At 46.1% G+C, this 144,179-nt stretch overlaps 1 long non-coding RNA gene across 1 annotated transcript; it reads right to left on the bottom strand.

The window, feature by feature from the left end:
- Positions 1-27,056: 27,056 nt before the first annotated feature.
- On the bottom strand, positions 27,057-118,936 carry LOC135050606 (uncharacterized). Its single transcript, XR_010241694.1, has 2 exons — positions 118,533-118,936; positions 27,057-27,341 (listed from the first exon to the last, which is right to left on the bottom strand). It is a non-coding gene; the product is annotated as an uncharacterized LOC135050606 (long non-coding RNA).
- Positions 118,937-144,179: the final 25,243 nt, after the last annotated feature.

Genomic DNA, 144,179 nt, shown 5'->3' with positions numbered 1-144,179 from the left:
ATATCATCTTCTCCACATTTTCTGGAAGTAACCTCGTACGCCGATTGCTGACAAGGTGACCGGTTGCACTAAACACTCTTTCGGAGTACACACTGGAGGGGGGGCAACTTAGGTAAAATAAAGCCAGTTTGTGCAAGGGCCTCCAAATTGCCTCTTTTTCCTGCCAGTATATGTACGTCTGACTTGCCTACTTGGATGCGGTCGTCTACTGTCACTGGATGCAGTGACAGTAGACGACATGTCAGTAATCGTTGGCAGGTCCTTCAGTCCGGACCAGATGTCAGCACTCGCTCCAGACTGCCCTGCATCACTGCAAGCGGGTGGGCTCGGAATTCTTAGCCTTTTCCTCGCACCCCCAGTTGCGGGAGAATGTGAAGGAGGAGCTGTTGACGGGTCACGTTCCGCTTGACTTGACAATTTTCTCACCAGCAGGTCTTTGAACCTCTGCAGACTTGTGTCTGCCGGAAAGAGAGATACAACGTAGGATTTAAATCTAGGATCGAGCACGGGGGCCAAAATGTAGTGCTCTGATTTCCACAGATTGACCACCCGTGAATCCTGGTTAAGTGAATTAAGGGCTCCATCCACAAGTCCCACATGCCTAGCGGAATCGCTCTGTTTTAGCTTCTCCTGCAATGTCTCCAGCTTCTTCTGCAAAAGCCTGATGAGGGGAATGACCTGACTCAGGCTGGCAGTGTCTGAACTGACTTCACGTGTGGCAAGTTCAAAGGGTTGCAGAACCTTGCACAACGTTGAAATCATTCTCCACTGCGCTCGAGTCAGGTGCATTCCCCCTCCTTTGCCTATATCGTAGGTAGCTGTATAGGCTTGAATGGCCTTTTGCTGCTCCTCCATCCTCTGAATCATATAGAGGGTTGAATTCCACCTCGTTACCACCTCTTGCTTCAGATGATGGCGGGGCAGGTTCAGGAGTGTTTGCTGGTGCTCCAGTCTTCAACACGCGGTGGCTGAATGCTGAAAGTGGCCTGCAATTATTCGGGCCACCGACAGCATCTCTTGCACGCCCCTGCCGTTTTTTAAATAATTCTGCACCACCAAATTCAATGCATGTGCAAAACATGGGACATGCTGGAATTTGCCCACATGTAATGCACGCACAATATTGGTGGCGTTGTCCGATGTCACAAATCCCCAGGAGAGTCCAATTGGGGTAAGCCATTCTGCGATGATGTTCCTCAGTTTCCGTAACAGTTTGTCAGCTGTGTGCCTCTTCTGGAAAGTGGTGATACAAAGCGTAGCCTGCCTAGGAATGAGTTGGCATTTGCGAGATGCTGCTACTGGTGCCGTCGCTGCTGTTCTTGCTGCGGGAGGCAATACATCTACCCAGTGGGCTGTCACAGTCATATAGTCCTTAGTCTGCCCTGCTCCACTTGTCCACATGTCCGTGGTTAAGTGGACATTGGGTACAACTGCATTTTTTAGGACACTGGTGACTCTTTTTCTGAGGTCTGTGTACATTCTCGGTATCGCCTGCCTAGAGAAATGGAACCTAGATGGTATTTGGTACCGGGGACACAGTACCTCAAGCAAATCTCTAGTTTCCTGTGAATTAACGGTGGATACCGGAAACACGTTTAAAACCGCCCAGGCTGCCAAGACCTGAGTTATCCGCTTTGCAGCAGGATGACTGCTGTGATATTTCATCTTCCTCGCAAAGGACTGTTGGACAGTCAATTGTTTACTGGAGGTAGTACAAGTGGTCTTCCGACTTCCCCTCTGGGATGACGATCGACTCCCAGCAGCAACAACAGCAGCGGCAGCAGTAGGCGTTACACTCAAGGATGCATCGGAGGAATCCCAGGAAGGAGAAGACTCTTCAGACTTGACAGTGACATGGCCTGCAGGACTATTGGCGTTCCTGTCTAAGGAGGAAATTGACACTGAGGGAGTTGGTGGTGTGGTTTGCAGGAGCTTGGTTACAAGAGGAAGGGATTTAGTTGTCAGTGGACTGCTTCCGCTGTCACCCAAAGTTTTTTAACTTGTCAATGACTTCTGATGTATGCGCTCCAGGTGACGTATAAGGGAGGATGTTCCTAGGTGGTTAACGTCCTTACCCCTACTTATTACAGCTTGACAAAGGCAACACACGGCTTGACAAATGTTGTCTGCATTTCTGTTAAAATAATTCCACACCAACTAGGTGATTTTTTTTGTAATTTGACCAGGCATGTCAATGGCCATATTCGTCCCACGGACAACAGGTGTCTCCCCGGGTGCCTTACTTAAACAAACCACCTCACCATCAGAATCCTCCTTGTCAATTTCCTCCTCAGCGCTAGCAACACCCATATCCTCATCCTGGTGTACTTCAACAGTGACATCTTCAATTTGACTATCAGGAACTGGACTGCGGGTGCTCCTTCCAGCACTTGCAGGGGGCGTGCAAATGGTGGAAGGCGCCACCTCTTCCCGTCCAGTGTTGGGAAGGTCAGGCATCGCAACCGACACAATTGGACTCTCCATGGGGATTTGTGATTTCGAAGAATGCACAGTTCTTTGCTGTGCTTTTGCCAGCTTAAGTCTTTTCATCTTTCTAGTGGGAGGATGAGTGCTTCCATCCTCATGTGAAGCTGACCCACTAGTCATGAGGAACATAGGAGAGGGCCTCAGCCGTTCCTTGCCACTCCGTGTCGTAAATGGCATATTGGCAAGTTTCTGCTTCTCCTCAGATGCTTTCAATTTAGATTTTTGGGTAATTTTACTGAACTTTTGTTTTTTTGATTTTGCATGCTCTCTACTATGACATTGGGCATCAGCCTTGGCAGACGACGTTGATGGCATTTCATCATCTCGGCCATGACTAGTGGCAGCAGCTTCAGCACGAGGTGGAAGTGGATCTTGATCTTTCCCTATTTTACCCTCCACATTTTTGTTCTCCATTTTTTAATGTATGGAAATATATGCCAGTAATATATCAATAGCAATGGCCTACTGTACCGTACTACTATATATTATATACTGGTGGTCAGCAAAATTATGCACTGTCCTCCTACTACTGCACATAACAATTAAAATGCACCACGGGTATGGATAGATAGTATACTTGACGACACAAAGGTAGGTAGAGCAGTGGACTACTGTACCGTACTGCTATATATTATATACTGGTGGTCAGCAAACTTATGCACTGTCCTCCTACTACTGCACACAACAACTAAAATGCACCACAGGTATGGATGGATAGTATACTTGACGACACAGAGGTATGTAGAGCAGTGGACTACTGTACCGTACTGATATATATTATATACTGGTGGTCATCAAAATTATGCACTGTCCTCCTACTACTGCGCACAACAACTAAAATGCACCACAGGTATGGATGGATAGTATACTTGACGACACAGAGGTAGGTAGAGCAGTGGACTACTGTACCGTCCTGCTATATATTATATACTGGTGGGCAGCAAAATTATGCACTGTTCTCCAACTACTGCGCACAACAACTAAAATGCACCACAGGTATGGATGGATAGTATACTTGACGACACAGAGGTAGGTAGAGCAGTGGACTACTGTACCGTACTGCTATATATTATATACTGGTGGTTAGAAAAATTATGCACTGTCCTCCTACTACTGCGCACAACAACTAAAATGCACCACAGGTATGGATGGATAGTATACTTGACGACACAGAGGTAGGTAGAGCAGTGGACTACTGTACCGTACTGCTATATATTATATACTGGTGGTTAGAAAAATTATGCACTGTCCTCCTACTACTGCGCACAACAACTAAAATGCACCACAGGTATGGATGGATGGATAGTATATTTGACGACACAGAGGTAGGTAGAGCAGTGGACTACTGTACCGTACTGCTATATATTATATACTGGTGGTCATCAAAATTATGCACTGTCCTCCTACTACTGCGCACAACAACTAAAATGCACCACAGGTATGGATGGATAGTATACTTGACGACACAGAGGTAGGTAGAGCAGTGGACTACTGTACCGTACTGCTATATATTATATACTGGTGGTTAGAAAAATTATGCACTGTCCTCCTACTACTGCGCACAACAACTAAAATGCACCACAGGTATGGATGGATGGATAGTATATTTGACGACACAGAGGTAGGTAGAGCAGTGGACTACTGTACCGTACTGCTATATATTATATACTGGTGGTCATCAAAATTATGCACTGTCCTCCTACTACTGCGCACAACAACTAAAATGCACCACAGGTATGGATGGATAGTATACTTGACGACACAGAGGTAGGTAGAGCAGTGGACTACTGTACCGTCCTGCTATATATTATATACTGGTGGGCAGCAAAATTATGCACTGTCCTCCTACTACTGTGCACAACAACTAAAATGCACCACAGGTATGGATGGATAGTATACTTGACGACACAGAGGTAGGTAGAGCAGTGGCCTACTGTACCATACTGCTATTTATTATATACTGGTGGTCAGCAAAATTATGCACTGTCCTCCTACTACTGCGCACAACAACTAAAATGCACCACAGGTATGGATGGATAGTATACTTGATGACACAGAGGTAGGTAGAGCAGTGGACTACTGTACCGTACTGCTATATATTATATACTTGTGATCAGCAAAATTGTGCACTGTCCTCCTACTACTGCGCACAACAACTAAAATGCACCACAGGTATGGATGGATAGTATACTTGACGACACAGAGGTAGGTAGAGCAGTGGACTACTGTACCGTACTGCTATATATTATATACTGGTGGTCAGCAAAATAATGCACTGTCCTCCTAATACTGCGCACAACAACTAAAATACACCACAGGTATGGATGGATAGTATACTTAACGACACAGAGGTAGGTAGAGCAGTGGACTACTGTACCGTACTGCTATATATTATATACTGGTGGTCAGCAAAATTATGTACTGTCCTCCTACTACTGCGCACAACAACTAAAATGCACCACAGATATGAATGGATAGTATACTTGACGACACAGAGGTAGGTAGAGCAGTGGACTACTGTACCGTACTGATATAATACTGGTGGTCACTGGTCAGCAAAATTCTGCACTGTCCTCCTACTATATACTACAATGCAGCACAGATATGGAGCTTTTTTCAGGCAGAGAACTTAGATATTTTCAGCACACTGAGCACAGATACTTGCAAGCACACTGAGCACAGATATTTGCAGCACACTGAGCACAGATATTTGCAGCCCACTGAACACAACTGAGAGAACGCTGCACACGTCCTCTCCTTATCATCTCCAATGCACTAGTGAAAATGGCGGCGATGCGCGGTTCCTTATATAGAGTACGAATCTCGCGAGATTCCGACAGCGGGATGATGACGTTCGGGCGCGCTCGGGTTAACCGTGCAAGGCGGGAGGATCCGAGTCTTCCTCGGACCCGTGTAAAATGGGTGAAGTTCGGGGGGGGTTCGGATTCCGAGGAACCGAACCCGCTCATCTCTAGTACAAAGAGCATTGTTGTTTTGCACTGGTTCTAGCGACAATTCTATTTGCACAGCCGATCAGAAGGAGATTGACAGGAAGAGAGAGTTTATGGGTGTCAACTGACCGATTTCTGGGAGTGTTTGGAAAAACGCAGGCGTGTCCATGCGTTTGCAGGGCAGGTATCTGACGTCAATTCCGGGACCTTCGTTGCATCAATCATCACACAGAATAAGTAACTACAGGGCTGGTCTTGTTTTGCACAAAATGTTTTTGTACCGCTCATCTGCACAGGTGTTTGCACTCTTGCAAAGCGAAAATACACTCCCCCCTGGGCGGCGACTATGCATTTGCATGGCTGCTAAAAGTAGCTAGTGAGCGATCAACTCAGAATGAGGGCCATTATGCAGTGACTGTGCTCCACTATACTGTATATCATTGTCATCACAGTGTCCACACAGTGGCAGAACTTGTGAGTCGTAGGCCCAGGTGCAAAACTATGCTTTGGGCTCCACTCCTCCACACTACCCCAAGTTCACAATATGCCACATGGTACCGGGTTTCAGGGAGAGATACAGGATGATAGGGATGAGGCAGAGGATGATGGGGATGAGACATAGGGTGACAGGGAGATGGAGACAAAGGGAAAATGTGAAACGGTAAAAGGGAGAGGCGGTGGGTGACAGGGAGAGTGTGACAGGGAGAAGCAGTGGGTGCCAAAAAGAGGCATCGGAGGATGGAGAGGGTGACAGTGAGAGGGTGACTGGGAGAAGGTGATGAGAGGCAGAGGGTATGATAGGTCTCTATAGGTGGCAGTAAAAGGGGTAAATTGGGTTGAAAAGGTTCACTGGGTCATGAAGGGAATGTATCAGTAGGGGACACAGGCAGAAAAAAACAAGCAGTTTTAACTTGAGAGCTGAGGAAAGACAATGCTACTGTAGTGTGAATTTACTAAAGGGATAGAAGAGGAATTATGTTAGTCAAGAGTAAAGAGAGTGAGGAAGAGGGAGAAATAGAGGGAGGGATTCAGAGAGGGGGTAAAAAGGAAAAAGGAGGGGAACAGAGAGAGAGAGATGGGAGATGGAGGGAGAGAAGAGAGAAAGGGGGCGGCCACGGAGGGAGATTGAGACAGAGAGTGCGAGGCAGAGACAGAGAGGGGGGAGATGGAGTGAGAGAGACGAGGCAGAGAGGGAGGGGGGGGGGAGACTGAGAAAGAAGGGGTAGACGTAGAAAGTGAGGGGGAGACAGGGAGAGAGAGGGGAGATTGAGAGAGAGTGGAAACTGAGGGAGGGAAAGAGAGCAAGAGAGATGGGTTAAGAGGAAGGAAGAGAGGTGCAGGGGAACAGAGAGAGAGAGAGAGAGACAGAGGGAGAGAGAAAAGTGTCAGAGATGGAGAGAGGGATGGGGAGAGACAAAGTGAGAGGGGCAGAGAGAGAAAGAGAAATGGGGGGATAGAGAGAGAGGGGGAGACATAGGGGGGTAGAATGGAGAGGGAGGGGGGGAGACAGAAATGGAGATAGAGAGAGCGAGAGAGTGAGAGGGGAGATGGAGAGAGAGGGATAGAAGAGGAATTATGTTAGGGAAGAGGAGAGTCAGAGGGAGGGAAAGAGGGGTAAAGAGGAAGGAAGAAAGGTGCAGAGGATCTGAGAGAGACACGGGAGATGGAGGGAGTGAGAGAGAGGGCGAAGATGGAGAGAGGGGCGGAGATGGAGAGAGGGAGGGGAAGACAGAACAAGAGAGAGGGGGCAGACGGAGAGACAGAGAGGGAGAGGGAGCGAGAGAGGGGACAGAGAGAGATGGAGAAGTGAAGGGGGGCAGAAGGACGGAGCGAGAGGGAGGAAGATAGGGGGAGGGAGACTTAGAATGAGAGAGGGTGTAGACCAGAGATTTTCAACCTTTTACAACTTGCGGCACACTGAACAAGATCTAAATATTGCCAAGGCACACTCAGATATAATGGTGATGCATGGTGCAGTTGCGTGTCCTAGGATGTCATGTCGCAGCTTCTCCATAGGTAATGCCTGAGCCACATCTGAGAAAGCCAGAAGAGCCCAACACTGGCCGACCCCGAATTCAGAACTGGCTCTGCAGCCACTAAACCCACCAGTATTGATCATTCCAGGGCCTTAGTAGCGGCAAAACACTGACGGGCCTGGCGCTGCTTCTATGGCGGCACACCTGGAGACTGCTCAGGGCACACTAGTGTGCCACGGCACAGTGGTTGAAAAACACTGGTGTAGACAGACAGAGAGAGGGAGGGCAGGGAGAGAGGTAGAGGGATAGAGAAATAGGGAGGGAGTGAGAGAGAGAGAGGGGGCTGAGGGGGAGAAAGAGATGAGGGAGGGAGAGAAATAGAGGGGGCCAAGGGAGAGAGAAAGAAGGGGCAGGGCGAGAGAGTGGGTAAAGAGAAAGAGAGAGAGGGGGAACCGAGGGAGGGAGGGAGAGAGAGAGAGAGAGAGAGAGAGAGAGAGAGGGAGAGAGAGAGAGAGGCTGAGCAGCACTTGTCACTTGTACTACTCTAGTACTGTTTTTTTCCTACCAGGCCTCTGTGGTGTGGAAAATTAGGGGCTGTTACTACACATAGTGATGGCCAGTTACTCTGCTTTCTTCCCATTGGAATTTTTGGTGCTGGGACGTCAGGGGAAACGGGGAAGGGGGGTGGAATACTCATTGATAATAAGCTTAATAACTGTATACAATGTCAAAGCGTAGTAAAGAAGGCAAGTAAGGTGCTAACGTGCATAAAAAGGGGAATTGAGACGAGGATGTAATTCCGCCACTGTACAAATCATTGGTACGTCCATACCTGGAATATTGTGTTCAGTTTTGGGACCATTGTATAAAAAAAGATATCGGTGAACTCGAATGGGTTCAAAGGCAAGCTACTAAATTGATTAAAGGGCTAGAGGGACTGGATTACGAGGAAAGGCTTACTAGGTTACTAGGTTGAATATGTATACACTGGAAAAGAGGCGTCTAAGAGGAGACATTATTAATGTCTTCAAATATGTAAAGGGGCACTGCAAAGAGTTATCCAGAGGCGTAGCTAGGGTTTTCGGAGCCCAGGGCAAGATGGAAAATGCCCCCCCCCCCAAAAAAAAAAAAAAAGCAGCAAAAGAAGCAGCAAAAAAATGGCCGTGGCCACACACCAGAAGGAGTGTGGCCACTGAAAATGGCCCACAGTGCCAGTTACATTGCCCCACAGTGCCAGATACAATGCCCCACAGTGCCAAATACATGCCCCACAGTGCCAGTTACATTGCCCCACAGTGCCAGATACATGCCACACAGTGCCAGTTACATGCCCCACAGTGCTTGTTACATTGCCCCACAGTGCCAGATACATTGCCCCACAGTGCCAGTTACATTGCCCCACAGTGCCAGATACAATGCCCCACTGTGCCGGATACATGCCGCACAGTGCCAGTTACATTGCCCCACAGTGCCAGATACATGCCCCACAGTGCCAGATACATTGCCCCACAGTGCCAGATACAATGCCCCACAGTGCCAGTTACATTGCCCCACAGTTCCAGATACAATGCCGCACAGTGCCGGTTACATGCCCCACAGTGCCAGTTACATTACCCCACAGTGCCAGATACATTGCCCCACAGTGCCAGATACATGCCACACAGTGCCAGTTACATGCCCCACAGTGCTAGTTACATTGCCCCACAGTGCCAGATACATTGCCCCACAGTGCCAGTTACATTGCCCCACAGTGCCAGATACAATGCCCCACAGTGCCGGATACATGCCGCTCAGTGCCAGTTACATTGCCCCACAGTGCCAGAAACATGCCCACAGTGCCAGTTACATTGCCCCACAGTGCCAGATACAATGCCCCACAGTGCCAGTTACATTGCCCCACAGTGCCAGATACAATGCCGCACAGTGCCGGTTACATGCCCCACAGTGCCAGTTACATTACCCCACAGTGCCAGATACATTGCCCCACCATGCCAGTTACATGCCCCACAGTGCCAGTTACATTGCCCCACAGTGCCAGATACAATGCCCCACAGTGCCAGTTACATTGCCCCACAGTGCCAAATACAATGCCCCACAGTGCCGGATACATGCCCCACAGTGCCAGTTACATTGCCCCACAGTACCAGATACATGCCCCACAGTGCCAGATACATGCCACACAGTGCCAGTTACATGCCCCACAGTGCCAGTTACATTGCCCCACAGTGCCAGATACAATGCCCCACAGTGCCAGTTACATTGCCCCACAGTGCCAGATACAATGCCCCACAGTGCCGGATACATGCCCCACAGTGCTAGTTACATTGCCCCATAGTGCCAGATACATGCCCCACAGTGCCAGTTACATTGCCCCACAGTGCCAGATACAATGCCCCACAGTGCCAGTTACATTTCCCCACAGTGCCAGTTACATGCTTCACAGTGCCAGCTGCATTGCCCCACAGTGCCAGATACAATGCCCCACAGTGCCGGATACATGCCCCACAGTGCCAGTTACATGCCCCACAGTGCCAGTTACATTGCCCCACAGTGCCAGATACAATGCCCCACGGTGCCAGATACAATGCCCCACAGTGCCGGATACATGCCCCACAGTGCCAGTTACATTGCCCCACAGTGCCAGATACATGCCCCACAGTGCCAGATACATGCCACACAGTGCCAGTTACATGCCCCACAGTGCCAGTTACATTGCCCCACAGTGCCAGATACAATGCCCCACAGTGCCGGATACATGCCCCACAGTGCCGGATACATGCCCCACAGTGCCAGTTACATGCCCCACAGTGACAGTTACATTGCCCCACAGTGCCAGATACAATGCCCCACGGTGCCGGATACAATGCCCCACAGTGCCGGATACATGCCCCACAGTGCCAGTTACATGCCCCACAGTGCCAGTTACATTGCCCCACAGTGCCAGATACAATGCCCCACAGTGCCGGATACATGCCCCACAGTGCCAGTTACATGCCCCACAGTGCCAGTTACATTGCCCCACAGTGCCAGATACAATACCCCACAGTGCCAGATACATGCCCCACAGTGCCAGTTACATGCCCCACAGTGCCAGTTACATTGCCCCACTGTGCCAGATACATGCCCCACTGTGCCAGTTACATGCCCCACTGTGTTTTATAAATGCCCCACACTGTGCCTGATACATGCCCCACAGTGCCAGTTACATGTCCCACTGTGCTCCCCCCCCCCCCTCGTCACTCACCGCTTCGCTTGTGTTGATTTGATATGTGAGGGGAGGAGAGCGCGGCGCCTCTCCTTCCCCTCACCGCTCCAGGTCTCCGGCGGCTGTGTGGCGCCGGTTCACTAGCCAATCATAGCTCGCGGACCGGCAGCCAATCAGGAGCCGGTCCATAAGCTCTGATTGGCTAACGCCGCCGGAGACCGGACACAGCAGCGCTGCTGGGGCTGACAGCGGCGGTGAGGGGAGGGAGAGACGGTGCGCTCTCCTCCCCTCACATTTTGGCTTGACGGGGGCGAGCGGGGCATGATGCCCTGGCCGCCGGCGGCGCCCCCCTCTCCTGGGCCTGCCATGGCACACAGGGCACGTGCCCCACTCGCCCTACCCTAGATATGCCTCTGGAGTTATCAGAGGAATTATTTATTAAAAGAACTCTGTTTAGGACACGTGGGCACTCGCTGAGGCTGGAGGAGAGAAAATTCCGTACGCAACAAAGGAAAGTGTTCTTCACTGTTGGAGCAATAAGGATTTGGAATTCCTTGCCAAGGAAGGTTGTAATGGTGGACTCTGTAAATGCATTTAAAAGGAGATTGGATGAAGTTCTGATTGAAAAGGATATCCAAAGTTACAACATTTAAAATATTCACGTTCTTAATCCGGGTGTAACATGATTTGTAGTTGTTAACTAGTCATAAAACATTCTTCAGCAGGTACAGTAAAATCAACTCAACTTAATACAAAATACAGGTTGAACGCGATGGGCATTTTGCCTCTTTTCAACCTCAATTACTATGTTACCATATTACTATGAATATAAGTATGAAAGGAAAGGAGGTTAGAGAGCGTCCCGTCCTCCCCTTCCGGCCGGGCTGTCTCACATAGGCAGCATTACGGAGTCTGGGGAGAGTAGTTGAGAGGAGAGGGGAGAGTGGCTCCTCCCCCACCCCACCCCTGGCCTGGATCCGATACACAGTGTGCACTGCAGTGGCCGCATTACCACAGGCTCTGGGGCACTGGGGGCGCAGTGCTGGTATAGCCGCCTCTGGTCCCACACACATTATGCAGTGACTGTGCTCCACTATATATCATTGTCGTCACAGTGCCCCACACACATTATGCAGTGACTGTGCTCCTCTATATAACATTGTCATCACAGTGTCCCACACACATTATGCAGTGACTGTGTTCCATTATATATCATTGTCATCACAGTGCCGTGCACACATTGTGCAGTGACTGTGCTGCTGTATAGATCATTGTCATCACAGTGCCCCACAAACATTATGCATACCTCCCAACATTTCTTCTTTATAAAGCGGGACACACGCGCGGCGAAGCCGCGTGCTCCCTAAAAGGGGTGTGGCCTAAGAAAAATGGGACGTGGCTTCGCGGGAGGACCCGTGATCGCGAGCCATGCCCCCGTTTTCGTCACTGAGGGGGCATGCCCAGCGCTCTGTGAGCCGCTGGCATGCCCCCTCTCCCTCTGACTTCAGTGAATAGACGCTGTGCGCATGCGCACAGCGTCTATTCACCGCTGCTCTGCTAAGCAGGGCAGCGACAGATAGAGCCTCCCAACTGCCCCCCCCCCACCGCGGGACACTGCGGCCCGCGGGTGGGACAGTGGGACAGTCCCCAAAAAAACTGGACTTTCCCGCCAAATCGGGACAGTTGGGAGGTATGCATTATGCCATGACTATGTTCCCAGTGGCGTAACTAGAAATTTTTCTCCCCCAAGCCAAAAAATTCTTTGGCGTCCCCCCCAATCCCCCATCCCCCATAATTAGCACTAGTAAAGGGATAAACATGTGCGCGCGCGCCGCAAAAAGGATATGTGGCTTCATTGAAATGGGTGTGGCTTCGCATAAAGGGGTGTGGCATTGCAGGAAAAGACTATCTCATACCCCAGTTTTGCAACCTGCACGCCCAGACGTTAGCCACCACAGGAAAGAAAAATAATCCTGATTCATGCCCCTTACATTATTTGTAATTTTTCCTCCTTATAGTAATGCCCAGTATACATTATGCCACATAGTGCAATGGCCCTTAGACATTATGCCACACACAATAATGCACACACCGTAATGCCCCCGACACATTATGCCACACACTGTAATGTGTGTGACACATTATAACAGGAATCGCAATGCCCGTTATACATTATGCTACACACTGCAATGCCCCTGATACATTATAGCACAATGTCTGTGACACATTATGACACACACCGCAATGACCCTGAGACATTATACCACATATCACAATGCCCGTGATATAGTATACCATACACCGTAATGCCTGTGACACATACCGCAATGCCCGTTATACCCTATGCCACACACCGCAATGCCCCTGATACATTATAGCACATACAATGTCTGTGACACATCATGACACACACCGCAATGACCCTGAGACATTATACCACAAACCACAATGCTCGTGATATAGTATACAACACACTGTAATGCCTGACACATTATGACACACACCGCAATGTCCGTGATACATTATGCCACACACTGCAATGACCCTGAGACATTATACCACATATCACAATGCCCGTGATATAGTATACCATACACCGTAATGCCTGTGACACATACTGCAATGCCCGTTATACCCTATGCCACACACCGCAATGCCCGTTATACATTATGCCACACTGCAATGCCCCTGAGACATTATACCACATACCACAATGCCCGTGATATAGTATGCCACACACCGTAATGCCTGTGACACATTATGACACACAGCGCAATGTCCGTGATACATTATGCCACACACCGTAATGCCCATTACACATTAAGTCCTACAGTAAGGCTTCTAATTACTTTTAAATTACCTGCTCGTTGCCAGGGGTTTCATGCTCTTGGTTCCATGCACGGTGCCAAGGGTTTTCATGCTCAGGGTGTCATGCTCGTTGCCAGGGGTTTCATGCACTTGGTGTCATGCTCGTTGCCACGGGTTTCATGCACTGGGTGTCATGCTCGTTGCTAGGGGGTAGTGCTTGTTGCTAGGGCTGTGCTCTCCCAGTGCCACATATGCCCCCAGTGCCAGATATTCCCCAACAGTGCCAGGTACTCACATGCCCCAGTGCCAAATATAGCTCCCCCCCATGTGTCAGGTACACATATACCCCCCCAGTGCCACATATACCCCCAGTGCCAGATATTCCCCCACAGTGCCAGGTACTCACATGCCCCCAGTGCCAAATACAGCCCCCTTCCCCCCCATGTGCCAGGTACACATATACCCCCCCAGTGCCACATATGCCCCCAGTGCCACATAAGCCCCCCTCCCCCTGTGCCACATATGCCTCCAGTGCCACATAAGCCCCCCTCCCCCTGTGCCACATATGCCCCCAGTGCCACATAAGCCCCCCTCCCCCCGCTCCCCCGCTGTTTTGTGTTGGAGGGACATGGAGGGCACAGCGCGCACCTCTCCTGTGTCCCTCCTGGGTCTCCGGCGGGTCTGTTAAAGGAAGTGCCAGTTCGTGAGCCAATCAGAGCTCACGAATGGCACTTCCTTTATTAGACCCGCCGGAGACCCAGGAGGGACACAGGAGAGGCGCGCGCTGTGCCCTCCGTGTCCCTCCTTACAGCAGCGGAGGGAAGGAGGAGACCGCAGATTGACATGCGGACGCTCGTCCGCATGTCAATCTGCGCTAAATCAGTGGCGCCCCCGCAGCCCTGCGCCCCCAAGCCACTGTTGTCACAGTGCCCCACACACAGTATGCAGTGACTGTGCTCCACTATATACTATTGTCATCACAGAGCACCACACACAATATGCAGTGACTGTGTTCCTCTATATATAATTGTCATCACAGTGCCCCACACACATGCAATGATTGTGCTCCTCTATATACTATTGTCATCACAGCACCCCACACACATAATGCAGTATCTAACCATTCATCGCACAGAAATGCCCATTTCATGGAACGAATGATGTGATCAATCAATGGATGAATCAATACTTCCACACTTTCTATCTCCATCTGTGTACGTTTGCATGGTATGGTGCATGTGTAATTTGTGATTACTTTCTATAGCACATCCAGTGGCGCCGAAAAGGAGGGGGGGTACTCTTTACCCGAGCCTGGGCTTGTTGGAGGGGTCCGCGTCCCAGTGGCCCCCTCCTCCTTCCATTGCACAGAGCCGCACTTTGGGATAAGAAAGAAAACAGGATTTTGATACCTACCGGTAAATCCTTTTCTCCTAGTCCGTAGAGGATGCTGGGGTCCACTTCATGACCATGGGGTATAGATGGTTCTGCTGGAGCCATGGGCACTCTTAAGACTTTTCAATGGGTGTGAACTGGCTCCTCCCTCTATGCCCCTTCTCCAGACCTCAGTTATAGGAACTGTGCCCAGGGAGACGGACATTTCGAGGAAAGGATTTACTTTAATACTAATGGGGAGATACATACCAGCTCACACCTCAACCATGCCGCATAACATGGCATTCAACATAACACAAGCCAACAGGCATGAACCAATTACAGCAAACATGCTGAAACTAATAAAACACAACATGTGTAACTCTAATAAACAAAACTGCAGATAAAGTACGCACTGGGACGGGCGCCCAGCATCCTCTACGGACAAGGAGAAAAGGATTTACCAGTAGGTATCAATAATACGTCCTAGAGGATGCTGGGGTCCACTTCATGACCATGGGGTTTATACCAAAGCTCCAGTACGGGCGGGAGAGTGCGGATGACCCTGCAGCACCGATTGACCAAACTTGAGGTCTTCATCGGCCAAGGTGTCAAACTTGTAGAATTTTGCAAATGTGTTTGACCCTGACCAAGTAGCTGCTCGGCAAAGTTGCAATGCCGAGACCCCCCGGGCAGCCGCCCAGGATGAGCCCACCTTCCTAGTGGAATGGGCCTTCACCGACATCGGTAACGGCAATCCAGCCGTAGTATGAGCGTGCTGAATCGTACTTCTGATCCAACGCGCAATAGTCTGCTTGGAAGCAGGACACCCAATCTTGATGGGAGCATACAGGACAAACAAAGACTCTGCTTTCCGTATTCGAGCTGTTCTAGCGACATAAATCTTCAAAGCTCTAACCACATCTAGAGACTTTGACTCAGTGAACGTGTCAGTAACTACTGGCGCCACAATAGGTTGGTTTATGTGGAAAGATGAAACCACGTTTGGAAGAAAATGTTGACGAGTTCTCAACTCTGCCCTATCTTCATGGAAGATCAGGTAAGGACTCTTGTGAGACAAGGCCCCCAACTCAGACACCCGCCGTGCGGATGCCAATGCCAAAAGCATCACCACTTTCCAAGTGAGAAACTTCAACTCTATCTCTTGTAGAGGCTCAAACCAATCAGATTGAAGAAACTGCACCACATTAAGGTCCCATGGTGCCACTGGAGGCACAAATGGAGGCTGGATGTGCAGAACCCCTTTCACGAAGGTCTGAACCTCTGGAAGAGAGGCCAATTGTTTTTGGAAGAACACTGACAAGGCCGAAATCTGGACCTTGATTGACCCCAATCGGAGGCCCGCCTCCACACCAGCCTGCAGAAAATGGAGAAAACGTCCCAACTGAAACTCTTCTGTAGGAGCCTTCTTGGATTCACACCAAGACTCATATTTTCTCCAAATACGGTGTTAATGTTTCGACATTACTCCTTTCCTGGTCTGAATAAGGGTGGGGATGACTTCCTTGGGAATACCCTTATGGGCTAGGATCCGGCGCTCAACAGCCATGCCGTCAAACGTAGCTGCGGTAAGTCTTGATACACGCACGGCCCCTGCTGCAGCAGGTCCTCACGAAGAGGTAGAGGCCGAGGATCTTCTATGAGCAACTCCTGAAGATCTGGGTACCAAGCCCTCCTTGGCCAGTCTGGGGTAATGAAGATTGCTCAAACTCTTGTTCTCCTTATGATCCTGAGCACCTTTGGGATCAGCGGAAGTGGAGGGAAGACATACACCGACCGGAACACCCACTGGGCCACTAGCGCATCCACTGCTATTGCTTGAGGGTCTCTCCACCTGGAACAATATTTCTGAAGCTTCTTGTTGAGACGAGATGCCATCATGTCTACTTGAGGAACTCCCCAAAGACTTGTCACCTCTGTGAAGACTTCTTGGTGGAGGCCCCACTCTCCTGGATGGAGATAGTGTCTGCTGAGGAAGTCTGCTTCCCAGTTGTCTACTCCCAGAATGAATATTGCCAACAGAGCCTTTACATGTTTTTCTGCCCAGAAGAGGATCTTCGTCACCTCTGCCATTGCCACTCTGCTTTTGGTTCCACCCTGCCTGTTTATGTACGGGACTGCTGTTACATTGTCCAACTGGATCTGCACAGAATGATCTTGAAGAAGATGTACCGCTTGTTGAAGGCCATTGTAAATGGCTCTCAATTCCAGCATGTTTATGTGAAGGCAGGCTTCCTGACTTGACCATTTTCCTTGGAAGCTTTCCCCCTGAGTGACAGCTCCCCAGCCTCGGAGACTTGCATCCGTGGTTGCCAGGACCCAGTCCTGAATCCCGAACCTGCGTCCCTCTAGTAGGTGAGAACTGTGTAGCCACCACAGGAGCGAAATCCTGGCTTTTGACGACAGGATTATCTTCCGGTGCATGTGTAGGTGGGATCCCGACCACTTGTCCAACAGGTCCCACTGGAATACCCTGGCATGGAACCTGCCAAACTGTATGGCCTCATAGGCCGCCACCATCTTCCCCAACAACAATGCACTGATAGATGAACACACTCGATGGTTTCAATATCTGTTTTACCATTTTCTGGATTTCCAGAGCCTTTTCCAGCGGAAGAAATACTCTCTGAACTTCTGTGTCCAGAATCATTCCGAGAAAAGACAATCTTGTCGTCGGTTCCAACTGTGACTTTGGATAATTTATGATCCAACCGTGTTGTTGGAGTATTGACAGGGAGAGTGTGATGTTTTGTAACAACTGCTCCCTGGATCTCGCCTTTATCAGGAGATCGTCTAGATAAGGAATTATATTGACTCCTTTTTGAAGCAGGAGAACCATCATCTCCGCCATCACCTTGGTGAATACCCTCGGCGCCGTGGAGAGACCGAAAGGTAACGTCTGGAATTGGTAATGGCAATCCTGAACCGCGAATCTCAGATAAGCCTGGTGAGGAGGATAAATGGGAACATGCAGGTAAGCATCTTTTATGTGTATAGACACCATGTAGTCCCCCTTCTCCAGGCTGGAAATCACTGCCCTCAGTGATTCCATTTTGAACTTGAATCGTTTCAAGTAGAGATTCAGATTTTTCAGGTTTAGGATCGGTCTGACCGAGCCGTCCGGCTTTGGAACTACAAAAAGGCTTGAATAAAACCCCTCCCCTTTGTTGTTACAAAGGTACCAGGACTATGACCTGATCCTGACATAATTTTTGGATTGCCGCTGTTACTGCTTCCCTTTCTGGAAGAGAAGCTGGCAAGGTCGATTTGAAAAATCGGCATGGGGGAACGTCTTGAAACTCCAGCTTGTATCCCTGGGACACTATTTGCAGCACCCAGGGATCCAGGCCAGACAGAATCCAACCTTGGCTGAACACTTTAAGACGTGCCCCCACCCGAGCGGCCTCCCGCAAAGGAGCCCCCAGCGTCATGCTGAAGATTTGGCAGAAGTAGGGGTAGACTTCTGCTCCTGGGAACCTGAAGCTGCTGTGGACTTCTTTCCCTTTCCCCTTCCCCTACCCGCAAAGAAGGGGGAACCTCTCGCTTTTTTGTATTTATTGGGCCGAAAGGACTGCATTTGCGGGTGATATGTCTGTTTTGCCGGTGCAGGCGCAGAGGGCAAAAATGTCGACTTACCTGCTGTAGCCGCCGAGACTAACACATCCAGTCCATCGCCAAATTAGGCCTCACCTTTATATGGGAGAGCCTCCATATTTCTTTTGGAATCTGCATCCGCGTTCCACTGGCGAATCCACAATGCCTGCCGAGCCGATACTGCCATGGTAGCAGCTTGTGAACTCAAGAGTCCAATATCTTTCATCGCTTCTAGCATGTATGCGGCAGCGTCTTTGATATTCCCTAACTTAAGGAGTATCTCATCTTTATCAATCGTGTCAATTTCTGATGACATGCTTTCTGACCATTTTTCAATAGCGCGACTCACCCACGCACAAGCAGTTGTGGGCCTGAGCAGCGTACCATTGGCAACATAAATGGATTTCAATGTAGTTTCCATCTTTCGGTCTGCCGGCTCTTTTAGTGAAGCCGTGCCAGGTGCAAGGAGAATTACCTTCTTTGTCAACCTGGACTGTGTACTGTCTAACACAGGGGGTGACTCCCATTTTTTCCTGTCCTCCACCGGGAAAGGATAAGCTATCTGAATTTTCTTGGGAATACGAAATTTATTTTCGGGATTCACCCACATCCCTTCAAAGAGTGTATTAAGCTCGTGGGAAGGAGGGAAAGTGACCTTAGATTTCTTTTCTTTATAGAAATATGCCTTCTCCTGAGGTACAGGAGTGGATTCCGTGACTTCCAGAACTTCCCTTATAGCTACAATCATATATTGTATATTTTTTGCCAATTTATGATCTATTTCTCTGGAGTCACAAGAATCAGTGTCCGTGTCGGTATCAGTATTCACAATATTCGTAAATGGTCTCTTATGTGGCCCAGAGGGGTCGCCTGCGGATGGAAGAACAGAGCCCTGAAAAATCACATCCTCCACAGATTTTCTCCAGCACTCAGCATGAGATTCAGACTTATCTAATCTCCTATTGATATGATGCATACTATCACATATTTCTTTCACCCATGCAGCTCTTGGTGTGCTGGCAGTGCCACCATATTACACTTCTGTGTCCATAAAATGGTTTCCTCACGTGTACAACACACACACAGACACACTGGGACTTATAGGGGACAGACCCACAGTAAAATCTGTCAGAGGGACACAGTTTAGGAGCAGCCAGTTCACAAGCCCAGCGCCAGTATCTAATGCCTGTGAATACAGAATGCCCACTCACACTTGTAAAGCACCAAATTCGCTTGTGCCCCCCCCCTGTTTTGCACCCAGATACTTGTAGTCAGAAGTGAAGGAGGACCAGCGATGTCTCTGCAGCCTGGCCTGAGGAGAGAGAAAATGGCACTGAGCAGTGTGCTGGCTGCCTGAGGAAGAAGCTCCGCCCTTTTTACCTCAGAAACTTTTCATAATATTTATACTGGTGGGGTTAGAGCTGTGCCTGGGCATCTTATGCCCCCTTTTTGCCAGTTTATAGAGGTGTTTTTGCTGCCCAGGGCCCCCCCCCCGTGCCCTGCACCCTGCAGTGCCTGTGTGTGTGGGCAGCAATGGCGCGTTGCGCTCCCACCAGCTGCGCTGTACCTCAGCCATCACTTTTCTTGATAGAAGATCTGTCTTCTTCTACTCACCTGTCTTCTGACTTCTGGCTCTGTGAGGGGGGTGACTGCGTGCTGTGGGAGTGAGCATCTAGACACGGCTAGCGTTCAGTACCCTTCAGGTGCTAATGGTGTCCTGTCAGCCAGAAGCAGAGCCATGAAACTCTTCAGGAAGATTGTTCCTACTTCTGCCCCCTCAGTACCACGAAGCAGGGAGACTGTTGCCAGCAGTTCTCCCTGAAAACAAAAAACCTAACATAAGTCTTTTCAGAGAAGCTCAGTAGAGCTCCCCTAGAGTGCATCCAGTCTTCCTGGGCACATTTCTAAAACTGAGGTCTGGAGGAGGGGCATAGAGGGAGGAGCCAGTTCACACCCATTGAAAAGTCTAAAGAGTGCCCATGGCTCCCGCGGAACCGTCTATACCCCATGGTCATGAAGTGGACCCCAGTATCCTCAAGGACGTATGAGAAAGAGCTGATTGCTGCCTCTCTCCTTGTCCCAGCACATGCAGGGCTAGGGAGAGAGGCGGCTGCAGTTGCAGCCTCTCCCTGCGTGGAGGGAGTAATCACAGCTGCCCGTCCAAATTCCCACCTGCCACCCTCCAGATCGAGCACCAGCTCCACTATTGCTGCACTTAGAATATTTATTTTAGTATTCTTTAAGGAGGGGGATTGGCCACCCCCCCCCCTCCCTTCCCCGCCTCCTGCCTTGGTCACATCCCCTCCATATACCAGGGCCCCACATAGTTGCCGGCATCCCTGAGTGCTTCCACATTTAGGCTTGTATGATGGGGGCATGCCCATGTAACAGGTGGAAGAATGTCCAATTCACTGTGCTTTCGGGGGTATGCATAGTGCTGAATAGCGCTGTTATACATTTTCCCACTCCAGTCCTCCTCCTTCCTCCTGTCACCATCTCTATGCCACACTCACCAATGGCAGATACATGTGGTGGCCATTCACTTATCTGCTATACAAAGCAGCATGAATGGGTCACAATTAGAGATGAGCGCCTGAAATTTTTCGGGTTTTGTGTTTTGGTTTTGGGTTCGGTTCCGCGGCCGTGTTTTGGGTTCGAACGCGTTTTGGCAAAACCTCACCGAATTATTTTTGTCGGATTCGGGTGTGTTTTGGATTCGGGTGTTTTTTTTCAAAAAACACTAAAAAACAGCTTAAATCATAGAATTTGGGGGTCATTTTGATCCCAAAGTATTATTAACCTCAAAAACCATAATTTACACTCATTTTCAGTCTATTCTGAATACCTCACACCTCACAATATTATTTTTAGTCCTAAAATTTGCACAGAGGTCGCTGAATGACTAAGCTAAGCGACCCTAGTGGCCGACACAAACACCTGGCCCATCTAGGAGTGGCACTGCAGTGTCACGCAGGATGGCCCTTCCAAAAAACACTCCCCAAACAGCACATGACGCAAAGAAGAAAAAAAGAGGCGCAATGAGGTAGCTGTGTGAGTAAGCTAAGCGACCCTAGTGGCCGACACAAACACCTGGCCCATCTTGGAGTGGCACTGCAGTGTCACGCAGGATGGCCCTTCCAAAAAACACTCCCCAAACAGCACATGACGCAAAGAAGAAAAAAAGAGGCGCAATGAGGTAGCTGTGTGAGTAAGATAAGCGACCCTAGTGGCCGACACAAACACCTGGCCCATCTAGGAGTGGCACTGCAGTGTCACGCAGGATGGCCCTTCCAAAAAACCCTCCCCAAACAGCACATGACGCAAAGAAAAAAAGAGGCGCAATGAGGTAGCTGACTGTGTGAGTAAGATTAGCGACCCTAGTGGCCGACACAAACACCGGGCCCATCTAGGAGTGGCACTGCAGTATGTATGTATAAAGAAAGAAAAAAAAACCACGGTTAGGTGGTATATACAATTATGGACGGGCTGCCGAGTGCCGACACAGAGGTAGCCACAGCCGTGAACTACCGCACTGTACTGTGTCTGCTGCTAATATATAGACTGGTTGATAAAGAGATAGTATACTCGTAACTAGTATGTATGTATAAAGAATGAAAAAAAAACCACGGTTAGGTCACTGGTATATACAATTATGGACGGGCTGCCGAGTGCCGACACAGAGGTAGCCACAGCCGTGAACTACCGCACTGTACACTGGTTGATAAAGAGATAGTAGTATACTCGTAACAACTAGTATGACGACGGTATAAAGAATGAAAAAAAAACCACGGTTAGGTGGTATATAATACAATTATGGTTGGACGGACTGCCTGCCGAGTGCCGACACAGAGGTAGCCACAGCCGTGAACTACCGCACTGTACACTGGTTGATAAAGAGATAGTAGTATACTCGTAACAACTAGTATGACGACGGTATAAAGAATGAAAAAAAAACCACGGTTAGGTGGTATGTAATACAATTATGGTTGGACGGACTGCCTGCCGAGTGCCGACACAGAGGTAGCCACAGCCGTGAACTACCGCACTGTACACTGGTTGATAAAGAGATAGTAGTATACTCGTAACAACTAGTATGACGACGGTATAAAGAACGAAAAAAAAACCACGGTTAGGTGGTATATATTATAATACAATTATGGATGGACGGACTGCCTGCCGAGTTCCGACACAGAGGTAGCCACAGCCGTGAACTACCGCACTGTACACTGGTTGATAAAGAGATAGTAGTATACTCGTAACAACTAGTATGACGACGGTATAAAGAACGAAAAAAAAAACACGGTTAGGTGGTATATATTATAATACAATTATGGATGGACGGACTGCCTGCCGAGTTCCGACACAGAGGTAGCCACAGCCGTGAACTACCGCACTGTACACTGGTTGATAAAGAGATAGTAGTATACTCGTAACAACTAGTATGACTGACTATGACGGTATAAAGAATGAAAAAAAAACCACGGTTAGGTGGTATATATTATAATAATACAATTATGGATGGACGGACTGCCTGCCGAGTTCCGACACAGAGGTAGCCACAGCCGTGAACTACCGCACTGTACACTGGTTGATAAAGAGATAGTAGTATACTCGTAACAACTAGTATGACTGACTATGACGGTATAAAGAATGAAAAAAAAACCACGGTTAGGTGGTATATATTATAATACAATTATGGATGGACGGACTGCCTGCCGACTGCCGACACAGAGGTAGCCACAGCCGTGAACTACCGCACTGTACACTGGTTGATAAAGAGATAGTAGTATACTCGTAACAACTAGTATGACACTATGACGGTATAAAGAATGAAAAAAAAACCACGGTTAGGTGGTATATATTATAATACAATTATGGATGGACGGACTGCCTGCCGACTGCCGACACAGAGGTAGCCACAGCCGTGAACTACCGCACTGTACACTGGTTGATAAAGAGATAGTAGTATACTCGTAACAATTAGGATGACACTATGACGGTATAAAGAATGAAAAAAAAACCACGGTTAGGTGGTAGGTATATAATAATAAATAATACAATTCTGGTCGGACGGACTGCCTGCCGTGTGCCGACACAGAGGTAGCCACAGCCGTGAACTACCGCACTGTACACTGGTTGATAAAGAGATAGTAGTATACTCGTAACAATTAGGATGACACTATGACGGTATAAAGAATGAAAAAAAAACCACGGTTAGGTGGTAGGTATATAATAATAAATAATACAATTCTGGTCGGACGGACTGCCTGCCGTGTGCCGACACAGAGGTAGCCACAGCCGTGAACTACCGCACTGTACTGTGTCTGCTGCTAATATAGACTGGTTGATATTTAAAGAGATATTAGTAGTATACAACAATACTATACTGGTGGTCAGGCACTGGTCACCACTCCTGCAGCAAAAGTGTGCACTGTTAATTAATATAATTGTACTCCTGGCTCCTGCTAACAACCTGCAGTGCTCCCCAGTCTCCCCCACAATTAATTATAAGCTTTTAATTTATACATTGATGACTGTGCAGCACACTGGGCTGAGCTGAGTGCACACAGACTGAGTCACACTGTGTGACTGACTGTGCTGTGTATCGTTTTTTTTTTCAGGCAGAGAACGGATATAGCAGAGAGAAGTGAACGGATATATTATATTAAATAAAAGTTAACTAGCAACTGCACTGGTCACTGACTGTGGTAAACTAACTCTGTCTGCGACTCTGCACAATCTCTCTCTATCTAATCTATCTATCTCTATTCTAATGGAGAGGACGCCAGACACGTCCTCTCCCTATCAATCTCAATGCACGAGTGAAAATGGCGGCGACGCGCGGCTCCTTATATAGAATCCGAGTCTCGCGATAGAATCCGAGCCTCGCGAGAATCCGACAGCGTCATGATGACGTTCGGGCGCGCTCGGGTTAACCGAGCAAGGCGGGAAGATCCGAGTCGCTCGGACCCGTGGAAAAAAAAGTGAAGTTCGTGCGGGTTCGGATTCAAAGAAACCGAACCCGCTCATCTCTAGTCACAATACCTTCCAACTCCCGGGCAGATCCGGACAATTTAGTCCTTGTTGTGACAGTGGAACAGAGTCCTCAAATATGGACTGTACTGCTGAAATGGGGACGATTGGATATATGCAATGTGTCCCACTTGTATTATTGTCATCAATGTGCCCCGAATAAAGTATACATCATGGTACCCCTCAATTTTTGAAAAAATAATTTTTCTTACAAAATATTTAGCAAAATATATACATATTTTCAAATAACTCAGATTTTATTACTTTTTTTCCTATATATTTTTATTACATGATCTGTTATATAGAGAAGAATCAACCTATCCACTGCACCACTTCTTTTAGTCACCTATTTACACAGGTCAAGCAGAAGTTTTAAACTTGTATTTACAGCATGAGGGAGTAACTGGCTTTGGAATTTATGGGATAATGTGTTGCAGCTGGACTTTCTTTTATTTAGAACTAAGAACTGTTTTGCCTCACTAAGCAAAAACTATCATAATTCCTCCCTGTCCCTTTCTCTAACCTGTGCTCTCCTCATTATCATTGCACTTCAAGGCTTTTGACAGTTTCAACTCAGAAACTATTAACGACTGCCAAAAATGTTGTAGTAATATATTATGTATTGAGTTTCATGCATTATATTGAACATCTTTAATGTACTATAGTTATTATGTCCCTTTGTAAGGGGTTTATTTGCCTACAACACGTGCCAGGAATTGAAAATTGCATTGTACCCTCCAAAAACACTTTTATTTTCTTTTTAATCTTGTTATATAAGTAACTGGACCTATTTGTAAACCAGTCGTCTGGCCCCGTATATAATTTTCTCAAAGTTTCCTGAAGAAGTATGTTTAGATTAGGTCAAACTGGCCCAGTGGGCACTGCTCCCTGAGGGCCCACCCCCTCCTCTAGGGATCAGGGTCCTGACACTGCACTTGAATTATGCATATGTTATATATACTATTATATTATACTGCATAGGACTATGGTCAGGGGCTGACTGGCAACATTTAGACTGGGCGAAAGGATGGGGGTGTGTGCAAATGCAACAAAGTGGCCCCAGCTTTTCTACCAGCTTATGGCAATGGCAAAATGGACGTGGCAAAAAACTGCAGGTCTGGACATCTAATGGGGATGCTTTTAAATGTGTAATGAAATAAATGAAAAATCATTATTTCTACGAACTATAATCAAATACATCATTGGTGTAACTTGTGTTCAATTAGATTTGATTTTACAATCCTCCACTAACATACTAACATGCCCATACTACATTACATCTGCGTCTGATTAGCCAACTGCTTGTAACGCCTGGGAACGCTCAACACATTTCTAATACATATCTATGTGTGTGCTTATGAATCTGTACAGCAGACCCATTTGAACACCATCAGAACGCATGCGCCGTGCAACTCATGCACAGATGAAAAATATTGCACAAGAAAAAAAACAAAAAAACACATTGACCCCCCACAGGAAATAAACAATCATATTGGCCCCCACAAGAAGAAAAACAAAAACACAGTGGCTTCACATGAAACAAAATAAAACAGAACCTTGCAAACTGGTAGATGTAACTAATCAGTGCCTGGCGCTGCTGTTGCTGGTCAGTAAACTGATGTGATAGGACCCTCATAATAGCATGTAGTGAGTGCACAGTCAACGCACCCAACTGACTCTCACCATCTGCCTGCCAAATCTGTGGGCTCAATGAAGAATGAAGCCGCCCTGCATTTAATGAATCCTCGCCCGCCCATTGTGGATTCACAGTGTGGGAGGCAGAGCTTGGTAGTGCAGTGGAGCACCGCTACTAACGTACATTGCAGTTAGTGCACGTGGCAGTGGCTGGTTCTGCCCCCAGGGTCTGTGCAGCTGCAGCAGTCGCATAGCCCTCCTTATGGGGTGTGCCCAGTACTATGGTCTGCCAGTGCTGCCCAGTGCTATGGTGTGCCCAGTGCTGAATCTTACCTTGTGCCAGTGTGCTTCTTTTCTCCTCATGGGCTGCTGAGACCTGGTAGGCCCGGCAGAATGAATGCCCCTTTCACATGGTAGCAGCAGCAATAAGTCTGATGAACGCAGTAGCAGCAGAAGTCCTACACAGACTCTGCTGATAAGTCCTACCCCTTTTCTTGGGTTGCTGAGAAAGGAAACTTGGCTCCCCATTGCTTAGCAGTGTCCATCTTTTAGTAGCCTGCTATGAGGGCAACCATTTTCTGCAAGCCACTCTCTCCTTATAGAACAGAGTGATTGGGGAGCAGGCGGCAATTAATAATTAAACTTGTACCAGTCAGATGGGGCAGATGGCACCCTGCCACCTCCCCCCCCCCCAGCTCACCATTATCATGCATGCACTAGCAGTATTTTCTATATCTATCAAAGGGTCCAAAGCATGCATTATAATGGTTAGCCAATCCTCTGTGGTGGCTGGCCACACCCCCTCTTGAGGCTGGCCACATCCCTAAGCATGGACCTCTTCCACTGCATTCCCCCAGTGGGCCCTTCATGCCCCAGTCCGGCACTGTACAAACACTGCATGTACTAATAGTAGCCACTGTAATCAAATTAGGAGCAGTATATCCCCAAGAACAAATTTAAAAAAGTGTCCTTCAATTCAGGCACGTTTTTTATAAAAACATAATTTTTATTCCACAGTAAAAGACACATAGCCGGTAACCCTTAGCCAGTGAGATTGATTAGTGATTTCCCCTTGAAATGGATTTTGTGGTTTGCTTAAAAAAATAGAAAACTGGGTATTATTGCTTATCGGTGTACTGTCACAGGAACAAACACTCAGGACTGTAGGTGTAGATCTCAGGACCAGCTGCTTCTCCCACTGGTAGCTTCATGTGGCTTGCTCACGTATTAGTAGCCCCAAGTATCTTTTTGTGTAAATATCTGAAGGGAAAAAATGCAAATTTTGATTACAAAGACATTTTGTGATCAATATCTACAATATAAAATATACATCACAATATTAGATGGCACTACTGTCTTTATAAAATTAGTGCCACTGAGCAATAACAGACATCCATGCAAACAAAGCCGTGGGCAAACACTAGTGATAGAATAAATGTGGGTTTTGTTTTGTTTTTTTGCAGATTATCAGGGCATGCTGGAACTTGGAGAACCAATATAATTTAATGAAACAAAAAAACAAAAGCAAAAAAACAAACCTTACACATATAACTTTGTCCAATTTATTGTTCAAATGGTCTTTACAGTATGGAGTTCTCATTCCATGTTTAGCAAAACAAAAGGGACATAGGTGGTCATTCCGAGTTGATCGCTAGCTGCATTCGTTCACTGTGCAGTGATGAGGCAAAAAAATGGCACTTCTGTGCATGCGTATGCGGCGCAATGCGCACGCACAACGTATTATTACAACAAACTATGTAGTTTCATACAGGGTCTAGCGATGCTTTTCCGTCGCACTGCTGGCCGCAGAGTGATTGACATGAAGTGGACACTTCTGGGTGGCAACTGACCATTTTCAGGGAGTGTTCAGAAAAACGTAGGCGTGGCTGGGCGAACGCAGGGCGTGTTTGTGACATCAAATCAGGAACTGAATGGTCTGAAGTGATCGCAAGTGCTGAGTAGGTTTTGAGCTACTCTGAAACTGCACAAAAAAACTTTGCCGCCGCTCTGCGATCCTTTCGTTCACACTTCTGCTAAGCTAAAATACACTCCCAGTGGGCGGCAGCATAGCGTTTGCACGGCTGCTAAAAACTGCTAGCGAGCGATCAACTCGGAATGACCCCCATAGACGACGCATGACTGTCCCCATTAGGAGCCCGGCCCAAATGATCAGTTAGGTTGGTCATTAATAACAAATACACTTCATTCTGATTGGTTAGACCACACTGCTTCTTATAAATCATAAGAAGAACAACATTTATTATTAATTTTAAATTAACACTATTCCAGGCAAGGACCCACAAATAATTATCCTGCCATGCCCATCATTGTTCAAATTTACACAAGATCCAATCTGTTCAACTTATTATGACATTATGAACCACAAAATTAAAATTTAGTTTTTGTATATTTCGATATTATTATCATTAAGTGTCTATCTCACAGTCCGCACTGATTGTCCTGGAGTCTTCCAGTTCCACCAATATCCTGAGTCTATGAAAAAAAAAAAAAAACCCTGCGAACTGCTTTGTAAATGTGACATCCTGCTCATGACATCATCAGCTCTGCAAACTTTATGATATTCTAAATAAACTGCTTAAAATATTATTAAATATATCTCAGAGTGTTCATTTGCTTTATCCATTGCCTTAGATTTTCCTCATGAAAACCTCATGTCTTTTTATAGGTTTACAACTGAATAACAAAGATTAGTCATTTTACAGTATTAAAGACTCCACACAAATGACTAAGGATTCCCAAGTTACTGCTTGGACATTAAACCAGAGATGTTGAAAACAGCCTTGGCAGAGCCATGAAACTTCACTGGATTAACTCATTATGATTTTTATTTTTCAAGTGATAAACTATAAAATCAGACAATGCAAATAAACAATTATATTCTAAAAACGAAATATGATAATTATTACTTTAAAATGATATTGCTCAGGCTTATTAGCCAGTTGACAGGACATGGTGACTTAGGGGGACATTTACTAAGCAGTGATAAGAGCGGAGAAGTGAGCCAGTGGAGAAGTTGCCCATGGCAACCAATCAGCACTGAAGTAACATCTATAAAATGATACAGAGCTGCTGATTGGTTGATGGGGAAATTTCTCCACTGGCTCACTTCTCCGCTCTTATGACTACTTAGTAAATGTCCCCCTAAGTAGCACTGGAGACTATAGAATCAGTCTCTTGCTCTGTCTCACCTCATGCTTGCTCCCACCTTGCCCATCTCTTTAACCTGTTCCCACTTCCTTCAAACACTCCCTAGTCTCACTTGTCCTTAAGAAACCCTCAATGGACCCTGACTCACTCTCTCTCTAGCACCATATTTCTCTCCTCCCTCATGCTTCCAAGCTCCTTAATAGGATTGTTTCTGTCCACCACACTTAATTTCTTTCCACTCACTTCTCAACCCTCTTCAATCTGGCTTCCATCCCCTCCATTACACTGAAACTATCCTCTCCAAGCAAGGTCACAAATGACCCTCCCACAGCCAAACCTAAGGGCCATCTACATGTCACCTTTGACACTGTCGACCACTTTCGTCTCCTCACTCTCCAATCCATTGTATTCCATGACTCCGCCCCATCATTCTCCCAGCACAGTAAACCATTGGTTAATGCAGAGTCTGCATTTTAATGCAGATTTTTCCTCACAGCTCTTAGCCTGCAAGGAAAAATCCTGCCTCTGGGGATTAGCATGAGGAGTTACGGCAGCTAATTTAATCGGGCAGTACATTCAATTAGCTGTGGGGTAAACTCCACACCTAATTGAATCTCCCTTTATGGTCCTAAATTTAAAACACATTCTATAGTTCTAATGCCCCAATACTGGAATAATATTCCTGTGATCATATTGTAATAATACTAGGATGTCATTACATATGACATTCAGTTGAGAACTAAGCAATATTGTACTGTTGCCCGGTGGCTTAATTCCATCTGTATTTGTAAATCTTGCGGTCTTTTGACCAATTATTGCATTAATACGCAAAAATATCTACAGGTGAACAGGGCAGTAGAGAGCCTGGCTGGGCCTGGGTACTTTTCAGGGGGTGTGGCCTAATAACAGGAGGTGTGGTCATGCACCCTTAGAAAAAATACTGAAAAAGAATGGTATTTTAAGTGCCTCCATGACCAAACTGCAGCCCAGCACAAAGCAGCGTGTGCTGGGCTAAGGAGAAACGCTGCAGCTGCTGCTGCCAGTTAAGGGGGCCCAGGGCCCCCACTGGACCCCTCCATCCGACCTGGAGTCGGGTGATTTGTACCCTCCCCCCCCTTCTCTCTGCACCACTGAACAAAGTGCTAAAATTGTCACAGCACACCATCACTTTTTTTTTTAGCACACAGAAGTACAGTATCTACCAGTTCAAATTATCCTATACTGAAGTACCTAGCAGTTCATATTATGCCACACTATAGTGCCCCCAGTTCACATTGGGCCTAATTCAGACCTGATCGCTAGGGTGCGTTTTTTGCATCCCTGCTATTAGGTAGTAGTGATGTGCACCGGAAATTTTTCGGGTTTTGTGTTTTGGTTTTGGATTCGGTTCCGCGGCCGTGTTTTGGATTCGGACGCGTTTTGGCAAAAACTCCCTGAAAATTTTTTGTCGGATTAGGGTGTGTTTTGGATTCGGGTGTTTTTTTACAAAGAACCCTCAAAAACAGCTTAAATCATAGAATTTGGGGGTCATTTTGATCCCATAGTATTATTAACCTCAATAACCATAATTTACAATCATTTTCAGTCTATTCTGAACACCTCATACCTCACAATATTATTTTTAGTCCTAAAATTTGCACCGAGGTCGCTGGATGGCTAAGCTAAGCGACACAAGTGGCCGACACAAACACCTGGCCCATCTAGGAGTGGCACTGCAGTGTCAGGCAGGATGGCACTTCAAAAAAATTGTCCCCAAACAGCACATGATACAAAGAAAAAAAGAGGCGCACCAAGGTCGCTGTGTGACTAAGCTAAGCGACACAAATGGCCGACACAAACCCCTGGCCCATCTAGGAGTGGCACTGCAGTGTCAGACAGGATGGCACTTCAAAAAAATAGTCCCCAAACAGCACATGATGCAAAGAAAAAAAGAGGTGCACCAAGGTCGCTGTGTGACTAAGCTAAGCGACACAAGTGGCCGACACAAACACCTGGCCCATCTAGGAGTGGCACTGCAGTGTCAGGCAGGATGGCACTTCAAAAAAATTGTCCCCAAACAGCACATGATGCAAAGAAAAATGAAAGAAAAAAGAGGTGCAAGATGGAATTGTCCTTGGGCCCTCCCACCCACCCTTATGTTGTATAAACAGGACATGCACACTTTAACGAACCCATCATTTCAGCGACAGGGTCTGCCACACGACTGTGACTGAAATGACTAGTTGGTTTGGGCCCCCACCAAAAAAGAAGCAATCAATCTCTCCTTGCACAAACTGGCTCTACAGAGGCAAGATGTCCACCTCATCATCATCCTCCGATTCCTCACCCCTTTCACTGTGTACATCCCCTCCTCACAGATTATTAATTCGTCCCCACTGGAATCCACCATCTCAGATCCCTGTGTACTTTCTGGAGGCAATTGCTGGTAAATGTCTCCACGGAGGAATGGATTATAATTCATTTTGATGAACATCATCTTCTCCACATTTTCTGGAAGTAACCTCGTACGCCGGTTGCTGACAAGGTGAGCGGCTGCACTAAACACTCTTTCGGAGTACACACTGGAGGGAGGGTAACTTAGGTAGAATAAAGCCAGTTTGTGCAAGGGCCTCCAAATTGCCTCTTTTTCCTGCCAGTATACGCACGGACTGTCTGACGTGCCTACTTGGATGCGGTCACTCATATAATCCTCCACCATTCTTTCAATGGTGAGAGAATCATATGCAGTGACAGTAGACGACATGTCAGTAATCGTTGGCAGGTCCTTCAGTCCAGACCAGATGTCAGCACTCGCTCCAGACTGCCCTGCATCACCGCCAGCAGGTGGGCTCGGAATTATTCCTCGCACCCCCAGTTGCGGGAGAATGTGAAGGAGGAGCTGTTGACGGGTCACGTTCCGCTTGACTTGACAATTTTCTCACCAGCAGGTCTTTGAACCTCTGCAGACTTGTGTCTGCCGGAAAGAGAGATACAACGTAGGTTTTAAATCTAGGATCGAGCACGGTGGCCAAAATGTAGTGCTCTGATTTCAACAGATTGACCAACCGTGAATCCTGGTTAAGCGAATTAAGGGCTCCATCCACAAGTTCCACATGCCTAGCGGAATCGCCCTGTTTTAGCTCCTCCTTCAATGTCTCCAGCTTCTTCTGCAAAAGCCTGATGAGGGGAATGACCTGACTCAAGCTGGCAGTGTCTGAACTGACTTCACATGTGGCAAGTTCAAAGGGTTGCAGAACCTTGCACAACGTTGAAATCATTCTCCACTGCGCTTGAGTCAGGTGCATTCCCCCTCCTTTGCCTATATCGTGGGCAGATGTATAGGCTTGAATGGCCTTTTGCTGCTCCTCCATCCTCTGAAGCATATAGAGGGTTGAATTCCACCTCGTTACCACCTCTTGCTTCAGATGATGGCAGGGCAGGTTCAGGACTATTTGCTGGTGCTCCAGTCTTCGGCACGCGGTGGCTGAATGCCGAAAGTGGCCCGCAATTCTTCGGGCCACGACAGCATCTCTTGCACGCCCCTGTCGCTTTTTAAATAATTCTGCACCACCAAATTCAATGTATGTGCAAAACATGGGACGTGCTGGAATTTGCCCAGATGTAATGCACGCACAATATTGCTGGCGTTGTCCGATGTCACAAATCCCCAGGAGAGTCCAATTGGGGTAAGCCATTCTGCGATGATGTTCCTCAGTTTCCGTAAGAGGTTGTCAGCTGTGTGCCTCTTATGGAAAGCGGTGATACAAAGCGTAGCCTGCCTAGGAACGAGTTGGCATTTGCGAGATGCTGCTACTGGTGCCGCCGCTGCTGTTCTTGCTGCGGGAGGCAATACATATACCCAGTGGTCTGTCACAGTCATATAGTCCTGAGTCTGCCCTGCTCCACTTGTCCACATGTCCGTGGTTAAGTGGACTTTGGGTACAACTGCATTTTTTAGGACTCTGGTGACTCTTTTTCTGACGTCTGTGTACATTTTCGGTATCGCCTGCCTAGATGGTATTTGGTACCGGGGACACAGTACCTCAAACAAGTCTCTAGTTGCCTCTGAATTACCGGAACCACGTTTCTCACCACCCAGGCTGACAAGACCTGAGTTATCCGCTTTGCAGCAGGATGACTGCTGTGATATTTCATCTTCCTCGCAAAGGACTGTTGGACAGTCAATTGCTTACTGGAAGTAGTACAAGTGGTTTTCCGACTTCCCCTCTGGAATGCCGATCGACTCCCAGCAGCAACAACAGCAGTGCCAGCAGCAGTAGGCGTTACACTCAAGGATGCATCGGAGGAATCCCAGGCAGGAGAGGACTCGTCAGACTTGCCAGTGACATGGCCTGCAGGACTACTTGCTTTCCTGTGTAAGGTGGAAATTGACACTGAGGGAGTTGGTGGTGTGGTTTGCAGGAGCTTGGTTACAAGAGGAAGGGATTTAGTGGTCAGTGGACTGCTTCCGCTGTCATCCTAAGTTTTTGAACTTGTCACTGACTTCTGATGAATGCGGACCAGGTGACGTATAAGGGAGGATGTTCCTAGGTGGTTAACGTCCTCACCCCTACTTATTACAGCTTGACAAACGCAACACACGGCTTGACACATGTTGTCCGCATTTGTGTTGAAATAATTCCACACCGAAGAGGTGATTTTTTTTTGTATTTTGACCAGGCATGTCAATGACCATATTCGTCCCACGGACAACAGGTGTCTCCCCGGGTGCCTGACTTAAACAAACCACCTCACCATCAGAATCCTCCTTGTCAATTTCCTCCCCAGCGCCAGCAACACCCATATCCTCATCCTGGTGTACTTCAACAGTGACATCTTCAATTTGACTATCAGGAACTGGACTGCGGGTGCTCCTTCCAGCACTTGCAGGGGGCGTGCAAATGGTGGAAGGCGCAAGCTCTTCCCGTCCAGTGTTGGGAAGGTCAGGCATCGCAACTGACACAATTGGACTCTCCTTGGGGATTTGTGATTTAGAAGAACGCACAGTTCTTTGCTGTGCTTTTGCCAGCTTAAGTCTTTTCATTTTTCTAGCGAGAGGATGAGTGCTTCCATCCTCATGTGAAGCTGAACCACTAGCCATGAACATAGGCCAGGGCCTCAGTCGTTCCTTGCCACTCCGTGTCGTAAATGGCATATTGGCAAGTTTACGCTTCTCCTCAGACGCTTTCAATTTTGGGTCATTTTACTGAACTTTTGTTTTTTGGATTTTACATGCTCTCTACTATGACATTGGGCATCGGCCTTGGCAGACAACGTTGATGGCATTTCATCGTCTCGGCCATGACTAGTGGCAGCAGCTTCAGCACGAGGTGGAAGTGGATCTTGATCTTTCCCTATTTTAACCTCCACATTTTTGTTCTCCATTTTTTAATGTGTGGAATTATATGCCAGTATCAATAGCAATGGCCTACTACTATATATACTGCGCACAACAGAAATGCACCACAGGTATGGATGGATAGTATACTTGACGACACAGAGGTAGGTAGAGCAGTGGCCTTCCGTACCGTACTGCTATATATACTGGTGGTGACTGTCAGCAAACTTCAAACCTAAAATGCACCACAGGTATAGAATCTAGATGGATAGTATACTTGACGACACAGAGGTAGGTAGAGCAGTGGCCTTCCGTACCGTACTGCTATATATACTGGTGGTCACTGTCAGCAAACTGCAAAACTAAAATGCACCACAGGTATAGAATCTAGATGGATAGTATACTTGACGACACAGAGGTAGGTAGAGCAGTGGCCTTCCATACCGTACTGCTATATATACTGGTGGTCACTGTCAGCAAACTGCAAAACTAAAATGCACCACAGGTACAGAATCTAGATGGATAGTATACTTGACGACACAGAGGTAGGTAGAGCAGTGGCCTTCCGTACCATACTGCTTTATATACTGGTGGTCACTGTCAGCAAACTGCAAAACTAAAATGCACCACAGGTATAGAATCTAGATGGATAGTATACTTGACGACACAGAGGTAGGTAGAGCAGTGGCCTTCCGTACTGTACTGCTATATACAGATGTGTCTACATACATCTTTGCTATATCCCGCCATGTATGGCACAGTTTTGCATGCCATGGACTCAGAGATTTAGCTATGCCTTGTGATTTGTCTAAATTTTCTTCTTTATAATGTTACTTTATTCATATTCTATTATGGCAAACCAAAATTTTTAAATACGTCCACTCGCTACTCATAAAAAACAGCTTAGCCGTGTTTTGCATGTTGTGCCAAATTGGTAAAAAAGCAAAGATGTAAGTGGACACATCTGTATACTGGTGGTCACTGTCAGCAAACTGCAAAACTAAAATGCACCACAGGTATAGAATCTAGATGGATAGTATACTTGACGACACAGAGGTAGGTAGAGCAGTGGCCTTCCGTACCGTACTGCTATATATACTGGTGGTCACTGTCAGCAAACTGCAAAACTAAAATGCACCACAGGTATAGAATCTAGATGGATAGTAAACTTGACGACACAGAGGTAGGTAGAGCAGTGGCCTTCCGTACCGTACTGCTATATATACTGGTGGTCACTGTCAGCAAATTGCAAAACTAAAATGCTCCACAGGTATAGAATCTAGATGGATAGTATACTTGACGACACAGAGGTAGGTAGAGCAGTGGCCTTTCCGTACCGTACTGCTATATATACTGGTGGTCACTGTCAGCAAACTGCAAAACTAAAATTCACCACAGGTATAGAATCTAGATGGATAGTATACTTGACGACACAGAGGTAGGTAGAGCAGTGGCCTTCCGTACCATACTGCTATATATACTGGTGGTCACTGTCAGCAAACTGCAAAACTAAAATGCACCACAGGTATAGAATTTAGATGGATAGTATACTTGACGACACAGAGGTAGGTAGAGCAGTGGCCTTCCGTACCGTACTGCTATACATACTGGTGGTCACTGTCAGCAAAACTCTGCACTGTACTCCTCCTATATAATACTGCTGGTCCCCAGTCCCCACAATAAAGCAGTGTGAGCACAGATATATGCAGCACACTGAGCACAGATATGGAGCGTTTTTCCAGCAGACAACGTATAATACTGGTGGTCACTGGTCAGCAAAACTCTGCACTGTACTCCTCCTATATAATACTGCTGGTCCCCAGTCCCCACAATAAAGCAGTGTGAGCACAGATATATGCAGCACACTGAGCACAGATATGGAGCGTTTTTCAGGCAGACAACGTATAATACTGGTGGTCACTGGTCAGCAAAACTCTGCACTGTACTCCTCCTATATAATACTGCTGGTCCCCAGTCCCCACAATAAAGCAGTGTGAGCACAGATATATGCAGCACACTGAGCACAGATATGGAGCGTTTTTCAGACAGAGAACGGATAAAACTGGTGGTCACTGATCAGCAAAACTCTGCACTGTACTCCTCCTATATAATACAGCTGCTCCCCAGTCCCCACAATTAAGCAATAAGCACAAATATTTGCATCAACAATATAAACGGAGAGGACGCCAGCCACGTCCTCTCCCTAACATTTTCAATGCACGAGTGAAAATAGCGGCGACGCGCGGCTGCTTATATAGAATCCGAATCTCGCGAGAATCCGACAGCGGGATGATGACGTTCGGGCGCGCTCGGGTTAACTGAGCCATACGGGAGAATCCGAGTATGCCTCGGACCCATGTAAAATGGGTGAAGTTCTGGGGGGTTCGGTTTCCGAGGAACCGAACCCGCTCATCACTAGTAGGTAGTCGCCGCCTATAGAGGGAGGGGGGAATCGCTGTGCATGGTTGCGATCGCATGTGCAGGAGAGCTGCACAAACAGAAGTTTGCGCAGTCTCTGCACAACCCAGGACTTACTCTTCCAGTGCGATGATCGGGGCCGGAGCTGACGCCAGAAACCCTCCCTTCAAAACCTGGTCCCTCCTGCGTTTCTCTGGACACTCCTAAAAGCGGTCAGTTGCCACCCACAAACGGCCTCTTCCTGTCAGTCACCTTGCGATCACCCATGCGATCGCTTTTCTCCAACATCCCGTCGCTGCCTGCCAATCCCCGTCACTGCGGACCGATCTCGCCTGCGTATTGCGGTGCATACGCATTCGCAATTCAGACCTGATCGCAGGCTGTACGAAAATGCAGCCTAGCGATCAGGTCAGAATTAGGCCCATTATGCCACACTATAGTGCCCCCAGTTCACATTATGACACACTGTAGCGCCCCCAGATTGCAGTATGCTCCACTATTTTATCTGCAGTTCATATTCTGCACATTGTAGTGCCCCAGATCACATTATTCCCTACTATTGTGTCCCCAGTGAGTATTGTGCCACACTATAGTGCCCCCAGTTCAGATTAAGCCACATTATAGTGACCCCAGATTGCAGTATGCGCCACTATTGGATCTGCAGTTCATATTCTGCACATTGTACTGCCCCAGATCACATTATTCCCTACTATTGTGTCCCCAGTGAGTATTGTGCCACACTATAGTGCCCCCAGTTCAGATTATGCCACATTATAGTGACCCCAGATTGCAGTATGCTCCACTATTTTATCTGCAGTTCATATTCTGCACATTGTACTGCCCCAGATCACATTATTCCCTACTATTGTGTCCCCAGTGAGTATTGTGCCACACTATAGTGCCCCCAGTTCAGATTATGCCACATTATAGTGACCACAGATTGCAGTATGCGCCACTATTGGATCTGCAGTTCATATTCTGCACATTGTACTGCCCCAGATCACATTATTCCCTACTATTGTGTCCCCAGTGAGTATTGTGCCACACTATAGTGCCCCCAGTTCAGATTATGCCACATTATAGTGACCCCAGATTGCAGTATGCGCCACTATTGGATCTGCAGTTCATATTCTGCACATTGTACTGCCCCAGATCACATTATTCCTTACTATTGTGTCCCCAGTGAGTATTGTGCCACACTATAGTGCCCCCAGTTCACATTATGTCACAGTGTAGTACCCAGTTCACATTATTCCACAAAGTACCCCAGTTCACAAAATGAATCTGTACTGCTATCATCTACTTGTGTGTGGCAAGTTCCTGCAGAACTCTCCTGACTCACACTGCTGCAGACATGTCTGTATACAGAGCAGCACTCAGCTCACTTCAGCACTGCCATGACAATGTAACACTTAAGGGCACCTGTTCTTGGAAATGGTCGACATATTCAAATAGTGGGTATCTCTCTATTTACTCAGTGGGATAGTCTGACTCAGTGTGGGAGCCCCAAAATATAGGGCACCAGGGGCAACCACACTAGTCAATTACGTTGCTCGAAATCAAATAAAAAAAATTGAGTGTTCACTTGTTTAAGATGGACTGATAAGTCACGCATCATTGGGTCACAATTTCAGTTGGCTGGCAAATCAATTTTTTGATGCACCGCTGTGTCAATGCCGTAGAAATAAATATGAGCATATTTTGGTGCATCACCTGCTTCAGAGATAAGAGAACCAATGTGGTGGTAGAAAGTGTTGTGAATTTTAAAGTTGTAAATGCCACCAGCAATTCACTCATCAAGGTGAGCTTCAGAGCTGATCATGGCGAGTGACTCTTCAAGGTGTGCTTCAGAGCTGATCATGGCGAGTGACCTAATAGATTGTCCTAATAGAGCCCACTGGTCTCCGCACAAACAATGTTTCAAGGTCAATGTTCTCCACATAGTTATGCTTATGAATATATGCTTTGGCCTAGGCCACCGCTACCAATGAAGCTCTGCGATGACCGGCTTATACTCAGTGTTGTGACATCATTGCGCCCATCCGCACATGCACAGTCTGGACAAGCGACGGGGCAATCAACAATCTAGGATCTTCGCCTACCTTTGGTAGGCATCTATAGATTATTACCAAGTTAAAATTGGGCTCACACATACTGTAATAACTGCTCATGTGCTTGATATAACTGCCAATATTGCAGTGTCCAGCTAGTGTAATAGTCCTGCTCAGGGTCTGTCAAACAGACAATCTGGTAACAAATAAAACAAGTCCAGTGCACATCCAGTTCCCTCAAACCCAAGCCCTTAGTACCCTAATACAAAATATTACCAGTTATTTATATAGCGTACACACATCCATTTACAGAGAATATTTGTCAATTCACATTAGTCCCTGCCCCAGTGGAGCTTACAATCTATGGGGTCTATTTACTAAATCTTGGATGGAGATAAAGTTGCTGGAGATAAAGTACCAGCCAATCGGCTCCTACCTGTCATTTTTCAAACACATCCTGTAACATGGCAGTTAGGAGCTGATTTGTTGGTACTTTATCTTCAGTGACTTTATCTCCATCCAAGGCTTAGTAAATACACCCCTATATACCTTACCATATGTACATGCAGACACATTAATGCTAGGGTTTATTTAATTATAAGCCAATTAATCTGCCAGTGTATTTTTGGATTGTGTGAAGAAACTAGAGCACCCAGAGGGAACCCACACAAGCACGGGGAGAATATATAAAGTCCACACAGTTAGGGCCATGGTGGGAAACGAACCCATGACCTCAGTGCTGTGATGCAGTAATACTAACTATAACAGAGACATGTCAGTCTGGTATAGGTGATTAGGGTTTCAAGGTAGTAAGGAGAGGGACAGAGGGGGTCATTCCCAAGTTGATCGTAGCTGTGCTAAATTTAGCACAGCTACGAGCATAAACTCAGACATGCGGGGGGACGCCCAGCACAGGGCTAGTCCGCCCCGCATGTCAGTGACGGCCCCCCGCACAAATACAAAAGCATTTCACAGAGGCGATGCCTTTGTATTTGAGGAGTAACTCCCAGCCAGCGCAGCTCCTGCGGCTGGCCGGGAGTTACTCGTCGCTCCCGCTGACCGCAGCAGCTGTGTGAGATGTCACGCAGCCGCCGCGGCCCGCCGAATGGTCCGGCCACGCCTGCGTTGGCCGGACCGCTCCCCCTAAATGGCGGCTTAACGCTGCCGTTCAGCCCCCTCCCGCCTAGCGACCGCCTCTGTCTCAGAGGCGATCACTAGGTAACGACGGCTGCCATGCGCCGGTGCACTGTGGCGCCGGTGCATGCGCAGTTCCGACCCGATCGCTGCGCTGAGACAAAGTGCAGCGAGTGATCGGGTCGGAATGACCCCCAGAGTTATTTATATAGAGCACATATATTATACAACTATTTCTTTATTTTTGGCAGAAGCCATTTAACCTACCAATATTCATTTGGTTTGTGGGAGGAAGCCATGGCATCTGGAGGCAGCCTACTCAAACACTAGAGATCATTTAAACTCCACACAGATAAGCCTTGTTTGGTTAGCACAATATATATATATTAATGTCTATAAATAAAATAATAAGAATTTACTTACCGATAATTCTATTTCTCGTAGTCCGTAGTGGATGCTGGGGACTCCGTCAGGACCATGGGGAATAGCGGCTCCGCAGGAGACAGGGCACAAAAGTAAAAGCTTTAGGATCAGGTGGTGTGCACTGGCTCCTCCCCCTATGACCCTCCTCCAAGCCTCAGTTAGGATACTGTGCCCGGACGAGCGTACACAATAAGGAAGGATTTTGAATCCCGGGTAAGACTCATACCAGCCACACCAATCACACTGTACAACCTGTGATCTGAACCCAGTTAACAGCATGATAACAGCGGAGCCTCTGAAAAGATGGCTCACAACAATAATAACCCGATTTTTGTAACAATAACTATGTACAAATATTGCAGACAATCCGCACTTGGGATGGGCGCCCAGCATCCACTACGGACTACGAGAAATAGAATTATCGGTAAGTAAATTCTTATTTTCTCTAACGTCCTAAGTGGATGCTGGGGACTCCGTCAGGACCATGGGGATTATATCAAAGCTCCCAAACGGGCGGGAGAGTGCGGATGACTCTGCAGCACCGAATGAGAGAACTCCAGGTCCTCCTTAGTCAGGGTGTGCCCCTGACCAAGTATCAGCTCGGCAAAGTTGTAAAGCCGAGACCCCTCGGGCAGCCGCCCAAGATGAGCCCACCTTCCTTGTGGAATGGGCATTTACATATTTTTGGCTGTGGCAGGCCTGCCACAGAATGTGCAAGCTGAATTGTACTACACATCCAACTAGCAATCGTCTGCTTAGAAGCAAGAGCACCCAGTTTGTTGGGTGCATACAGGATAACAGCAAGTCAGTTTTCCTGACTCCAGCCGTCCTGGAAACTATATTTTCAGGGCCCTGACAACATCTAGCAACTTGGAGTCCTCCAAGTCTCTAGTAGCCGCAGGTACCACAATAAGCTGGTTCAGGTGAAACACTGACACCACCTTAGGGAGAAACTGGGGATGAGTCCGCAGCTCTGCCCTGTCCGAATGGACAATCAGATATGGGCTTTTTTGAGACAAACGCCGCCAATTCTGACACCCGCCTGGCCGAGGCCAGGGCCAACAGCGTGGTCACTTTCCCTGTGAGATATTTCAAATCCACAGATTTGAGCGGTTTAAACTAATGTGATTTTAGGAATCCCAGAACTACGTTGAGATCCCACAGTGCCACTGGAGGCACAAAAGGGGGTTGTATATGCAGTACTCCCTTGACAAACTTCTGGACTTCAGGAACTGAAGCCAATTCTTTCTGGAAGAAAATCGACAGGGCCGAAATTTGAACCTTAATGGACCCCAATTTGAGGCCCATAGACACTCCTGTTTGCAGGAAATGCAGGAAACGACCGAGTTGAAATTTCTTCATGGGGCCTTCCTGGCCTCACACCACGCAACATATTTTCGCCACATGTGGTGATAATGTTGTGCGGTCACCTCCTTCCTGGCTTTGACCAGGGTAGGAATGACCTCTTCCGGAATGCCTTTTTCCCTTAGGATCCGGCGTTCAACCGCCATGCCGTCAAACGCAGCCGCGGTAAGTCTTGGAACAGACATGGTACTTGCTGAAGCAAGTCCCTTCTTAGCGGCAGAGGCCATGAGTCCTCTGTGAGCATCTCTTGAAGTTCCGGGTACCAAGTCCTTCTTGGCCAATCCGGAGCCACGAGTATAGTTCTTACTCCTCTACGTCTTATAATTCTCAATACCTTGGGTATGAGAAGCAGAGGAGGGAAGACATACACCGACTGGTACACCCACGGTGTTACCAGAAACGTCCACAGCTATTGCCTGAGGGTCTTTTGACCTGGCGCAATACTTGTCCAGTTTTTTGTTCAGGCGGGACGCCATCATGTCCACCTTTGGTCTTTTCCAACGGTTCACAATCATGTGGAAGACTTCCCGATGAAGTCCCCACTCTCCCGGGTGGAGGTTGTGCCTGCTGAGGAAGTCTGCTTCCCAGTTGTCCACTCCCGGAATGAACACTGCTGACAGTGCTATCACATGATTTTCCGCCCAGCGAAAAATCCTTGCAGTTTCTGCCATTGCCCTCCTGCTTCTTGTGCCGCCCTGTCTGTTTACGTGGGCGACTGCCGTGATGTTGTCCCACTGGATCAATACCGGCTGACCTTGAAGCAGAGGTCTTGCTAAGCTTAGAGCATTGTAAATTGCCCTTAGCTCCAGTATATTTATGTTGAGAAAAATCTCCAGACTTGATCACACTCCCTGGAAATTTTTTCCCTGTGTGACTGCTCCCCAGCCTCTCAGGCTGGCCTCCGTGGTCACCAGTATCCAATCCTGAATGCCGAATCTGCGGCCCTCTAGAAGATGAGCACTCTGTAACCACCACAGGAGAGACACCCTTGTCCTTGGAGATAGGGTTGTCCGCTGATGCATCTGAAAATGCGATCCGGACCATTTGTCCAGCAGATCCCACTGAAAAGTTCTTGCGTGGAATCTGCCGAATGGAATCGCTTCGTAATAAGCCACCATTTTTCCCAGGACTCTTGTGCAATGATGCACTGACACTTTTCCTGGTTTTAGGAGGTTCCTGACTAGCTCGGATAACTCCCTGGCTTTCTCCTCCGGGAGAAACACCTTTTTCTGGACTGTGTCCAGAACCATCCCTAGGAACAGCAGACGTGTCGTCGGAAACGGCTGCGATTTTGGATATTTAGAATCCACCCGTGCTGTCGTAGAACTACTTGAGATAGTGCTACTCCGACTTCCAACTGTTCTCTGGACCTTGCCCTTATCAGGAGATCGTCCAAGTAAGGGATAATTAAGACGCCTTTTCTTTGAAGAAGAATCATCATTTTGGCCATTACTTTGGTAAAGACCCGGGGTGCCGTGGACAATCCAAACGGCAGCGTCTGAAACTGATAGTGACAGTTCCGTACCACGAACCTGAGGTACCCTTGGTGAGAAGGGCAATTTGGGACATGGAGGTAAGCATCCTTGATGTCCAGGGACACCATATAGTCCCCTTCTTCCTGGTTCGCTATCACTGCTCTGAGTGACTCCATCTTGATTTGAACCTTTGTATGTAAGTGTTCAAAGATTTCCCATTTAGAATAGGTCTCACCGAGCCGTCTGGCTTCAGTACCACAATATAGTGTGGAATAATACCCCTTTCCTTGTTGTAGGAGGGGTACTTTGATTATCACCTGCTGGGAATACAGCTTGTGAATTGTTTCCAATACTGCCTCCCTGTCGGAGGAAGACGTTGGTAAAGCAGACATCAGGAGCCTGCGAGGGGGAGACGTCTCGAATCTCTGTACCCCTGGGATACTACTTGTAGGATCCAGGGGTCCACTTGCGAGTGAGCCCACTACGCGCTGAAACTCTTGAGACGACCCCCCACCGCACTTGAGTCCGCTTGTACGGCCCCAGCGTCATGCTGAGGACTTGGCAGAAGCTGTGGAGGGCTTCTGTTCCTGGGAATGGGCTGCCTGCTGCAGTCTTCTTCCCTTTCCTCTATCCCTGGGCAGATATGACTGGCCTTTTGCCCGCTTGCCCTTATGGGGACGAAAGGACTGAGGCTGAAAAGACGGTGTCTTTTTCTGCTGAGATGTGATTTGGGGTAAAAAAGGTGGATTTTCCAGCTGTTGCCGAGGCCACCAGGTCCGATGGACCGACCCCAAATAACTCCTCCCCTTTATACGGCAATACTTCCATGTTGGAATCTGCATCACCTGACCACTGTCGTGTCCATAAACATCTTCTGGCAGATATGGACATCGCACTTACTCTTGATGCCAGAGTGCAAATATCCCTCTGTGCATCTCGCATATATAGAAATGCATCCTTTAAATGCTCTATAGTCAATAAAATACTGTCCCTGTCAAGGGTATCAATATTCTCAGTCAGGGAATCCGACCAAGCCACCCCAGCGCTGCACATCCAGGCTGAGGCGATCGCTGGTCGCAGTATAACACCAGTATGTGTGTATATACCTTTTTAGGATATTTTCCAGCCTCTCAGCTGGCTCCTTGAGGGCGGCCCTATCTGGAGACGGTACCGCCACTTGTTTTGATAAGCGTGTGAGCGCCTTATCCACCGTAAAGGGTGTTTCCCAACGCGCCCCAACTTCTGGCGGGAAAGGGTATACCGCCAATAATTTTCTATCGGGGGAAACCCACGCATCATCACACACTTCATTTAATTTATCTGATTCAGGAAAAACTACAGGTAGTTTTTTCACACCCCACATAATACCCTTCTTGTGGTACTTGTAGTATCAGAAATATGTAACACCTCCTTCATTGCCCTTAACATGTAACGTGTGGCCCTAAAGGAAAATACGTTTGTTTCTTCACCGTCGACACTGGAGTCAGTGTCCGTGTCTGTGTCGACCGACTGAGGTAAATGAGCGTTTTACAGCCCCTGACGGTGTTTGAGACGCCTGGACAGGTACTAATTTGTTTGCCGGCCGTCTCATGTCGTCAACCGACCGTGCAGCGTGTTGACATTATCACGTAATTCCTTAAATAAGCCATCCATTCCGGTGTCGACTCCCTAGAGAGTGACATCACCATTTCAGGCAATTGCTCCGCCTCCTCACCAACATCGTCCTCATACATGTCGACACACACGTACCGACACACAGCACACACACAGGGAATGCTCTGATAGAGGACAGGACCCCACTTGCTCTTTGGGGAGACAGAGGGAGAGTTTGCCAGCACACACCAAAAACGCTATAATTATACATTTTAGCGTTTTTAAATTATATTTATATAAGTGTTTTTCCCTTATAGCATTTTAATATATATATACATATCGCCAAATAAGTGCCCCCCCTCTCTGTTTTAACCCTGTTTCTGTAGTGCAGTGCAGGGGAGAGCCTGGGAGCCTTCCCACCAGCATTTCTGTGAGGGAAAATGGCGCTGTGTGCTGAGGAGAATAGGCCCCGCCCCCTTTTCGGCGGGCTTCTTCTCCCGTTTTTCTGAGACCTGGCAGGGGTTAAATACATCCATATAGCCCCCAGGGGCTATATGTGATGTATTTTTAGCCAGAATAAGGTACTATCATTGCTGCCCAGGGCGCCCCCCCCCAGCGCCCTGCACCCTCAGTGACCGCTGCTATGAAGTGTGCTGACAACAATGGCGCACAGCTGCAGTGCTGTGCGCTACCTTATGAAGACTGAAGAGTCTTCTGCCGCCGTTTCTGGACCTCTTCACTTTTCGGCATCTGCAAGGGGGTCGGCGGCGCGGCTCCGGGACGAACCCCAGGGTGAGACCTGTGTTCCGACTCCCTCTGGAGCTAATGGTGTCCAGTAGCCTAAGAAGCCAATCCATCCTGCACGCAGGTGAGTTCACTTCTCTCCCCTAAGTCCCTCGTAGCAGTGAGCCTGTTGCCAGCAGGACTCACTGAAAATAAAAAACCTAACAAACTTTTACTCTAAGCAGCTCTTTAGGAGAGCCACCTAGATTGCACCCTTCTCGGCCGGGCACAAAAATCTAACTGAGGCTTGGAGGAGGGTCATAGGGGGAGGAGCCAGTGCACACCACCTGATCCTAAAGCTTTTACTTTTGTGCCCTGTCTCCTGCGGAGCCGCTATTCCCCATGGTCCTGACGGAGTCCCCAGCATCCACTTAGGACGTTAGAGAAAAATGGAAAACAAAATCTGTTTAATAAATTTCAATATTCACCAACCGGGACACTTCAGTTCAGGGACGTGCGGTGAGGTAAATGGCTCAGGAGGCATTGGTTAGTACCAGAGCCAGATTTACACACAATATATGAGACCAAGGGTGCACGTGGGCATTATACACAGGTGCAGCAGTACATACTGCTGGAAATGTGGTGAGTTTTAATCAGAGATGTGTGGAAAAGATAGGCATTTGAGACACTGCCTCACCTGCCATAGACTTTGTACTCCAGAGTTTAGACTATAAAAATTATTAGAATAATACAAAGAAGATATTTTGAATATATTCTTTGTATTTTTTTATATACTTTATACAGTCAAAACTCTGGCGTATACGTTAGTATGACAGGTAAGGCTCTCCCTCACCTGCCTTTCCTTACCGCACATCACTGTTTCAGTGCTAGGTTTCTCAGACTTGAGAGAAGTTCAATTCAGCTTTGTAAAGTGCCTGCCTCATTCACTGAATAATGTATTATTTCTTTCAATCTGTTGAGTTCTCCTGAATTCCTGGCATCAATCTCTACATTTAATTGATATCAAGCACTGTATTTAGAAGGTTGGGCAAGTATACATATAAACATTATAGTGGCAATATGATTCAGTAGCTACAAGTTGTGTACATTTTATGCTGGACATCAATATGCGGGCACAGTATGGGGTAAATTGAAACCATTAGTGAAACCTAAGCTGGTGTACAGACTGGCTTGTAATACAGAAATGTGGCAGGTATAGCAGCAAACAGCCATCTGACTCCAAGTTCTTGTGGATTCTGTCACAGCATGAAATGTTTGTGCAATACGTAAAATTGCATTAGTCTCCTTAAACACTGGCATTAAGTCACAACCTTTTCTGTTTCTGCAAGTGAACTTATTGCTTTCTGTACATGGAACATCTGTTGTACTTCTTCAGAGCTGATGCCTAAGGTTTTGGTTACAGCTGAACTGGTTCAATGTGTTCTGCATTGAACTCCGGTCCCTATAGAGTATTAATAGCACTGGACAAAGCCTTGTGGTATTTTATCATTCACATGAGAGACTGATTTGGGGGCAGCAGTGCAATAAAGATTCCTAGAGTTTGTTTTTATTGAGGAGCAGAACATGCTGATTTCATTTAATGTTGTGTTTCTGCTTAGCTCGCGGGCCAGTGTGTAATCCAAAATCAATGGGGGCATAAGATGCTTTCAGAGAAAGAAATCATAAACTTGTACTGTGCATTTGCAGACAGGCTTGAGAATGTACACTAGCATTTTGGAACTGTAATTACTGTGCTTGAAGTTTTGGACAGAGCATATTAACCAGAGCCTTCCCTGGGAATAGGCCATATATAACCATTGCTCCATGTGGTGCCCAGTAGGCATGCAGCCCACCCCCACATAACCCAGGACACATTTAAGTGGCACCAATTAAACTCTTGCCATGCTCGGCTATGATGATAACATCATTTTAGCCAACACCAAATACACAAACATTGAATAACAGTATCAATAAGATTACATGGAATGCATGCACAAAACTATTTAATTTTTAATAGAGATGAGCGGGTTCGGTTTCTCTGAAACCGAACCCGCACGAACTTCATGTTTTTTTCACGGGTCCGAGCAGACTCGGATCCTCCCGCCTTGCTCGGTTAACCCGAGCGCGCCCGAACGTCATCATGACGCTGTCGGATTCTCGCGAGACTCGGATTCTATATAAGGAGCCGCGCGTCGCCGCCATTTTCACACGTGCATTGAGATTGATAGGGAGAGGACGTGGCTGGCGTCCTCTCCATTAGAAATTAGATTAGAAGAGAGAGAGAGATTGTGCAGAGTCAGACAGAGTTTACCACAGTGACCAGTGCAGTTGTTGTTAGTTAACTTTTATTTATTTTAATATAATATATCCGTTCTCTGCTATATCCGTTCTCTGCCTGAAAAAAAACGATACACAGCAGCAGCCAGTCACACAGTGTGACTCAGTCTGTGTGCACTCAGCTCAGCCCAGTGTGCTGCACATCAATGTATAAAAGGCAAAGCTTATAATAATTGTGGGGGAGACTGGGGAGCACTGCAGGTTGTTATAGCAGGAGCCCCCAGGAGTACATAATATTATATTAATTTAAAATTAAACAGTGCACACTTTTGCTGCAGGAGTGCCACTGCCAGTGTGACTAGTGGTGACCAGTGCCTGACCACCAGTATAGTAGTATATTGTTGTATGTATTGTATACTATCTCTTTATCAACCAGTCTATATTAGCAGCAGACACAGTACAGTGCGGTAGTTCACGGCTGTGGCTACCTCTGTGTCGGCAGTCGGAACTCGGCAGGCAGTCCGTCCATCCATAATTGTATTACAATATATACCACCTAACCGTGGTATTTTTTTTTCTTTCTTTATACCGTCGTCATAGTGTCATACTAGTTGTTACGAGTATACTACTATCTCTTTATCAACCAGTGTACAGTGCGGTAGTTCACGGCTGTGGCTACCTCTGTGTCGGCAGTCGGCAGGCAGTCCGTCCATCCATAATTGTATTATTATTATAATATATACCACCTAACCGTGGTTTTTTTTTCATTCTTTATACCGTCATAGTGTCATACTAGTTGTTACGAGTATACTACTATCTCTTTATCAACCAGTGTACAGTGCGGTAGTTCACGGCTGTGGCTACCTCTGTGTCGGCAGTCGGCAGGCAGTCCGTCCATCCATAATTGTATTATTATTATAATATATACCACCTAACCGTGGGTTTTTTTTCATTCTTTATACCGTCGTCATAGTGTCATACTAGTTGTTACGAGTATACTACTATCTCTTTATCAACCAGTGTACAGTGCGGTAGTTCACGGCTGTGGCTACCTCTGTGTCGGCAGTCGGCAGGCAGTCCGTCCATCCATAATTGTATTATTATTATAATATATACCACCTAACCGTGGTTTTTTTTTCATTCTTTATACCGTCGTCATAGTGTCATACTAGTTGTTACGAGTATACTACTATCTCTTTATCAACCAGTGTACAGTGCGGTAGTTCACGGCTGTGGCTACCTCTGTGTCGGCAGTCGGCAGGCAGTCCGTCCATCCATAATTGTATTATTATTATAATATATACCACCTAACCGTGGTTTTTTTTTCATTCTTTATACCGTCGTCATAGTGTCATACTAGTTGTTACGAGTATACTACTATCTCTTTATCAACCAGTGTACAGTGCGGTAGTTCACGGCTGTGGCTACCTCTGTGTCGGCAGTCGGCAGGCAGTCCGTCCATCCATAATTGTATTATTATTATAATATATACCACCTAACCGTGGTTTTTTTTTCATTCTTTATACCGTCGTCATAGTGTCATACTAGTTGTTACGAGTATACTACTATCTCTTTATCAACCAGTGTACAGTGCGGTAGTTCACGGCTGTGGCTACCTCTGTGTCGGCAGTCGGCAGGCAGTCCGTCCATCCATAATTGTATTATTATTATAATATATACCACCTAACTGTGGTATTTTTTTTTCTTTCTTTATACCGTCGTCATAGTGTCATACTAGTTGTTACGAGTATACTACTATCTCTTTATCAACCAGTGTACAGTGCGGTAGTTCACGGCTGTGGCTACCTCTGTGTCGGCAGTCGGCAGGCAGTCCGTCCATCCATAATTGTATTATTATTATAATATATACCACCTAACCGTGGTTTTTTTTTCATTCTTTATACCGTCGTCATAGTGTCATACTAGTTGTTACGAGTATACTACTATCTCTTTATCAACCAGTGTACAGTGCGGTAGTTCACGGCTGTGGCTACCTCTGTGTCGGCAGTCGGCAGGCAGTCCGTCCATCCATAATTGTATTATTATTATAATATATACCACCTAACCGTGGTTTTTTTTTCATTCTTTATACCGTCGTCATAGTGTCATACTAGTTGTTACGAGTATACTACTATCTCTTTATCAACCAGTGTACAGTGCGGTAGTTCACGGCTGTGGCTACCTCTGTGTCGGCAGTCGGCAGGCAGTCCGTCCATCCATAATTGTATTATTATTATAATATATACCACCTAACCGTGGTTTTTTTATACCACCTAACCGTGGCAGTCCGTCCATAATTGTATACTAGTATCCAATCCATCCATCTCCATTGTTTACCTGAGGTGCCTTTTAGTTCTGCCTATAAAATATGGAGAACAAAAAAGTTGAGGTTCCAAAATTAGGGAAAGATCAAGATCCACTTCCACCTCGTGCTGAAGCTGCTGCCACTAGTCATGGCCGAGACGATGAAATGCCAGCAACGTCGTCTGCCAAGGCCGATGCCCAATGTCATAGTACAGAGCATGTCAAATCCAAAACACCAAATATCAGAAAAAAAAGGACTCCAAAACCTAAAATAAAATTGTCGGAGGAGAAGCGTAAACTTGCCAATATGCCATTTACCACACGGAGTGGCAAGGAACGGCTGAGGCCCTGGCCTATGTTCATGGCTAGTGGTTCAGCTTCACATGAGGATGGAAGCACTCAGCCTCTCGCTAGAAAACTGAAAAGACTCAAGCTGGCAAAAGCACCGCAAAGAACTGTGCGTTCTTTGAAATCCCAAATCCACAAGGAGAGTCCAATTGTGTCGTTTGCGATGCCTGACCTTCCCAACACTGGACGTGAAGAGCATGCGCCTTCCACTATTTGCATGCCCCCTGCAAGTGCTGGAAGGAGCACCCGCAGTCCAGTTCCTGATAGTCAGATTGAAGATGTCAGTGTTGAAGTACACCAGGATGAGGAGGATATGGGTGTTGCTGGCGCTGGGGAGGAAATTGACCAGGAGGATTCTGATGGTGAGGTGGTTTGTTTAAGTCAGGCACCCGGGGAGACACCTGTTGTCCGTGGGAGGAATATGGCCGTTGACATGCCAGGTGAAAATACCAAAAAAATCAGCTCTTCGGTGTGGAGGTATTTCACCAGAAATGCGGACAACAGGTGTCAAGCCGTGTGTTCCCTTTGTCAAGCTGTAATAAGTACGGGTAAGGACGTTAACCACCTCGGAACATCCTCCCTTATACGTCACCTGCAGCGCATTCATAATAAGTCAGTGACAAGTTCAAAAACTTTGGGTGACAGCGGAAGCAGTCCACTGACCAGTAAATCCCTTCCTCTTGTAACCAAGCTCACGCAAACCACCCCACCAACTCCCTCAGTGTCAATTTCCTCCTTCCCCAGGAATGCCAATAGTCCTGCAGGCCATGTCACTGGCAAGTCTGACGAGTCCTCTCCTGCCTGGGATTCCTCCGATGCATCCTTGCGTGTAACGCCTACTGCTGCTGGCGCTGCTGTTGTTGCCGCTGGGAGTCGATGGTCATCCCAGAGGGGAAGTCTTAAGCCCACTTGTACTACTTCCAGTAAGCAATTGACTGTTCAACAGTCCTTTGCGAGGAAGATGAAATATCACAGCAGTCATCCTACTGCAAAGCGGATAACTGAGTCCTTGACAACTATGTTGGTGTTAGACGTGCGTCCGGTATCCGCCGTTAGTTCACAGGGAACTAGACAATTTATTGAGGCAGTGTGCCCCCGTTACCAAATACCATCTAGGTTCCACTTCTCTAGGCAGGCGATACCGAGAATGTACACGGACGTCAGAAAAAGACTCACCAGTGTCCTAAAAAATGCAGTTGTACCCAATGTCCACTTAACCACGGACATGTGGACAAGTGGAGCAGGGCAGGGTCAGGACTATATGACTGTGACAGCCCACTGGGTAGATGTATGGACTCCCGCCGCAAGAACAGCAGCGGCGGCACCAGTAGCAGCATCTCGCAAACGCCAACTCTTTCCTAGGCAGGCTACGCTTTGTATCACCGCTTTCCAGAATACGCACACAGCTGAAAACCTCTTACGGCAACTGAGGAAGATCATCGCGGAATGGCTTACCCCAATTGGACTCTCCTGTGGATTTGTGGCATCGGACAACGCCAGCAATATTGTGTGTGCATTAAATATGGGCAAATTCCAGCACGTCCCATGTTTTGCACATACCTTGAATTTGGTGGTGCAGAATTTTTTAAAAAACGACAGGGGCGTGCAAGAGATGCTGTCGGTGGCCAGAAAAATTGCGGGACACTTTCGGCGTACAGGCACCACGTACAGAAGACTGGAGCACCACCAAAAACTACTGAACCTGCCCTGCCATCATCTGAAGCAAGAAGTGGTAACGAGGTGGAATTCAACCCTCTATATGCTTCAGAGGTTGGAGGAGCAGCAAAAGGCCATTCAAGCCTATACAATTGAGCACGATATAGGAGATGGAATGCACCTGTCTCAAGCGCAGTGGAGAATGATTTCAACGTTGTGCAAGGTTCTGATGCCCTTTGAACTTGCCACACGTGAAGTCAGTTCAGACACTGCCAGCCTGAGTCAGGTCATTCCCCTCATCAGGCTTTTGCAGAAGAAGCTGGAGGCATTGAAGAAGGAGCTAACACGGAGCGATTCCGCTAGGCATGTGGGACTTGTGGATGCAGCCCTTAATTCGCTTAACAAGGATTCACGGGTGGTCAATCTGTTGAAATCAGAGCACTACATTTTGGCCACCGTGCTCGATCCTAGATTTAAAGCCTACCTTGGATCTCTCTTTCCGGCAGACACAGGTCTGCTGGGGTTGAAAGACCTGCTGGTGACAAAATTGTCAAGTCAAGCGGAACGCGACCTGTCAACATCTCCTCCTTCACATTCTCCCGCAACTGGGGGTGCGAGGAAAAGGCTCAGAATTCCGAGCCCACCCGCTGGCGGTGATGCAGGGCAGTCTGGAGCGACTGCTGATGCTGACATCTGGTCCGGACTGAAGGACCTGACAACGATTACGGACATGTCGTCTACTGTCACTGCATATGATTCTCTCAACATTGATAGAATGGTGGAGGATTATATGAGTGACCGCATCCAAGTAGGCACGTCACACAGTCCGTACTTATACTGGCAGGAAAAAGAGGCAATTTGGAGGCCCTTGCACAAACTGGCTTTATTCTACCTAAGTTGCCCTCCCACAAGTGTGTACTCCGAAAGAGTGTTTAGTGCCGCCGCTCACCTTGTCAGCAATCGGCGTACGAGGTTACATCCAGAAAATGTGGAGAAGATGATGTTCATTAAAATGAATTATAATCAATTCCTCCGCGGAGACATTGACCAGCAGCAATTGCCTCCACAAAGTACACAGGGAGCTGAGATGGTGGATTCCAGTGGGGACGAATTGATAATCTGTGAGGAGGGGGATGTACACGGTGATATATCGGAGGGTGAAGATGAGGTGGACATCTTGCCTCTGTAGAGCCAGTTTGTGCAAGGAGAGATTAATTGCTTCTTTTTTGGGGGGGGTCCAAACCAACCCGTCATATCAGTCACAGTCGTGTGGCAGACCCTGTCACTGAAATGATGGGTTGGTTAAAGTGTGCATGTCCTGTTTTGTTTATACAACATAAGGGTGGGTGGGAGGGCCCAAGGATAATTCCATCTTGCACCTCTTTTTTCTTTTCTTTTTCTTTGCATCATGTGCTGATTGGGGAGGGTTTTTTGGAAGGGACATCCTGCGTGACACTGCAGTGCCACTCCTAGATGGGCCCGGTGTTTGTGTCGGCCACTAGGGTCGCTAATCTTACTCACACAGCTACCTCATTGCGCCTCTTTTTTTCTTTGCGTCATGTGCTGTTTGGGGAGGGTTTTTTGGAAGGGACATCCTGCGTGACACTGCAGTGCCACTCCTAGATGTGCCCGGTGTTTGTGTCGGCCACTAGGGTCGCTAATCTTACTCACACAGTCAGCTACCTCATTGCGCCTCTTTTTTTCTTTGCGTCATGTGCTGTTTGGGGAGGGTTTTTTGGAAGGGCCATCCTGCGTGACACTGCAGTGCCACTCCTAGATGGGCCCGGTGTTTGTGTCGGCCACTAGGGTCGCTAATCTTACTCACACAGCTACCTCATTGCGCCTCTTTTTTTCTTTGCGTCATGTGCTGTTTGGGGAGGGTTTTTTGGAAGGGACATCCTGCGTGACACTGCAGTGCCACTCCTAGATGGGCCCGGTGTTTGTGTCGGCCACTAGGGTCGCTTATCTTTCTCACACAGCTACCTCATTGCGCCTCTTTTTTTCTTTGCGTCATGTGCTGTTTGGGGAGGGTTTTTTGGAAGGGACATCCTGCGTGACACTGCAGTGCCACTCCTAGATGGGCCCGGTGTTTGTGTCGGCCACTAGGGTCGCTTATCTTTCTCACACAGTCAGCTACCTCATTGCGCCTCTTTTTTTCTTTGCGTCATGTGCTGTTTGGGGAGGGTTTTTTGGAAGGGACATCCTGCGTGACACTGCAGTGCCACTCCTAGATGGGCCCGGTGTTTGTGTCGGCCACTAGGGTCGCTTATCTTACTCACACAGCGACCTCGGTGCAAATTTTAGGACTAAAAATAATATTGTGAGGTGTGATGTGTTCAGAATAGGCTGAAAATGAGTGTAAATTATGTTTTTTGAGGTTAATAATACTTTGGGATCAAAATTACCCCCAAATTCTATGATTTAAGCTGTTTTTTAGGGTTTTTTGAAAAAAACACCCGAATCCAAAACACACCCGAATCCGACAAAAATAATTCGGTGAGGTTTTGCCAAAACGCGTTCGAACCCAAAACACGGCCGCGGAACCGAACCCAAAACCAAAACACAAAACCCGAAAAATTTCAGGCGCTCATCTCTAATTTTTAATATTACAAGTTGGTAACAATAATGAACCAGTAACACTTCTAAACAATGACTGCAAAAAAAAAAAAATCAGCATTAATGCTGTAAGAAATGATACACATAGTTTAGACTACAATTTACATACTGAGAGGTATATTTACTAAAGGTTGATTTTCATAGATTTTTATCGATTTAATTGATGGACATCGATCTAATCTGCTGTTGTGATCAAGGGGCTAACACACACAGGGTTGGACGGGCTCACAGGGATACATTTGAGAATGCTTATTTATTTTATTAAGCATTTATTTTGTATTGGTGTATGTCAGGAGTGTCAAACTCAAAATCTCAACAAGCTTAATAAAGGTCTAAGCTTGTGTGGGCCGCAAGAAAAAGAAAAAGTCTTACAGTATATGCAGCTTTGAAAGGTTTATTTATTAGCAAGAAAACCAACAATAAAGTTTAATCACTTGCCTGGCATGGTCGCATCAGATGCAACCATGCCTGCAAGTGCTCTATCTGACCTCGTCGCACAGGATGCGACCTGTCAGATAATCAGTGTTAGCAGTGGCTGGGAAGGGAAACTTCCCTCCGCTGCTGATGTCAGAAGGACCGGAAGGTCCCTCAGCCTCCCTGCACCCCCTCCCCACCCCACTGATTTCCGTGCTGACGATCACTGCTGATCGCTCATAACGGCAGACAATAGCAGCCGCTGGGGAGTATAAATTAACCCCCACACCCCCCAAGGTTAATGTACCTGGGGTGTGTACCTGGAGGCTGTCCCGGCTTTCAAAATGAAAGCTGCGACGGTCGCGATGTTCCAATGGTCACGATGTTCCCGGTCAATGTTTTGATGTTTGGGGGGGGGGACACTATTTACATATTTTTTAAATATATATATATATATATATACACAGGTTGAGTATCCCATATCCAAATATTCTGAAATACGAAATATTCCAAAATACGGAATCTTTTGAGTGAGAGTGAGATAGTGAAACCTTTGTTTTCTGTGGCTCAATGTACTCAAACTTTGTTTAATACACAAAAGAATTAAAAATATTGTACTAAATGACCTTCAGACTGTGTGTATAAGCTGTATATGAAACATAAATGCATTCTGTGCTTAGACTTGGGTCCCATCGCCATGAAATCTCATTATGGTATGCAATTATTCCAAAATATGGAAAAATCCGATATCCAAAATACATCTGGTCCCAAGCATTTTGGATATGGGATACTCAACCTGTGTATATATATATATATATATATATATTTTTTTTTTTTTTTACTAAAATCATTTCGGATAGGGTTATATTCATGTTCTTCACTCATAAAAAAAAGACAATTTCCGAGCGACTTTTTGGGGAAAAAATTGTCAGTTAAGTGCAGAGACGGATTAAAGGGGGGGGGGGGGCCTCTCTAAATGGGCCCCCCGCCAGCCACCACAGATTGGAGCTCTCTTACCGATCTGCGGCACTGCACTGAGATGTGCTCCCAGCTCCCGGTGCTCACAGCCGCTGCGCCGGCGCCGCATAGCTGTCGCTCAGCAGTCCAATAGGTTGTGAAGTACAGTAGCAGCCTGCGGCTCAGTCATTGGCTGGGCGCGCAGGCTGCACTGCTGCAGGGCCCAGGGGAGAGAGATGTGGCGGAATGACAGAGAGAAGAGACAGACGAGTGACAGAAAGACAGAAAGAAACGAGCGCTCTCTCTCCTGTCTCCTGTTGGACATCAGCCTACCTGGAACTTCTGGAAGCAACAGAGTGTACTTATATATGTGTGTGTTTATAAACACAGTATATATATATATATATATATATATATATATGAAGCAGTTAGCTTTCCGACGGAATTCCGGCGGTCGATATACCGATGCCGGGATGCTACAGTAGAGGGGAGGGGTTAGGTTTAGGTAGGAGAAGGGGGTTAGGGTGCAGGGCTGTGAAGGTTAGGGTTATGAACCAGGGAGGGAAGGTTAGGGTTAGGCACATAGAAGGGGAGGTTAGGGTTAGGCAGCGGGGAAGGGAGGGTTAGGGTTAGGTACACACACGTTAGGCTTAGAGATGAGCGCCGGAAATTTTTCGGGTTTTGTGTTTTGGTTTTGGGTTCGGTTCCGCGGCCGTGTTTTGGGTTCGACCGCGTTTTGGCAAAACCTAACCGAATTTTTTTTGTCGGATTCGGGTGTGTTTTGGATTCGGGTGTTTTTTTCAAAAAAACCTAAAAAACAGCTTAAATCATAGAATTTGGGGGTCATTTTGATCCCAAAGTATTATTAACCTCAAAAACCATAATTTCCACTCATTTTCAGTCTATTCTGAATACCTCACACCTCACAATATTATTTTTAGTCCTAAAATTTGCACCGAGGTCGCTGGATGACTAAGCTAAGCGACCCTAGTGGCCGACACAAACACCTGGCCCATCTAGGAGTGGCACTGCAGTGTCACGCAGGATGTCCCTTCCAAAAAACCCTCCCCAAACAGCACATGACGCAAAGAATAAAAGAGGCGCAATGAGGTAGCTGTGTGAGTAAGATAAGCGACCCTAGTGGCCGACACAAACACCGGGCCCATCTAGGAGTGTCACTGCAGTGTCACGCAGGATGTCCCTTCCAAAAAACCCTCCCCAAACAGCACATGACGCAAAGAAAAAAAGAGGCGCAATGAGGTAGCTGTGTGAGTAAGATAAGCGACCCTAGTGGCCGACACAAACACCGGGCCCATCTAGGAGTGTCACTGCAGTGTCACGCAGGATGTCCCTTCCAAAAAACCCTCCCCAAACAGCACATGACGCAAAGAAAAAAAGAGGCGCAATGAGGTAGCTGTGTGAGTAAGATAAGCGACCCTAGTGGCCGACACAAACACCGGGCCCATCTAGGAGTGGCACTGCAGTGTCACGCAGGATGTCCCTTCCAAAAAACCCTCCCCAAACAGCACATGACGCAAAGAAAAAAAGAGGCGCAATGAGGTAGCTGTGTGAGTAAGATAAGCGACCCTAGTGGCCGACACAAACACCGGGCCCATCTAGGAGTGGCACTGCAGTGTCACGCAGGATGTCCCTTCCAAAAAACCCTCCCCAAACAGCACATGACGCAAAGAAAAAAAGAGGCGCAATGAGGTAGCTGTGTGAGTAAGATAAGCGACCCTAGTGGCCGACACAAACACCGGGCCCATCTAGGAGTGTCACTGCAGTGTCACGCAGGATGTCCCTTCCAAAAAACCCTCCCCAAACAGCACATGACGCAAAGAAAAAAAGAGGCGCAATGAGGTAGCTGTGTGAGTAAGATAAGCGACCCTAGTGGCAGACACAAACACCGGGCCCATCTAGGAGTGTCACTGCAGTGTCACGCAGGATGTCCCTTCCAAAAAACCCTCCCCAAACAGCACATGACGCAAAGAAAAATTAAAGAAAAAAGAGGTGCAAGATGGAATTGTCCTTGGGCCCTCCCACCCACCCTTATGTTGTATAAACAGGACATGCACACTTTAACCAACCCATCATTTCAGTGACAGGGTCTGCCACACGACTGTGACTGATATGACGGGTTGGTTTGGACCCCCACCAAAAAAGAAGCAATTAATCTCTCCTTGCACAAACTGGCTCTACAGAGGCAAGATGTCCACCTCATCATCATCCTCCGATATATCACCGTGTACATCCCCCTCCTCACAGATTATCAATTCGTCCCCACTGGAATCCACCATCTCAGCTCCCTGTGTACATTGTGGAGGCAATTGCTGCTGGTCAATGTCTCCGCGGAGGAATTGATTATAATTCATTTTAATGAACATCATCTTCTCCACATTTTCTGGATGTAACCTCGTACGCCGATTGCTGACAAGGTGAGCGGCGGCACTAAACACTCTTTCGGAGTACACACTTGTGGGAGGGCAACTTAGGTAGAATAAAGCCAGTTTGTGCAAGGGCCTCCAAATTGCCTCTTTTTCCTGCCAGTATAAGTACGGACTGTGTGACGTGCCTACTTGGATGCGGTCACTCATATAATCCTCCACCATTCTTTCAATGTTGAGAGAATCATATGCAGTGACAGTAGACGACATGTCCGTAATCGTTGTCAGGTCCTTCAGTCCGGACCAGATGTCAGCATCAGCAGTCGCTCCAGACTGCCCTGCATCACCGCCAGCGGGTGGGCTCGGAATTCTGAGCCTTTTCCTCGCACCCCCAGTTGCGGGAGAATGTGAAGGAGGAGATGTTGACAGGTCGCGTTCCGCTTGACTTGACAATTTTCTCACCAGCAGGTCTTTCAACCCCAGCAGACTTGTGTCTGCCGGAAAGAGAGATCCAAGGTAGGCTTTAAATCTAGGATCGAGCACGGTGGCCAAAATGTAGTGCTCTGATTTCAACAGATTGACCACCCGTGAATCCTTGTTAAGCGAATTAAGGGCTCCATCCACAAGTCCCACATGCCTAGCGGAATCGCTCCGTGTTAGCTCCTCCTTCAATGTCTCCAGCTTCTTCTGCAAAAGCCTGATGAGGGGAATGACCTGACTCAGGCTGGCAGTGTCTGAACTGACTTCACGTGTGGCAAGTTCAAAGGGCATCAGAACCTTGCACAACGTTGAAATCATTCTCCACTGCGCTTGAGACAGGTGCATTCCACCTCCTATATCGTGCTCAATTGTATAGGCTTGAATGGCCTTTTGCTGCTCCTCCAACCTCTGAAGCATATAGAGGGTTGAATTCCACCTCGTTACCACTTCTTGCTTCAGATGATGGCAGGGCAGGTTCAGTAGTTTTTGGTGGTGCTCCAGTCTTCTGTACGTGGTGCCTGTACGCCGAAAGTGTCCCGCAATTCTTCTGGCCACCGACAGCATCTCTTGCACGCCCCTGTCGTTTTTTAAAAAATTCTGCACCACCAAATTCAAGGTATGTGCAAAACATGGGACGTGCTGGAATTTGCCCATATTTAATGCACACACAATATTGCTGGCGTTGTCCGATGCCACAAATCCACAGGAGAGTCCAATTGGGGTAAGCCATTCCGCGATGATCTTCCTCAGTTGCCGTAAGAGGTTTTCAGCTGTGTGCGTATTCTGGAAACCGGTGATACAAAGCGTAGCCTGCCTAGGAAAGAGTTGGCGTTTGCGAGATGCTGCTACTGGTGCCGCCGCTGCTGTTCTTGCGGCGGGAGTCCATACATCTACCCAGTGGGCTGTCACAGTCATATAGTACTGACCCTGCCCTGCTCCACTTGTCCACATGTCCGTGGTTAAGTGGACATTGGGTACAACTGCATTTTTTAGGACACTGGTGAGTCTTTTTCTGACGTCCGTGTACATTCTCGGTATCGCCTGCCTAGAGAAGTGGAACCTAGATGGTATTTGGTAACGGGGGCACACTGCCTCAATAAATTGTCTAGTTCCCTGTGAACTAACGGCGGATACCGGACGCACGTCTAACACCAACATAGTTGTCAAGGCCTCAGTTATCCGCTTTGCAGCAGGATGACTGCTGTGATATTTCATCTTCCTCGCAAAGGACTGTTGAACAGTCAATTGCTTACTGGAAGTAGTACAAGTGGGCTTACGACTTCCCCTCTGGGATGACCATCGACTCCCAGCAGCAACAACAGCAGCGCCAGCAGCAGTAGGCGTTACACGCAAGGATGCATCGGAGGAATCCCAGGCAGGAGAGGACTCGTCAGAATTGCCAGTGACATGGCCTGCAGGACTATTGGCATTCCTGGGGAAGGAGGAAATTGACACTGAGGGAGTTGGTGGGGTGGTTTGCGTGAGCTTGGTTACAAGAGGAAGGGATTTACTGGTCAGTGGACTGCTTCCGCTGTCGCCCAAAGTTTTTGAACTTGTCACTGACTTATTATGAATGCGCTGCAGGTGACGTATAAGGGAGGATATTCCGAGGTGGTTAACGTCCTTACCCCTACTTATTACAGCTTGACAAAGGCAACACACGGCTTGACACCTGTTGTCCGCATTTCTGTTGAAATACTTCCACACCGAAGAGCTGATTTTTTTGGTATTTTCACCAGGCATGTCAGTGGCCATATTCCTCCCACGGACAACAGGTGTCTCCCCGGGTGCCTGACTTAAACAAACCACCTCACCATCAGAGTCCTCCTGGTCAATTTCCTCCCCAGCGCCAGCAACACCCATATCCTCCTCATCCTGGTGTACTTCAACACTGACATCTTCAATCTGACTATCAGGAACTGGACTGCGGGTGCTCCTTCCAGCACTTGCAGGGGGCGTGCAAATGGTGGAAGGCGCATGCTCTTCACGTCCAGTGTTGGGAAGGTCAGGCATCGCAACCGACACAATTGGACTCTCCTTGTGGATTTGGGATTTCGAAGAACGCACAGTTCTTTGCGGTGCTTTTGCCAGCTTGAGTCTTTTCAGTTTTCTAGCGAGAGGCTGAGTGCTTCCATCCTCATGTGAAGCTGAACCACTAGCCATGAACATAGGCCAGGGCCTCAGCCGTTCCTTGCCACTCCGTGTGGTAAATGGCATATTGGCAAGTTTACGCTTCTCCTCCGACAATTTTATTTTAGGTTTTGGAGTCCTTTTTTTACTGATATTTGGTGTTTTGGATTTGACATGCTCTGTACTATGACATTGGGCATCGGCCTTGGCAGACGACGTTGCTGGCATTTCATCGTCTCGGCCATGACTAGTGGCAGCAGCTTCAGCACGAGGTGGAAGTGGATCTTGATCTTTCCCTAATTTTGGAACCTCAACATTTTTGTTCTCCATATTTTAATAGGCACAACTAAAAGGCACCTCAGGTAAACAATGGAGATGGATGGATACTAGTATACAATTATGGATGGACTGCCGAGTGCCGACACAGAGGTAGCTACAGCCGTGGACTACCGTACTGTACTGTGTCTGCTGCTAATATAGACTGGTTGATAATGAGATGTAGTATGTATAAAGAAGAAAGAAAAAAAAAACCACGGGTAGGTGGTATACAATTATGGATGGACTTCCGAGTGCCGACACAGAGGTAGCTACAGCCGTGGACTACCGTACTGTACTGTGTCTGCTGCTAATATAGACTGGTTGATAATGAGATGTAGTATGTATAAAGAAGAAAGAAAAAAAAAAAACACGGGTAGGTGGTATACAATTATGGATGGACTGCCGAGTGCCGACACAGAGGTAGCTACAGCCGTGGACTACCGTACTGTACTGTGTCTGCTGCTAATATAGACTGGATGATAATGAGATGTAGTATGTATAAAGAAGAAGAAAAAAAACCACGGGTAGGTGGTATACAATTATGGATGGACTGCCGAGTGCCGACACAGAGGTAGCTACAGCCGTGGACTACCGTACTGTACTGTGTCTGCTGCTAATATAGACTGGATGATAATGAGATGTAGTATGTATAAAGAAGAAAGAAAAAAAAAACCACGGGAAGGTGGTATACAATTATGGATGGACTGCCGAGTGCCGACACAGAGGTAGCTACAGCCGTGGACTACCGTACTGTACTGTGTCTGCTGCTAATATAGACTGGTTGATAATGAGATGTAGTATGTATAAAGAAGAAAGAAAAAAAAAACCACGGGTAGGTGGTATACAATTATGGATGGACTGCCGAGTGCCGACACAGAGGTAGCTACAGCCGTGGACTACCGTACTGTACTGTGTCTGCTGCTAATATAGACTGGATGATAATGAGATGTAGTATGTATAAAGAAGAAAGAAAAGAAAAACCACGGGTAGGTGGTATACAATTATGGATGGACTGCCGAGTGCCGACACAGAGGTAGCTACAGCCATGAACTACCGTACTGTGTCTGCTGCTAATATAGACTGGTTGATAATGAGATGTAGTATGTATAAAGAAGAAAGAAAAAAAAAAACCACGGGTAGGTGGTATACAATTATGGATGGACTGCCGAGTGCCGACACAGAGATAGCTACAGCCGTGGACTACCGTACTGTACTGTGTCTGCTGCTAATATAGACTGGATGATAATGAGATGTAGTATGTATAAAGAAGAAAGAAAAAAAAAAACCACGGGTAGGTGGTATACAATTATGGATGGACTGCCGAGTGCCGACACAGAGGTGTCACAACTGAGGGCCTGAGCTGACGGGAGGCAGCCTCAGTTGTAGGGGCTGAGATGTACCGGAACCTGGGAGGTTGTATCAGACCCCTGGACATGTAAGTAACATAAATAATAACTGCCCGAAGGCGTGACCACGACAACTTGGATAAAAGTCAATGATGTTTATTATGACAACTCCGCAACACAGCAGCAGTAAAAGAAAACGTAAAAGTCAGCAAAGAATAAATACAGTTCCTGGGTACTACAGGATGGCTGGAGCCACAGGGCACTGGTAGTGTGAGATAGTTCTTATGATCTTCTAGATGGAAAGTCCTTACCAGGCCCGACTGTAGCAATGGAGATAACCCAGGATTGTGCCAGCTGGTGTTCCAGGAAAAGCTGGGTTGCTGAAGATAAAACAGCTGCTGTGGATACTGGCTGGAACCAGACTGTTGTTAGCACGGAGTGGATACTGGCTGGAACCAGTTAAATAATAAATGGACTTGGGAGCGATAAAATATGAACTGAAATGTAGAACTTGAGAGCGGAGAAATAATAATACCGGTGGAGAGTGGTAAAGTGTAGAAAGGACACCGGCCCTTTAAGGGAAGCTGTACTCTGCTGGAAGCTGAGCTGGAAGCAGGTAATGTTGTAGCTGGAAACAGATGAATCCACAATGGATTGGAGAGTCAGGCTACACCGCAGGTGGAATGCTGGTGCGGGTCTCTATGGTGGAAGTCTTGAGACAGGAGCTGGAACCTGGAAGACAATCACAGGAGAGAGACAAACAGGAACTAGGTTTGACAACCAAAGCACTGACGCCTTCCTTGCTCAGGCACAGTGTATTTATACCTGCAGCAAGGAAGGGATTGGCTAGGCAATTATGCAGATTATCAATACTGAGAACAGATTGGTGGAAATGATCAGCTGACAGAATCCAAGATGGCTGCGCCCATGCAGACACTTGGAGGGAAGTTTGGTTTGTAATCCATGTGGTAATGAAAACAGTAATGGCGGCGCCGGCCACCGGAGACAGGAGGCGCCAGGCTGACAGATGCACATCCAACCACGCGGACACAGCGGAGGCCGCGGCTGACGTAATCGCCACTCAGACACTCTGCATGCAGAAGTTCAGGGATGGCGGCGGAGGCCGCGGGAGGCGCCATGCCAGGTGTAATATGGCGTTTACTGTGACAGCGTCCCAGAGTGACAGGAGAGGATACAGGAATGTACACATCAGGATAACAGATGGGATCCGGTCCTGGAGCGCTGAGCCAGCCTTAGGAGGCATCTGATGGGTAAGAAATGGCGTCCAGATACCCGGATCGTGACAGCACCCCCCCCTTTAGGAGTGGCCCCAGGACACTTCTTTGGCTTTTGAGGAAACTTGGAATGGAATCTCCGGACCAAGGCAGGAGCATGGACATCAGAAGCATTGGTCCATGAACGTTCCTCAGGACCATAACCCTTCCAGTCAATAAGATATTGTAGTTGACCGTAACGGTGACGTGAGTCCAGGATCTTGGCCACTTCATACTCAACGCCTCGTTGAGTTTGGACTTTCGGAGTTGGAGGAAGTGAGGAATGAAACCGATTCAAGATCAGCGGTTTCAACAGAGAAACATGGAATGTCCTGGGTATTTTTAAGAAGGGAGGCAACTGGAGTCTGTAAGCAACAGGATTGATGACTTGTTCAATCTTGAAAGGACCGATATAGCGAGGTGCAAACTTCATACTGGGAACTCTTAACCTCAAATTCTTCGTGGATAACCATACCCGATCACTCACCTTGAGAGCAGGAACTGCTCGACGCTTCTTATCCGCAAACTTCTTGTACCTGAACGATGCCTTGAGCAGAGCTGATCGTACGCTCTTCCAGATATTGGCAAACTGATGCAAGGTGATATCCACTGCGGGAACAGAAGTTGCTGGAAGCGGTTGGAACTCAGGGACTTTAGGGTGGAATCCAAAGTTAGTGAAGAATGGTGTTGAAGCAGATGAAGAATGATACTGGTTGTTATGACAGAACTCGGCCCAGGGAAGTAATTGAACCCAGTCATCTTGAGAGGAGGACACATAGTTGCGGAGGAAGGCCTCCAAGTCCTGATTCACCCTCTCGGTTTGACCATTGGTCTGAGGATGGTAAGCCGTGGAAAACTTTAGCTTGACTTGGAGGACTTGACATAAACTTTGCCAGAATTTGGCTGTGAATTGAACTCCTCGATCAGAGATAATTTCTTCAGGAAGACCGTGGAGTCGGAAGATCTCTTGTATGAATACTTGAGCCAACTTGGAAGCTGACGGAAGACCGGTGAGAGGAATGAAGTGTGCCATCTTGGTGAACCGGTCAACTACCACCCAGATGGTATTGAACTTGTTGCACATGGGTAAGTCTATAATGAAATCCATCAACAAGTGGGTCCATGGTCGACGGGGAACGGATAGTGGAACCAGTTGCCCCGCAGGCGACTGGCGGGATACTTTATGTTGGGCACACTTTGGGCAAGATGCAATAAACTCCAAGACGTCCTTTTCAGAGTTGGCCACCAATAGGACCTAGAGATAAACTCCAGGGTTTTTTGGATACCTGTATGTCCGGCAAAACGGGAAGCATGGGCCCAATGCATGAGCTTCTTCCTTAGCATCGGCTTCACAAAACTTTTCCCTGATGGGGGCGTAGAGTCCATCCCTACCGTGGAGAATGCCAACGGACTTATAATAGGATGCTTGTCTGAAGACTCTGACTCATTTTCTTGCTCCCATGAGCGGGAAAGGGCATCGGCCTTGCGATTCTGAGAGCCCGGACAGAACTGGAGTTTAAAATCGAACCTGGAAAAGAAAAGTGCCCATCTGGCCTGACGAGGGTTGAGACATTGTGCGCCTTTCAAATATAGAAGGTTCTTGTGGTCTGTAAGGATGGTGATTGAATGAGAAGCTCCCTCCAACAGATATCTCCACTCCTCTAGAGCGAGCTTGATGGCTAGCAACTCCTGGTCGCCAATGGCATAGTTGCGCTCCGCTGGGGAGAACTTCCGTGAGAAGAAACTGCAAGGATGTAAATGGCCATCTTTAGCCCTCTGAGATAACACCGCTCCTACTCCAACGGAGGAGGCATCCACCTCTAGGATGAAAGGAGAGTCGATGTCAGGCTGTTTCAGGACAGGCGCAGAGATGAACCTCTGTTTTAAAAGATGAAAAGCTTGCATGGCTTCTTCAGACCACTTGGACGGGTTAGCACCCTTCTTGGTGAAAGCAGTAATAGGCGCCACAATGGTGGAAAAGTCTCGTATAAACTTTCGGTAATAATTGGCGAACCCTAAGAACCTCTGGACCCCTTTGAGGGTTAAGGGTACTGGCCAATTCTGAATTGCTTGTAGTTTCTCAGGATCCATCTCTAGTCCGGAACCGGACACAATGTACCCTAGAAACGGAATGGACTTGACTTCAAAGACGCATTTCTCTAATTTGCAATAGAGATGATTGACACGGAGACGGGACAGAACCTCCTTTACCCAAAAACGATGTTCCTCTAAATTGTTGGCAAAAATGAGGATATCATCTAGATAGACCACGACATGACGGTATAGAATGTCTCTGAAGATCTCATTGACGAAATGCTGGAAGACAGCTGGAGCATTGCTCAATCCGAAGGGCATGACGAGGTACTCATAATGTCCGTCACGGGTGTTAAATGCGGTCTTCCACTCATCACCCTCACGGATCCGGATGAGATTGTATGCACCTCGCAAGTCCAGCTTTGTAAAGATGGTAGCTCCGCTAACTCTGTCAAAGAGCTCAGTAATCAGGGGTAAAGGATAACGGTTCTTGATGGTAATGTCGTTCAAACCTCTGTAGTCGATGCACGGCCGCAGACCACCATCTTTCTTTTTTACAAAAAAGAAGCCTGCGCCGGCTGGAGAAGAAGAAGGTCGAATGAACCCCTTTGCTAGGTTCTCTTTAATATATTCCTCCATAGAATGCGTCTCAGGCAGAGACAACGGATAAGTTCGGCCTCGAGGTGGAACCTTCCCTGGAACGAGATCAATCGGACAGTCCCATTCTCTATGAGGAGGAAGGATATCAGCAGAAGCTTTACTGAACACATCCGTGAAATCTTGATATGGAGGAGGTGGAACATCAGACGACCTGGGGGAGGAAGAACAGACAGGCAATACTTTAAACAAACATGTCTCAGCACAGGAGGAACCCCATGCCAGGATTTGCGTAGTCGTCCAATCAATTGTAGGATTGTGAAGACGGAGCCATGGAAGGCCCAGGACCACAGGATGTGTGGCTCTTGGAATCACTAAAAAAGAAATAAGTTCGGAATGAAGAACTCCCACTCTCAGACGAACTGGTAGAGTCCTTAAAGAAATAACTGCATCAAAAATTTTGCTGCCATCCACGGCAGTTAAAGAAATGGACGAAGGAAGTCTCTCGGTGGGTAGGGACCACCGTTTAACATAGGCTTCGGTAATAAAGTTCCCAGCTGCTCCGGAATCAAGGAGGGCAATGACGTTCCGATAACGTTGAGCAACTTGAAGCGAGACTGGGAGATTACAATCTTGAGAAGATGGAGAGGAGATCATTACTCCTAGCCGGCCCTCTCCTTGGCGAGCTAGGATTTGGAGTTTCCCGGACGTTTGGGACAGGCATTAATGGTGTGAGACGGAGCTGCACAATAGAGACAGAGAAACTCGGAGAGATGTCTTCGGCGCTCAGCAGGAGTTAAACGGGAACGGCCAAGTTGCATGGGCTCATCTTTAGATGGTGACAGTTGACGAGGAGGAGGAGCAGAAGATTTTGGAGCAGATGATCTTCCACGCTCAGTTGCTCTCTCTCTGAAACGTAAATCAACTTTCGTGCAGAGTGAGATTAGCTCATCTAACTTAGAAGGTAAGTCTCTGGTAGCTAACTCATCTTTAATACGCTCAGATAAGCCATGCCAGAATGCAGCATACAGGGCCTCGTCGTTCCATGCCAGTTCGGACGCCAGGATCTGGAACTGTATCAGATATTGTCCTACAGAACGTGACCCCTGGCGTAAACGGAGAATCTCGGATGAAGCTGAGGTTACCCGGCCTGGCTCGTCGAAGATGCGCCTGAATGTTGACACGAAGGCAGTGTAGGAAGATAGCAGGGTGTCGGACCTCTCCCATAACGGTGATGCCCAATCAAGGGCTGAGCCACTGAGAAGAGAAATAATGTAGGCAATTTTTGTACGGTCACTGGGAAAATTGCCAGGTTGTAGCTCAAACTGAATCTCACACTGGTTGAGAAATCCCCTGCAGAATCTTGGAGATCCGTCAAATTTTGCTGGCGTTGGAAGATGAAGACGTGGAGCAGAAATGGGTAAGGTGGGTGGGGTTATAGCTGGAGTCACTGTGGTTGACGCACCAGACGCGCCTGATCCACGGAGAGTTGTCTGAATCCCATCCAGCCGAGTAGAGAGATCCTGGAGACAGCGGATGATGTGGCCCTGTGCAGCCTCCTGATGTTCTAGTCGGGCTGCCAGTTCTTGCATCGGCCTGGCCGCTTGATCCTGGTCTCCGGCTGGATTCATTAGGTCAGTGCTTACTGTCACAACTGAGGGCCTGAGCTGACGGGAGGCAGCCTCAGTTGTAGGGGCTGAGATGTACCGGAACCTGGGAGGTTGTATCAGACCCCTGGACATGTAAGTAACATAAATAATAACTGCCCGAAGGCGTGACCACGACAACTTGGATAAAAGTCAATGATGTTTATTATGACAACTCCGCAACACAGCAGCAGTAAAAGAAAACGTAAAAGTCAGCAAAGAATAAATACAGTTCCTGGGTACTACAGGATGGCTGGAGCCACAGGGCACTGGTAGTGTGAGATAGTTCTTATGATCTTCTAGATGGAAAGTCCTTACCAGGCCCGACTGTAGCAATGGAGATAACCCAGGATTGTGCCAGCTGGTGTTCCAGGAAAAGCTGGGTTGCTGAAGATAAAACAGCTGCTGTGGATACTGGCTGGAACCAGACTGTTGTTAGCACGGAGTGGATACTGGCTGGAACCAGTTAAATAATAAATGAACTTGGGAGCGATAAAATATGAACTGAAATGTAGAACTTGAGAGCGGAGAAATAATAATACCGGTGGAGAGTGGTAAAGTGTAGAAAGGACACCGGCCCTTTAAGGGAAGCTGTACTCTGCTGGAAGCTGAGCTGGAAGCAGGTAATGTTGTAGCTGGAAACAGATGAATCCACAATGGATTGGAGAGTCAGGCTACACCGCAGGTGGAATGCTGGTGCGGGTCTCTATGGTGGAAGTCTTGAGACAGGAGCTGGAACCTGGAAGACAATCACAGGAGAGAGACAAACAGGAACTAGGTTTGACAACCAAAGCACTGACGCCTTCCTTGCTCAGGCACAGTGTATTTATACCTGCAGCAAGGAAGGGATTGGCTAGGCAATCATGCAGATTATCAATACTGAGAACAGATTGGTGGAAATGATCAGCTGACAGAATCCAAGATGGCTGCGCCCATGCAGACACTTGGAGGGAAGTTTGGTTTGTAATCCATGTGGTAATGAAAACAGTAATGGCGGCGCCGGCCACCGGACAGGAGGCGCCAGGCTGACAGATGCACATCCAACCACGCGGACACAGCGGAGGCCGCGGCTGACGTAATCGCAACTCAGACACTCTGCATGCAGAAGTTCAGGGACGGCGGCGGAGGCTGCGGGAGGCGCCATGCCAGGTGTAATATGGCGTTTACTGTGACAGCGTCCCAGAGTGACAGGAGAGGATACAGGAATGTACACATCAGGATAACAGATGGGATCCGGTCCTGGAGCGCTGAGCCAGCCTTAGGAGGCATCTGATGGGTAAGAAATGGCGTCCAGATACCCGGATCGTGACAAGAGGTAGCTACAGCCGTGAACTACCGTACTGTGTCTGCTGCTAGTATAGACTGGATGATAAATAATGATATAAAAAATATATATATATCACTACTGCAGCCGGACAGGTATATATTATATAATGACGGACCTGCTGGACACTGTCTGTCAGCAGAATGAGTTTTTTAATTTTTATAGAATAAAAAAACACCACACAAGTCACACGACGAGTGTACTTTTTCAGGCAGACATTCAATCACAATATACTATACTGGTGGTCAGTGTGGTCAGGTCACTGGTCACAGTGGTCAGTGGTCAGTCACACTGGCAGTGGCACTCTGGCAGCAAAAGTGTGCACTGTTTAATATGTACTCCTGGCTCCTGCTATAACCTATAACTGCTCCCCAGTCTCCCCCACAATTAAGCTGTGTGAGCACAGTCAGATATTATACATAGATGATGCAGCACACTGGGCTGAGCACAGATATGGTATGTGAGTGTGACTGAGTCACTGTGTATCGTTTTTTTCAGGCAGAGAACAAGAACAGAACGGATTATTAAATAATAATAAATTATAAAACTGCACTGGTGGTCAGGTCACTGGTCATCAGTCACTAGTATAACTCCTCCTAAGCTCCAGTAAGTAAATGAAGTGTCTCACTCTCACTCTCCTATCTATTTTAATTTCTAAACGGAGAGGACGCCAGCCACGTCCTCTCCCTATCAATCTCAATGCACGTGTGAAAATGGCCGCGACGCGCGGCTCCTTATATAGAATCCGAGTCTCGCGATAGAATCCGAGCCTCGCGAGAATCCGACAGCGTGATGATGACGTTCGGGCGCGCTCGGGTTAACCGAGCAAGGCGGGAAGATCCGAGTCGCTCGGACCCGTGTAAAAAAACATGAAGTTCGGGCGGGTTCGGATTCAGAGAAACCGAACCCGCTCATCTCTAGTTAGGGTAGGGGCAGAGGAGGGTTAGGGTACTTTAGAGGGGTCTGTGGGGATTCTAATGGACAGGATACCGCTGTCAGTATCATGACCGCTGGCATCACGTCCACTGGGAAATTATGCTGAATACATACCACCCAACATGACCCTCTCCGGGAGGGACACAATGCTCTGCTTCTGGACTTTTCTCTTAATTTTTGATTTCCAGCGGTTCCGGTATGAATGGTCGACCATGTTATGGTCGACAGTCATTAGGTCGACCACTATTGGTGGACATTGGCATGGTCGACATGGACCCGTGGTCGACACATGAAAGGTCGACATATGAAAGGTCGACATGAGTTTTTTAACTTTTTTGGGTGTCGTTTTTTGCGTAAAGTGACTGGGAACCCCAATTAGTGCACCGCGTCCCCTCGCATGGCTCGCTTCACTCGCCATGCTTCGGGCATGGTGCCTTCGCTCCGCTACCGCTTCGCTCGGCACACTTTACCGTTCCAATCGTAGTCCATGTGGATCGTAAAGTATGGAAAAGTTCCCCAAAAGAAAAAAAAGTTAAAAAACTCATGTCGACCTTTTAATATGTCGACCTTTCATGTGTCGACCATGTGTCCATGTCGACGTGTCAATGTCGACCAATAGTGGTCGACCTAATGACTGTCGACCATAACATGGTCGACCATGTGAACGGATACCATTTCCAGCACCTGTGTTAATGGATTAATGGATACGAAAGGTGTTTCAGCACAGGTGATGGCAATCATGCATTAAGACGGAAGTCCAGGAGCAGAGCATTCTGTCCCTCCTGGAGAGGGTCATGTTGGAAGGTATGTGAATATATATATATATATATATATATATAATGCCAGGGTGTCCTCCTAGATCAAAATAAGAAATAGGCAGCACTCCAAAGACTTTTAAATTAGTGTAAATCTGTACCCTGAAGGAAAAACTCATGTCTCTAACTATTAATACAGATTTACACTAATATAAAAGTCCGTAGAGTTCTGCCTCTTGCTTTCTACAGGATAACTATATATATATATATATATATATATATATGTATATATTGCTGTATTTCATCTGTATGCCTCTGTATTAGGGGCCCCGCTGTCTGAAATGCCCCTGGCCCCCCATAGCTTTAATCCGACTTTGGTTAAGTGGTTAATCAAACAGATGTCAAGTATTGAGAAGAAAATATTAATGTTTTCTTCCCGATACTTGACATCTCTTTGCTGTCACCAATTTTCCAATTGCAGAAGAAATCTTATTACACGTGATAACTTTTAAAATGTAACCAAGATAAAAGTTTGTCAGTCTGGACCTAGCAGGAGACTTGCTTCCTTTCATGCTCACACTGGTAGGTACTTCCGAACATGAAATAATTTCACATGCAAACTTGTGAGTTTCTATAAATCGTGCAGGCAAACTCCTATAAAAGTCCATAACTGAAAGATTTTGCCGTGTAACTAGTAAGGAACACACTGGGGCACTAATGGGGAGCAGATGTGTGACTGCACAGAAAGTGGCAGAGCACATTGCAGCGGGTGTGGTATGCGTGACCGGCAGTCAGGAGACTGCCGGTCAGCATACAGACGCCGGGATCCCGGCAGCGTAATCCCAGCAGGGGGTGGCAAGTGCAGCAAGCCCCTTGCGGGCTCGGTGGTGACCTGCGGTTGCCACGGGTTCTATTCCTACTCTATGGATGTCATGGACACCCACGAGTGGGAATAGTCCCTGTTGGTTGGCATGCCGACCATAGGGATTGTGAGGGGGGGGGATGTAGGGGGAGGTTATGTGACCGTTGTTCTCTTGACCGCCGGTCACATAACTACATCCCCGTTGCAGCACCAGGCAGTGGTAAATCAGAGTGTACTTACAGGTGTGATATTATGACTCCAGATTGTCCATTCTCGCTCTGCTCATCGCTCAGCATGCATCCGGCACCTCCAGTCTCCAGTCAACTTCCCCTCCTTCTTTCCACAAGTCTTCTCTGTTCCCAAACTGCCCTTCACAATCAGCTTCTGCTGATTGGGAACCACGTGATCGGACTAGGGTCCTCGCTTAACTCCTGCTGTACCAGTGCCTTCCCCTTATGCTGCTGTGGAACTGTAAGCGACCTTAAAGGGGTACACAAACACATGACAGTTTCATACCTCCCAACATAACCCTCTCCAGGAGGGACAGAATGCTCTACTCCTGGACTTTTCTCTTAATGTATGATTGCCGGCACCTGTACTGAAACACCTTTCTTATCCATTAACCTGTTTAAAACAGGTGCCGGCAATCTTAAATTGACAGAAAAGTCCAGAAGCAGAGCATTGTGTCCCTCCTGGAGAGGGCCATGTTGGGAGGTATGCGCACAGCATCTATTCACTGCTGCTCTGCTCAGGGCAGCGAGTGACAGGGGTGATATCCCAACTGCCCCCACCCCCACCCCCACCCCACCGCGGGACACTGCAACCCGTGGGTGGGACAGCAGGACAGACCGTGAAAAACGGGACTGTCCTGCCAAAATCGGGACAGTTGGGAGGTATGGAACAGATAGTTAGTACAGTACTTAAGTAATGATATTTGTACATTGTTAAATCACATAGGCCTTTGCTGACATTTTCAGCATGCATTGTTTACAAAGGCGAGTCACATGGCAGAGGCAGACAAGCTTAGTGCAGTGGTTCTCAAATTGTTTGCCCAAACATTTGGGGTGCCGCGAGGCTCTTGCAGGGGTGCCTCGGGTTGGTGGTCCAGGATCAAATCAAACTATTTATGGTCAAAGTGATAAGCAAAACCAGTGCTAATGGCTGACAATCATAAAATGTAGACAAATAGAAGCACAACTGTACACCATCACATAACTGACGGTTAGCGTGACAGGTAGGCACAATTAACTTAGTTTTAATATTTTTTAAAATGTTATCAATTATAAAAAAAAGTTATCCTAGAGTGGCGTGAAAAAAATGCTGATACTCTAGGGTGCTGGGATTCAAGAAACTTTGGGAACCACTGGCGTATCTATAATGAGTGCAGTGTGTGCTGTGCACACAGGCCCGTGAGTCCAGAGGGGGCCCTCACCGCACCCTATTTTTTAAATACTTACTCCACCGGAGTCCCGCGCTGACATCAGCAGCGCTCTGGAATCACCATTAAAATGGCGTAGCACCCGTTTTCATGGTGTTCTGCGCAGGCGATGTAGATTAATCACTGGGGAAATTGCCGCCACGCCATTTTCACAGTGATCTGCGCATGCGCAGTAGAGTCTAAGCCCTCTAGTGCTCACACTCCCCAGTGCTGCCGGCAGAGAGGAGGGGGCCCGAATGGAGGAGGCAGGACATGGGCCTCCTACTCTCTTAAAGTGCCCCTGTTGGGAACCTCTGGCTTAGTGCCTTGCGTACATCTGGGCTGAGTCTCACAGTCTGGTTTAGCCACCATTAATATAGCAGAGAGGCCGTAATGAGGATATAATGGATGGCGCTTTTCTCTGTACATCCCATACATATATTTCCCCTTTTGTTTCTGTGGTGACTGGACTGTCCTCTGCAAGCAACCACCCCCTCCCCACCCACCAGGGAAGTGGCAGGTGATTGTTGGTCAGTGACTGTCCACTGCAATTTTTTGCAATACTTCAATTATATAGAATGATAATATTATTATTATTATTATTATACAGTATACGTACTTCCTCTGTTGCTTATTTGCCTCAGTAAGTTTGCCTTGTTATACTGTATGCTTGCTTAACCAGAGCTGATTGCTTATACCTACAAAACAAATTATGAGTTCAGTTATGGCTCAAAAAACAGCTAGAAAGACTAGCTCATACCTGGTGTTAGGGGTGCAGCCAGAACTTTGTAGGACCCATAGCAACATTTTGAAGGGGTTGTTCCCCAATGCTTCTAGAGAGACACCTCTCTCCATAGTTATTTATAGAAACATAGAATTTGACAGCAGATAAGAACCACTTGGCCCATCTAGTCTGCCCCTTTTTTATTTTATCCTTTAGGCAATCTCAACCCTTTTTTAACCTTAATTATTTGTAAGGATATTCATATGCCTGTCCCAAGCATGTTTAAATTGCCCTACAGTCTTAGCCTCTACCACCTCTGATGGGAGGCTATTCCACTTATCCACTACCCTTTCTGTGAAGTAATTTTTCCTTAAATTTCCCCTGAACCTCCCCCCCTCCAGTCTCAATGTATGCCCTCGAGTTCTAATACTTCTTTTCCTTTGAAGAATGTTTCCCTCCTGAACTTTGTTAAGACCCTTGATATATTTGAAAGTTTCTATCATGTCCCCCCTTTCCCTTCTCTCCTCCAAACTATACATGTTAAGATCTTTTAGCCTTTCCGGGTAAGTTTTGTGATGTAGGCCATGCATCATTTTAGTTGCCCTTCTTTGTACACTCTCTAATGTATTTATATCCTTCTGGAGATAGGGTCTCCAGAACAGTATTCCAGATGGGGCCGTACCAATGACCTATACAGTGGCATTATCACTTCTTTTTTCCTGCTACTGATTCCTCTCCCTATGCAACCAAGCATCTGACTTGCCTTTCTCATTGCTTTGTTGCATTGCTTTCCTGCCTTCAAGTCACTTGAAATAGTGACTCCTAAATCTCTTTCCTCCTCAGTAGTTTCCATTATAGTACCCTTGATACTATACTTAGCCTTTGGGTTTTTGAGACCCAAGTGCATGATTTTGCATTTTTTAGCATTAAACTGTAGTTGCCACGTTCTTGACCATTTCTCAAGCCTACCTAGGTCATTAATCATTTGTTTGACCCCTCCCGGTGTGTCTACCCTGTTGCATATCTTTGTATCATCTGCAAAAAGGCATATCTTCCCTTCAATACCATCTGCAATGTCACCAACAAAGATATTAAAGAGAACTGGACCAAGTACAGATCCCTGGGGTACTCCACTGGTAACATTTTCCTCCATAGATAGCACTCCATTAACTACGACTGTCTGTTTCCTATCCTGCAACCAGGTTCTTATCCATTTAACTGATTTATAATCCACCCACAGGCTTTCAAGTTTATTTAGCAGTCTGCGATGTGGGACAGTGTCAAATGCCTTACTAAAGTCTAGATATGCTACATCTACAGCTCCCCCTTGATCTATTATTTTCATCACAGAGTCAAAAAAGTCAATAAGATTTGTTTGGCATGATCTCCCACCAGTAAATTCTTGCTGTTTTGGATCCTGTAAGTTGTTTGATTTAAGATATTCCACTACTCTTTCTTTTAATAGTTTTTCCATTACTTTCCCTACTACTGATGTAAGGCTTACTGGTCTGTAGTTACTTGCTTCTTCCTTGCTTCCACTTTTGTGCAGTGGAACTACATTTGCTCTTTTCCAGTCCTCTGGAATAGCACCTGTATTTAGTGACTGGTTAAATAATTCTGTTAAAGGTGTAACCAGCACATCTTTTAGCTCTTTGAGTATCCTTGGGTGTATCCCATCTGGTCCCATTGATTTATCCACTTTTAGTTTTGAAAGTTCTGTTAGGACCTTCTCCTCTGTAAATGTATTTTCATCTACCTTATTTTTATGAATGTCCTTGCAACTTAACTGTGGCCCCATCCCTTCTTCTGTAGTAAATACTGAGCAAAAATAATTATTTAGGTAATCTGCTATTGCCTTGTCTCCCTCCACCAAATGCCCACTCTCTGTCTTAAGTCTTATTATTCCTCCATTTGATTTTCTCCTTTAACTTATATACTTAAAAAAAGTTTTGCCCCCTTTATCTACTGACTGGGCCATTTTCTCCTCAGCTTCTGCCTTTGCACGTCTGATCACTTTCTTAGCATCCTTCCGTCTGTCCAGATACACCTCTTTGTCGTTATTATTTTGAGTCTGTTTGTATTTCCTAAAAGCCATCTTTTTTGCTTTCACACTAGTTGATACTTCTTTTGTGAACCACACTGGCTTCCTTTTCCTGGTGCTTTTCCTAACCATTTTGATACAAAGGTCTGTTGCACTTAGCATTGCACTTTTCAGTTTTTTCCACTTCTCCTGCACTCCTTCCAAGTTCCTCCAGTCTGCCAATGAATCACTTAAACATCTCCCCATTTTTGCAAAGTCAGCATTTCTAAAATCCAACACCTTTGTTTTTGTGTGACAGGAGTTGGATCCTGTCTTTATACTAAACCATACTGCTTGATGATCACTGGATCCCAGGTGCTCACCCACATATATATCAGATATCCTATCACCATTTGTAAGAATTAGATCTAATATTGAGTCTTTGCGAGTGGGCTCCCTCACCAATTGCTTGAGAGATGCTCCCTGTAAGGAATGTAGAAATTTGCCACTTGTAGCTGAACTTGCAAAAGACCCCTCCCAATTTACATCAGGTAAATTAAAGTGTCCCATGATTTTGACTTCTCCCTTAAAAGCCATTTTAGAGATGTCCAACAATAGGTTCCTGTCCAAATCCTGCCCCTGGCCTGGTGGTCTATAGATCACCCCAATGCGAATAATGTCCTTCTTCCGAGTTTCTATGGTGACCCAAAGGGCCTCAGTTTTGGCTTCAATATTTTGTATTAAAGTAGCATTTATGCTTTTTTTCACATACATTGCTACCCCTCCTCCTATTCTTCCTATTCTATCTTTCCTAAATAAATTGTATCCTGGTATAGCTAAGTCCCAGTCATGATTCTCATTGCACCAAGACTCTGTAATTGCCACAAAATCCAGGTTATCCCTTGTCATTATCGCAATTAGCTCTGGAATTTTGTCTCCTAAGCTCCTAGCATTTGCACACATAGCTTTAAGAATTTTGTCTGTGCATTTGTTATTAGTAGCCATGTCCAGAGCATACAAAATAAATGACAAGTTTAAAGTTGAAATTACCTGTTTGGGGATGTTGCTCAGTATTTGTTTTCTTTTACTAATCGGTAATCATACTCTGTCCTTTACACAATGACTACACCTTACTAAATATAAAGATATAGTACACCTGACCACAATGGGTAAATGTTCAAAGGAGGTAAACACCAGTCAGTATGCAATAATAAAATGTTTCACCGAGCAACTTCCCCACACATGCAATGACATTTACAAGAAATCATTACATCAAGAAACATACATAAGTTTGCCTAAGAGAGAACTGTAGTGAGCAGATTGGGGATGCCTTTTCATAGGTTTTTAAAAACAGATAATATGCATAAGATGAATTACATACTTTTGAGGCATTAAGGCAGTCCTTTTGTGGTAGTGTTGGTGTGTTGATGTTTCTCTTCTGTTTTCCTTCGGTTTAACGCAGGTATAACGCTATTTTTATAATAACACTTTTATGTCAGCACTTCTATGTAAGCACTACCAGCCATTTATGTTATGCCCCATAATAGTACCATGGTTCATTTTATGCATCATACAGTAATAGTGCCCTAATTCATTTTATGAACCATACTGTAATAGTGCCCTAATTCATTTTATGCATCATACAGTAATAGTGCCCTAGTTCATTTTATGAACCATACAGTAATAGTACCCTAATTAATTTTCTCTGACGTCCTAGTGGATGCTGGGGACTCCGTAAGGACCATGGGGAATAGACGGGCTCTGCAGGAGACTGGGCACTCTAAAAGAAAGATTAGGTACTATCTGGTGTGCACTGGCTCCTCCCTCTATGCCCCTCCTCCAGACCTCAGTTAGAATCTGTGCCCGGCTAGAGCTGGATGCACCTAGTGGGATCTCCTGAGCCTGCTAGTAAAGAAAGTAATGTTAGGTTTTTTATTTTCGGTGAGATCTGCTGGCAACAGACTCACTGCTACGTGGGACCGAGGGGAGAGAAGCAAACGTACCTGTTCACAGCTAGGTTGCGCTTCTTAGGCTACTGGACACCATTAGCTCCAGAGGGTTCGAACACAGGCAAAGGTCCTCGGTCGTCCGTTCCCGGAGCCGCGCCGCCGTCCACCTCGCAGAGCCAGAAGATCAGAAGTTGGTGATGAAATCGGCGGCTGAAGAATCCTGTCTTCATTAAGGTAGCGCACAGCACCGCAGCTGTGCGCCATTGCTCCTACTGCACACCACACACTCCGGTCACTGTAGGGTGCAGGGCGCTGGGGGGGGTGCCCTGGGCAGCAATAAGAATACCTTTGGCATAAAAAAGACACATAATACAGTCTGTGGCTGTATATGTGTAAAACCCCCGCCATTTTTTAGTCAGAAACAGCGGGATAGAAGCCCACCGCTGAGGGGGCGGGGCCTTCTTCCTTAGCACACCAGCGCCATTTCTCTTCACAGCTCCGCTGGAAGGACGCTCCCCAGGCTCTCCCCTGCAGTCTCCTGGCACTAAGAGGGTAAAAAGAGAGGGGGGGCACATAAATTTAGGCAAAAGGTGTATTGATACAGCAGATATTGGGAAAAATTCACTTCTGGTAGTGTGTATCCCTGTGTATATAGCGCTGTGGTGTGTGCTGGCATACTCTTTCTCTGTCTCCCCATAGACCTTGTGGGGTCCTGTCCTCAGTCAGAGCATTCCCTGTGTGTGTGCTGTGTGTCGGTACGGCTGTGTCGGCATGTTTGATGAGGAGGGTTACGTGGAGGCGGAGCAAGTGCAGATAAATGTGGTGTCGCCCCCGTCGGTGCCGACACCTGATTGTATGGATATGTGGAAGGTCTTAAATGACAATGTAAACTCATTAAATAAGAGATTTGATTATGTTGCTGCCGGGGGACAGCCGGGCTCTCAACCCGGGCCTGCCCAGGCGCCTCAGAGGCCGTCAGCGTCTCAAAAACGCCCACTATCTCAGTTGGTTGACACAGATGTCGACACGGAGTCCGACTCCAGCGTCGACGAGGATGAGGCACTATTACAGCCCAAAATGACTAAGGCCATCCGATACATGATTATTGCAATGAAAAATGTATTACACATTTCAGAGGCTGACCCTGTCCCTGACAAGAGGGTAAATATGTTTGGGGAGAAAAAGCAGCCAGTGACTTTTCCCCCGTCACATGAATTAAATGAGTTATGGGAAGAAGCGTGGTCTTCCCCTGATAAGAAAGTGGTGATTCCCAAGAGAATACTAATGGCGTACCCTTTCCCGCCAACGGATAGGTTACGCTGGGAATCCTCCCCTAGGGTTGACAAGGCCCTGACGCGCTTATCTAAAAGAGTGGCCCTGCCGTCTCAGGATACGGCCGCCCTAAAGGAACCTGCGGATAGGAAGCAGGAAGGTATCTTGAAGTCTGTGTATACACACTCTGGTACTCTACTGAGACCGGCTATTGTTTCAGCTTGGATGTGCAGTGCTGTTGCAGCATGGATACTCTGTCAGAGGGGTTGGATACCCTGGACAGGGATACCGTATTGCTAACACTTAGCCATATTAAAGATGTCGTCTTATATATGCGGGATGCCCAGAGGGACATTTGCCTGCTGGGCTCTCGAATAAATGCAATGTCCATTTCTGCCAGGAGGGTCTTATGGACTCGGCAATGGACAGGGGATGCCGACTCTAAAAAACACATGGAGGTTTTGCCTTATAAGGGTGAGGAATTGTTTGGCGACGGTCTCTCAGACCTCGTATCCACAGCGACAGCTGGAAAGTCGACTTTCTTGCCACAGGTTTCCTCACAGCCTAAGAAAGCACCGTATTACCAAATGCAGTCCTTTCGTTCTCAAAAAAGCAAGAGAGTCAGAGGTGCATCCTTTCTTGCCAGAGGCAGGGGTAGAGGAAAGAAGCTGCACCATGCAGCCAGTTCTCAGGAACAAAAGTCCTCCCCTGCTTCCACTAAGTCCACCGCATGACGCTGGGGCTCCACAGGCGGAGCCAGGAGCGGTGGGGGCGCGTCTCCGAATTTTCTGCAACCAGTGGGTTCGCTCACAAGTGGATCCTTGGGCTATACAAATTGTATCTCAGGGATACAAGCTGGAATTCGAAGTGACGCACCCTCACCGTTACCTAAAATCCGCCTTGCCAGCTTCTCCCACGGGGAGGGAGAAAGTCCTGACGGCTATTCACAAGCTGTACCTCCAGCAAGTGATAATAATGGTACCCCCCCTTCAGCAGGGAAGGGGTTACTATTCCACACTGTTTGTGGTACCGAAACCGGACGGTTCGGTAAGACCCATTCTAAATTTAAAATCCTTGAACATTTACATGAAAAAGTTCAAGTTCAAAATGGAATCGCTCAGAGCGGTCATTGCCAGCCTGGAAGAGGGGGATTTTATGGTATCTCTGGACATCAAGGATGCGTACTTGCATGTCCCCATTTATCCGCCTCACCAGGAGTACCTCAGGTTTGTGGTACAGGACTGTCATTACCAATTCCAGACGTTGCCGTTTGGTCTATCCACGGCACCGAGAGTCTTTACCAAGGTAATGGCGGAGATGATGGTACTCCTCCGGAAGCAAGGAGTTACAGTTATCCCGTACTTGGACGATCTCCTCATAAAGGCGAGGTCCAGAGAGCAGTTGTTGGTCAGCGTAGCGCACTCTCGGGAAGTGTTGCTACGGCACGGCTGGATTCTGAATATTCCAAAGTCGCAGCTGATTCCTACGACGCGTCTGCCCTTCCTGGGCATGATTCTGGACAGAGAACAGAAGAAGGTATTTCTCCCGGAGGAGAAGGCTCAGGAGTTAGTGACCATGGTCAGGGATCTCCTGAAACCAAAGCAGGTGTCGGTGCATCACTGCACGCGAGTCCTGGGAAAGATGGTAGCGTCATACGAAGCCATTCCTTTCGGCAGGTTCCATGCCAGGATCTTTCAGTGGGATCTGTTGGACAAGTGGTCCGGATCGCATCTTCAGATGCATCGGCTGATCGCCCTGTCCCCGAGGGCCAGGGTGTCTCTTCTGTGGTGGCTGCAGAGTGCTCATCTTCTCGAGGGCCGCAGGTTCGGCATACAGGACTGGGTCCTGGTGACCACGGATGCAAGCCTCCGCGGATGGGGGGCAGTCACTCAGGGAAGAAACTTCCAGGGGCTGTGGTCAAGTCAGGAGACTCGTCTGCACATAAACATACTGGAATTAAGGGCCATATACAACGCCCTGAGTCAAGCGGAGCCCCTGCTTCGAGACCAACCAGTGCTTATTCAGTCATACAACATCACGGCAGTCGCCCATGTAAACCGACAGGGCGGCACAAGAAGCAGGGTGGCGATGGCGGAAGCCACAAGGATTCTTCGTTGGGTGGAGAATCACGTACAAGCACTGTCAGCAGTGTTCATTCCGGGAGTGGACAACTGGGAAGCAGACTTCCTCAGCAGGCACGACCTCCACCCGGGAGAGTGGGGACTTCATCAAGAAGTCTTCGACCAGATTGCAAATCGGTGGGAATGGCCACAGGTGGAAATGATGGCGTCCCGCCTAAACAAAAAGCTAAAAAAAAAAAAAAAAATTGCGCCAGGTCAAGGGACCCTCAGGCGATAGCTGTGGACGCACTGGTAACTCCGTGGGTGTTCCAGTCGGTATATGTGTTTCCTCCTCTTCCTCTCATACACAAGGTACTGAGAATAGTAAGAAAAAGAGGAGTGAGAACGATACTCATTGTTCCGGATTGGCCAAGAAGGACTTGGTACCCAGAACTTCAAGAGATGGTCACAGAGGACCCATGGCCTCTGCCTCTCAGACAGGACCTGTTGCAGCAGGGGCCCTGTCTGTTCGAAGACTTACCGCGGCTGTGTTTGACGGCATGGCGGTTGAACGCCGGATCCTAGCGGAAAAGGGTATACCGGATGAAGTAATTCCTACGCTGATAAGAGCTAGGAAGGATGTGACAGCAAAGCATTATCACCGCATATGGCGGAAATATGTTGCTTGGTGTGAGGCCAGGAAGGCCCCTACAGAGGACTTCCAGTTGGGTCGTTTTCTGCATTTCCTACAGTCAGGTGTGATTATGGGCCTCAAATTAGGGTCCATAAAGGTTCAGATCTCGGCCCTATCCATTTTCTTTCAAAAAGAACTGGCTTCACTGCCTGAGGTTCAGACGTTTGTAAAGGGAGTGCTGCATATTCAGCCTCCTTTTGTGCCACCAGTGGCACCTTGGGATCTTAACGTTGTGTTGGATTTCCTGAAATCCCACTGGTTTGAGCCACTTAAGACCGTGGAGCTAAAATATCTCACATGGAAAGTGGTCATGCTATTGGCCTAAGCTTCGGCTAGGCGTGTGTCAGAATTGGCGGCTTTGTCATGTAAAAGCCCCTATCTGATCTTGCATATGGACAGGGCAGAATTGAGGACTCGTCCCCAATTTCTCCCTAAGGTGGTATCATCGTTTCATTTGAACCAACTTATTGTGGTGCCTGCGGCTACTAGGGACTTGGAGGATTCCAAGTTGCTGGACGTAGTCCGGGCTTTGAAAATTTATGTTTCCAGAACGGCGGGAGTCAGAAAGTCTGACTCGCTGTTTATTCTGTATGCAGCCAACAAGGTTGGCGCTCCTGCTTCGAAGCAGACTATTGCTCGCTGGATCTGTAGCACGATTCAGCTGGCTCACTCTGCGGCTGGACTGCTGCATCCAAAATCAGTAAAAGCCCATTCCACAAGGAAGGTGGGCTCTTCTTGGGCGGCTGCCCGAGGGGTCTCGGCTTTACAGCTTTGCCGAGCTGCTACTTGGTCGGGTTCAAACACATTTGCTAAGTTCTACAAGTTTGATACCGTGGCTGAGGAGGACCTTGAGTTTGCTCATTCGGTGCTGCAGAGTCGTCCGCACTCTCCCGCCCATTTGGGAGCTTTGGTATAATCCCCATGGTCCTTACGGAGTCCCCACCATCCACTAGGACGTCAGAGAAAATAAGAATTTACTCACCGGTAATTCTATTTCTCATAGTCCGTAGTGGATGCTGGACGCCCGTCCCAAGTGCGGACTTCTTCTGCAATACGTGTATATAGTTATTGCTTACTAAAGGGTTATTGTTATGAGCCATCCGTTGATTGAGGCTCAGTTGTTGTTCATACTGTTAACTGGGTATGGTTATCACAAGTTATACGGTGTGATTGGTGTGGCTGGTATGAGTCTTACCCTGGATTCCTAATCCTTTCCTTGTAGTGTCAGCTCTTCCGGGCACAGTTTCCCTAACTGAGGTCTGGAGGAGGGGCATAGAGGGAGGAGCCAGTGCACACCAGATAGTACCTAATCTTTCTTTTAGAGTGCCCAGTCTCCTGCGGAGCCCGTCTATTCCCCATGGTCCTTACGGAGTCCCCAGCATCCACTACGGACTACGAGAAATAGAATTACCGGTGAGTAAATTCTTATTTTATACATCATACAGTAATAGTGCCCTATTTCATTTTAAGCACCATACAGTAATAGTGCCCTAGTTCATTTTAAGAACCATACAGTAATAGTGCCATAGTTCATTTTATGCCACCGTAGATGTACCCTAGTTCATACAGTAATAGTGCCCTAGTTCATTTTAGGCACCGTACAGTAATAGTGCCCTAATTCATTTTATAAACCATACAGTAATAGTGCCCTAGTTCATTTTATGAACCATACAGTAATAGTGCCCTAATTAATTTTATACATCATACAGTAATAGTGCCCTAGTTCATTTTAAGCACCATACAGTAATAGTGCCCTAGTTCATTTTATGAACCATACAGTAATAGTGCCCTAGTTCATTTTATGCCACCGTAGATGTACCCTAGTTCACATTATACCACACAGTGCCACCATTTAATAGTATGCCACTTTGTATTCCCCCACGTCACAATATGCCAAATTGTTGTGAGTCCCGTTCAAATTATACAACACAGGGGGCTGGGACCAGCTATATCCTAACTGAGGAGGATACTTCCTAATTCAGGACATTCCATTTTGAGTGGAAATCTTTTTAATTTAGGCACACTGTCCTATCTGTGACAGTCCTAATCGGAGCTCAATACCCGCCCTGACCAATATGCAGAGCTTATCTAGCTTCAAAAGTAAAGTACAAAGTCATGATAAAAGTAATATCCAGAATGATAGCTTGTGCCAAAATATATATGCAGAAGCAATAGCGACATGTGCTGCTGGTATAGGACCCACAGCTGAAGAGGTCATGTCTCCCTTGTCGGTCCCATGTTTCTATGTGAGTTTTTGTAATTGATCGAGGCTCTTATATATGTTGCTATGGTTACAAATTGCTAATTACACCCCTGTGCAGAACCATATCAGATAAGATTACAAAACAGAAAAACATATGTTGCTGGATCTTTAACCAATAGCTGCGATTCTGTGTACAGTACCTAACATACCACATATGGTGACTAATTTGCAGAGTTACATGATTTCTATAAACTGACATAACATGGGCTGGCTCATCATTTGAGCAGCCACTAGATGGTGCCTGAAGGAGCAATTCAATTGTTGCTCCATTCCGCGCACAGCTGCTGTAGCTGAAATTATTATTACATGGTTCCATCATTTTGACAGGCTGGTAACTAGTAATAACATACTCTCTAAATCAGGACTATTCACTATCACCGCTAGTATTTATGTAGGGTTGCCAAGGAAAAAAAATCACTCTGAGATATGCACGGATATCCACTTTCTGCACATAGCAGCTAACTTCACAGGTATTTCTGTCCTCCCTCGGCTTTCCTATAAGCTGGGTCAGATAATAGGGGAGCTAAATGGGAAAGCAGTTCCTGAGGTTGAAGGCCAGTATTTTATTGGCAGATGCCTACAAGTTGGTAGGTGCGTAGCGGATGTGAGTAAGGAGGTTAACCTACTTTTTATCTTCCATAGTCAACATGTAACAAGTTACAGGTTATAGAAGATAAACGGAGAATCAATATGATTCTCCTGGGCTAAGTACTGTACAGGCATACAGCACTGTGAAGCTTAATAACACAGTGACAGGCTTGGGCACATGCAACCCCTTTTATAGAGCCAAGAAAAAAATATGCACCTGCAGTCTAATCAATCTGACCTTTAAGTCTGTTGACTCAGACATGTGATGTTATTGTGGCTGATGAATCATGCACAATAACACTCAGTTGAGAAACAGCCTGTAGTGTTTAACTATTTAACTACATTTCAACTAGAGATGTGCGGCTGGCACTTTTCGTGTTTTGTGTTTTGGTTATAATTCCACTTACGTGTTTTGGTTTTGACTTGGTTTAGCCAAAATGACCCTTTCGTGTTTTGGTTTTGGATCTGGATTATTTTTGAAAAAAAACATAAAAACAGCTAAAATCACAGAATTTGGGGGTAATTTTAATCCTATGGTATTATTAACCTCAATAACATTCATTTCCACTCATTTCCAGTCTATTCTAAACACCTCACACATCACAATATTGTTTTTAGGCCAAAAGGTTGCACCGAGGTGGCTGTATGGCTAAGCTAAGCGACACAAGTGTGCGGCACAAACACCTGGCCCATCTAGGAGTGGCACTGCAGTGGCAGACAGGATGGCAGATTTAAAAAATAGGTCCCAAACAGCACATGATGCAAAGAAGAAAAAGAGGTGCAATGAGGTAGCTGGATGACTAAGCTAAGCGACACAAGTGTGCGGCACAAACACCTGGCCCATCTAGGAGTGGCACTGCAGTTACAGACAGGATGGCACTTAAAAAAACTAGTACCCAAACAGCACATGATGCAAAGTAGAAAAAGAGGTGCAAGATGGAATTGTCCTTGGGCCCTCCCACCCACCCTTATGTTATATAAACAGGACAAGCACCCTTTAACAAACCAATCATTTCAGCGACAGGGTCTGCCAAACGACTGTGGCTGAAATTACTGGTTTGTTTGAGCCCCCACCAAACAAGAAGCAATCAATCTCTCCTTGCACAAAATGGCTCTACAGAGGCAAGATGTCGACCTCATCCTCCGATTCCTCACCTCTTTCACTGTGTACATCCTCCTCCTCACAGAGTATTAATTCGTCCTCACTGGAATCCACCATCACTAGACTTTCTGGAGGCAATTGCTGGTAAAGGTCTTCCCGGAGGAATTTATAATTAATTTTGATGAACATCATCTTCTCCACATTTAGTGGAAGTAACCTCCTACGCCGATCGCTGACAAGGTTACCGGCTGCACTAAACACTCTTTCAGAGTACACACTGGAGGGGGTAGGGGGCAACTTAGGTAAAATAAATCCAGTTTGTGCAAGGGCATCCAAATTGCCTCTATTTCTGCCAGTATACATATGGCCCCTCTGACATGCCTACTTGGATCCTGTCACTCATATAATCCTTCACCATTTTTTCAATGGTGACAGAATCATATGCAATGACAGTAGACATGTCAGTAATTGTTGGCAGGTCCTTCAGTCTGGACCAGATGTCAGCTTTTGCTCCTGACTGCCCTGCATCACCGCCAGCGGGTGGGCTAGGAAATCTTAACCTTTTCCTTGCAGCCCAAGTGGCGGGAGAAATTGAAGGACGAGCTGTTGACGGGTCACGTTCCGCTTGAGTTGACAATTTACTCACCAGCAGGTCTTTGCACCTCTGCACACTTTATGTCTGCTGGAAATAGAGATACAACGTAGGCTTTAAACCTAGGATCGAGCACAGTGGCCAAAATGTAGTGCTCTGATATCAACAGATTGGCCACCCTTGAATCCTGGCAAAGCGAATGAAGGGCTCCATCCACAAGTCCCACATACTTTGTGGAATCACTCCATCTTAGCTCCTCCTTCAATTTCTCCAGCTGCTTCTGCAAAAGCCTGATGAGAGGAATGACCTGACTCAAGCTGGCAGTGTCTGAACTGACTTCACGTGTGGCAAGTTCGAAGGGTTGGAGAACCTTGCACAAGACGGAAATCATTCTCCACAGCACTTGAGTCAGGTGCATTCCCTCTCCTTTGCCTATATCGTAGGTGGATGTATAGGCTTGAATGGCCTTTTGCTGCTCCTCCATCCTCTGAAGCATATAGAGTGTTGAATTCCACCTCGTTACCACCTCTTGCTTCAGTTGATTGCAGGGCAGGTTCAGGCATGTCTGCTGGAGCTCCAGTCTTCGTCACGCGGTGGCTGATTGCCGATAGTGGGCTGCAATTTTTCGGGCCACCGACAGCATCTCCTGCACACACCTGTCATTTTTCAAAAAATTCTGCACCACCAAATTAATTGTATGTGCAAAACATGGGACGTGCTGGAATTGCCCAGATGTAATGCACGCACAATATTGGTGGCATTGTCCGATATCACAAATCCCCAGGAGAGTCCAATTGGTGTAAGCAATTCTGCAATGATGTTCTGCAGTTTCCGTAAGAGGTTGTCAGTTGTGTGCCCCTTATGGAACGTGGTGATACATAGCGTAGCCTGCCTAGGAGCGAGTTGGCATTTGCGAGATGCTGCTACTGGTGCCGCTGCTGTTGTTGCTGCGGGAGGCCATACCCAGTGGACTGTTACAGTCATATAGTCCTTAGTCTGCCCTGTTCCACTTGTCTACATGTCCATGGTTAAGTGGACACTGGATACAACTGCATTTTGTAGGACACTGGTGACTCTTTTTCTGACGTCTGTGTACATTCTCGGTATCGCCTGCCTAGAGAAGTGGAACCTAGATGGGATTTGATACCGGGGACACAGTACCTCAAACTATTCTCTAAGTCCCACTGAACTAATGGCGGATACCGGACGCACGTCTAACACCAACATAGCTGTCAAGGCCTGAGTTATCCGCTTTGCAAAAGGATGACTGCTGTCATATTTCATCTTCCTCACAAAGGACTGTTGGACAGTCAATTGCTTACTGGAAGTAGTACAAGTGGTCTTCCAACTTCCCCTCTGGGGTGACGATCGACTCCCAGCAGCAACAACAGCAACAGCAGGCGTACCACTCAAGGATCTTACGGAGGAATCCCGGTTAGGAGAGGACTCCTCAGTATTGACAGTGACATGGCCTGCAGGACTACTGACGTTCCTGACTGAGGAGGAAGTTGACATTGAGGGAGTTGGTGGTGTGGCTTGCAGGGGCTTGGGTATAGGAGGAAGAAGAGAAGAGATTTAGGTGTCAGTGGACTGCTTACGCTCTTACCCAAAGTTTCACAACTTGACACTGACTTTTGATGAATGCGCAGCAGGTGACATATAAGGGAGGATGTTCCTAGGTGGTTAACATCCTTACCCCTACTTATTACAAATTGACAGAGGCAACAGATGGCTTGACACCTGCTTTCCGGATTTGTGGAGAAATAATTCCACACCGAAGAGGTGGCTTTTTTGGTAGTTTACCCAGGCATCACAATGGGCTTTTTCATTCCACGGACAACAGGTGTCTCCCCCGGTGCCTGACTTAAACAAACTACATCACCATCAGAATCCTCATTGTCAACTTCCTCCTCAGTGCCAGCAACACCCATATCCTCATCCTGGTTTACTTAAACAGTGACATCTTCAATTTCAATATCAGGAACTGGACTGTGGATGCTCATTCCAGCACTTGCAGGGGGCAGGCAAATGGTGGAAGGAGCCACCTCTTCCCGTCCAGTGTTGAGAAGGTCAGGCATCGCATCCACCAACACAATTGGACTCTTCTTGGGGATTTGTGATACCATCTCAGAATGCACAGTTCTTTTCTGTGCTTTTTCCATCTTAACTCTTTTAATTTTTCTAGCGGGAGGATGAGGGCTTCCATCATCATGTGAAGCTGAACCACTAGTCATAAACATAGGCCAGGGCCTCAGCCGTTCCTTGCCACTTCGTGTCATAAATGGCATATTGGCAAGTTTACGTTTCTCCTCAGACCATTTACATTTTTTTATTGAGTCTTTTTACTGAACTTTGGCTTTTTGGATTTTACATGCCCTCTACTATCACATTGGGCATCGGCCTTAGGAATTATATAGGAATTATACGCCAGTATCACTGGAATTATACGGCAATATCACGGGAATTATACGCCAGTATCAGTGGAATTATACGGCAGTAACACTGGCTATATGGCAGCAGAGGACACCACCACTGTGACTGGTCACTGGACTGATGCTGCACAAGACACTTTCCCTGGTCTAATGCAGGACAACACAGCACCACTGAAAGGGACTTATACAGCTACACTGTATATATGGCAGCAGAGGACACCACCACTGTGACTGGTCACTGGACTGATGCTGCACAAGACACTTCCCCTGGTCTAATGCAGGACAACACAGCACCACTGTAAGGGACTTATACAGCTACACTGTATATATGGCAGCAGAGGACACCACCACTGTGACTGGTCACTGGACTGATGCTGCACAAGACACTTTCCCTGGTCTAATGCAGGACAACACAGCACCACTGAAAGGGACTTATACAGCTACAGTACACTGGATATATGGCAGCAGAGGACACCACCACTGTGACTGGTCACTGGACCGATGCTGCACAAGACACTACCCCTGGTCTGATGCAAGACATCAGCAAAAATGCAAGGGACTTATACAGCAGCCAGCAGCACTGGGAACATATAGCAGCAGAGGACACCAACACTGTGACTGGCTGGACTGATACAGCATAAGATACTGACTACACTGGACTGGGCTGAGCAGCACAACACAGCACTAGAGTCGCCACCCCACTTTCCCGCCCCCACACAGACAATGAGGACGGAGACACGTCCTCTCGCTACACTCTCCGAGACTGGAGTGAAAATGGCCGCGACGTGCGGCTCCTTATATGGAATCCAAATCCCGCGAGAATCCAATAGCGGGATGATGATTTTTTGCTTCGTTCAGGTTTCCGAGTGAGGCTGGAAAACCCGAGCCTGGCTCGGAACCGGACACGAATGGTGAAGTTCGGTACGGTTCGGTTCTCTGGGATCCGAACCCGCTCATCTCTAATTTCAACATACAGTATTTTACATAAAACCTGCTGGGTATTAAACCCTTGAGATTCTGGAGAATGTAACTGCTATGCTCAGGAAGCTGCTGTTATATTTCAGTTTGGTTCTGGATTTTATGGGTATCTATTTATTTCAGAATTGTGCATTGCTTTGCAAAACTTGACGGGCCATGGCATTATGGGCCTGATTCATAGCCACATGCAATCTGCAATGTTCACCTATGTGAGTACTTTTTAACAACTGTATATGGGCAAAAACTCAAGTCCAACAGCTCATGCATTACACAGTGTATGCACAAACTGATGTACTAGAAATGAGCACAAAAATGGTCCGTTCAGTGGGTGTGTCATGGGAGTGTTGGGGACGAGTCAATACAAGTGGCTGTAGATGTAGATGCAGAGCCGTAAGCATAGGAGGCCAGAGTAAAATGGAAAAACTGCACCTGCTATAGTATTGGTGTAAGTTTTGATGTCGTGATGCACCAATCAGTATTACAGCGTGGTGCTAAAGGTGGGCATCTCAGACCTTGCACATTCTTCCGTACTGTTGTACACAAGGGAAGATATTTTTTTTTGCGGCATTTGCATAAAATCGCAGATGGGCGACCGCCAATAGATGCTGCTGTGTGTGCTTACATGGGTATTGAAGACCCTTGTGTAGTTTAGAGACCAGTGATCAAAGGAAAAAATGTAGGTAGACAGGCTTGAAAACTTTGATTTAAAGCCAGATTTAAGCAAAGGTGTGGATGCATGTAGCCTATTGGTTTGTGGGTTTATTCTAAGGGTTTAGGTATGCTTGCCTAATCTCCTGGAATATCTGGAAGACACCTCAATTTCAGGAAGCTGTCTCAGGAGAGTAGACCTGCCTACTGATTACCATCCAGTTCACCAGTGAATTGGGTGGTTCCAGGGGCTTGATGCAATTTGTGGTGAATTGTATCATCGTGGCCACCACCATGCCCATACTTACCGACTTACAAATTATCGGGGAGTCCTCTTGGGTCGTGCGCACTTCCTAATACTATGGGCGTGATGGGGAGAATAATGATGCTAATTGAGCATCTGTGTTAATTGCATCATTTGGCCCCAGAGGCATACGTGCCCACTGTTGAAATTTCAAGGTAATTGTGAAAACAACATCTAATTAGCAGTGCCAAAGGCATGATCTGCACCATCTGACAGTCGTGTCATAAAATTTACTTACAGTATGTGTATCTGTAAATGAGCCCCAAAGCAGTTACATAGTTTGTCATATACAGTATATAAGTACATTTCCTTGGGCATAAATCACCAGTAGTTAATAACACATCACCATTTGCTCACAGAGTCCTGTTCCGGAACGGATCCCCTCACCGCCTCCTCACTGTGTGTTCAGCGGCGGTGTGCATGCGTGACATTAGGTCACACATGAGAAGAAGATGGCAACAGGGGTGGTAAGTAACACTGTTACTGAAGCAGTATCCACTCCACAACTCGCAGTGAGTTGAATACTTAATCATCTGGGGCACCCCGGCCAGCCCCCTTCTCCTTCATAATGAGTAGGCTCCATGGGGGTAATTCCAAGTTGATCGCAGCAGGAAATTTTTTAGCAGTTGGGCAAAACCATGTGCACTGCAGTGGGGGGGGGGGGGGGGGCAGATATAACATTTGCAGAGAGAGATAGATTTGGGTGTGGTGAGTTCAATCTGCAATCTAAATTGCAGTGTAAAAATAAAGCAGACAGTATTTACCCTGCACAGAAACAAGATAACCCACCCAAATCTAACTCTCTCTGCAAATGTTATATCTGCCCCCCTGCAGTACACATGGTTTTGCCCAACTGCTAAAAAATTTCCTGCTGCGATCAACTTGGAATTACCCCCCATATTCGCACACAGCATATTACATGTATGGACAGCGGGGTATATTTACTAAGGTCCCGATTTTGACCGAGATGCCGTTTTTTCTTCAAAGTGTCATGTCGGGAATTTACTAAGCAAAAATCTCGGCAGTGATGAGGGCATTCGTAATATTTTGGAAGTCCTAGGAAAAAATTACGAATCAATACACCATCGGTCAAATACGCCTGCAATTTGGTAGAAATCGGGAATTTACTAAAAAGTGCAAATCACAAACACTGCCGACAATAGCCAAACACTGCCGTGCTGAAATACAATTTGTGAAAAAGTGCTAAAAAAAAACAGACCTGCTTTTTTATCCCGTGTTTGGCTAGGCATGCACGGATCCATGAGATCCGTGCATGTTTATCAGTGGGAAGGGGATGGGAAAGTGTTTTTTATTTGAAAAAAAAATGCGTGGGGTCCCCCCTCCTAAGCAAAACCAGCCTCGGGCTCTTTGAGCCGGTCCTGGTTGCAAAAATATGGGGGAAAAATGATAGGGGTTCCCCCATATTTAAGCAACCAGCACCGAGCTCTGCGCCTGGTCCTGGTTCCAAAAATACGGGGGACAAAAAGCGTAGGGGTCCCCGTATTTCTGAAACCAGCACCGGGCTCCACTAGCCAGATACATAATGCCACAGCCGTGGGACACTTTTATATAGGTCCCGGCGGCCCTGGCATTACATAACCAACTAGTCACCCCTGGCCGGGGTACCCCTCCAGCCACCCATGGACCAGGGGTGAAGCCCGAGGCTGTCCCCCCCATCCAAGGGCTGCGGATGGGAGGCTGATTGCCGTTTTGTTAAAAAATGAATATTGTTTTTAGTAGCAGTACTACAAGTCCCAGCAAGCCTCCCCCGCAAGCTGGTACTTGGAGAACTACAAGTACCAGCATGCGGAGGAACACCGGGCCCGCTGGTACATGTAGTACTACTACTAAAAAAATACCCCAATAAAAACATAAGTCACACACCTTGAAAGTAAAACTTTAATGCATACATCCACACCTCCATATACACATACTTACCTATGTTCACACGAGGGTCGGTCCTCTTCTCCATGTAGAATCCATGGGTTACCTGTGGAAAAAATTATACTCACAAAATCCAGTGTAGTAGGCTCTTCTTGTAATCCATTTGTAATCCAGGTACTTGTCAAAATAAAAAAACGGATACCCGACCTCACACTGAAAGGGGCCCCATGTTTTCACATGGGACCCCTTTCCCCGAGTGCCAGAAACCCCCTCTGACTTATGTCTAAGAGGGTTCCATCAGCCAATCAGGGAGCGCCACATTGTGGCACCCTCCTGATTGGCTGTGTGCTCCTGTACTGTATGACAGGCAGCACCCGGCAGTGTTACAATGTAGCGCCTATGCGCTCCATTATAACCAATGGTGGGAACTTTGTGGTCAGCGGTGAGGTTACTTTCGGTCAACCGCTGACCACAAAGTTCCCACCATTGGTTACAATGGAGCGCATAGGCGCTACATTGTAACACTGCCGTGTGCTGCCTGTCATACAGTACAGGAGCACACAGCCAATCAGGAGGGTGCCACAATGTGGCGTTCCCTGATTGGCTGATGGAACCCTCTTAGACATAAGTCAGAGGGGGTTTCTGGCATTCGGGGGAAAGGGGTCCCATGTGAAAACATGGGGCCCCTTTCAGTGCGAGGTCGGGTATCCGTTTTTTTATTTTGACAAGTACCTGGATTACAAATGGATTACAAGAAGAGCCTACTACACTGGATTTTGTGAGTAGAATTTTTTCCACAGGTAACCCATGGATTCTACATGTAGAAGAGGACCGACCCTCGTGTGAACATAGGTAAGTATGTGTATATGGAGGTGTGGATGTATGCATTAAAGTTTTACTTTCAAGGTGTGTGTCTTATGTTTTTATTGGGGTATTTTTTTAGTAGTAGTACTACAGGTACCAGCGGGCCCGGTGTTCCTCCGCATGCTGGTACTTGTGGTTCTCCAAGTACCAGCTTGCGGGGGAGGCTTGCTGGGACTTGTAGTACTGCTACTAAAAACAATATTCATTTTTTAACAAAACGGCAATCGGCTTCCCATCCACAGCCCTTGGATGGGGGGGGACAGCCTCGGGCTTCACCCCTGGTCCATGGGTGGCTGGAGGGGGGGGGGACCCCTTAATTGAAGGGGTCCCCACTCCTCCAGGGTACCCCGGCCAGGGGTGACTAGTTGGTTATGTAATGCCAGGGCCGCCGGGACCTATATAAAAGTGTCCCCCGGCTGTGGCATTATGTATCTGGCTAGTGGAGCCCGGTGCTGGTTTCAGAAATACGGGGGACCCCTACGCTTTTTGTCCCCTGTATTTTTGGAACCAGGACCAGGCGCAGAGCCCGGTGCTGGTTGCTTAAATATGGGGGAACCCCTATCATTTTTTCCCCCATATTTTTGCAACCAGGACCGGCTCAAAGAGCCCGAGGCTGGTTTTGCTTAGGAGGGGGGACCCCACGCATTTTTTTTTCAAATAAAAAACACTTTCCCATCCCCTTCCCACTGATAAACATGCACAGATCTCAAGGATCCCTGCATGCCTAGCCAAACACGGGATAAAAAAGCAGGTCTGTTTTTTTTTAGCACTTTTTCACGAATTGTATTTCAGCACGGCAGTGTTTGGCTATTGTCGGCAGTGTTTGTGATTTGCACTTTTTAGTAAATTCACGATTTCTACCAAATTGCAGGCGTACTTGACCGATGGTGTATTGATTCGTAATTTTTTCCTAGGACTTCCAAAATATTACGAATGCCCTCATCACTGCCGAGATTTTTGCTTAGTAAATTCCCGACATGACACTTTGAAGAAATAACGGCATCTCGGTCAAAATCGGGACCTTAGTAAATAAACTCCAATGTTTTTACTCAACATCTGTGTTCTGGTTTTACTGGGGAGTGATGTGACTTTTTGCTAGTGGATAACAGTACAGCAACTTCATCTGCATGTGCTGTTAGGTCTCACATAACTCTCACTGGGTTTTTTGGCAGCACACATGATTTCATGGCAATTTTGCTATACTGAAAATGTCCTGCATACACAGATACAATAGCTAGCTAGAGATAGATAGATAGATAGATAGATAGATAGATAGATAGATAGATAGATAGATAGATACAGACAGACAGACAGCTATATACATATACACAGACACTAAGTAAAAAGCCAAATAGTTTGAACCAATTTGTTACTAAAAATGTTATTTACTGTTTGTTAGCAGATATCATCTTTCTTAGAAACTGTCTAGTCTGTAATGGCTTCATATGTTTTCCATACTATGAATGACAACAACAAAAACACGTAGATGATGCTGAGATCCCAGAGCAGTGCTGTACACATAACATACAAAATGCCTTTAGCGTGGGAACATTTCCATCTGTGCCCTGGACGGCTCCGCTCATAGCTCTCATTGGGGATTTACACAGGAACTTGAGTGCAAATGAAGAAAGGGTTTAATTTTCTCAGAATCAAAGGTGAAATAAAAAAAAAATATAAGGTTGTCTGGTGGAAGGGAAGGCACACCATGCAGTCCCGAAACACAGAAATGTTATATGGATAACATCGTAACACTAGAAAAGCTGAAACAAACTTTCAACAAAAGCATGCACTAAAAATATCTTACACAAAATTGACTGAATTTATAAGAATAAAAGTTTTATATAATATTATATTTTATGTCAATAGAAGCTTAAATAACTTCTTGTAGTATCTAGAAGGGGTTACAAGCAAGAAATGGTAATAATAGAGAAGAAAAGAGGTATAAGAATCACACACCACAAAGTGGGAACAAGAAAAGAACACACATATATCATGATGCAACACAGCTGGTAGGGAAGCAAAACAAAAAAGATGTGAAATGAAGAAGCGTTGTAAATCAAAAACATGAAAGGCTATCCAGAGACTCCAGTGTCCGCATATCCCAGCATTTTTGAATAAAAACATTGAAAAGCTGAGAATTTTCAGACCCAAGCACATAATACCCTAATCCAGAACCAAACAGACTACACCCCAGTCCAGACTCATGAAGACCTAATCATTCTAAACCCAAATCTAGACCCAAGCAGACCACCAATCCAGACCCACTTAGACCGGACCCCAAATCTGACCCACGCAGACCATACCATAATCCAGACCTAATCATTTAACAAATAAAACCCAGACCCACACAGACCAGATCATAAACCTGACCCACGCAGACCAAACATCAATCTAGACCCAAGTAGGCCACACACTAATCAGGACCTACACAGAGCACACCCCAAATGTGACCCATGCAGACCGCACCACAAACCAGACCTAATGATTCCACACCACAATCTACAGTAGATCCACTGAGACCACACCCCAAAAATAACCCAAGCAGACCACACACCAATCCAGACCCAGGCAGATCACACCCCAATCCAAACCCAGGCAGCCCATACCACAATTCAGACCCAATCAGAACACACACCAATCCAGACCCACACAGACCATACGCCAATCCAGACTCAAGTAGACCACTCCCCAATCCAGACCAATGCAGACCACACTTCAAGCCAGACCTATACAGACCATACCCCATTCCAGACTCAAGCAGACCACACACCAATCCAGACCCAAGGAGACCACAACCAATTCAATCCAGTCATGGATTTCAATAAATGTAAAATGTCCTCCTGCCTTTGACATATTTATCTGCATTTGCATTAAGAGAGATAATAAAGCACTTGACAAAAGTAGAATTTTAAGTACAACTTAAAAAACTTCACTTTTAAATCCCCTTGTTACTTTCTATTGCTATTGCTCCTTCTGTCCAGAAGAACTGTGAATGAATCCACAGCTCAGTACAAATGTATCAAAAATAATGGTTAGACGTATTTAGACCTCATGTGGAATGGACTGAAGCATTTCTAATGAGCATTTATCTAGTACATGTTCTAGGTGTCATATGTTAAGATCATCCCTTGTAAACAGAAGAAGAAGAGTGGTCTATATTGAAAATCTACATGTATCTGTAATGTAAAAATTCCAAACCTAGGGGGAAAAGGACTATAGTGGCACGGATCATGTAGTAACATCTCGGCTACTGGAGAGCGGAAGTGAAAACTCCTCCCCCTCTGGCAATGCCTTAGAGAACACCCCACAGCGCATCAGCCTAGTGCCGATGCACTGTGTATGACCCCACATGGCGGCTCCAGTGTGAACGTGCGAGATCTCACAACCATCGCAAGATCTCACACGCAGGCTGGAGCCCAGCAACCACAGCAGCTCATACAGTAGCTGTGAATGGGGCAATGTCAAATAGGTAGCTGCAGGTCCCGGAACGGTCAGAGAGAAGTTGTTACTGGTGCCACAATATGCATAGGGCTCCCCCATATTCTAAATAGGAACAGCACGCACCGTAGCCACACAAAATTCAAATTATGACACACAATAGTTGTGTGCAACCTTACTCACATTACACTGAACAGTAGTACTCCTTATGTGATACCCCACTAAAGTGAGCATACAGTACATATGGGGCATCACTGTATATAGATATTGCAACTGAATGTTAAAAATCATTGGCATATATGTATCCATCATGAAGGGGAGTTGAAGCAAATGTGTGCCCCCTCACAGAGGGGACGTGGTGCAGTCTCGCTATGTAAATGATTTGCTATGTAAATGATTGGCGTTGTAAAAAAACAGGAGGACTTTTACAAAATCTCTCACTAGCTTCTCTCACCCTATTACATTTCCCCCTGGGAGTATAACAGGGGACTCAGCGCGCCCCCTGTGGAACCCCTGTACTTATTACAGTCTCACTTAAAAGGGAGTTATGCATTCTAACAGCCTGTGGTCTATTTGTTAGAAAGACCAAAATCCATTTGCAGACAAGATTATTTAGACCCCTACAGATGTGTCCCTTTGCATCTTTGCCTGCGATGCGAACGCAAGGCTGCAACATATAAGCGTAGGTAGCTGGCATTCATACTCCCGCTATCTGTAGCAATATCAGACTGTGCTCATCGCCATGCCACATTTTAGGGCAAGGATGTGTGAGGACACATCTGTATATGCTGGGGTCAGAAGTGGGAGTGCGATCAAACAATGCTGGAAGTAACGCTGGGCATTAGACAAGAGACCTGATACTCTGGCACCACTGTGGTGCACAGAGTACGTTCAAAATAACGAGATTTATGGTAAGAACTTACCGTTGTTAAATCTCTCTCTGCGAGGTGCACTGGACTCTACAGGGAATGACATTGGTGTGTAGAGTAGGATCTTGATCCGAGGCACCAACAGGCTAAAAGCTTTGACTGTTCCCAGAATGCATAGCGCCGCCTCCTCCACAATCCCGCCTCCGTACACAGGAGCTCAGTTTCTGTTAACCAGTCCAATGCAGTAGCAGGTAAAAGAGACAACAACCGTTAGTAGCCACATACACCACATTCTCACGACAGGAGAAAGTGTCAGCGGTTAATGCCATACCAACCCAAAGAAGCTAAGTGCGTCAGGGTGGGCGCCCTGTGGAGCCCAGTGTACCTCTCAGAAAGAGATTTAACAATGGTAAGTTCTTACCATAAATATTGTTTTCTGCTGCGGGGTACACTGGGCTCCACAGGGAATGACATTGGGGATGTCCTAAAGCAGTTCCTTATGGGAGGAGATGCACTGTAGCAGGCACAAGAACCCGGCATCCAAAGGAAGCATCCTGGGAGGCGGATGTATCGAAGGCATAGAACTTTAATACGAATGTGTTCACCGGGGACCATGTAGCCGCCTTGCACAATTGTTCAAGGGTCGCACTACGGCGGGCCACTAAAGAAGGTCCAACAGATCGAGTAGAATGGGCCTTGATGGTAGCAGGAGCTGGAAGGCCAGCCTGTACAGAAGTATGTGCAATCACCATTCTAATCCATCTGGCCAGGGTCTGCTTGTGAGCAGGCCAGCCACGTTTGTGAAAACCAAACAGTACAAAGAGAGAAACAGACTTCCGAAGGAATGCAGTTCTCTTCACATAGATACGGAGAGCCCGTACCACATCCAAAGACCGCTCTTTGGAAGACAAGTCAGGAGAGGCAAAGGCCGGAACCACGATCTCCTGATTAAGGTGGAAAGAAGACACCACCTTAGGTAAATACCCGGAACGTGTTCTAAGAACCACCCGGTCACGGTGAAAAATCAGATATGGGGACCTACAAGACAAGGCACCAAGATCCGACACCCGTCTAGCAGAGGCAATAGCCAGCAGAAACAATACCTTAAGAGAAAGCCACTTAAGGTCTGCAGATTCAAGAGGCTCAAACGGAGACTCTTGCAATGCTTCCAGAACCACCGTCAAGTCCCAAGGAGCCACAGGCAGGACATAAGGAGGTTGAATCCGCAACACACCCTGAGTGAACGTATGAACATCAGGTAAAGTCGCAATTTTTCTCTGGAACCAAACTGACAAGGCAGAAATATGAACCTTGATGGAGGCCAGACGAAGGCCCAAGTCCAGGCCCTGTTGTAGAAAGACCAAAAGTTTGGCTGTACTAAACTTGTAAGCATCATAATTGTTAGTGGCGCACCAAGCAAAGTAAGAATTCCAGACCCTATGATAAATCCGAGCAGAAGCCGGTTTCCGGGCCTTCAACATAGTTTGAATGACCGCCTCATAAAATCCTTTGGCCCTCAAGACGGAAGCTTCAAGAGCCACGTCGTCAAAGCCAGCCAGGCCAGATCCTGGTAGACACAAGAGCCCTGAACAAGGAGGTCTGGTCGTTGTGGAAGCAGAAGAGGACGCTTTAATGATAGCCCCTGAAGGTCTGAGAACCAATGCCGTCTTGGCCATGCTGGAGCGATCAGAAGTAGGATTCCTCCTTCTTACTCAAATTTACTTAATACTCTGGGCAGGAGTGACACCGGAGGGAACACGTACGGCAGCCAAAAGTTCCATGGAATTGCCAGTGCGTCCACGAACGCTGCTTGAGGATCCCTTGTCCTTGCTCCGAAGACCGTAACCTTGTGATTGTGTCAAGACGCCATCAGGTCCACATCTGGGAGGCCCCACTTGTCCACTAGGAGTTGAAATACTTCTGGATGGAGGCTCCAGTCTCTGGCGTGTACGTCCTGATGACAGAGGAAGTCCGCTTCCCAGTTTAGGACCCCCGGAATGAACACTGCCGATATGGCTGGCAGATGGCGTTCAGCCCACTGAAGAATTCTAGAAACTTCCCTCATTGCCATGCAGCTGCGAGTGCCGCCTTGATGATTTATGTACTCCACCGTGGTGGCGTTGTCCGAATGTACTTGAACAGGTCTGTATTAAATACTGGGACAAGTTCAGAGCATTGAACACCGCCCTCAGTTCCAGAATGTTTATCGGGAGGAGAGACTCCTCCTTGGTACACCAACCCTGAAGGGAGTGTTGCTCCAACACCGCACCCCAACCTCTCAGACTGGCATCCGTTGTCAGAAGGACCCAGTGGGAGATCCAGAAGGGACGACCCCTGCTCAATCGTTGGTCCTGAAGCCACCAGCTCAATGACAGACGGACCTCCGGAGATAAGGAGATCATGTGAGACCTGATCCAGCGAGGCAGGCCGTCCCACTTGGCAAGAATCAATTTCTGTAGGGGGCGGGAATGGAATTGAGCGTACTCCATCATCTCGAAAGCCGAAACCATGAGATCTAGCATTTGCATCGTCGAATGTGTCAACACTTGCGGACGGGATAGGAAGCATCAAATCCTGTCCTGAAGTTTCAGGACTTTCTCCTGAGACAAGAACAACCGCTGGTTGTGAGTGTCTAACAACGCCCCCAGGTGCACCATGCTCTGAGCAGGGACCAGGGAAGATTTCTTCCAGTTGATGAGCCACCCGTGGGCTTGCAGAAACTGGAGCGTCAGATCCAGATGGCATAGGAGAATTTCTGGGGAATTCGCCAGGATCAACAAGTCGTTGTCACGATCCGGGTAACTGGACGCCATTTTCTACCAGTTAGGTGTCTCCTGAGATTGGCTCAGCGTGCCAGGGCCGGGTCATAACTATGTTTTGTTTTACATTTCATCTGGTGTTACCCGCAGCGCTGGTTCAGCGGCCTTTTTAGCATTTTCACTTAACTCTAGTATGGCGATCTCAGTCCCGCTGAGGCCGTCACCGCCGCGCCCGTGATTTTGCCGCATGGAAGCTGAGTGTGGCGTTCTCTGTGTGCCGTGGCTGCCGCCACCATCCCTGTAGCCCCTGTGCGTGTGTGGGAGAGCGTGGAGTCTTCTACTGCTGCGGCCTCCGCCGCCATTGCTGTTTGGCACATGGTTCTTCAGATCATCTTTCCCCTTCAAACTCTGTCATGGGCGCAGCCATGTTGAATGAAATCACATGTCACTCTTCTCACCAATCTGCAGTGCTGCTGGTGCCTGTGTGTAATTGTCAGCCAATGCCTGCTTCCCAGCAGGTATAAATATCCTGTCCCAGCACCCAGGAAATTGTCAGTGCTTCAGTTGTCTTCCCAGTGATTCCAGTCTTCAGCTTTACTAGAGACTCTCCTGTGTTTACATTCTGCGGTGCAGCCCGACTCTCCTGTGGTTACACTCTGCGGTACAGCCTGACTCTCCTGTGATTATACTCTGCGGTGCAGCCTGATTCTCCTGTGATTACACTCTGTGGTGCAGCCTGACTCTCTTGCTATTGCACCCTGCATTGGCAGAGTGTATGCCTCGGCTTCCAGCAGCTCTTCTCCAGCTGTACTTTGCTCTCACTGTCTTCAAGAATCCACTATTACAGTTAAGTGCTATCTCTGCGATCCCTAGCATCACTTAAATGCTTTACCTACGATCTCTAGCATCATAAAGCACTTTAAGCCAATCCCTAGTTACTGGTCTCAAACCAGTAGGAACTCAGAGACTTTCTTTGACGGTTATTGTTTTGTTGCACCTTCTATGACTTTTATTATTTTATAAAAACCTTAAAGTCACCTCCAGTTGTCGTGGTCATGCCTTCGGGCATAGGTACTGCAGTCCCTGCGCATGTCTAGGAGTCCCATCTCACCTCCTAAGTTTAGGTACCCGTCAGCCCCTACAACTGAGGCTTCCCACTACCAACACCAGCCCTCAGTTGTGACAGTAAGCACTGACCTTATGGATCCGGTCGGAGATCAAGTCCAAGTGACTAGGCCGATGCAAGAACTGGCAGCCCACCTTGAACATCAGGAGGCTGCACAAGGCCAAGTTATCTGATGTCTTCGGGACCTCTCCTCCCGGCTGGATGAAATTCAAGCAACCCTCCGTGGGTCAGGGGCATCCAGTGTGCCGACTGCAGTACCTACGGTGGTATCCCCACCCACCATACCCATTTCTGCTCCACGTCTCCACTTGCCGACACCTGCTAAATATGATGGATCCCCAAAAGCCTGCAGGGGTTTCCTAAACCAGTGCGAGATCCACTTTGAGTTGCAACCTGGCAGTTTTCCTACAAATCGCACTAAAGTTGCTTATAACATCTCCCTTATCAGTGGCTCCACCCTTATGGGAAAGATCAGATACTCTGTTGTCATCCTATTCTGACTTCGTGACAACATTTAGACGCATCTTTGATGAGCCAGGTCGAGTGTCATAAGCCTCTTCTGAAATCCTCCGGCTACGTCAGGGGACACGAAGTGTCGGACAGCATTTAGTTCAATTCCAGACTTTAGCATCTGAAGTTTCCTGGAATGAGGAAGCCCGCTATGCAGCCTTTTGGCAAGGCCTGTCTGAACGTATTAAAGATGTGACTCGCTACTAGAGACTTGCCCTCAAAATTGAGCTTATATACCTCTACACTAAAGTTGACCTACGGTTCCGTGAAAGGGCTATAGAGCGAGGCAGGTCAACAGTTCCTGAGACTCCTTCTGCTCCTCCTCCTCGTCAGCCATCTCCGCCCGAAGACGAACCTATGCAGATAGGTCACTCACGATTGTCTCCAGCTGAGCTTAGAAGAGGTCTATCTCATCGTCTTTGCCTGGATTGTGCTGCACCTTCCCACCTCATTAACGCCTGTCCTGAGCGTCCGGGAAACTCCAAGTTCTAGCCTGCCAAGGAGAGGGTCAGCTAGGAGTAATGAATTCCTCTCCGTCTTCAAGTGACTGCAACCTCTCAGTTTCCCTTCAGGTGGCTCAACGTACCAAGAATCTTATTGCCTTGTTGGATTCTGGAGCAGCCGGAAACTTTATAACTGACAAGTTCATTAAGCAGTGGTCTCTACCCACTGAGAGACTGTCACCTCCTATATCTTTAACTGCCATGGACGGTAGTAAGATTCCTGATGCAGTGATTACTTCCAAGACCCTACCTATCCGTCGGAAGGTAGGGGTTCTGCATACAGAACTGATTTCCTTCCTGGTAATCCCAAGGGCCACTTATCCTGTGATTCTAGGCCTTCCATGGCTTCGTTTGCATAACCCTCAAGTTGATTGGAAGACTACCCATATCCTGGCATGGGGTCCTTCTTGTTCTGAGACATGTCCGCGTAAAGTGCTTCCAGTTTGCAAATCTTCCTCTAAGTCTCCTGATGTTCCACCTTCTCCATATCAGGATTTCACTGATGTATTCAGCAAGTCCTCAGCCGATATTCTTCCTCTTCATAGAGAATGGGATTGACCTATCGATCTCATTCCAGGGAAAACTCCTCCTCGTGGACGCATGTATCCATTGTCGTTGCCTGAGACCCACTCTATGGAAGAGTATATTAAGGAAAATCTGGCTAAAGGGTTTTTCCGGCCTTCATCTTCTCCAGCTGGCGCAGGTTTCTTCTTCGTAAAGAAGAAAGATGGCGGCCTGCGGCGTTGTATTGACTACCGGGGTCTGAATGACATCACAGTGAAAAATCGGTACCCTCTGCCGCTTATCACCGAGCTATTTGACCATGTCAGTGGAGCCACTATTTTTACAAAGTTAGATTTGAGGGGTGCTTATAATCTCATCCGAATCCGGAAGGGTGACGAGTGGAAGACAGCTTTTAATACCCATGACGGACATTACGATTACCTCGTCATGCCTTTCGGACTCAGCAATGCTCCAGCGGTATTCCAACACTTCGTGAATGAAATCTTCAGAGACATTCTCTATCGACATGTTGTGGTCTATCTCAATGATATCCTTATCTTTGCGAATGATTTGGAGGAACATCGGTTCTGGGTGAAAGAGGTTTTGTCCCGTCACCGTACCAATCGTCTGTATTGCAAACTAGAAAAATGCATCTTTGAAGTCAAATCCATCCCATTCCTGGGGTATATTGTGTCCGGTTCTGGTCTGGAGATGGATCCCGAGAAACTTCAAGCTATTCAAGATTGGCCAATTCCTGTAACCCTCAAGGCATCCAGAGATTTCTAGGTTTCGCCAACTATTACAGGAAATTTATTAGAGACTTCTCCACTATTGCAGCACCAGTTACTGCGCTTACAAAGAAAGGTGCTAACCCTTCCAAGTGGTTAGAAGAAGCCTTTCAAGCCTTCGATCAGTTGAAACAGAGGTTCATCTCTGCTCCACTATTAAAACAGCCAGATACTAGCTCACCCTTTACCCTGGAGGTGGATGCCTCTCCTGTTGGAGTGGGCGCAGTCCTGTCTCAAAGAGCTATTCCTTTGAAAAAGTCACGTAATCGTGACGAAACGCGTTAGGCTCCTCCCACCATCCCTCTGATTGCTGACCCATTGAACTCCGGCATTGCAAGCATCCATTACGGACGGCTCCGATCAGCGCTTCTCACTGAGCGGCTTTCCCCTGCTGCTAGCGGCGGTTGCCGAGCACGGACACTTCAGCTCCAGTGTGCTCATTCATCTCTTCACACCTGCCCATTCTGGAAAAACTTCGCTGCATGGCAAGTACTTTCTGCTCTGCTAATTAAGCAATTAACGGCAAGGGACCTGTTACTCCTAACTGCACGTAAGTGGGCACTTTAAAGGATTTCTACCAGCTCACGGGAGATCCCTGGAAATAAAGCCGGTTAAAGCAGAGCTATTTCCCAGCATACGGGAATAGCTCCCATTAGGGCAGTCTGCTAGAATCATTTATCCATCAAAAGGGCATTACTGGATCTTACCGGGGACGCCCGGTACAAATAGCCCTTAAGAGATAAGCTAATCATTTTTCCTAAAGCTAAACCATTTGCTGTTGGGACTCTTCTATTTCTCGGAGTACATGCTGCCTCTGTACTCCTAGATAATATTAATCTCATGAATTCTGTGAATGATTGATCTCAGTGAGAAGCCACATGTTTGTTACAATATTGTTATAACTTTCTCTCATAATCATCTAATAATTGTATCAATGCTGCTACTTGTTGTTTGATATTTAGGGTCAGCTCAGAGTACACCTATATAATCAATATTTCAGGATATTGTGCTAATTTCATTGGTATATTTATATTTTAAATAAACAATTTTTATTATCATTTTTGTGTTTGTCAGCTCTCCATTAACCAGGTTGGTTTTTTTTTGGCCACATTACAAGCGCAGCCAATTCTTCTCCCCACTGTCTCAAAGAGCCAATGATGGTCATCTACATCCCTGTGGTTTTTTCTCTCGGAAGTTTTCTCCTGCCGAGCGTAACTATGCCATTGGTGATCAAGAACTTTTGGCTATCAAATTTGCGCTGGAGGAGTGGAGATATTTGTTAGAAGGCGCTTCTCATACCATCACCATTCTGATGGATCACAAAAATCTTTTGTATTTAAAAAACGCTCAATGTCCCAACCCTCGTCAAGCCCGGTGGGCACTCTTTTTCTCTAGATTTGACTTCAAACTTCAGTTTTGTCCTGGGTCACAGAATCGTAAGGCTGATGCCCTTTCCCGCTCTTGGGAGCAAGAAAATGAGTCTGAGGTTGAGCCGAGAGGACCCATTCGGTTACGGGACTAGGAACAGCGGTGAATAGTACCCCTTACCTCTCTGAGCCAGAGGCACTTGTACCACCACTCCTGTGTCCAGGAGGGACTGTACCACCGAATGAAGAGTTTTTGCCTTCACCTGATCCGAAGGGACGTCTGTCAGGCAAAATCGATGAGGGGGACGGTTCTTGAAGGATACGGCGTAACCTCGAGTGACGACTTCCCGTACCCAGACATCGGAAGTGGTCTTCAACCATTCCTGGGTAAACCCTAGAAGTCGACCTCCCCACCCTGGGATCCCCCAGAGGGAGGCCTGCCCTGTCATGCGGCAGGCTTGTCAGTTTTGGAAGCAGGCTGACGGGCAGCCCAGGCCCATTTAGGTTTAGGCTTATTGGGTTTGGAAGTGCGAGCCTGTTTCGGGTACACCTGACCCTTTGCTTTCCCTGAAGGACGAAAGGAGCGAAAGGAAGTACTCTTAGCCTTCGGTACCGAAGGAGCAGTACTAGGTAGACTAGCTGTTTTAGCAGAGGCTAAGTCAGCCACTATCTTGTTGAGGTCTTCTCCGAAAAGAATGTCTCCCTTAAAAGTGAGTACCTCCAGGGTTTTCTTAGAGTCCAGATCTACAGACCAGGACCGCAACCAGAGAATCCGGCGAGCCAAAATGGATGTAGTAGAAGCCTTGGCCGCCAGAATACCAGCATCAGAAGCCGCCTTCTTAATGTAATGAGAAGCTGTGACAATATACGATAGACATTGTCTAGCATGATCAGAAACGTTGGAAGGCAGCTCAGCTTCCAACTCCTGAGCCCACGCTTTAATAGCCTCTGCAGCCCAAGTCGCTGCAATGGTGGGACGATGTGCAGCACCTGCTAGGGTGTACATCGCCTTTAAACAACCCTCCACACGCATATCCATCGGTTCTTTCAGAGACATGACGGTAGTAACAGGCAAAGCTGAGGATACCACCAGCCATGCCACTTGCGAATCCACTGGCGAGGGTGTCTCCCAATTTTTACTTAGCTCCGCCACGAGGGGATAGCGAGCCAGCATCTACTTGTGAAGCGTGAATTTCTTTCCTGGATTTTCCCAGGATTCCTGACGTATGTCAACTTTATGGTCATAGTGAGGTAAAATTTGTTTAACCGCTTTCTGACGTTTAAATCTGTCCGGTTTCTTAAGGGCAGTATCAGGCTCTGGGTCATCAGTAATTTGAAGAATTATCCTGATAGCCTCCAACAAGTCAGGAACATCCACCTGTGAAACAGATTCCCCATCAGAATTATCAGTATCAGTGTCTGTGGGGTCAGTATATACGCCATCCTCATCAGACGAGGTGGATTGTGAGGAAGTAATAGCCCGCTTAGAGGACCCCTTGGTCTTAGGTGGGCGAGGGTGAGATTTCTGTTTAGTCAGTGATTGGTTCAATTGCTGTAACTGAGTGGATAGTTGATTTGCCCATGGCAGATTAACCGCAGGGACCATAAGCGGTTGCATGGGCACAGGAGGTCCCATAGGGGGTGTAAGTCTAGTTACCAGCGTATTCAATAACATGGAGAAAGTAGCCCAAGGTGGGTCGTTATGCACCCCCGTTGCTACGGTCCCACTGTGGGGTAGGGAACCCCCAGAACCTGAACCCTCTGCTGCTATGTTTTCCTCTAATGTGTCTGAAGCATCACCACCACGCAATGTGGGATCAGCCCCAGCTCCGTCGCCTCTTGTAGCTGACATGTCTGAAAGCTCAATTCAAGGCAACCCAGTTCAATATCAGCAGCACAACACCTGACAAGAACCCCCTGTGTAGTACAAACAGAGAATTCCAGAGGTATATGGTGACTAAAAAACACAGAGAAAAATACACAATAAGTATATCTTGTGAAACGCCTATATTAAGTAATAATCCTGACGCACTTAGCCCCCTCAGGTTACAGAATATAGGGATAGCAATCTAAGTGAGATACACGAAATGGAGGTCACACAGCAGATATATGCACACACACATAGTCACATTGGGGGTCATTCCGAGTTGATCGCTCGCTGCCGTTTTTCGCAGCATAGCGATCAGGCTAAAAAACAGCAGTTCTGCGCATTAGAGATGAGCGGGTTCGGTTTCTCTGAAACCGAACCCGCACGAACTTCATGTTTTTTTCACGGGTCCGAGCAGACTCGGATCCTCCCGCCTTGCTCGGTTAACCCGAGCGCGCCCGAACGTCATCATGACGCTGTCGGATTCTCGCGAGACTCGGATTCTATATAAGGAGCCGCGCGTCGCCGCCATTTTCACACGTGCATTGAGATTGATAGGGAGAGGACGTGGCTGGCGTCCTCTCCATTAGAAATTAGATTAGAAGAGAGAGAGAGATTGTGCAGAGTCAGACAGAGTTTACCACAGTGACCAGTGCAGTTGTTGTTAGTTAACTTTTATTTATTTTAATATATATCCGTTCTCTGCTATATCCGTTCTCTGCCTGAAAAAAAACGATACACAGCAGCAGCCAGTCACACAGTGTGACTCAGTCTGTGTGCACTCAGCTCAGCCCAGTGTGCTGCACATCAATGTATAAAAGGCAAAGCTTATAATAATTGTGGGGGAGACTGGGGAGCACTGCAGGTTGTTATAGCAGGAGCCCCCAGGAGTACATAATATTATATTAATTTAAAATTAAACAGTGCACACTTTTGCTGCAGGAGTGCCACTGCCAGTGTGACTAGTGGTGACCAGTGCCTGACCACCAGTATAGTAGTATATTGTTGTATGTATTGTATACTATCTCTTTATCAACCAGTCTATATTAGCAGCAGACACAGTACAGTGCGGTAGTTCACGGCTGTGGCTACCTCTGTGTCGGCAGTCGGAACTCGGCAGGCAGTCCGTCCATCCATAATTGTATTACAATATATACCACCTAACCGTGGTATTTTTTTTTCTTTCTTTATACCGTCATAGTGTCATACTAGTTGTTACGAGTATACTACTATCTCTTTATCAACCAGTGTACAGTGCGGTAGTTCACGGCTGTGGCTACCTCTGTGTCGGCAGTCGGCAGGCAGTCCGTCCATCCATAATTGTATTATTATTATAATATATACCACCTAACCGTGGTTTTTTTTCCATTCTTTATACCGTCGTCATAGTGTCATACTAGTTGTTACGAGTATACTACTATCTCTTTATCAACCAGTGTACAGTGCGGTAGTTCACGGCTGTGGCTACCTCTGTGTCGGCAGTCGGCAGGCAGTCCGTCCATCCATAATTGTATTATTATTATAATATATACCACCTAACCGTGGTTTTTTTTTCATTCTTTATACCGTCATAGTGTCATACTAGTTGTTACGAGTATACTACTATCTCTTTATCAACCAGTGTACAGTGCGGTAGTTCACGGCTGTGGCTACCTCTGTGTCGGCAGTCGGCAGGCAGTCCGTCCATCCATAATTGTATTATTATTATAATATATACCACCTAACCGTGGTTTTTTTTTCATTCTTTATACCGTCGTCATAGTGTCATACTAGTTGTTACGAGTATACTACTATCTCTTTATCAACCAGTGTACAGTGCGGTAGTTCACGGCTGTGGCTACCTCTGTGTCGGCAGTCGGCAGGCAGTCCGTCCATCCATAATTGTATTATTATTATAATATATACCACCTAACCGTGGTTTTTTTTCCATTCTTTATACCGTCGTCATAGTGTCATACTAGTTGTTACGAGTATACTACTATCTCTTTATCAACCAGTGTACAGTGCGGTAGTTCACGGCTGTGGCTACCTCTGTGTCGGCAGTCGGCAGGCAGTCCGTCCATCCATAATTGTATTATTATTATAATATATACCACCTAACCGTGGTTTTTTTTTCATTCTTTATACCGTCGTCATAGTGTCATACTAGTTGTTACGAGTATACTACTATCTCTTTATCAACCAGTGTACAGTGCGGTAGTTCACGGCTGTGGCTACCTCTGTGTCGGCAGTCGGCAGGCAGTCCGTCCATCCATAATTGTATTATTATTATAATATATACCACCTAACCGTGGTTTTTTTTTTCATTCTTTATACCGTCGTCATAGTGTCATACTAGTTGTTACGAGTATACTACTATCTCTTTATCAACCAGTGTACAGTGCGGTAGTTCACGGCTGTGGCTACCTCTGTGTCGGCAGTCGGCAGGCAGTCCGTCCATCCATAATTGTATTATTATTATAATATATACCACCTAACCGTGTTTTTTTTTTCATTCTTTATACCGTCGTCATAGTGTCATACTAGTTGTTACGAGTATACTACTATCTCTTTATCAACCAGTGTACAGTGCGGTAGTTCACGGCTGTGGCTACCTCTGTGTCGGCAGTCGGCAGGCAGTCCGTCCATCCATAATTGTATTATTATTATAATATATACCACCTAACCGTGGTTTTTTTTCCATTCTTTATACCGTCGTCATAGTGTCATACTAGTTGTTACGAGTATACTACTATCTCTTTATCAACCAGTGTACAGTGCGGTAGTTCACGGCTGTGGCTACCTCTGTGTCGGCAGTCGGCAGGCAGTCCGTCCATCCATAATTGTATTATTATTATAATATATACCACCTAACCGTGGTTTTTTTTTCATTCTTTATACCGTCGTCATAGTGTCATACTAGTTGTTACGAGTATACTACTATCTCTTTATCAACCAGTGTACAGTGCGGTAGTTCACGGCTGTGGCTACCTCTGTGTCGGCAGTCGGCAGGCAGTCCGTCCATCCATAATTGTATTATTATTATAATATATACCACCTAACCGTGGTTTTTTTTTCATTCTTTATACCGTCGTCATAGTGTCATACTAGTTGTTACGAGTATACTACTATCTCTTTATCAACCAGTGTACAGTGCGGTAGTTCACGGCTGTGGCTACCTCTGTGTCGGCAGTCGGCAGGCAGTCCGTCCATCCATAATTGTATTATTATTATAATATATACCACCTAACCGTGGTTTTTTTATACCACCTAACCGTGGCAGTCCGTCCATAATTGTATACTAGTAAACTATCCAATCCATCCATCTCCATTGTTTACCTGAGGTGCCTTTTAGTTCTGCCTATAAAATATGGAGAACAAAAAAGTTGAGGTTCCAAAATTAGGGAAAGATCAAGATCCACTTCCACCTCGTGCTGAAGCTGCTGCCACTAGTCATGGCCGAGACGATGAAATGCCAGCAACGTCGTCTGCCAAGGCCGATGCCCAATGTCATAGTACAGAGCATGTCAAATCCAAAACACCAAATATCAGAAAAAAAAGGACTCCAAAACCTAAAATAAAATTGTCGGAGGAGAAGCGTAAACTTGCCAATATGCCATTTACCACACGGAGTGGCAAGGAACGGCTGAGGCCCTGGCCTATGTTCATGGCTAGTGGTTCAGCTTCACATGAGGATGGAAGCACTCAGCCTCTCGCTAGAAAACTGAAAAGACTCAAGCTGGCAAAAGCACCGCAAAGAACTGTGCGTTCTTTGAAATCCCAAATCCACAAGGAGAGTCCAATTGTGTCGTTTGCGATGCCTGACCTTCCCAACACTGGACGTGAAGAGCATGCGCCTTCCACTATTTGCATGCCCCCTGCAAGTGCTGGAAGGAGCACCCGCAGTCCAGTTCCTGATAGTCAGATTGAAGATGTCAGTGTTGAAGTACACCAGGATGAGGAGGATATGGGTGTTGCTGGCGCTGGGGAGGAAATTGACCAGGAGGATTCTGATGGTGAGGTGGTTTGTTTAAGTCAGGCACCCGGGGAGACACCTGTTGTCCGTGGGAGGAATATGGCCGTTGACATGCCAGGTGAAAATACCAAAAAAATCAGCTCTTCGGTGTGGAGGTATTTCACCAGAAATGCGGACAACAGGTGTCAAGCCGTGTGTTCCCTTTGTCAAGCTGTAATAAGTAGGGGTAAGGACGTTAACCACCTCGGAACATCCTCCCTTATACGTCACCTGCAGCGCATTCATAATAAGTCAGTGACAAGTTCAAAAACTTTGGGTGACAGCGGAAGCAGTCCACTGACCAGTAAATCCCTTCCTCTTGTAACCAAGCTCACGCAAACCACCCCACCAACTCCCTCAGTGTCAATTTCCTCCTTCCCCAGGAATGCCAATAGTCCTGCAGGCCATGTCACTGGCAAGTCTGACGAGTCCTCTCCTGCCTGGGATTCCTCCGATGCATCCTTGCGTGTAACGCCTACTGCTGCTGGCGCTGCTGTTGTTGCCGCTGGGAGTCGATGGTCATCCCAGAGGGGAAGTCTTAAGCCCACTTGTACTACTTCCAGTAAGCAATTGACTGTTCAACAGTCCTTTGCGAGGAAGATGAAATATCACAGCAGTCATCCTACTGCAAAGCGGATAACTGAGTCCTTGACAACTATGTTGGTGTTAGACGTGCGTCCGGTATCCGCCGTTAGTTCACAGGGAACTAGACAATTTATTGAGGCAGTGTGCCCCCGTTACCAAATACCATCTAGGTTCCACTTCTCTAGGCAGGCGATACCGAGAATGTACACGGACGTCAGAAAAAGACTCACCAGTGTCCTAAAAAATGCAGTTGTACCCAATGTCCACTTAACCACGGACATGTGGACAAGTGGAGCAGGGCAGGGTCAGGACTATATGACTGTGACAGCCCACTGGGTAGATGTATGGACTCCCGCCGCAAGAACAGCAGCGGCGGCACCAGTAGCAGCATCTCGCAAACGCCAACTCTTTCCTAGGCAGGCTACGCTTTGTATCACCGCTTTCCAGAATACGCACACAGCTGAAAACCTCTTACGGCAACTGAGGAAGATCATCGCGGAATGGCTTACCCCAATTGGACTCTCCTGTGGATTTGTGGCATCGGACAACGCCAGCAATATTGTGTGTGCATTAAATATGGGCAAATTCCAGCACGTCCCATGTTTTGCACATACCTTGAATTTGGTGGTGCAGAATTTTTTAAAAAACGACAGGGGCGTGCAAGAGATGCTGTCGGTGGCCAGAAAAATTGCGGGACACTTTCGGCGTACAGGCACCACGTACAGAAGACTGGAGCACCACCAAAAACTACTGAACCTGCCCTGCCATCATCTGAAGCAAGAAGTGGTAACGAGGTGGAATTCAACCCTCTATATGCTTCAGAGGTTGGAGGAGCAGCAAAAGGCCATTCAAGCCTATACAATTGAGCACGATATAGGAGATGGAATGCACCTGTCTCAAGTGCAGTGGAGAATGATTTCAACGTTGTGCAAGGTTCTGATGCCCTTTGAACTTGCCACACGTGAAGTCAGTTCAGACACTGCCAGCCTGAGTCAGGTCATTCCCCTCATCAGGCTTTTGCAGAAGAAGCTGGAGGCATTGAAGAAGGAGCTAACACGGAGCGATTCCGCTAGGCATGTGGGACTTGTGGATGCAGCCCTTAATTCGCTTAACAAGGATTCACGGGTGGTCAATCTGTTGAAATCAGAGCACTACATTTTGGCCACCGTGCTCGATCCTAGATTTAAAGCCTACCTTGGATCTCTCTTTCCGGCAGACACAGGTCTGCTGGGGTTGAAAGACCTGCTGGTGACAAAATTGTCAAGTCAAGCGGAACGCGACCTGTCAACATCTCCTCCTTCACATTCTCCCGCAACTGGGGGTGCGAGGAAAAGGCTCAGAATTCCGAGCCCACCCGCTGGCGGTGATGCAGGGCAGTCTGGAGCGACTGCTGATGCTGACATCTGGTCCGGACTGAAGGACCTGACAACGATTACGGACATGTCGTCTACTGTCACTGCATATGATTCTCTCAACATTGATAGAATGGTGGAGGATTATATGAGTGACCGCATCCAAGTAGGCACGTCACACAGTCCGTACTTATACTGGCAGGAAAAAGAGGCAATTTGGAGGCCCTTGCACAAACTGGCTTTATTCTACCTAAGTTGCCCTCCCACAAGTGTGTACTCCGAAAGAGTGTTTAGTGCCGCCGCTCACCTTGTCAGCAATCGGCGTACGAGGTTACATCCAGAAAATGTGGAGAAGATGATGTTCATTAAAATGAATTATAATCAATTCCTCCGCGGAGACATTGACCAGCAGCAATTGCCTCCACAAAGTACACAGGGAGCTGAGATGGTGGATTCCAGTGGGGACGAATTGATAATCTGTGAGGAGGGGGATGTACACGGTGATATATCGGAGGGTGAAGATGAGGTGGACATCTTGCCTCTGTAGAGCCAGTTTGTGCAAGGAGAGATTAATTGCTTCTTTTTTGGGGGGGGTCCAAACCAACCCGTCATATCAGTCACAGTCGTGTGGCAGACCCTGTCACTGAAATGATGGGTTGGTTAAAGTGTGCATGTCCTGTTTTGTTTATACAACATAAGGGTGGGTGGGAGGGCCCAAGGATAATTCCATCTTGCACCTCTTTTTTCTTTTCTTTTTCTTTGCATCATGTGCTAATTGGGGAGGGTTTTTTGGAAGGGACATCCTGCGTGACACTGCAGTGCCACTCCTAGATGGGCCCGGTGTTTGTGTCGGCCACTAGGGTCGCTAATCTTACTCACACAGCTACCTCATTGCGCCTCTTTTTTTCTTTGCGTCATGTGCTGTTTGGGGAGGGTTTTTTGGAAGGGACATCCTGCGTGACACTGCAGTGCCACTCCTAGATGTGCCCGGTGTTTGTGTCGGCCACTAGGGTCGCTAATCTTACTCACACAGTCAGCTACCTCATTGCGCCTCTTTTTTTCTTTGCGTCATGTGCTGTTTGGGGAGGGTTTTTTGGAAGGGCCATCCTGCGTGACACTGCAGTGCCACTCCTAGATGGGCCCGGTGTTTGTGTCGGCCACTAGGGTCGCTAATCTTACTCACACAGCTACCTCATTGCGCCTCTTTTTTTCTTTGCGTCATGTGCTGTTTGGGGAGGGTTTTTTGGAAGGGACATCCTGCGTGACACTGCAGTGCCACTCCTAGATGGGCCCGGTGTTTGTGTCGGCCACTAGGGTCGCTTATCTTTCTCACACAGCTACCTCATTGCGCCTCTTTTTTTCTTTGCGTCATGTGCTGTTTGGGGAGGGTTTTTTGGAAGGGACATCCTGCGTGACACTGCAGTGCCACTCCTAGATGGGCCCGGTGTTTGTGTCGGCCACTAGGGTCGCTTATCTTTCTCACACAGTCAGCTACCTCATTGCGCCTCTTTTTTTCTTTGCGTCATGTGCTGTTTGGGGAGGGTTTTTTGGAAGGGACATCCTGCGTGACACTGCAGTGCCACTCCTAGATGGGCCCGGTGTTTGTGTCGGCCACTAGGGTCGCTTATCTTACTCACACAGCGACCTCGGTGCAAATTTTAGGACTAAAAATAATATTGTGAGGTGTGATGTGTTCAGAATAGGCTGAAAATGAGTGTAAATTATGTTTTTTGAGGTTAATAATACTTTGGGATCAAAATTACCCCCAAATTCTATGATTTAAGCTGTTTTTTAGGGTTTTTTGAAAAAAACACCCGAATCCAAAACACACCCGAATCCGACAAAAATAATTCGGTGAGGTTTTGCCAAAACGCATTCGAACCCAAAACACGGCCGCGGAACCGAACCCAAAACCAAAACACAAAACCCGAAAAATTTCAGGCGCTCATCTCTACTGCGCATGCGTATGGGCCGCAGGGCGCACGCGCTAAGTAATTTCACACAAAACAAAGCAATTTTACACAGGGGCGAGCGACGCTTTTCAGTCACTCTGCTGATCGGTTTGTGATTGACAGGAAGTGGGTGTTTCTGGGTGGTAACTGAGCGTTTTCCGGGAGTGTGCTAAAAACGCAGGCGTGTCAGGCTAAAATGCAGGAGTGGCTGGGGAAACGGGGGAGTGGCTGGCCGAACGCAGGGCGTGATTGTGACGTCAAACCAGGAACTAAACAGTCTGCAGTGATCGCAATCTAGGGGGTATATTTACTTAAGTCTCGATTTTGACCGAGTTGGTGTTTTTTCTTCAAAGTGTCATAAGGATATCCTTACAAAGTGTCATAAGGATATCCTTACAAAGAAATAAGGATCAAATAAGGTTAGAGATAAAAATAATATTAAAAAAAAATAAAAAGGGGCAGACTAGATGGGTCAAGTGGTTCTTATCTGCCGACAAATTCTATGTTTCTATCTCGGGAATTTACTAAACAGAAATCTCGGCAGTGATGAGGGCATTCGTATTTTTTTGGAAGGCAAAGAAAAAAAATACGAATTAATACACCATCGGTCAAATATGCCTGTTATTTGATACAACTCGGTAATTTACTAAAAATTTGAATTCACAAACACTGCCGCCAATAGCCAAACACTGCCGTGAAAAAATACAAATCGTAAAAAAAAAGCAGTTTTAAAATAGACCTGCTTTTTTTTACCGTGTTCTGATAGGCATGCATGGATCAGTGAGATCCGTGCATGTTTATCAGTGGGAAGGGGTGTAAAATAGTTAAAAATCAGGGGAAAAAATTGCGTGGGGTCCCCCCTCCTAAGCCTAACCAGCCTCGGGCTCTTTGAGCCGGTCCTGGTTGTAAAAATACTGATTGACTGGAGATCCCCCATATTTTAACAACAAGCACCAGGCTCTGCGCCTGGTCCTGGTGCAAAAAATACGGGGGACAAAACACGTAGGGGTCCCCTGTATTTTTAACACTAGCACCGGGCTCCACTAGTCAGCGAGATAATGCCACAGCCGGGGGACACTTTTATATTGGTCCCTGCGGCCCTGGCATTAAATCACCAACTAGTCACCCCTGGCCGGGGTACCCTGGAGGAGTGGGGACCCCTTAAATCAAGGGGTCCCCCCTCCAGCCGTCCAAGGGCCAGGGGTGAAGCCCGAGGCTGTCCCCCCCATCCAAGGGCGGCGGATGGGGGGCTGATAGCCTTTTGTGTAAAAATAAGAATATTGTTTTTTGTAGCAGTACTACAAGTCCCAGCAAGCCTCACCCGCAAGCTGGTACTTGGAGAACCACAAGTACCAGCATGCGGGGGGAAACGGGCCCGCTGGTACCTGTAGTTCTACTACAAATAAATAAATAAATAAAAACACAACGCACACACCATGACAGTATAACTTTATTACATACATGCACACTTACATTCCTACATACTTACCTATGTTGACACAAAGAGTCGGTCCCCTTCTCCACGTAGAATCCACGGGGTACCTGTCAATAAAATTATGCTCACAACAATCCTGTGTAGCTCGGTTCTCTTCTTTGTTTGTAATCCACGTACTTGGCAAAAAAACAATATGAAAATCCCGGACCATGCACTGAAAGGGGTCCCATGTTTACACATTGGGACCCCTTTCCCCGACTGGCGGGACCCCCCGTGACTGCTGTCAAAGAGGGTCCCTTCAGCCAATCAGGGAGCGCCACGTCATGGCACTCTCCTGATTGGCTGTGCGCACCTGAACTGTCAGTCAGGCTGCGCACTGTAGATATACAATGTAGCGCATAGGTGCTCCATTGTATCCAATGGTGGGAACTTTGCGGTCTGCGGTAAACCGCGAGGTTAAGTGGGGGCAACCACAAGAGTGACCCCACTTAACCTCGCGGTCTACCTGGCTGGTGGGAATGGGGCATACACACACACTTAGCAGTGGCAGGTGAAAGAAAGTCTTGTCAATCAGCTGCACTGACAGGAGGGAGAGCTGCAGCTAGGCTACCTCCTCCAGGTGGCTGCGGGCGTCGGGGTAACACTGCGGCAGCGCCCTCATCTGGTGCTCTATGCATTGCGGTGTGTGGCATAATGTATCACGGGCATTATGTAATTACTAGGTAAGTATTAGGTTTAAATATGTAGGTAAGTATACAGGTAAGTGCTTATGACATCTCTTTTCCCTTAGGACTCCCCGGTTCTTGATTCTTAACTGAGAGGTGAGTACAGGAGCTTCCACATAATTAACTACTTATATAGCTCTAAATACCAGTTTATTTAGCACACAGATTGCAATAGTGAACTTTGTGAAAGTTGAACAAACACTAGCTAGTTGTAAAAGAACAGTTACAGTACCATACATCAATTTCAAATTGTAACAATGTATTTCACACTGCTTCCAGTTGTCTCGACTCCGTCATTCTCCACTCAATGAGCGAATACCTGAATTTAGACATTTAAGCATATACGATAGGCTATATGTGACCATAAATGCAATCTTACGTAACCCCCTTGAGGGTATATGAAACAGTATTACTTTATGCATATACTTTAACTTTACATCAATACTATACTATTAGCGTCTACGATTACCCCAAGACTGTCCACACAATACAGTTCGGTGACTTGCTGGGAAAATAGTGTTTTTACACTGCGGTATAGTGTTAACGCTGCTTTCAATATACCTCTCCAGTTGTCTCGGCTGTAACTGGCCTCCTGCAGCCTTATATGGCGAGTGGATCCGCCTCACAATCTGCCTCTCTCAGCCTGCGGCTATCAATCTGGAGCAGGCCATTCCTCCGTACTGGACCTCGGTCGATGGGCTCTACATCTACTTGCCCTCTGGGGCGGATCAGTGACACCTTACGCCCGACGTCACCAGGACTCCTGAGAGGGTCACAGCTCAAACTCTGCTCTCACTCACAGGCACTGCCAGCTGTCCCCTCACAGCACAGTCAGTCTCCCACAGCATTTACCTCAGGGCCCCCCTGCCCAACTGCTGCTCACTTTTCAACTGTCACTTGCTGTACCACCTGACAGTGGTCATGTGATGTACATCTGACCCCCTGAGCAGCTGCAGAGGCTGCTGGGAAATGCTATCAGTCTCCGCAATGACATACTGCATATCATTTATGTGCTGTAGTGTGAGGAACAATGTCAGAAAGGATAACTCACATAGTGGGGTATTACATACAATCCTGCTGAAAAGATGCGTATCCTCACGCTTTAGACAATTTTGTGCATTTCACAATTTATCACTTTGGAGGCAACTGTTTCTAAAAAAACTTAATATGATAACATTTTTGGTTGACACAAGTTACACATTTACAATTTTTCCACTTTATATCTACATGCATATTATCTCTAATGGGTAGAATTTATGACTAGATATTCTTCCTCTGGGACTCCATACTTGGTTAGAACTGACATCATGGGCTTTTTGTCCATAACACAAAGTTCTTCAGTATCAACACATGTCAGCTTTTGTACAACAGCATCTAGGCGATTCTGTTCTGAAGACCCCAAACTCTCTACTACACATGGTAGCACCATAATCTGGTTGGTTATGGTGGGCCACACTGGAATGGACATAATTTATTCTGGGTCTACTCTGAGATGGTGGTTCTTGAGGAAATTGTGACCTGACTACAACCTGCAGACTCTGCTGCACTATGTCACTCTGTTCTTCCGCATATCTGTCTTTTTGTATTACGAATTCCCTTTGCTCTGTGACATTAGGATATTTTTGTCTACGTCTGTATGGCCTCCTTGGACAGTATGGTGGGCTGCAATGCCTTTGATAAGACCATTGGTGATTAGCCCTTTCTGCAGTGCTTTCAACTTCTTCCAGCCCACCACCACCATCATTATATTCATAATATTGCTGGTAGTTATGTGGAGGATATCTGTGATCTAGATAGTGCTGATACTGATTGTGATCTACTGCATATTTGCTGCCTTGCACTGGGACACCACCAGGACCAGTTACATTTGCTGCCTGTAGACCTTTCTCTCCTTTGACCACATGAAACTCTACAGTCTCTCTGTTTTCCAGACTTCGAAGATGTTTTCTTGGGTTGTTCTTCTGGATGGCCGTGTAGTGTACAAAGATATCTCTCTTGGTATCATCTCGATTAATAAAGCTATAACCACGTCTAACATGGAACCATACGACTTTGCCCAAAACTTTCCCTGCACTGGCTAGCATAACATCACTTACATGTGGCATGCTGAGAGCTTTTACTTGGTTCTGCACTACTAGGTTGAAATTCCCACTTCCAGGTTGTTCTTCCTCCAAGGGTGGACCAATTTTCTCTGTTCTTTCTGAGGGCTGTTCCTTGGTCTCAGGACTTCTGAGTACAGTTTCTTGTTTGTGGCCATCATGTTCCGCATGACCACTCTTCTGGCAAAGCCTACAAATTGGCCAACCCTGTTCATCAAACTTATCAGTAACTCGTCTATAATTTCCTATCACTCCACTTTGGGTGTCATAACAGGGCTTAGTTCCAGATTGCCAGTCTTTCTCTTCTCTTATTGGTCTTACTTTCAAGCTCTTTATTTCTTTATACATATCTGCCATGTCCTGAATAAGTTCGGCAATTTGTTCTCTTAAAGCAACTAACAAATCTGCTATAGCCAATGACTGAATGTGTTGAGTCGCTAATTCCAAATATGTGGTGGTCTGCATTTGCCTGGAACTGATTCCCAAAATCTTGATTGCTGTTTTTTTAAAATCTAAGAAACTTCTGGTTGGATCATGCAGCCGTATCATTTTAAGCTGAGTTTTCATCTGTTCTCCATAAAGTCCTTCAATAAATTGGCTGACCAGTGCTTCATCCTCATGTGTAATTTCTTCTGGATAACAGGTTTTTATAGCTTGCATTGCTTCCTATAAACTAAGAGCAAACTCACGCAAGGTTTCACCAGATTGTTGCTTCCTGGTATAGAAGTCAATTTTTAATTCAGATAGAGTTCTGATATCAAAGATCTGGGCCAATTTTTTTTAAATTCTTCTGCAGTTATTTTCTGACTTGATGGCCAGGAGTTGGCTTCTCTTAGGGCACACCCCTTTAGTTGTCCAATTAGTATCTCCACTTTTTGTTGCTCACTGAGTGGGTATAGCCTGAACAGGGCTTGAATTTTTGTCTTAAATTCCTTCAATTCGCTTGTCCCTGTGATTTTCATATCTCCAGAAAAACTGGGGATCCATGGCGTGCCAAAATAATACGGCATTGTAATGGGTGAGGAAGTGTGCATAATGGAGCCCTCCCTATCGGGTACTTTGCCTTGACCGGCCTGTCTATCCCCTTGAAACATCTGGACACATGGTCGGCACATGAAAATGGTCGACACGTGAAAGGTCGACACATGAAAAGGTCGACATGAGTTTTTAAACTTTTTTTGGTGTCATTTTTTGCGTAAAGTGACTGGGAACCCCAATTAGTGCACCGCGTCCCCTCGCATGGCTCGCTTCGCTCGCCATGCTTCGGGCATGGTGCCTTCGCTCCGCTACCGCTTCGCTCGGCACAGATTACCGTTCCAATCGTAGTCCACGTGGATCGTAAAGTATGGAAAAGTTCCCCAAAAGAAAAAAAAGTAAAAAAACTCATGTTGACCTTTCCATGTGTCAATATTTCATGTGTCGACCATTTTCATGTGTCGACCATGTGTCCATGTCAACCAATAGTGGTCGACCTAATGACTGTCGACCATAACATGGTCGACCATGTGAACGGATACCATGGAGCCCTCCCTATCGGGTACTTTGCCTTGACCGGCCTGTCTATCCCCTTGAGACATCTGATCTAACTAAGGTTATCACTTGTTTGGATACTGGTTCTATCCTGTTCGTGGGACGCCAAATTATGTAATAACTAGGTAAGTATTAGGTTTAAATATGTAGGTAAGTATACAGGTAAGTGGGTACTACTTTGCCAGTGTCATTTAGAATACCCGTGTGATAAATGAAGAAACTGTTGGGGCTTTTCCAAATAAATCCAGTTTAAGTTATTGCTTATTAACACTTTAGTTCCTTCCTTTTAAGTCACTGTAATATACAATAGGATAATTTCTTATTCCGGAAAGACTAGGATAGGATTAACAAATGTAGATAATGGTACACTGTGGCTGTGATTAGGGCTATCCAAGATGCTTCCACAAGAAAAAGTTAGTCTGTATTGCTAATGCTGAATTTAACTGAGATGGGTATTCTTAATGTCAGACTCTCCTCTCCCTTTCTCTTGCCTACTGTTGGTACCAAATTAATTATCCAAGAGATTATGGCACAGTACACTGCTGTTATAGCTGAATTATCACAGGCAAATGGTTCCTGACAGAAATGCAGAACGCTGTAGACTGAGAGTATGTCATAGGCTCACTATGAAGTCTGTCTGCCTGTCTTTCCCTGCGCTGTTATATGAGATGAGTTTGCATTTTATACACTGCAGTGTTAACTCTAGCTGATCTATTTAACAGTCAATGTAATAAGTGCACTTCTTTATACCCTGGTGTTTGAAGGTGACTTGCTGGGAAAATAGTGTTTTTACACTGCGGTATAGCATTAACGCTGCTTTCAATATACCTCTCCAGTTGTCTCGGCTGTAACTGGCCTCCTGCAGCCTTATATGGCGAGTGGATCCGCCTCACAATCTGCCTCTCTCAGCCTGCGGCTATCAATCTGGAGCAGGCCATTCCTCCATACTGGACCTCGGTCGATGGGCTCTACATCTACTTGCCCTCTGGGGCGGATCAGTGACACCTTACGCCCGACATCACCAGGACTCCTGAGAGGGTCACAGCTCAAACTCTGCTCTCACTCACAGGCACTGCCAGCTGTCCCCTCACAGCACAGTCAGTCTCCCACAGCGTTTACCTCCCCTGCCCAACTGCCGCTCATTTTTCATCTGTCACTTGCTGTACCACCTGACACTGGTCATGTGATGTACATCTGACCCCCTGAGCACCTGCAAAGGCTGCTGGGAAATGCTATCAGTCTCCGCAATAACATACTGTATATCATTTATGTGCTGTAGTGTGAGGAACAATGTCAGAAAGGATAACTCACATAGTGGGGTATTACAATTATGGTATGTGGCATAATGTATCATGGGCATTGCGGTGTGTGGCATAATGTATTACAGGCATTGCGGTGTATAATGTAAAGGGCATGAATCAGGATTATTTTTTTTCCTGTGGTCGCCAATGTCTCAGGGTGCAGGTTGCAAAACTGGGATAAAATGTAGTCTCTTCCTGCAATGCCACACCCCTTGCAGTGAGGTCACACCCTCTCTTTTAATATAGCAATGGGAGGGGTGCCAGAAACTTTATTGCCTACGAGTCCAGTTTTAACACCGAGAGCACGCCAGCAACCATTCAAGTACGGCTTTTTTTTTTCAAAAAACTTTAGTAGCTCCTCAGGAGGTTTAATTTTTCTCGAGTAGCTCACACCCCAATTAAGGTTGGAGACCACTGGTCTGACCCAAACACACTGTAGTTTGTGTAATACAGTGTTTCAGACATATGCAGGCCCAATGATCATGGTAAGCCACTTACACAATTCTCTCTCTAGTGCGATGATTGAGTGCTCAGATCCACAGGCACACACAAAGAGCAAACCTAGTATTAAGGGGGTCATTCCGAGTTGATCGCTCGCTAGCTGTTTTTAGCAGCCGTGCAAACGCTATGCCGCCTCCCACTGGGAGTGTATTTTAGCTTAGCAGAAGTGCGAATGAAATGATCGCAGAGCGGCTACAAAATAATTTTGTGCAGTTACAGAGTAGCTTCAGACCTACTCAGCGCTTGCGATGATTTCAGACTGTTCAGTTCCTGTTTTGACGTCACAAACACGCCCTGCGTTCGCCCAGCCACGCCTGCATTTTTCCTGACACGCCTACGTTTTTTCAAACACTCCCTGAAAACGGTCAGTTGACACCCAGAAACACCCACTTCATGTCAATCACTCTGCGGCCACCAGTGCGATTGAAAAGCTTTGCTAGACCCTGTTTGAAACTACATAGTTCGTTGTGAAAGTACGTCGCACATGCGCATTGCGCCGCATATGCATGCGCACAAGTGCCGTTTTTTGGCATCATCGCTGCGCAGCAAACATTTTCATCTAGCGATCAACTCGGTATGACCCCCTAAATCTGCTACTTGGCATGTGCAGCACCTTAATTCCACCCTTTATACTGCATGTAGTGGCCGCTGGCCATGCTGGAGAGAAGGGAGGTTTCTGGGCAACTGGAAACCCCCACTGCTTTTGCCTTTGAGGAGCTGTGACACCGGTTGTTATTACACAAAGTAGCAACAATGGTTTTATCTCACTTATCTACTATGGTACTACAGGTATCAGCAACATTTTTTTGCTGCTTTAATCGACATCAATACCAACAGTGGCAATTATCTCAGCCCTCTGCCTGAGGGAACAGCACTGCCTGAGCCAAGAAGTCTGTGTCTGACCCTCTGCTTGGCATGCCTACAAAATGGGACAACATGCCACCATTTTGTAGAATGGTTTTCTGCATCTTCTGGCAGCGGCACAAGCGTTCCTGGCACCTTCGCTATACCGCTGTGCTTCCCTGACAGACGCTAGAGATCAAGTATGACCTCAAGCATCTGTCTCCTCCTAGGGGGCGGCCATTTTTGGAGGAACATTTTCAGTAGATTCCATGCAGATGTCTAAGTGGCATGGAATCTGCATAAACATTGGCAGGAGCATGAGCACCGGCACCCCCAAGCAGGGGTGAATCCAGAAGAAAATGAAAGTGGGGGCACCATGATAGGGGAACGGTAATAGTTATATTTACATGCACCTAAGGCATGCGTGCTCCCAGATAAGGGGTGTGGTATCACAGGGGGCGTGGCCTCACAGAATACGCCATCAGGTAATGATTGGCTGTAGGAGCGCATCCTGGTTTATTGGCAATGTTTCACCCTGATGAAAAGGCTGATTGGGCCTTGAAATGTTGGTCACCTATTCCATTAGTTATGGGAGCCTGGAAGGCACCCCAGCACAATATAGTTATTATAGTTTTTAGTTGGTGGTGGCAGGTGCAGCATACCTTGTTTTGGGCACTGCACTGAGACTCAGACTTCAGGACACGAACTGCCCATCTTTGATTTGCAGAAGCAGCCAGCTGGATCTCCAACAAGCAGCATTAGACATCTGCAGGACAGCCCTGTCACAATCACACGGGTCGCCTTCTCAAAGCTGAGGCTGAGTTTGACTGCACCTAGCATGGTGGTAAAGGAAGTGGAGGAGGAAGCGCTGGCATTATTGTGCGGTGCAGTGAGGGCTCATGAAGCCTTTTGTGCCGTCATAAGTAACAGTCTTACTCGATGCTGACATTTGAACCCCGTGCCTGGGCTGGACTCTGGCCGGCTGGCAGTGGGGGAGGTAGGTTGCGGTGTTAGCACACGGACTTGCTGTTTGAGCCGCGGCGGGTCCTAGTGCCTGCCGGTTCTTTTATCAAATCTGACTGATGGAAATAGCAGTAGTGCTGCTGCTGTTCTCCTTTTGAAAAAAAAAAGAAGTCAGAAATGACAGGGGGGGCACGGACCCGAGTGCCCCCCCCCCCTATGCCCCCAAGCCACAACGGGTCTGCGGGGGCTGATGCTATGCTACTGTCATCACCATCCCCGTTGTGCCCCCAATTGTTGCAGCATGTGAATCATGCTTTGGCTAAAGGATGACTGTGACAGATCTCGCAGAAGTAGTATATGCACAATACAGTTCCTGTACATGTGCCAGTCTCTAACCATTTGGGATGTTTGCAAAACATTGGGTTTGCATACATCTTTGAATAGAAACATAGAATTTTTAGAACCACCTGGCCCATCTAGTCTGCCCCCTTCTTTTTTTTTTTACCATATTTTTACCTCAAGCCTTATTTGATCCTTGTTTCTTTGTAAGAATATCCTTGTGTCTATCTGATGCATGTTTAAATAGCTCTACTGTCTTAGCCTCTTCCACCTCTGCTGGGAGGCAATTCCACTTGTCCACTACACTTTCTGTGAAGTCATTTTTCCTAAAATTTCCCCTGAACCTCCCTCCCTCCAGTCTCAGTGCATGTCCTCGTGTCCTATTGCTTCTCTTCATTTGAAGAATGTTTACCTCCTGGACTATGTTAAAACCCTCAATATATTGGAAAGTTTTTATCATGTCCCCCCTTTCCCTTCTGTGCTCCAAACTATACATATAGAGATTTTTTAGTCTTTCTGGGTATGTTTTGTGATGTAGGCCATGCACCATTTTAGTTGCCCTGCTTTGTACAGCAGGTCCGCCATCAGGGGGGTGCTGCGGGCACAGATGTCCCAGGCCCGGCCTCTCTAACAGAGAGGAGAGGGCCCGGGCCGCTCATGCCGCCGTCCGCCCGCCGCGTTGCTCTGCCCACTTTTCATTACCAAGTTCTGGCACTGTCAAAGGAAGGAGAGAGGATGCTGCAAGCTTCTATTGTAAACATCCCTCCAAAAATGGCAACCGCCTCAGAGGAGACAGTTATTAAAGATAATAGAGGAGGCTCCTCTAGTATCTATAATAACTGTCTCCTCTGAGGTGGCAGCCATTTTGGCAGAGACTTTTCAATAGAAGCTTGCAGCATACTCCCCCCTCTCCTGTGACAGTGCCAGAACGCTGTCATGAAAAGGGGGCAGGCCTACATGAAATGGAGGGGGTGGAGCTACATGGGACCAGGCTGCTACAGCTCCAGCCAGCCTGTGATAGGTAAGTGTGTGTGTGTGTGTGTGTGTATATATATATATTGTATGTTTATATATATATATATATATATATATAAAAAGAATATACCCTTAATTCGCGCTGTACAACACAGCTGCACCTCAATAGTAGTCACCTTGCTAGACGGTGACAAAAATAGTGATACAAATACAATACTCAGAGGGCGCTCAGTAACAATTTGTTCAAATAAAATCCAAAACCAGCTTGACCTAAATTACACAATTTAATTTATTAAAAATAATATCTAAAATATTGTGTAATAATACATCAATATAGTAATTCATACAGTGAATTCATAAAACAATATTTCATAAAACCCAACGCGTTTCATCCGTTAAGGACTTCATCAGGGGTATGGGTCTTCGCTGGTGTTAGTCAAAAGGAGAAGAGGAGGAAAGAACAAGAGAGCAAAGAAAAAAAGAATCAATACAAATCATCATGATATACAGATATATATTCAAGTAACGTTTTCATTGTTTATAAAAGAAAACCTTTTTTCATTATTTCATTAACTATTACATCACAATTTTTCATAGAGAATGAATATTTAAATTCTTTAGTAGACATTGGAAAAAGAAGATACTCTCCAATAATCAATTCAGGCTTTTTTTTTTTTTTTTTTTTTTTTTTGTCCTAATTGCCTTATTTCAAAAGAAAATAACAACTTACTGTGCAAATATAACTGCTCTGAGTGGATTATTTCTTCTTTATAATGCAGTAGTTTATTCTCTGTAATTCTAAGAATAAAATATATATATTGTTTTAAATGGTACTGAAAGGTTGAATATAGAATTACATCTAATTAAAATGGATCACTCACTTGGCTGTCTCTGGAGATAATCTTCATTAGAGATCAACTACTCCTATATTATGGTCAGTCAATGTTCAATACGTCTAAATAAGAAATTCAACAGTATTACGGGCCAAATGCCTCAAGGAATTTAGAATCTTATTGGAATATGTAGCCATACTCACTTTCCAATACAAATTCACCTGCTCACTGATGGTCTAATCTTGACCGGATGAATTAGTCTAAGAAATTAATTGGAGATAATTAAGGGTGTCCAAAGCACTATATAGGCATATTTAAAAACTGAACTTTGTTATAACTTACTTAAAGTTCAGCACAATGATAACGAGTTGGGCTAAAAAGCTCCTTAAAATCCAATAAGGTGCATCTTCTAACTAGAATCAAAAGTGAATTAAATTAAGGACCTAATTAGTGACCAATAATAGCACTTAATATAGAGTCTTAATTATTACTTACAATAAAAATTCTTTAGAGTTCGACAACAAGTAGGTTCTGAGCTCCACAGTGGCCGGTAAGATATAACTTCCAACTAGAACTAAATAAATTATATTATACTAACAGCATAATTTGATATTAACCTATTAAAGAGCATCAGAAGTACTTACATTAAGAGATTCAGGACCTGTGTTGCTGCCTCCTTTCCTGTATGGCAAGTGATTTGGAAGAGATTTCTGAGGCCTATTTATACCCCTAGGGAGTTTACATCACTTCCTCCCTCTGCTGATAGGTTAAATCTGATGAGTCAATTATATGACATTTTACCAATATTAAACTAGTATAAGGCCTGATGCCTATATATATGGGTCAAGTTTATTCTACAGATGTTTGTGTCTGAAAGGCTAATGATAATATGGCATAATTAAATACTACTTCCGCCTTTCACTTCAATTATTTCCACGGTTTGCTGTATAATTACTACCCTCTGTATTAATTCGGATCGGGGCAGCCTCACTTGGCATTTTTTACTGATTACCCCATTTCTTATTTAATTAAGCCCAGAGAGAAAATTGAACGAAGATAAATAAGTTCTCCTTATGTAACGCCGTGCGTTCCACCCATAACAGCGGTGGAACGCACAGCGTCACTTCCGAGTTGTCCCGTGCGCTCCATAGTAGCAGTGGAGCGCACGTCTGCACTTCCGGACCTGCGCATTGGCCGAATCTTCGTGCGTTCCTCCCATAGCGACGGTGGAATGCACAACGTCACTTCCGGATTGTCCCGTGCGCTCCAACCATTGAAGCGGTGAAGCGCACGTCTTTTCTTTGTGACCACATTGTCACATTAAAGTCCTACAGCACCAATATATTTTACACATCGGGAATGGGGCCATATCTATTGCCTTCTAATATATGTTAAAGATTGATCATAACATGAACATGAACATTACATTTATTGTCCCTATTTATTAAGATCCATTATAAAACCAATTGGAGTAAGTATAAAGAGAGTAAGACATTCTTTTCCCAATACCTTTACATTATTAGTAATTAACAAAACATATATACAGCGAAAAAAACATACAATACAATGCCATGCTATGCCATGCTATTGTGTATTGGTCTCGATGGGACTATAATCACATAGGGGGACTCATACATGTATATCATTCTAAGTACATATCTACAAGTTTACACAGCCTAGCAACCTAAAAAGGAGACTATATCAAAGCCTTCATTTAGACCTTTCGGAATTTGGGTGTTCAGAGTGTATATCCAATATGTTTCTTGTTTTGCTAATAGTAAATCCCTATCGCCTCCTCTCATGTCTAATTTAATGTGTTCCAATACTGAGAAGGTTAAGCCTGTCACATCTGATCGATGTACTTCAAAAAAATGGCGAGGTAAACTATGCTGCATCATTTTATTTTTTATGTTCCTTAGATGCTCCTGAATTCTAATCTTAAGTTTCCGTTTGGTCTTTCCCACATACGAAAGACCGCATGGGCAATTGATCTTATAGATTACGTACTCTGTATTACAGGTTACTCTATCTTTCAGGGTGTGAAATTTGCCGTTCTCCAACTTAAGTTTAACTGAAGATTTTTGCATATATTTACAGCAAATGCATTGGTTACAAGGAAAACATCCCCACCTGTTCCCCATAAGAACATGATGGTCACTCAAAAATTCTTGTGGCTTATCTTTTTTAAGATTACTAGGTGCTATCAAATTTTTTAAATTCTGTGCTCTCTTATTACTGTACTGAGTGATAAAAGATTTGCATTGGTTGGAATTATAATTCCAACCAATGCAAATCTTTTATCACTCAGTACAGTAAAGATGCGAATAAAATACAGAAGATAATGACTAAACATTGGGGTCTACTACAAAAAGACCCGATTTTAGGACCTACACTGCCGAATAAACCTCGATTAGTCTATAAGAGAGCACAGAATTAAAAAAATTTGATAGCACCTAGTAATCTTAAAAAAGATAAGCCACAAGAATTTTTGAGTGACCATCATGTTCTTATGGGGAACAGGTGGGGATGTTTTCCTTGTAACCAATGCATTTGCTGTAAATATATGCAAAAATCTTCAGTTAAACTTAAGTTGGAGAACGGCAAATTTCACACCCTGAAAGATAGAGTAACCTGTAATACAGAGTACGTAATCTATAAGATCAATTGCCCATGCGGTCTTTCGTATGTGGGAAAGACCAAACGGAAATTTAAGATTAGAATTCAGGAGCATCTAAGGAACATAAAAAATAAAATGATGCAGCATAGTTTACCTCGCCATTTTTTTGAAGTACATCGATCAGATGTGACAGGCTTAACCTTCTCAGTATTGGAACACATTAAATTAGACATGAGAGGAGGCGATAGGGATTTACTATTAGCAAAACAAGAAACATATTGGATATACACTCTGAACACCCAAATTCCGAAAGGTCTAAATGAAGGCTTTGATATAGTCTCCTTTTTAGGTTGCTAGGCTGTGTAAACTTGTAGATATGTACTTAGAATGATATACATGTATGAGTCCCCCTATGTGATTATAGTCCCATCGAGACCAATACACAATAGCATGGCATAGCATGGCATTGTATTGTATGTTTTTTTCGCTGTATATATGTTTTGTTAATTACTAATAATGTAAAGGTATTGGGAAAAGAATGTCTTACTCTCTTTATACTTACTCCAATTGGTTTTATAATGGATCTTAATAAATAGGGACAATAAATGTAATGTTCATGTTCATGTTATGATCAATCTTTAACATATATTAGAAGGCAATAGATATGGCCCCATTCCCGATGTGTAAAATATATTGGTGCTGTAGGACTTTAATGTGACAATGTGGTCACAAAGAAAAGACGTGCGCTTCACCGCTTCAATGGTTGGAGCGCACGGGACAATCCGGAAGTGACGTTGTGCGTTCCACCGTCGCTATGGGAGGAACGCACGAAGATTCGGCCAATGCGCAGGTCCGGAAGTGCAGACGTGCGCTCCACTGCTACTATGGAGCGCACGGGACAACTCGGAAGTGACGCTGTGCGTTCCACCGCTGTTATGGGTGGAACGCACGGCGTTACATAAGGAGAACTTATTTATCTTCGTTCAATTTTCTCTCTGGGCTTAATTAAATAAGAAATGGGGTAATCAGTAAAAAATGCCAAGTGAGGCTGCCCCGATCCGAATTAATACAGAGGGTAGTAATTATACAGCAAACCGTGGAAATAATTGAAGTGAAAGGCGGAAGTAGTATTTAATTATGCCATATTATCATTAGCCTTTCAGACACAAACATCTGTAGAATAAACTTGACCCATATATATAGGCATCAGGCCTTATACTAGTTTAATATTGGTAAAATGTCATATAATTGACTCATCAGATTTAACCTATCAGCAGAGGGAGGAAGTGATGTAAACTCCCTAGGGGTATAAATAGGCCTCAGAAATCTCTTCCAAATCACTTGCCATACAGGAAAGGAGGCAGCAACACAGGTCCTGAATCTCTTAATGTAAGTACTTCTGATGCTCTTTAATAGGTTAATATCAAATTATGCTGTTAGTATAATATAATTTATTTAGTTCTAGTTGGAAGTTATATCTTACCGGCCACTGTGGAGCTCAGAACCTACTTGTTGTCGAACTCTAAAGAATTTTTATTGTAAGTAATAATTAAGACTCTATATTAAGTGCTATTATTGGTCACTAATTAGGTCCTTAATTTAATTCACTTTTGATTCTAGTTAGAAGATGCACCTTATTGGATTTTAAGGAGCTTTTTAGCCCAACTCGTTATCATTGTGCTGAACTTTAAGTAAGTTATAACAAAGTTCAGTTTTTAAATATGCCTATATAGTGCTTTGGACACCCTTAATTATCTCCAATTAATTTCTTAGACTAATTCATCCGGTCAAGATTAGACCATCAGTGAGCAGGTGAATTTGTATTGGAAAGTGAGTATGGCTACATATTCCAATAAGATTCTAAATTCCTTGAGGCATTTGGCCCGTAATACTGTTGAATTTCTTATTTAGACGTATTGAACATTGACTGACCATAATATAGGAGTAGTTGATCTCTAATGAAGATTATCTCCAGAGACAGCCAAGTGAGTGATCCATTTTAATTAGATGTAATTCTATATTCAACCTTTCAGTACCATTTAAAACAATATATATATTTTATTCTTAGAATTACAGAGAATAAACTACTGCATTATAAAGAAGAAATAATCCACTCAGAGCAGTTATATTTGCACAGTAAGTTGTTATTTTCTTTTGAAATAAGGCAATTAGGACAAACAAAAAAAAAAAAAAAAGCCTGAATTGATTATTGGAGAGTATCTTCTTTTTCCAATGTCTACTAAAGAATTTAAATATTCATTCTCTATGAAAAATTGTGATGTAATAGTTAATGAAATAATGAAAAAAGGTTTTCTTTTATAAACAATGAAAACGTTACTTGAATATATATCTGTATATCATGATGATTTGTATTGATTCTTTTTTTCTTTGCTCTCTTGTTCTTTCCTCCTCTTCTCCTTTTGACTAACACCAGCGAAGACCCATACCCCTGATGAAGTCCTTAACGGACGAAACGCGTTGGGTTTTATGAAATATTGTTTTATGAATTCACTGTATGAATTACTATATTGATGTATTATTACACAATATTTTAGATATTATTTTTAATAAATTAAATTGTGTAATTTAGGTCAAGCTGGTTTTGGATTTTATTTGAACAAATTGTTACTGAGCGCCCTCTGAGTATTGTATTTGTATATATATATATATATATATATAATTTTATATATTTTTATTTATTTAATTATTATTATTTTTTTGGGGGGGGAAGTAGGGGGGCCTGCCTATTTTGCGAGTCCCGGGCCCCAGAATTTCTGATGGCAGCCCTGATGTACAGTCTCTAACGAATTAATATCCTTTTGAAGATATGGCCTCCAGAAATGAACACAGTATTCTAGATGAGGCCGTACCAATGACTTATACAGTGGCATTATTACTTCTTCCTTTCTGCTGCTGATTCCTCTCCTAATGCAGCCAAGCATCTGACTAGCCTTTCTCATTGCTTTGTTACATTTCTTACCTGCCTTTAAGTCACGTGAAATAGTGACTCCTAGATCCCTTTCCTCCTCAGTAGTTTCCAGTATAGTGCCATTAATACTATATTTAGCCTTAGGATATTTGAGACCTAAGTGCATGATTTTGCATTTTTTGGCATTAAACTGTAATTACCACACTCTTGACCATTCCTTTAGTCTACCTAGATCCTCAATCATTTGTTTTACCCCTCCTTGTGTACCTACCATGTTGCATACCTTTGCATCATCTGCAAAAAGGTATACTTTCCCTTTAATACCATTTGCAATGTCACAAATAAAGATATTAAAAAGCACTGGTCGAAGTACAGATCCCTGGGGTACTCCACTGGTAACATTTCTCTCCTGTGAATGCACTCCAAAAACTCTCTGTTTTTTATCCTGCAACTAAGATCTTATCCATTCAACAATCTTAGTATCCAAACGAAAGCTTTCAAGTTTATTTAACAGTCTGCGATGTGAAACAGTGTCAAAAGCCTTACTAAAGTCTAGTTAAGCTTTATCCACGGCTCCACTTTTATCCATCACTTTAGTCACACAGTCAAAAAAGTCAATAAGATTTGTTTGACATGATCTCCCCCCAGCGAATCCATGCTGTTTGGGATCCTGTAAATTGCTGGATTTGAGATAATCTACAACGCTTTCTTTAAGAGTGTTTTCATAAATTTCCCTACTACTGATGTAAGACTCACTGGTCTGTAGTTGTTTGCCTCTTCCTTGCTTCCACTTTTGTGCAGTTGGACTATGTTCGCTCTTTTCCAGTCCTCTGGAATTACTCCTGTAGCTAATGACTGGTTGAATAATTATGTTAATGGTGCTACCAGCACTTCTTTAAGTTCTTTTTGTATCCTTGGATGTATCCCATCTGGCCCCATAGATTTGTCCACTTTCAGCTAAGAGAGTTCTGTTAGGACCTTCTCCTCTGTAAATGTACTTGTTTAATTTTCCTTTATATCCCTGCAACTTAACTGTGCCCCCTGTCCCCTTTCCTTCAGTCGTGAATACTGAGCAAAAATAATTATTAAGATGATCTGCTATTACATTGTCTACCTCAACAAGACTCCCAGTCTCTGTCTCAAGTTATATTTTTCCGCCATTTGTTTTTCTCCTTTTGCTTATATACCATTATCTCCTCAGCTTGTGCCTTTGCACATCTGATTACCTTCTTAGTCTCGTTCTGTCTAACAGGCTATATCTTTGTCTTCCTTGTTTTGTGTCTGCTTTGAGTTTATAACTCAATGAGTTTATAAATGTTCAATTGTTATAGAAAACAAGGGACTTTACCCAGTAGCTATAATTGTAACAATTAAGTTACAATAAACAACAGCTATATAGCACTAGGTAGAGAGTTTATCAAAGATTCTTCTTAACGAACATACCTGTATGAAATAATCTGCAGTACTAATAAATATCTGATATAATACTCAGCCCAGAGAATATAGGGGTGATTTGAAATTCAATTAGATATTTAATCCCAAGTGTACCAATATTGGGGAACCCTTTGACATAATTATATCAATTTATTCAGGTTCATTAGATAACAAACACTGATAGTTTTTCATTAGTAATAACGGGATAATCTAAATACAAGCATATGTTCTCCGGTACTTACAATATGTGCTGATACATAACACTATTAGGTTACATAACTTTAAGCAATTTTCAAGTGACTAATAGTTACATAGAAACATAGAATTTGATGGCAGATAAGAACCACTTGGCCCATCTGGTCTGCCCCTTTGTTTTTATCCTTTAGGCAATCTCAACCCTGTTTGAACCTTAATTCTTTGTAAGGATATTCATATGTCTATCCCAAGCATGTTTAAATTGCTCTACAGTTTTAGCATCTACCACCTCTGATGGGAGGCTATTCCACTTATCCACTACCCTTTCTGTGAAGTAATTTTTCCTTAAATTTCCCCTGAACCTTGCCCCCCCCCCCTCCAGTCTCAGTGTATGTCCTCGAGTTCTAATACTTCTCTTCCTTTGAAGAATGTTTCCCTGATCTGCAGCAATACATTCAAAATATTTGATAAATGAGGACATGAAACAGGTAGCGAGCCTTGATTGTAATTCACTTTATTAAAGCACTTTATTCACTCCATAGGATAATTGTCACGCTCGGCGTAAATTGGGGTTCCGACAACCGAGTTTTGGCTGAAGGGACAGCTACCTGTGAGGAGAGTAAACGAGGTGGCTGAATGTAATTCCTCCTCATGGGGTGGAAGCCAAACTAAGTGTTAACGTTGGCCGGAGGGCGTAAAGAAAGGAGGAAGATAACTGTAGCTTTAATGAATAATCAGGCTTATTGGAGAAATAGAAGAAACTGGAAGAATTAGAGTCTATGGTTAAATGACTTGAAGAGTGAAGCTGAAGAACTCCGGTAAAGAATAACTGAAGACTGTGTTTTATGATTGAAAGACGATGCTGAAGTACTTGGACTTTGAAGAAATGAAGACGTGGTTTGTGATTGAAAGACGAGGCTGAAGAACTGTGACTTTGAAGAAATGAAGACTGTGGTTTGTGATTGAAAGACGAGGCTGAAGAACTTGGATTTTGAAAAAATGAAGACTGTGGTTTGTGATTGAAAGACGAGGCTGAATAACTTGGACTTTGAAGAAATTAAGACTGTGGTTTGTGATTGAAAGACGAGGCTGAGGAACTTAGACTTTGAAGAAATGAAGACGTCTGCGGGAACCGCCGTTAGCACCTGGAGCTCCTCTACGACCTGGGACCCCGTGGGCTCTGAACACCCTTGTGCTTTCATTGGATTCTTGGTATGAAAGGTCTGGACTAATCTTGGAGCATGGACATCCTCTTCAGAAACCCAGGACCTTTCCTCCGGTCCATATCCCTTCCAATCAATAAGATATTGGAGACGACCATATCTTTTACGACAGTCAAGGATCCTATGAACTTCAAATCCCTCTCCTTGAGCAGCTTGCACCTTGGGAGGTCTAGGGAGCGCAGCCCGAAAACGGTTAAGTATAAGAGGCTTCAGTAAGGAGATGTAAAATGCATTTGGGATCTTCAAGTACGGAGGCAACGTCACTTTGTGTGCTACTAGATTCAATACTTTTCCAATAGGATATGGTTCAATGAATCTGGGGGCAAATTTCTTGGAAGGGACCTTGAGTCTTAAGTTTCGAGTAGAAATCCAGACTTGATCACCCACTTTGAGACTAAGGACAGCCTTCCGTTTCCGATCTGCAAAAAAATTGTATTTATTGGATGTTTTAAGCAGAGCCTCATGAACTTGTTTCCACATCTTAGTGAATTGCTGAAGGTCTAACTCTGCGGCAGGTACTTCGAGAGCTGGAAGAGATTGGAAAGCAGGAAAACGTGGATGAAGTCCATAATTCACATAAAAGGGTGTGGAATGGGTAGCGGAATGGTAGAGATTATTGTGAGCAAATTCAGCAAATGGAAGATAGTCCAGCCAATCGTCTTGAGAAGAAGACATGAAGAGTCGTAGGAAATTCTCTAAGTCTTGGTTCACTCTCTCAGTCTGGCCATCCGTTTGGGGATGGTATGCAAAGGAGAAACTTAATTCCATTCCAAGAGCTGAACTCAGTGCTGAAGAACTCCGGTAAATAAGAACTGAAGATTGTGTTTTATGATTGAAAGACGAGGCTGAAGTACTTGGACTTTAAAGAAATGAAGGCGTGGTTTGTGATTGAAAGATCAGGCTGAAGAACTTGGACTTTGAAGAAATGAAGACTGTGGTTTGTGATTGAAAGACGAGGCTGAGGAACTTAAACTTTGAAGAAATGAAGATGTCTGCGGGAACCGCCGTTAGCACCTGGATCTCCTCTACGACCTGGGACCCCGTGAGCGCTTCCACGAGTGGCAACGGACTTAGACAGCAGGACTGCAGCAGCATTTAGGTAATCGATGGATGAGAGCAACCAGGACCAGGGAACCAGAAGTAACCTGGGAGCACAGAGCTAGAGAACCTTTCACAAGGAGGTAACTTGAAGCACTGGCACTCTCCCTCTGAGCCAGCCCCCTTTTGTAAGGGGAGAACACGCAGGATTGGCTGGACACAGATTGGGAACTTCATTGGTAATACTCTGATCTCCAACATGGCTGCCCCCAGTACAGAAGACATACTTAGCTGTAAGCACACAGCTTTAGCCAGCTTCTGTCTCTGACACACTATACTGTGTCACCACTAGAGGACCTTACCACAGCGATCCCCCGCCCAGCTCTCCAGACCCTCGACCCCAAGCCCTTGGCAGCCGCACATCCGTCCAGGAGGACCCACCGCCAGCAGCTCCCTGCCGCCGCAGCGGCACCAACCAGCGGGATGGTAAGGTAACCCGCGGGAGCACCTGCCGGAGGTAAGGCTCCGGAGCCTGACAGATAATTATATATTTTTGTCATATTATTGTCTTTACTTTGTGATAGGACATTTTTTAATTATTATAATAAAGGTCAATTTTTAAACATCTTTTGTGCGCCAACAAAGAAACATTCTTTCTCTTTTCTCTTCTGTACTTCATTCTCAAACCACACTGGCTTCCTTTTCCTTGTGTTTTTCCTTACACATTCGATACAAAGGTCTGTTGCCTTTAATATTGCACTTTTTAATGTTTCCTACTTCTCCTGCACTGCTTCCAAGTTCCTCCACTCAGCCAAAGAATTGCTTACACATTTTCCCATCCCCACAAAATCAGCCTTCCTAAAATCCAACACCTTTGTTTTTGTATGGGGTGAGTCAGTCTCTGTCTTTATGCTGAACCATACTGCTTGATGATCACTGGATCCCAGGTTTTCACCCACGTCAGTTATTCTGTCTCCATTTGTAAGTATTAAGTTTAATATTGCATCTTTACGAGTGGGCTCACTCACCAATTGGTGGAGGGATGCTCCCTGCAGTGAATTTAAAATGTCCCTACTTCTAGTGGAACTAGCAAAAGACGCCTCCAAGTTTCCTCTATCAGAAGATTAAAGTCTCCCATGATTACGACCTCTCCTTTTAATGCCATTTTAGTTATGTCCTGCAATAGGTTCTTGTCCAGTTCCTCTTCCTGACCTGGTGGCCTGAATATCACGCCAATACGAATAATCGACTTCTTCCCTGTTTCTATGGTCACGGAAAGGGCCTCAGTTTTTCCTTCAGTACTTTGTATTAAGCTAGTATTTATGCTTTTTTTTTTTTACATACATTGCTACCCCTTCTCCGATTCTTCCCATTCTGTCCTTCCGAAATAAAGTATATCCCGGTATAGCTATATAGCTATGAGAATGAGGCCCTTATTACATTAGAAATTGGAAAGATCTACCAATCAGTTCATCCTAAAACACCACATACTGTACATGGGCATTCATTTTAAGGCTTTAACAACCATTCACTCTTGTGCTGTTCAATTTCACTGTTTTACAAATGTATTATATACGTCACTAAATCAGCAATTATGAATTGAGTCACATCTTGTTATCTTATATTGCTTCATTAATAGCTCAGCAATGGTGTTATTAAAATGCATTATTATGTACACAAACAGTTAAGTTTGGCTTTGTGGTTTAATCACAAGATTACATATTGCATGCTAATGTCTTTATTATTTTATATCTATTACAATCAAGTTGGTGTCTTCTGGGAAATTGTTGTAAAACTGACTGGACAAGAAACGGTTTTCACTTATTGTGCAGTTATTATTGATATTTGTTTTATATCACATTCCTTTTGGAGATACCATTACTAATATAAACTAAATTAGAGATGTGCACCGAACATTTTTCGGGTTTTGTGTTTTGGTTTTGGATTCGGTTCCGCTGCCGTGTTTTGGATTCGGACGCATTTTGGCAAAACCTCCCTGAAAACTTTTTGTCGGATTCGGGTGTGTTTTGGATTCAGGTGCTTTTTTTCCAAAAAATCCTCAAAAACAGCTTAAATCATAGAATTTGGGGGTAATTTTGATCCCATATTATTATTAACCTCAATAACCATAATTTCCACTCATTTCCAGTCTATTCTGAACACCTCACACCTCACAATATTATTTTTAGTCCTAAAATTTGCCCCAAGGTCGCTGGAAGACTAAGCTAAGCGACCCAAGAGGGCGGCACAAACACCTGGCCCATCTAGGAGTGGCACTGCAGTGGCAGACAGGATGGCACTTAAAAAAATTGGCCCCAAACATCACATGATGCAAAGATAAATTAAAGAAAAAAGAGGTGCAAGATAGAATTGTTCTTGGGCCCTCCCACCCACCCTTATGTTGTATAAACAGGACATGCACACTTTAACAAACCCATCATTTCAGTGACAGGATCTGCCACACGACTGTGGCTGAAATGACTGGTTGGTTTGTGCCCCCACCAAAAAAGAAGCAATCAATCTCTCCTTGCACAAACTGGCTCTACAGAGGCAAGATGTCCACCTCCTCCTCATCGTCCGATTCCTCACCCTTTTCACTGTGTACATCCCCCTCCTCACAGATTATTAATTCGTCCCCACTGGAATCCACCATCTCAGGTCCCTGTGTACTTTCTGGAGGCAATTGATGGTGAATGTCTCCACGGAGGAATTGATTATAATTCATTTTGATGAACATCATCTTCTCCACATTTTCTGGAAGTAACCTCGTACGCCGATTGCTGACAAGGTGACCGGCTGCACTAAACACTCTTTCGGAGTACACACTGGAGGGGGGGGGGGGGCAACTTAGGTAAAATAAAGCCAGTTTGTTCAAGGGCCTCCAAATTGTCTCTTTTTCCTGCCAGTATACGTACGGACTGTCTGACGTGCCTACTTGGATGCGGTCACTCATATAATCCTCCACCATTCTTTCAATGGTGACAGAATCATATGCAGTGACAGTAGACGACATGTCAGTAATCGTTGGCAGGTCCTTTAGTCCGGACCAGATGTCAGCACTCGCTCCAGACTGCCCTGCATCACTGCCAGCGAGTGGGCTCGGAATTCTTAGCCTTTTCCTCGCATGCCCCAGTTGCGGGAGAATGTGAAGGAGGAGCTGTTGACGGGTCACGTTCCGCTTGAGTTGACAAGTGTCTCACCAGCAGGTCTTTGAACATCTGCAGACTTGTGTCTGCCGGAAAGAGAGATACAACGTAGGCTTTAAACCTAGGATCGAGCACGTGGCCAAAATGTAGTGCTCTAATTTCAACAGATTGACCACCCGTGAATCCTGGTTAAGTGAATTAAGGGCTCCATCCACAAGTCCCACATGCCTAGCGGAATCGCTCTGTTTTAGCTCCTCCTTCAATGTCTCCAGCTGCTTCTGCAAAATACTGATGAGGGGAATGACCTGACTCAGGCTGGCAGTGTCTGAACTGACTTCACGTGTGGCAAGTTCAAAGGGTTGCAGAACCTTGCACAACGTTGAAATCATTCTCCACTGCGCTTGAGTCAGGTGCATTCCCCCTCCTTTGCCTATATCGTAGGTAAATGTATAGGCTTGAATGGCCTTTTGCTGCTCCTCCATCCTCTGAAGCATATAGAGGGTTGAATTCCACCTCGTTACCACCTCTTGCTTCAGATGATGGCGGGGCAGGTTCAGGAGTGTTTGCTGGTGCTCCAGTCTTCGGCACGCGGTGGCTGAATGCCGAAAGTGGCCCACAATTCTTCGGGCCACCGACAGCATCACTTGCACGCCCCTGTCGTTTTTTAAATAATTCTGCACCACCAAATTCAATGTATGTGCAAAACATGGGACGTGCTGGAATTTTCCCACATGTAATGCACGCACAATATTGGTGGCATTGTCCGATGTCACAAATCCCCTGGAGAGTCCAATTGGGGTGAGCCATTCTGCGATGATGTTCCTCAGTTTCCGTAAGAGGTTGTCAGCTGTGTGCCTCTTATGAAAAGCAGTGATACAAAGCATAGCCTGCTTAGGAACGATTTGGCGTTTGCGAGATGCCGCTACTGGTGCTGCCGCTGCTGTTCTTGCTGCGGGAGGCAATACATCAACCCAGTGGGCTGTCACAGTCATATAGTCCTGAGTCTGCCCTGCTCCACTTGTCCACATGTCCGTGGTTAAGTGGACATGCAGTACCTTACACAATTCTCTAATTCCCTGTGAATTAACAGTGGATACCGGACACACTATTAACACCAACGCAGCTGCCAAGACCTGAGTTATCCGCTTTGCAGCAGGATGACTGCTGTGATATTTCATCTTCCTCGCAAAGGACTGTTGGACAGTCAATTGCTTACTGGAAGTAGTACAAGTGGTCTTCCGACTTCCCCTCTGGGATGACGATCGACTCCCAGCAGCAACAACAGCAGTGCCCGCAGCAGTAGGTGTTACACTCAAGGATGCATCGGAGGAATCCCAGGCAGGAGAGGACTCGTCAGACTTGCCAGTGACATGGCCTGCAGGACTATTGGTTTTCCTGTCTAATGAGGAAATTGTCACTGAGGGAGTTGGTGGTGTGGTTTGCAGGAGCTTGGTTACAAGACGAAAGGATTTAGTTGTCAGTGGACTGCTTCCGCTGTCACCCAAAGTTTTTGAACTAGTCAATGACTTCTGATGAATGCGCTCCAGGTGATGTATAATGGAGGATGTTCCTAGGTGGTTAACGTCCTTACCCCTACTTATTACAGCTTGACAAAGGCAACACACGGCTTGACACCTGTTGTCTGCATTTCTGTTAAAATAATTCCACACCGAAGAGGTGATTTTTTTTGTAATTTGACCAGGCATGTCAATGGCCATATTCGTCCCACGGACAACAGGTGTCTCCCCAGGTGCCTGACTTAAACAAACCACCTCACCATCAGAATCCTCCTTGTCAATTTCCTCCTCAGTGCCAGCAACACCCATATCTTCATCCTGGTGTACTTCAACAGTGACATCTTCAATTTGACTATCAGGAACTGGACTGCGGGTGCTCCTTCCAGCACTTGCAGGGGGCGTGCAAATGGTGGAAGGCGCCACCTCTTCCCGTCCAGTGTTGGGAAGGTCAGGCATCGCAACCGACACAATTGGACTCTTCTTGGGGATTTGTGATTTAGAAGAACGCACAGTTCTTTGCTGTGCTTTTGCCAGCTTAAGTATTTTAATTTTTCTAGCGGGAGGATGAGTGCTTCCATCCTCATGTGAAGCTGAACCACTAGCCATGAACATAGGCCAGGGCCTCAGCCGTTCCTTGCCACTCCGTGTCGTAAATGGCATATTGGCAAGTTTACGCTTCTCCTCAGACGCTTTTAATTTAGATTTTTGGGTCATTTTACTGAACTTGTTTTTTGTATTTTACATGCTCTCTACTATGACACTGGGCATCGGCCTTGGCAGACGACGTTGATGGCATTTCATCGTCTTGGCCATGACTAGTGGCAGCAGCTTCAGCATGAGGTGGAAGTGGATCTTGATCTTTCCCTATTTTACCCTCCACATTTTTGTTCTCCATTTTTTAATGTGCGGAATTATATGCCAGTAATATATCAATAGCAATGGCCTACTGTACTGTAATACTATATATGTATACTGTTGGTCACCAAAATGCTGCACTGTAATACTATATATACTGCTCACAAAAATGCCGCACAGATATGGAATGGATACGTGCAGTGACACAGAGCTGCAAGATACAGCAATGGCCTACTGTACACAACTATATTCTGTTGGGTCACCAAAATGCTGCACTGTAATACTATATATACTGCTCACAAGAATGCTGCACAGATATGGAATGGATACGTGCAGTGACACAGAGCTGCAAGATACAGCAATGGCCTACTGTACACAACTATATACTGTTGGGTCACTAAAATGCTGCACTGTAATACTATATATACTGCTCACAAGAATGCTGCACAGATATGGAATGGATACGTGCAGTGACACAGAGCTGCAAGATACAGCAATGGCCTACTGTACACAACTATATACTGTTGGGTCACCAAAATGCTGCACTGTAATACTACATATACTGCTCACAAAAATGCCGCACAGATATGAAATGGATACTTGCAGTGACACAGAGCTGCAAGATACAGCAATGGCCTACTGTACTGTACTACTATAATTATTATATACTGGTGGTCCCCAGTCCCCATAATGCAGCACACTGATCAGATATTTGCAGCACACTGAGCACAGATATGGAGCGTTTTCAGGCAGAGAACGTAGATATTTTCAGCACACTGAGCACAGATTATTTGCAGCACACTGAGCACAGATTACGGAGTTTTTCAGGGAGAGAACGCTGCCACGTCCTCTCCGTTCAATCTCCAATGCACGAGTGAAAATGGCGGCGACGCGCGGCTCCTTATATAGAATATGAATCTCGCGAGAATCCGACAGCAGGATGATGACGTTCGGGCGCGTTCTGGTTAACCGAGCAAGGCAGGAAGATCCGAGGCTGCCTCGGAACCGTGTAAAATGGGTGAAGTTCGGGGGGGTTCGGATCTCGAGGAACCGAATCCGCTCATCTCTAATATAAACATTTGTTTACCTGAACCTTCGTCATCACAAATAAAGATTAAAAATACACAACAAATTTGAGACTGTTTTGGACTAATGGGGTATTTGATATTTAGCAAAGCATGGAGACAGATAAAGTAGAGAAATAAAGTACTACCCAATCAGCTTCTGTCATTTTTCAAACATAGCCTGCAAAATGAGAGTTATGTAGCCCATACACTTGTGAGATATCAGGTACAATCCTTCGATTTTGACCGCATCTGTCAGAGAAATTGAAGGATTGTATGCACATTTAAGGTACCATGCGATGCGATGCGCGGGCACGCTGCTCGAATATCGCGTCTCATGATAGTATGTGCTGCACTTAATATTTATTGCATCGCAGTGCGAGCGCATGTTTTTAATAACAAATGCGCTATATCGCACTGCGATGTGCGTTAGGCACCCGCCGGGAGCGGCCAGAGGCCGCTCCCACTCGGCGGTGATGTGCCCATCATGTGATTACCATGCGATCTATCGCATGATCGCATGGTAATAACTTTGGCAGTTCAGGCGCAATTTCATCGCACCTGAACTGCTGGTGCGATGCCCCGCGATGTCATCTGCAAGATTTTGACTATATAGTCAAAATCTTATGAAAAGTTAGTGCATATCTCAAGGTATTAGGCAGCTTGCGATACAGATGTGATCCCGATGCGCGCTCCTGTGGGGTCGGTATCGTAAGGCTAGATAGACTGTGCAGACAAGTCAATCTTGACTATATAGTGTACTATCTAGTACAAAGCATGCTTGCCTACCTGACCCTCTCCATGAG

Source organism: Pseudophryne corroboree, chromosome 2, assembly GCF_028390025.1.
Source record: "Pseudophryne corroboree isolate aPseCor3 chromosome 2, aPseCor3.hap2, whole genome shotgun sequence".
In the NCBI taxonomy this organism is placed as follows: domain Eukaryota; kingdom Metazoa; phylum Chordata; class Amphibia; order Anura; family Myobatrachidae; genus Pseudophryne; species Pseudophryne corroboree.
Note: the sequence above shows the minus strand (reverse complement) of the source record. Positions and strands in the feature narration are given on the sequence as shown.